Below are 127,428 nucleotides of genomic sequence, written 5' to 3'. Positions count from 1 at the left end.
GAATCAAAACAGTTGACACGAAAATAGAATGAAAACACGGTAGACACACACGAAAATAGAATGAAAACACGGTAGACACACACGAAAAGGGAATGAAAACACGGTAGACACACACGAAAAGGGAATGAAAACACGGTAGACACACACGAAAAGGGAATGAAAACACGGTAGACACACATGAAAATAGAATGAAAACACGGTAGACACACACGAAAATAGAATGAAAACACGGTAGACACACACGAAAAGGGAATGAAAACACGGTAGACACACACGAAAAGGGAATGAAAACACGGTAGACACACACGAAAATAGAATGAAAACACGGTAGACACACACGAAAAGGGAATGAAAACACGGTAGACACACACGAAAATAGAATGAAAACACGGTAGACACACACGAAAATAGAATGAAAACAGTGGACACATGAAATAGAATGAAAACATAGCCTATAAAGTCTACATTGATTCGCGAATGTTTCAGAAAAGTGTATGGGAGGCAGTGTATTCACACAATATATTAGCATCCGAATGCCAAACCACGTTTTATCAGTAAAATACATTTTTGACATTGTGGTATTGTACTGTAGTATTTTACTTGTAAACAGCCACAACAGAGTGATCAAAATGCCAATAATGATGCCTTTAATTGCCACTGTTGCTGTAGGAGATCTTTAATAAAAAGCTCTATGCCTGACCCAAAGGTTTTGAATACTGTTTCCACATTCAGCGTGTGGTGTTAGAATCCTTCATCAGCTGCTGTCGGGGCTACTTTTTCCGGGATCCCAAAAAAAACAAAAAAAACAAACACAACATAAATAACACACTCAGAGAACACATTGTATTGTACATTGGATATCTGGGTCCATATTCATAGTCTCAGGGTGCTTCCTCACGATCGTAACAGTGGTCCCTGGTGGCTCGTGTGGTGGAGCAGGACCCCTGGTGAAGCCACGAGTGTTGGTTCAATTCCCGCGGGTGGCCATTATAAAGAAAATGTATGCACTTGCTACTCTGGAAAAGAAGGTCAGAAAGATGACTCACGAAAATGTATTTTGGTTCACGTTAAGATCACAAGGGCAGGTGAGTCTTGATTCTGTGGTGGATCAACGTGGCTTCCTCTGTGTAAATGTGAGTCCTGAATAATGTCCAACATTTCCGTTTTCCATTTTAATGATTTAGCTTGGGTTTTTTTACCGGTAAATGGACTCAGGACATTCAAATGTGAGTTTTTAATGGAATTGGCAGTGAGGCACCGTTTACTTTCAAGACACACAGGATGTAACTTCAAGAGAATACAAAATGAAGGAAGAGTCTAACAAAGGCAAGTGAGCATGCCATATCTCTTAAATTGAGATAGTTTGCTAAACGTAATCTTGCAGCAACAGAGAATGTTAGATACAGATTTATGAGGAGTGTTATTAATATTGTTTTTTATAGTGTTGAATATGCATGTTGTTCATTAGAGAAAATCATGTCTGACATTTTAAAGTGCAAGACTTACAGACTTTATACTTTATAAGTTTACAACACGTTTGCTGTCCCTGCTCTTCAGGAATGTTCCTGCAAAACAAAATGATCAAGTGAAGGTGTGGCATTGTCCCTCTGAGGTCTTCTCATTAGATCACATGAACTGGAACTTGCTCAGTACCCCTTCTCCTATCCAAATACTACTGGTATCCCTGAATCTCTCTCAAATCATACAGGATACAAACCGTCGTCTATGAACAGGAGCCCTCTCGTTGGTGTTTTCCCGGCTAACATGCACATCACGTGCGGTTCTACAGTCCTTCAAATACCTTGGTGGTCATTGGATTGTTGCTTTAGTTTGCAGCAGCTCTCAGCCCCTCCACTCTTTATTGTGAGACGTTTGCTTAAACACTTCAAGGAACAGGCTTTCGTGCACGAACCTGGTCTCCGAGCACCTGCAGAGAATTGGCCATGCCCTCTCTGTTGAGGACGCCTGGTCCTGTTTTAAAAATACATTCCTCGCCGTTCTTAATTAACGTGCCCCACATACGAAAAAGTGATACAAAATATTGCAATGTCCCTTGGTTTAACACCAAACCAGCTGAGCCGATCCAGTGCTAACACTGGTTCTGACGTATAGGAACAGCCTCTTAAACCTGCTATGAGTGGAAACCTCTAAGGGAAATTAGGAACCACTGCGCGCTCTATCAATTAGTAAAGCAAAGGCAGTTCTTCAAAAACAAAAATCAGCAGCCTGTGGCTCTGACCCAAAAACATTCTTGGACTAAAATCAATGGAGAATAAACTGTGGCTCTAACCCAAAAACATTCTGGGACAGAAATCAATGGAGAATAAAAATAAAACCTCCTCTCAGCAGCCGACGATACTGAAAGTCCCAAACGTAGTTACTTGATAAACCCCGTTATGTCTGATCAAGCTTCAGGAAGTGCATCACTGTGCTCACCCCTGTGGCCAGCTCTGCTGCTGCTAGTCCATCCAGACCTGTGGCCAGCTCTGCTGCTGCTAGTCCATCCAGACCTGTGGCCAGCTCTGCTGCTGCTAGTCCATCCAGACCTGTGGCCAGCTCTGCTGCTGCTAGTCCATCCAGACCTGTGGCCAGCTGCTGCTAGTCCATCCAGACCTGTGGCCAGCTGCTGGTAGTCCATCCAGACCTGTGGCCAGCTGCTGCTAGTCCATCCAGACCTGTGGCCAGCTCTGCTGCTGCTAGTCCATCCAGACCTGTGGCCAGCTGTTGCTAGTCCATCCAGACCTGTGGCCAGCTCTGCTGTTGCTAGTCCATCCAGACCTGTGGCCAGCTGTTGCTAGTCCATCCAGACCTGTGGCCAGCTCTGCTGTTGCTAGTCCATCCAGACCTGTGGCCAGCTCTGCTGTTGCTAGTCCATCCAGACCGTTCCCTCAGCAACCCCTTCGCACCGCTTCTGCCTCCATCCAGTTCAGGTTAATGAGGTTCAGAAGGACAGCCAACATTTAGATGACCTGTACCCTTTGTTTTATATATATTCGCCTCTTTCACTGCTCACCCCGTCATCCGCCTCTTTCACTGCTCACCCCGTCATCCGCCTCTTTCACTGCTCACCCCGTCATCCGCCTCTTTCACTGCTCACCCCGTCATCCGCCTCTTTCACTGCTCACCCCGTCATCCGCCTCTTTCACTGCTCACCCCGTCATCCGCCTCTTTCACTGCTCACCCCGTCATCCGCCTATTCACTCTGTTCACTGAAGTTGTCTGTAATCCCTCCTACTTGTCAAACCACAGCAGTCATATCCGTCCATGGATGGTGTGGCAAGCCAGACACAAATTTATCTCCAGGCCTACCTATCCATAGTCTTTGAAATCTGTGTAAAATACACAGGTAAATAACCATTTTGAGTCCCAATCAACTCTCTCTGCAGTGCGGTCGGGCTTCGGAGCTGGCCATGGGTGTACGTCAGCCACGCCCAAGGTCCTAAACCACGTCGTATCTGCTGTGAGCAACAAGCAGTACGGCGCGGCTGCCAAAGCTTCGGTCTCTGTTGATCATCACATCCAATTTTGAACGAATCAATCGAGCCGGGGTCCTCGGAGGGCTCCTTAGCCGGTTCAAAAACAGTGTGGATGACTGGAAGACCTGCCGTCTAACCCTTTGGCTTCTTCAGTGGGTGTTGCTCAGGGTTGGGTTTGTGGACGAGCCCATTCTCTGCACACAGCCGTACCTCTCGCTCTCGATGCCTTCGACTCCCTTATCCACCTCCATGTTGACGACATCATCAAACCCCGCCCCTCTGTGACCTCTGTGCGGAACCCCGTCGAAACGAAATGCGCCAAGGGTCCCGCTTGGGAATGACCAGTTCCCACCCGCCCCCGCAAACATTCTCACCTGAGTTGGAGACGGACCTGAGTTGGGTAATGTTGATGCCTCCAGGCGTTTGGTTGGATCATTCAGTCTTCTTACCCATGTCAGCCACTCCAGTCTGAAATCAAATGCTTATTTTTGTTCTTATTATGCCCGAAGAGCATGTCTAGTGTACGAACAAGTCCCCCTCACACATGGCTGTCTGACACTCGTTGCAGGCCTGTTCGTAGCTCGGGTACATGCACATGGCCAGAAACCGTGGGCATCGGGCTTCAATCTGCCTATCAACAGATTCTTCGTTTCCATGTGTTTGTTCGTGCAGACTGCACTGAAGAAATGCATTCAAAAATAACATGATACAAAGGTGTGAGATTAAATAGGATTTGAGTCACTTCAATAAAAACAGATTACTTTTAAATAAAGATTAAAAAAACGACAACAGCTGAAATGAGGGGAGAAATACATCTACAGGTAAGATATAACTGGTTAAAATACCCAATACCAATTTCACTTAAGTCAAATATTCACTTAAGAGCAAAATCGAACCAATCACATTGACACTAAATGAAGATTAGACTTGAGGGGAAGTTGGTTTTCTCCCCTAAAAGAGAATGGATGAGAAAGGATTGGTCACACTGTGTTTGTGGCCTACTAAATAATCTGGATTTATTTCTCACAGATACAATAAGAATTTCTCATAGACTCTCTTCTGGCCTGTGTGTTACTAGAGGGACTTCTGCTCTGCTGAAAGTACCTGCTAACATAAAAACCATTCCACAGTGGATTAATGTATTATTCTTTGAGAACTCAGCTCTTAAATGTTAAGGGACTCAAAGAAAAAAGAGGGGTTTTAAAAAGTTTTGGATGATTTCAATATTCCAGTAGTGTTATTGCTTGGTTGTTTAATATTTGAATGTTTATATCTAATACATTGGTCTGGTGTTGATTTAGTTTGAATACTGCTGTATTGTTAGGCAACGCGTACACAGATGATTAGTAATAGTAGTAATATTAATAATAATTCTAGCATTTAATTTTTAAACCTCATTTCCTGTGCTGAGGGCACATGAAGCAGAAGAAGAAAATTTATTTAACTTCAAATACATCGATACGATTAGAGGAGCTCTTAATTTGACAGGTACAATGATGAATGATCAGCTATATGCATGCATGCACCATTTCAACTGACCTAAAATGTCTGTTCTGTGACCAGAATAATGAAGAGATGATACTTATCATAATGCTCGCTGTTTATTATAGAGACTTTAAACACAAATTGTACTAGACTATGTTATAAACACATCCATGCATAATGGAGGCATTTTAGATGCATTTGAGAGAGATTGAACACACATTATAGACACTTTGTGGATGCATTATAGATGCATTAAAGCATTTTAAATGCATTTTTCATTCAGTATAGAGACATTACATATGCATTGTTTGCACACTATACAAACATTAAAGACGCATTAAAAAATGCATTATTGAGGCTTTATACTTAAACAGCCTCCAGCTGCACAACATTGATTCTCTAACAGCCCTTCACACAGCCCTCACCCAGAACACTGCACACAGCCCTCACTAGTGATGGCCATACGAGGCTTCATTAGCGTTATTGTAGCAGCAGGATGTTATGCTCGTAACGCTAACTCAGGTTTTGTTTTCAGAGTAAAAACCTTCATTGAAATATATAGGCAATATAGTTTACAATCTAGTCTGTACATTTTATGTTAAATGTGCATTACAATATTGTTCTTGTCTTTTCATTTACAGACTCGATTGCTAACTATATGGCCTCATAAATTTCAATGATGGCTTTTATTGTGATAAAGAAAATCTGAGTGCTGCCAGCATAATATCCTGCTGCTACAATAACGCTAATGAAGCCTCAAATGGCCATCACTAGCCCTCACCCAGAACACTGCATGCAGCCCTCAACCAGAACACTGCACGCAGCCTTCACCCAGAACACTGCATGCAGCCCTCAACCAGAACACTGCACGCAGCCTTCACCCAGAACACTGCATGCAGCCCTCAACCAGAACACTGCATGCAGCCTTCACCCAGAACACTGCATGCAGCCTTCACCCAGAACACTGTACGCAGCCCTCACCCAGAACACTGCACGCAGCCCTCACCCAGAACACTGCACGCAGCCCTCACCCAGAACACTGCACCAGAAGAAGGAACTGCTTGTTTTTCAATTGAATTGTTCACGTTATAGGTCACATTCTGACATGATTTATCTTTGTCTCATTCTTTTACATCACAAGAACCTGGCATTTTAACATGGGTGTGTAGACTTTTTATATCCACTGTAGTTGTTTGTCAAAGGTGGGGGCGGGGGGGTCATTTTATCTAAACCATTGTGTTTTCCTTTACACTTTTCAGTTGTAAACCTGAAGCATATTTGTGCTTTCAAGGCATTCACATGCTGTGAAAACCCATTGACAAACAAAATAGTACACAGGGGGGGAGAGCATGAATCACTTCCTTTTGGGTGTATTGGGTGTTTTGTTGCGAAGTGTTGGCTGTTGGTATGGAGACATCCAGCACACGATTTCTAAGTGAATGTCCTCTATGATGATCACACCTAGTGCTGTTGGCTTGTGTTTGCTATAGACTTAGTCAACAGATGCATCTGCTAACAAATTACTTGTCAAATTGCCAGTGTTTCGGCAACCGTAAATCATCCATTACTCTGGAAGAGTGATGGACGCCATGTTTATAGATACATTCTTGTTTATGCATCTTAACTGATAAAGTGCAGCATAACTTATTGTGATGGGAGCATAGAAAAGGGAATAAAAAGAAAGAAAGAAACTAACAACATAATTTGTTTTATTTACCCCAGTCATCTAGTTTACTCCAGTCATTTAATATACCCCAGTCATTTTATATCTTAGTCATTTAATATACCCCAGTCACTTAATTTACCCCAGCCATTTAATATACCCCAGTCACTTAATTTACCCCAGCCATTTAATATACCCCAGTCACTTAATTTACCCCAGCCATTTAATATACCCCAGTCACTTAATTTACCCCAGCCATTTAATATACCCCAGTCACTTAATTTACCCCAGCCATTTAATATGGACTAGGCATTTAATTTACACCAGTCATTTAATTAACCACAGTCTTTTAATTTACACCAGTTATTTAATTTACCCCAGTCATTTAATTTCCCCAGTGAAATTATTTGCCCCAGTGATTTAAATTAACCCCACTGATTTAATAAACACCAGTCATTAAGTTACACCAATCATTTGATATATATTGGCAATTTAATATACCCCAGTAATTTAGTATACCACAATCTTTTAATATACCATGTTCATTGCAGCTACTGTAGATCCAGTTGTCCAGCTGATGTACTGCAGTGCAGAAGAACTTTCCCAACTGTTTACCTGAGAAGAAACTACCTGTACAGTAACAAACCTGCCAACGTTGCCACTTGAACACCTAAAACACTGTAAGAGCCCACTCAGTACGATATTCAGTTTGAAAGACAGAAGCTCTGATGGCTATCAGAAGCCAAAATAATCTTCAGTATGCAGAGACCCAATCTGTGTTCCCCAATGGCACCTAATTTCCATCCCTCTTGATTTTTTTTGACCAGGGACCATGGGAAATAGGGTATAATTTGGACCGTAAACATATCCAACAAGTCGTTTGGAACCGGGTTGGAAAATGTGCGTGGTAACTAGACGAAATAGCTGACTCCCTTTTAAATTTCTAATCCAAAATAAATCCCAGTGTTATGGTTTATCCACATCCTGCCACTCTTAATTCCCTAGACTGGTTCCAAAAAGATAGTGCTGCTGAAAATACACACAGGCTAAATATGTATTTCTGATCTCTCTTGTGTTGTGCCAAAACATAATACTTCAGGGTGGATTTAATATGCATTGAAATTGTATAAAGTCATCAGTAGAGACTCGGCAGAAAACTTCAGTGCTGTTGTGTGCTGATTAGTGATGATATCTATGACTGTGGTGTGGTAGGATGATTAGTGATGTTATCTATGACTGTGGTGTGGTAGGATGATTAGTGATGATATCTATGACTGTTTGGTAGGATGATTAGTGATGATATCTATGACTGTTTGGTAGGATGATTAGTGATGATATCTATGACTGTTTGGTAGGATGATTAGTGATGATATCTATGACTGTGGTGTGGTAGGATGATTAGTGATGTTATCTATGACTGTGGTGTGGTAGGATGATTAGTGATGATATCGAAGACAGTGGTGTGGTAGGATGATTAGTGATGATATCGAAGACAGTGGTGTGGTAGGATGATTAGTGATGATATCGAAGACAGTGGTGTGGTAGGATGATTAGTGATGATATCTATGACTGTGTGGTAAGATGATTAGTGATGATATCTATGACTGTGTGGTAGGATGATTAGTGATGATATCGAAGACAGTGGTGTGGTAGGATGATTAGTGATGATATCTATGACTGTGTGGTAGGATGATTAGTGATGATATCTATGACTGTGTGGTAGGATGATTATTGATGATATCTATGACTGTGTGGTAGGATGATTATTGATGATATCTATGACTGTGTGGTAGGATGATTAGTGATGATATCGAAGACAGTGGTGTGGTAGGATGATTAGTGATGATATCTATGACTGTGTGGTAGGATGATTAGTGATGATATCAAAGACAGTGGTGTGGTAGGATGATTAGTGATGATATCTATGACTGTGTGGTAGGATGATTAGTGATGATATCTATGACAGTGTTTAGTCATAGATAATAATCTTACTAGTCATAGATTAGTAAGATCATGACATCATAACACAACATCAGAATGTCATAATTGCCATCACAGAGGGGCAAACAGTTAATGTCCACTTGAGTCCTGTCTTGAAAAGTGGATGTTAGGTTTTTTGTGGAGTTTAGGTGAGCTCAACTTGTGTTGCACGCCATGTGGACCTTTCTGTTTGGTACAGAGGCTGTTCGGAACAGTGACAGAATCTGAAGTGACTAATGTTCTGTGTCTTCTCCCTAAACCCATCCTCCTAAAATGTTTTAAAACATTTAATTGTGTGTGTGTGTGTGTGTGTGTGTGTGTGTGTGTGTGTGTGTGTGTGTGTGTGTGTGTGTGTGTGTGTGTGTGTGTGTGTGGTGGTGGTGGGCGGGGTAAACACCACTTAAACACGAACAGGGACCACTACCAGAAAAGTTTGTAAACAATTTTCAAGTTGTATTTAGGGCAGAAAGTTGTATTTAGGGCAGAAATAGATCACTTCATTTTGAGCATTTATGTTATTTAACCAGATAAGTCACCAATTCTCATTGGTGACTTAAGGAACACCTGGCCAAAGGCATTCAAATGCAAGGCAAGAAAATGAAATACACAAAACAGCACAAATAATGTGTTTTTAAATTCCCAATTTCCATCTGTAGATGTTCTATAAATAGTAATACTATCAACAAACTTTCAACAAACTACAGTGGGGAGTATTTGGTACATTGCCGATTTTGCAGGTTTTCCTACTTACAAAGCATGTAGAGGTCTGTCATTTTTATCATAGGTACACTTCAACTGTGAGTGATGGAATCCAAAACAACAATCCAGAAAATCACATTGTATGATATTTAAGTAATTATTTTGCATTTTATTGCATGACATAAATATTTGATACATCAGAAAAGCAGAACTTAATATTTGGTACAGAAACCTTTGTTTGCAATTACAGAGATCATACATTTACTGTAGTTCTTAACCAGGTTTGCACACACTGCAGCAGGGATTTTGGCCCACTCCTCCATACAGACCTTCTCCAGGTCCTTCAGGTTTCGGGGCTGTCGCTGGGCAATACAGACTTTCAGGTCCCTCCAAAGATTTTCTATTGGGTTCAAGTCTGGAGACTGGCTAAGCCACTCCAGGACCTTGAGATGCTTCTTACGGAGCCACTCCTTAGTTGCCCTGCCTGTGTGTTTTGGGTCGTTGTCATGCTGGAAGACCCAGCCACGACCCATCTTCAATGCTCTTACTGAGGGAAGGAGGTTGTTGGCCAAGATCTCGCCATACATGGCCCCATCCATCCTCCCCTCAATACGGTGCAGTCGTCCTGTCCCCTTTGCAGAAAAGCATCCCCAAAGAATGATGTTTCCACCTCCATGCTTCACGGTTGGGATGGTGTTCTTGGGGTTGTACTCATCCTTCTTCTTCCTCCAAACACGGCGAGTGGAGTTTAGACCAAAAAGCTCTATTTTTGTCTCTTCAGATCACATGACCTTCTCCCATTCCTCCTCTGGATCATCCAGATGGTCATTCGCAAACTTCAGATGGGCCTGGACATGCGCTGGCTTGAGCAGGGGGACCTTGCATGCGCTGCAGGATTTTAATCCATGACGGCGTAGTGTGTTGCTAATGGTTTTCTTTGAGACTATGGTCCCAGCTCTCTTCAGGTCATTGACCAGGTCCTGCCGTGCAGTTCTGGGCTGATCTCTCACCTTCCTCATGATCATTGATGCCCCACGAGGTGAGATCTTGCATGGAGCCCCAGACCGAGGGAGAGTGACCTTCATCTGGTACTTCTTCCATTTTCTAATAATTGTGCCAACAGTTGTTGCCTACTCACCAAGCTGCTTGCCTATTGTACTGTAGCCCATCCCAGCCTTGTGCAGGTCTACAATTTTATCCCTGATATCCTTACACAGCTCTTGGGTCTTAGCCATTGTGGAGAAGTTGGAGTCTGTTTGATTAAGTGTGTGGACAGGTGTCTTTTATACAGGTAACGAGTTCAAACAGGTGCAGTTAGTACAGGTAATGAGTGGAGAACAGGAGGGCTTAAAGAAAACTAACAGTTCTGTTAGGGTGGGAATTCTTACTGGTTGGTAGGTGATCAAATACTTATGTCATACAATAAAATGCCAATTAATTATAAAAAAATCATACAATGTGATTTTCTGGATTTTTTTTTACTGTATGTGTTGATGAGAAAATGCTTGCTCAGTTTAAGGTTAGGTTTAGAAGATGGTTTAATGTAAGGGTTAAGGTTACAGTTAGGTTTAGAAGATGGTTTAATGTAAGGGTTAAGGTTACAGTTAGGTTTAGAAGATGGTTTAATGTAAGGGTTAAGGTTATGGTTAGGTTTAGAAGATGGTTTAATGTAAGGGTTAAGGTTACGGTTAGGTTTAGAAGATGGTTTAATGTAAGGGTTAAGGTTACGGTTAGGTTTAGAAGATGGTTTAATGTAAGGGTTAAGGTTACAGTTAGGTTTAGAAGATGGTTTAATGTAAGGGTTAAGGTTACGGTTAGGTTTAGAAGATGGTTTAATGTAAGGGTTAAGGTTACAGTTAGGTTTAGAAGATGGTTTAATGTAAGGGTTAAGGTTACGGTTAGGTTTAGAAGATGGTTTAATGTAAGGGTTAAGGTTAGGTTTAGAATATGGTTTAATGTAAGGGTTAAGGTTACAGTTAGGTTTAGAAGATGGTTTAATGTAAGGGTTAAGGTTACAGTTAGGTTTAGAAGATGGTTTAATGTAAGGGTTAAGGTTATGGTTAGGTTTAGAAGATGGTTTAATGTAAGGGTTAAGGTTACGGTTAGGTTTAGAAGATGGTTTAATGTAAGGGTTAAGGTTACGGTTAGGTTTAGAAGATGGTTTAATGTAAGGGTTAAGGTTACAGTTAGGTTTAGAAGATGGTTTAATGTAAGGGTTAAGGTTACGGTTAGGTTTAGAAGATGGTTTAATGTAAGGGTTAAGGTTACAGTTAGGTTTAGAAGATGGTTTAATGTAAGGGTTAAGGTTACGGTTAGGTTTAGAAGATGGTTTAATGTAAGGGTTAAGGTTAGGTTTAGAATATGGTTTAATGTAAGGGTTAAGGTTACAGTTAGGTTTAGAAGATGGTTTAATGTAAGGGTTAAGGTTACAGTTAGGTTTAGAAGATGGTTTAATGTAAGGGTTAAGGTTATGGTTAGGTTTAGAAGATGGTTTAATGTAAGGGTTAAGGTTACGGTTAGGTTTAGAAGATGGTTTAATGTAAGGGTTAAGGTTACGGTTAGGTTTAGAAGATGGTTTAATGTAAGGGTTAAGGTTACAGTTAGGTTTAGAAGATGGTTTAATGTAAGGGTTAAGGTTACGGTTAGGTTTAGAAGATGGTTTAATGTAAGGGTTAAGGTTAGGTTGAGGGTAAATTCTTATATTCAATAGATAATCGGTTGAGCATCCACAGAAACAATTTAGAGACTCAAAATTAATTGTTACCATAAGATAACTTTTTTTGTATATATGTATATATACAAATAAACAATCAAATTAAGTGTGGGACTCATATACAGATGTTTAAATGTCTAACATTGGTTTAATTATTAATAATAATTAGGTCAGTGTTGGCAGGTATTGTTTCAACAGTAATCTGGTGAAACAAACTTCTAAAGCTAACATGACAGGATGCTATTTATACTGTGCTAACATTATAGTTCAAGGTTTGTGTGTTGGTTTGGCCTGACACTTTTGATATCCATTCATCATGATCCATTATAGCTCATGGTACAACAAACCTCTATATTCTAATATATGACTTCTCTCTCTTCATACATGCATACAACATTACAAAAGCTTAAATTATTGGCCTTCAGTTTTTATCACTAAAAACTGTAATTTTAATTCACCTCCAAATATTTTTGTATATTCTCAATTAAGTTACAATTAAATCATCCATCAGTTTTAGACTATAAATACATTTGCCTTTAAAATTGTACAATGGACACTTTTGTTTTCATGCACTGAGACACAAAATATCTTAAACTATTTGAAAAGCCTGTACCAATTGTCTGATTTATTAACCCTTTTCTGTGTCTCAGCGTACCTCTGTTCTATTTCAAAAACATTTACTTCAGGGTTTAGATTTCAAACACTGTTCAAAAAGCAGATCTCAGGGTAGGGACACCGCTGTGACAGGTACTTTACACAGGCCTGGCCTTTGATTCTATTTTTACAATGCAACAGGTTTAAACAGACCAATTAAAACACTTAAAAGTGATGATAAAATGTGTGCAAAAAGGGATGGAATTACAGTTTAAATATGACATGTATAATGAAAGTACAATCTCTGCCAAAAAAGGCTGTATGCTTTTTCATTTGAAATGCTGTATGTATTTGAGCCAGATGTCCAATTAATATTTGGAGAAAAGAGCATAAGTTTGATTTCTCCCAAGTCCTCAAAACTCTGTATTCCGTTCCACAACCTATCGTTCTTTTGCAGGTTTCTCAAAATGTTCCACTTATGACACCCGTAAAAGTTTATTTTGTACTGGTTCCCAAATACCAGCATTTATATAATGATATGGACTGGGCCCAGAAAACATGATTCCTTAAGACAACATTGTCTCTGCAGGCTGATCCGTCTGTCCGGGTCTTAGGGTCAGGGTGAAAGCGGAGGGAGGTGTCACAGAGAATGACATCATGGTTACAGCGAGGGCCAAGTGGGAGACATGTGGAACTGAGGAACATGGAGACCAGACTGACAGCCAGTAAGAAACATGTGGAACTGAAGAACATGGAGACCAGACTGACAGCCAGTAAGAAACATGTGGAACTGAGGAACATGGAGACCAGACTGACAGCCAGTAAGAAACATGTGGAACTGAAGAACATGGAGACCAGACTGACAGCCAGTAAGAAACATGTGGAACTGAGGAACATGGAGACCAGACTGACAGCCAGTAAGAAACATGTGGAACTGAGGAACATGGAGACCAGACTGACAGCCAGTAAGAAACATGTGGAACTGAGGAACATGGAGACCAGACTGACAGCCAGTAAGAAACATGTGGAACTGAGGAACATGGAGACCAGACTGACAGCCAGTAAGAAACATGTGGAACTGAGGAACATGGAGACCAGACTGACAGCCAGTAAGAAACCTGTGGAACTGAGGAACATGGACCAGACTCACAATGAGGTGCTAGGTGTCACTAAGACTGAACTGCAGTTTTTCAAGAACAAATTGGTGTAACTGGAGAAAAAGATCACAGGACAACTAAGAAACTAAACATAAGACAATACAATTAATCATTACAAATTACAGATCAAGCAATAAGGCATGAAGGAGTGTAGTTTTCATACAGTTGTTCCATAGCAAAGCTAGGTTGCACCATAGCAGAAAATGAACGAAAACATAACATTCGCTTATGCAACAAGTGGGCTTTAAATATCATATTTTGATACAGTTTTAACCAATGACTACAAGTCATCCTCACACACTTTCACCCACTTCAGTGAAAGTATGTGAGGAGTCACCAGAGTGTTGAAACTCCACCCAATCAGGGCTTTTGATTGGTTTGACTAGCTGAGAGGCGTCAATGATTTACAAGAGGTTTCCACCTGTAAATGGCCATTGGACTTATGCAGGCTTTAGGTCATTGACAAGGCTAGCTTGCAGGTTAATAGTACCGATGGAATACTGCTTATATGGGCAATCCTCAACCACCCTGCAGTTGGTACATGCCAGTATTTAACAGTGATGTTTGTATTTGACCAAGGCCTGGCTTCAAAGGGAAAGTTTGGCAGAAATTAACATGGTGCCTTGAAAAGTGCCTTTGAGGTGCTGCTGCCTCATAGGGTTAGTTTTTACCGACTCCGCCCATTCTTCCCCATCAGCCAATCAAATGAAAATATCAAATATTAGTACCCTAAGCGAAGGTTCTTCACTGGTAAGTTATCTGGAGGCAGCAGGCAGACAGCAGTTAAAACTAAGCAGTTAGAACATCTTACTAGAAACCAAAAACCTGCTAGACAGACTCCTGAGCTGGAAATGCATTAAAGACGAATGCATTACAATAATTAACATGTAATTAACATAAACATTGGTCATATTACTGTAACTATAATTTCGTAAACCTATTTTCAACAACACAAAAAACAAGCCATGTCAACATTCAAAAACAAATGTCAGTATCAGTTTGCTTTTGTTTTGGAACTGTGTTGAAATGGAATCGTCTCAAACCTTGGATATAAATCTGTATTGCCATCTGCTGGTCTACTGTGGTATTACATTAATCTGGGAATTGGTCTGCCGAAGAGAAGTCACATTAGGCTGTTTTTACCTTGGCAGTGAAACTGACATTACTTAATAGGTTCATTTAAAAAAACAAAATATTTCCCAATAGTTGAATTATGACCTATGTAGGCAGCACAGTGTTATTTATTCAACCATCGGCTGGTTTTGTCAACACATCGAATTTTTAAAATTAATAATAAACAATTAAGGCCAAATATTGTGTAGGTTGCCCTTTTGATGCCGAAACAGCCCTGACCCGTCGAGGCATGGACTCCACTAGACCTCTGAAGATGTGCTGTGGTATCTGGCACCAAGATGTTAGCAGCAGATCCTTTAAGTCCTGTAAGTTGCGAGATGGGGCCTCCATGGATCGGACTTGTTTGTCCAGCACATCCCCCAGATGCTCGACTGGATAGAGATCTTGGGAATTTGGGGGACAAGTCAACACCTTGAACTTGTTGTTGTGTTCCTCAAACCATTCCTGGACCATTTTTGCTTTGTGGCAGGGTGCATTATTCTGCTGAAAGAGGCCAATGCCATCAGGTAATACTGTTGTTATGAAAGGATGCACATGATATGCAACAATGCTCAGGTAGGTGGTACGTGTCAAAGTTACATCCACATGAATGGCAGGACCCTTCCCATAGTGCATCCTGGTTCCATGTGTTGTCCAGGTAAGTGACACACACACACACCCGGCCATCCACGTGATGTCAAAGGAAACATGATTCATCAGACAAGGCCAGATTCTTCCATTGCTCCGTGGTCCAGTTCTGATGCTCACTTGCCCATTGTAGGGGCTTTCGGCAGTGGACAGGTGTCAGCATGGGCACCCTGACTGGTCTGTGGCTACGCAGCCCCATACACAACAAACTGTGATGCACTGTGTGTTCTGACACCTTTCTATTAGTACCAGCATTAACCTTTTCAGCAATCTGAGCTACAGTAGCTCGTCTGTTGGATTGGACCACACGGGCTCCCCACATGCATCAATGAGCCTTGGCCACCCATGACCCTGTCGCCGGTTCACCGCTTTTCCTTCCTTGGACCACTGCAGCCCGGGAACACCCCACAAGGGCTTCAGTTTGGGAGATGCTCTGACCCAGTTATCTAGCCATCACAATTCTAACATCATCTTTGAGGACAGAATGTAATGGCTGATGGTGTATCAGTGTTATTCACTTCACCGGTCAATGATCATAATGTTATGGCTGATGGGTGTATCAGTGTTATTCACTTCACCTGTCAGTGGTCATAATGTTATGGCTGATGGGTGTATCAGTGTTATTCACTTCACCTGTCAGTGGTCATAATGTTATGGCTGATGGGTGTATCAGTGTTATTCACTTCACCTGTCAGTGGTCATAATGTTATGGCTGATGGGTGTATCAGTGTTATTCACTTCACCTGTCAGTGGTCATAATGTTATGGCTGATGGGTGTATCAGTGTTATTCACTTCACCTGTCAGTGGTCATAATGTTATGGCTGATGGGTGTATCAGTGTTATTCACTTCACCGGTCAGTGGTCAAAAGTTATGGCTGATCGGTATATACATAACAGTAATCCAGTTTACCCAGTATTTGCATTGTGTAGTGAATGCATGGAATATTTCTTCCTTTTTTACATTTGTAAACAAAATGTAAACCTTGAAAGAAACATTCTGAACTTTTATCTAAGTGCTCCGATTTTACTATCCATTTTGGGCCAAGTCAGTAAAACTCAGCAATTCGCTCAACGCAACATTCCTTAAAGTCCAAACATTGGAAATGGCTATGTACAGCTATTTTAAGTTTAGGGTAAAACTTACAATTGGGTTTAGTTAACATTAGGGGTTAGAATTTCATATACAGGCTTAGGTTTATGGGATCATTTTCCTTGTCCCACAATGATAGAAAAACAAATGTATGCAGGTGTGTGTGTGTGTGTGTGTTTGTGCATTTTCCTGCATAACCAAGGAAACATTAATGTGAAATGTGTCAGAGGTGAAAAACAAATTCTAAAAAAACAACAAACATAGACATTTGAGTAATGTCTTTATTTCAATATTTTATTTCATAAGGAGATTTATTTTCATACGAAGTTATGTCTCATAACAAAATGTGTTTTTTAAAACAGGCGAGTCATTTTACAATGATCAAATACACCAGAATCATCTCCATGGTAACAATCACAACATATAAAAGTAGAGAGGGTCCCATCTGAAGTTTCCATTTCATAGCTAAATGGTGAAAAAGAATTCTGTGTATATACTCCTGAGATGCAAATAGAGGCCAAGAGAAGAGTCACTCGAGATGTTGCACCAGTTTGAGCTTTGAACTTTTCCCAGTGTTGAAAAGGGAAGAAAAGGAGTCCGAAATACATGCCAATATCTTTATTTATTTATGGGCGTTGTTCCACAAAGCTATTTATATATTTTACTGTCAATAATTACCAGTGGAAAAATAAATTAAAAAAAGCTTGCAAGCTTAAGTGGTGCAAGATCTAAAGTAATCCGACCCAGAACTGTAGGAGACATCAACGCTTAGCCATGACCGTGGAAGACAACTGCAAATGCCCCAAGGTCTGTAGAATTTAGTTATTGGGCATTTTCAAATGTCCGCTCTTTCAGCTTCCACCTTTCGTCCAAACATCCCCCACAGGTACGCGATACTCTGAACTGCGGTGGTGGAGGAATGGCTGATTAACGTTGATAGACAATAACTAAATGCATCAGGGAACAGGACAGTCAACAGTGTTTCTCTGGATTTATTCAGCGCACAACAGCGGACAGTTACAGGCAATAACACACTTGTTTAGCGAGTGAAAACTTTGGTGACGCATGAATACCTGAACACTTTGTATACATATATTGCTCTGAAATTAGCCTTAATGCTCTATTTTACAATATTGACCAGCGGCACAACCATTTTGACAAAAACATACAAACAACCCACTCTCAAATAGAGGAACCTGACAAATAATTTGTGCGAGCAAGATAATTAAGACTGCCATCAATGTACAAATCAACCGGACGTCTCTGCAGAACTGTTATCATCACAGCATTGCCAACACCCTCCCAGAACCTTGCTTTATGTACACCATAATAAACTAGGAAGTAAGCAGTGAGCACTTGAGGCCGTCACTGTTGCCCACGGAGAGAAAGGATCGTTCTGAATGTCAGATGGTCCCTTTGGCTTCTGCCCCCCCCCCACCCCCCCACCCCCACCAAGAAACATCAGGGTCTGTTGTCTCAGCTCGGCTCAGGGTGGAGATGCCGGATGAAGAGGAAGGAGCGTCCTTCTAGTTTCGGCCAGATTGTCCGTTTGTCCAACAGTTGGAGGAGGATTCTCAGAGTCCGTCTGTCTTCTATCTCACCGTGACCAAGCTAACCCCTCCTCCCTTTCACAGTTAAGTTCAGGATGTAACATGATTGGTTGACCTCCATCAATGACATCAACTTCCTCTGCTCACTCAATATCTGTGACATCACTTCCTTGGCTAAATTAGGCTTGCAGTCCAGTGTCATCGTATGTCCTCAAAGCGGTGTCCTCTCCTCTACACCGTGACCGCTGGCGTAAAGCTATGCGTGGGGTGAAAGCCGAACAATGTTAAAATGGAGATCTCACCAGTCAGCATTTTCAGAAAGGGAAGCTGAGAAAGGAAGCCATTCTGGGGACACACAGTAGTGTCCATTACAAGCAATGAGAGCCAGTGTCAATGCCACCGTCTGCGGTCATAGTTCCGGGTTCCGTCTGCGGTCATGGTCCCGGGTTCCGTCTGCGGTCATGGTCCCGGGTTCCGTCTGCGGTCATAGTTCCGGGTTCCGTCTGCGGTCATAGTTCCGGGTTCCGTCTGCGGTCATAGTTCCGGGTTCCGTCTGTGGTCATAGTTCCGGGTTCCGTCTGTGGTCATAGTTCCGGGTTCCGTCTGCGGTCATAGTTCCGGGTTCCGTCTGCGGTCATAGTTCCGGGTTCCGTCTGTGGTCATAGTTCCGGGTTCCGTCTGTGGTCATAGTTCCGGGTTCCGTCTGCGGTCATAGTTCTGGGTTTTAGTGCCCGTTGGTTTCTGGAATCGATGCAGGGGTGGATGGGGTAGAGGAACGGGAGGCGACTGTCCCCTTCTCCCCCCCAGGGCTGACGGCGGACGACGTGCTCTCCGGGGCCTTCGTGCCCGCGGCGGCGGCGGCGGCGGCGGCTTTGGCTGCGGTGACGGGCTTGGGCTGGGCCTGCAGGCCGGGGCTGCAGATGAGGTGGTGGCGCTCCCAGTCCTTGTGCTGGCAGAAGGAGCCGCAGTAACGGGCCGCGTTGCAGCCACTGCACGTCTCACTGGCCTTGCGCCCGCAGTTCCAACAGCACTGGAGAGGGGGACGGGGAGGGGTTAGCACAGACTGACACATTCCAACAGCACAGGGGGAGTGGGAGGGGTTAGCACAGACTGACACATTCCAACAGCACAGGGGGAGTGGGAGGGGTTAGCACAGACTGACACATTCCAACAGCACAGGGGGAGTGGGAGGGGTTAGCACAGACTGACACATTCCAACAGCACAGGGGGAGTGGGAGGGGTTAACACAGGCTGACACGTTCCAACAGCACAGGGGGAGTGGGAGGGGTTAACACAGGCTGACACGTTCCAACAGCACAGGGGGAGTGGGAGGGGTTAACACAGGCTGACACGTTCCAACAGCACAGGGGGAGTGGGAGGGGTTAACACAGGCTGACACGTTCCAACAGCACTGGGGGAGTGTGAGGGGAGGGGTTAACACAGGCTGACAACACGCCGGTCGCGGTCACTTCAAATGCAATGCTACAGCTGTGAACGTCTGGGAGACTACGAGCACGACAAGAGGTGTGTTTACTGACTAACTTTCCACGGTCACTAAGTAGCTAAATACCACAGATCATGCCCTGCTGCTTTTTAGTGTGTGTGCGTGTATAAGGCTCATGCAAGCCAGTTGTTGTATTATTATTCTTTTCCACTATATTCCAACATCCTATGGCAGCCATCTTAGCTCCAGACTAACCTTAACCAGGGAAAATATGAACGTAGCGACAACTAAAAGGTGCAGAATTTCGGTCCACGAATGCCTAACCCTCACCTCGCTGGAATCCTCCTGCTCGTTGATCACCTGGATGGCGTCCTCGGTGGCCTTCCTCTTGGCCTCAGCCAGAGTCTTCTCCATCTTGGCCCGCTCCGCCGCGATCATCTCAAAGGCCTTATGCTCCGCCTCGGCCACAGCCTTCTGTACCTCGTCCATCGCCTGCCGCTTCACCTCGTTCACCGCTTCCTCTGCGGAGTCGGGGGGGGGGGGGGGGGGGGGGGGGGGGGGGGGGGGGGTCAGAGTTTAGGTCGTGGGACGTCTCCGTGTGACACGTTCTTAGAGGACATGTTACGTTAGGTAAGGCCTTACCAGCTTTCCTCCAGATCTCATCCGGCACAAACCCCGAGCCTGGCCGCGGTGCAAAATCCCTCTGGGATTCTGTGGCAAGGAAAGACGAGGGAGAAACAGCGAGGGATAGAAATACAGTTAGCACCTGGCAGAAAACGGAACTGAATAACTGGGCCAACTTGGATGGTACATTGGCCGTGACAGAGGAGACGACAACCAAGCTGTGGCTAGATTCTGTTCCCTGTCCTCTCTTCATCCCTTTCTTTTCACTCTCTCTATCATCCCTCTGTCATCCCCGTCCACCCCCCCTCCCCTCTCTCGGTACAGCCCCTCTCCATCCAGATCGGCGGCCAAACGCCGCGGAGCTCTTGGGCTGTGTAGCCCGCGTCCAGGCCCTCTGTCGGGCGCACAGATGGCGCTCCGGCCGGGTGGCGGGCAGCCAGCGACGGGTCTTACGGAAAGGCAGGCTGGCGCTGCCAGGGCCTTCTGTGGCCGATCTGGATGGGGGCAGTGCCGGCACCTGTCTGGAGGCCACAGAGCGGCGTGGGCCCAGAAGAAACCAGCGGACCAGCACAGAGAGACTAACACTGCCAAGTGAGTATGTCTCCTTGTCTAAAATGACACCCTAAACCCTGCCTAGTGCACTAAGGCCAACCAGAGCGCAACGGCGCCGTGTTAAAAACGGTGCACTGTGAAAGTGCCCGGGTGTAGTTCCGCCAATGAACACCAGGGGGCAGCGGGTCCGTTTGGGGACAGCGCGGGAGCGGAGACGCTGGAGGCTGGTGGTTCAGCAGCTCGTCGTCAAAGACACGGCCAGTCTCATGTGACACGGTGTGCGTCTTAACTCATCCACGTCTAGTGTTCATCAGCCCCACGTCCCAACTGCACACAGTAACAGAACTGAACAAGGCATGGTGTGTAATAAGAGACAGGGGACCACGTACCACCAGCAGGTCCCTCGGCCGTGTGGGGGCTATGGGTCTTTGAGAAGGGTGCCGGCACGGTGGCAGTCCCTCCCTTGCGGGTGTCCTCCTGCTCGCTCGAGCGACGGCGCCAGTAGTTGAGCTCCTCGCGGTCCGACTCTTGACAGCGCCGCAGCACGGCCACAGAACGCCGCGTCTTCTCCACCATGTCCACGATGCAGTTCAACACCTGCCGGGAGGAGCGGGAGGGGGTTAGAGGGCTGGTACGCACAACGGCGATCGTCCCTACTTTACAGGTAAATGATGAATCACAACATCGAGGCCTGCCACTCAGAGACGTGTTGCGTGGGATGGCAGAAAACCTAGTGGTTAGAGCGTTGGTTGCTGGTTAGAATCCCTGCGACAGAAACCTGGTGTCTAACCCTTACTGCTCCTCTACGTTGCCCTGGTTAAGACGGCTAACTGCATTCATTTGTTCCGTATGGTCGAGGCGTCCCCTCATCGTGTAACTCTCCTGCTCTGTGCCGTCCATAACTACTGCAGCGCAGGGTCTGAAGCAGGCAGCAGATGGCTTTAACGCCACCGTACTGGACAGGACCCCCGACCTGACTGCCTGACGGCTCCGCCGGGCACTGGGAAGTGTTGTGGGACTGGCCGGCGGTGGCAGATGTACTTACGTGATCCAGATGTCTCCACTCGTCGGCCCACTCTCTGTCGGTTAGCCGGTGGTCCACTGGGTCCTCGCGGTAGCCCCCATTCGTGCCTGATTAAAAATGAGAGATGAATGAAATGTTAGAGAGGTGACAGAAAGAGGTGTCTGAAAACGTGTCCAATCATAACAGGCATTCCCCAGCGAAACAGCGGACACATTATTTCGTGATGAAAGCCGAGGGACAAGCGGCACGGTCTCGCTACCCCTTCTAACACACCAAAGAGTTGTCTCCTGAGAAGAGAGAAAATAAACAGACCGACGTGACGGAAAGAAAGAACAAGAGCTATATCCTCCTCAAGACTGGAGAAAAAATGGATAATGATTGATGTAAAAACAAGGGAAGTAGAAAAGAGAACGAGAAAGTAAAAGATAGGAAGAGAGGGGTGGGGTGGGGGTGGGGGGGGCTTTTGATGAAAGCCAGCGTCTGGGCCCCGCCATGGCATGCAGCAGCACTGGGACGCCCCACATCTGGAGGTCAGCTGTCAGCGTAAAACCACCAGCACCACCCCCCTCCTGAAACTGGGCTGGGTGACTGCTGGGGAGGAGTGGGCCTCCCTGCCCCTGGTTTGGAGCTAGCAGCATTCCAGCAGGGAGCCACTCAGACGGAGTGAAGTAGGCCCACTTCTAAACACTGCCATGCCCTGGCTAAATGGAGCTGACACCAGCACTGGTTATGGAGGAGCCGCAGGGTGGGGCTTTACTCACGTGCACGCACGCACGCACGCACACGCACTCAGGCACACATCATTACCTCAATAACCTAACCTTTATGCCTGTTGTCATCTAAACAAAACAGGCACACATTCATACAATTCTACATGCCTGACCCTTGGTGAGGACTGGCTCAATGTCCGGCTCAATGTCCTCTCTACACGTGATCGCCCATGTTTTAGTAACGTAGTGAGGACCAAAAACAGGACACACACACACACACAGAGACACAGACACACAGACACACACACACACACACACACACACACACACACAGACACAGACACAGACACAGACACAGACACAGACACAGACACAGACACAGACACATACACATACACATACACACACACACACACATACATAAACACTCACCCTCCTCTCCACCCCATTCCTCACTGCTGTTTCTCATCAGCGTTACCCAGTTCAAAGCTCTCTCTCTCTCAAACAACACATCTCCCCTGCTTTCAGAGAGTGTGTGTGTGTGTGTCTGTGTTTATATCTGTGTGTATGTGTTGGTGTCTACTTTGTTGTACTGTAGATCTGTGTCCCATCTGGCCGGTGACATTAAACAGGGACCAGATGGCAGGCAGATCTACAACAAACTAGATACAATACCGTCTCCTCTGAGACATAAAGGTACTCCACTTTCTGGTTAGTGGGACACATTGCCTAAGCATGTGGGGCCCGTGGATCTACACTGTTCTGAGAGCTGTCCATATCCCCACACACACACACACACACACCCACAGACCACCCATCAGTTGCTGCCCTTGTATAAATATGAGTAAAGGCTGTGCCTGTGTGTGAGTGGGAGTGCTGTTTAATAGGGGAGTGGCGCTGTTGAGGTCACTGGGTAATAAGCACTGTGGAAAACATCCCTGGGTTGACTCAGTGAATGTGCATACAGGTGGCTGGAGTTCAGATGGAACATCCGTCTTGGTCACATCCGTCTTGGTCACATCCGTCTTGGTCACATCCGTCTTGGTCACATCCGTCTTGGTCACATCCGTCTTGGTCACATCCGTCTTGGTCACATCCGTCTTGGTCACATCCGTCTTGGTCACATCCGTCTTGGTCACATCCGTCTTGGTCACATCCGTCTTGGTCACATCCACTGGGCTTTTGAACAGCGCCGAGTGACGTGGCTCAAGGTGCCAATGATTTCCCCCAAAAAACAATAACTCCACTTTTGACCCAAGTCACATGGTGCATTTAACGAGCACCTATACACTATGTATTTTTTTATATGAATGGGAAACAATGCTGAATATGACTTGCTACAGGAATCTGTGGTAAGTACACCATCTGGGCAGTGACATCTTAATGTGCCTGTTTTATGAAGGACACTTGCTACTGGTGATGAAAGAATAAACCCATAGGAGTTTGATTACGCATCTGTTAAACAAGTCTCTCTGCTTACGCTGGTGTGTGTGTGTGTGTGTGTGTGTGTGTGAGATTGTATGAGAATGTATAACCAGATAGCTAGCTCCAATATCCTGTGACTTTACTGTCTGCTCACTCATCATCCCCTGACGGCCCCCACTCCTTCTCTAACACCCCCCCCTCTCCATACATGTAATCTAACATATTATACTTTGTCTTTTGTTTTTACTTGCCAGTTACTATATCTATATATAGATATATACATATATATATGAATGGGTGTGACTGGTATTGTATGTATAGTATATAGAGTCGTTACCTGGTAACCGGGGCCTCTCCTTCAGCTCCCGGAGCTCCAGTATCCGGTGGCTGGTCTCCCGGTGGAGGAGGTGGGAGGAGCTGATGTCCTCCAGGGCGTAGTGCTGCAGTGGGGGCGGCGTGGGGTGGAGCTGGGAGCTGAGGGGCAGCGGGTGGGCGTGGGCCGGGCTGTGTCGGGGCGCCGGGCTGATGGTGCAGATACGCTTGGCCGGGGGCTCCAGGGGGGCGGGGGGGCGCTCCTGGAAGCCATTTTCTTTGCCCCTGTGGGAGAGGAGGGCCGAGAGGAGGAGAGGGTGAGGGCCCGAACATGCGATGTGATTATCTCCGTCCGTAGAGTGCCTCTGGGTTGTCTTGGTGACCGCCACCTTACCGGGCATCTTATCAAACCCACCTGTTGGGGCTGGGTCTCTTGACCGCCGCGTCCCTGTCTCTCTCCCCCGGCTCCATCAGCAGCTCAGAGGAGTCTGGCGGGGAGGCCAGCGTGGTGCTGAGGAGGAGGTGCTCGTGCTGCGACAGATACTGGGCGGGGGTCTGCTTGGCTGCCCGAGCACAGTGGAGCAGCTCCCTCTGTAACAGAGGCAGGTTGGCCTGGGAGGAAGAAGAGGAGGGTGTCATTTAAACAGTCTTCCATGTGCACACAGCTGAAAAACACTGACAGACAGAGGGGACAAAAAAACACAGAGTGAGATGGAGACAGAGAGAGATAGATAGACTGAGATAGATAGAGATAGATAGAGATAGAGATAGAGAGAGATAGACAGAGAGATAGATAGACAGACAGAGATAGACAGACAGACAGAGATAGACAGACAGACTGAGATAGACAGACTGAGAGAGATAGATAGACAGACTGAGAGAGATAGATAGACAGACAGAGAGATAGATAGACAGACAGAGAGATAGATAGACAGACAGAGAGATAGACAGAGATAGACAGACAGAGATAGATAGATAGACAGACAGAGAGATAGACAGAGATAGACAGAGATAGATAGACAGACAGAGAGAGATAGACAGAGAGACAGACAGAGATAGATAGACAGACAGAGAGAGATAGACAGAGATAGACAGACAGAGATAGACAGACAGAGATAGACAGACTGAGAGAGATAGACAGACTGAGAGAGATAGACAGACAGAGAGAGATAGACAGACAGAGAGAGATAGACAGACAGAGAGAGATAGACAGACAGAGATAGACAGACAGAGAGAGATAGACAGACAGAGAGAGATAGACAGACAGAGATAGACAGACAGAGAGAGATAGACAGAGATAGACAGACAGAGAGAGATAGACAGAGATAGATAGACAGACAGAGAGAGATAGACAGATATAGACAGACAGAGAGAGATAGACAGAGATAGACAGACAGAGAGAGATAGACAGAGATAGACAGACAGAGATAGATAGACAGAGAGAGGGAGATAGACAGAGATAGATAGACAGAGATAGACAGACTGAGAGAGATAGACAGACTGAGAGAGATAGACAGACTGAGAGAGATAGACAGAGATAGATAGACAGAGATAGATAGACAGAGATAGACTGAGAGAGATAGATAGACAGACTGAGATAGACAGACTGAGAGATAGACAGACTGAGAGATAGATAGACAGAGATAGATAGACAGAGATAGATAGACAGAGATAGACAGACTGAGAGATGGATAGACAGACTGAGAGAGAGATGGATAGACAGACTGAGAGAGAGATGGATAGACAGACAGACAGAGAGATGGATAGACAGACAGACAGAGAGATGGATAGACAGACAGACAGAGAGATGGATAGACAGACAGACAGAGAGATGGATAGACAGACAGACAGAGAGATGGATAGACAGACAGACAGAGAGATGGATAGACAGACAGACAGAGAGATGGATAGACAGACAGACAGAGAGATGGATAGACAGACAGACAGAGAGATGGATAGACAGACAGACAGAGAGATGGATAGACAGACAGACAGAGAGATGGATAGACAGAGAGAGATGGATAGACAGAGAGAGATGGATAGACAGAGAGAGATGGATAGACAGAGAGAGATGGATAGACAGAGAGAGATGGATAGACAGAGAGAGATGGATAGACAGAGAGAGATGGATAGACAGAGATAGATGGACTGAGAGATAGATGGACTGAGAGATAGATGGACTGAGAGATAGATATAGATAGTGAAACATAGGAACCGGAAAAGTCAGAGAGACACTATGTACAGTAGCAGGTTTTCTTGCAACATGGGTGTCATGGTAACGAAAACACGGGTGTCAAGGAAACGCCACAGAGACTCCACGGAGACAGCTGACAGAGGTTTAGACATTGTGGGGTGTGGGCTGAACTGGCCCCGGTTTGAGATCAACAACCAAGTAGGGAATATTTTCACCTTCCTTGCTGATCAAAAACAAGTTCCTATTAAATCTAATATCATAATGTCACTTTATTTTGAAACGGGAACCTTGAAATGCTGCACTGACTTATTTACAGGTCACGGAAACGTCATGGAGACTGAATGCAGACGTCACAGAAACGTCATGGAGACTGAATGCAGACGTCACGGAAACGTCATGGAGACTGAATGCAGACGTCACGGAAACGTCATGGAGACTGAATGCAGACGTCACGGAAACGTCATGGAGACTGAATGCAGACGTCACGGAAACGTCATGGAGACTGAATGCAGACGTCACGGAAACGTCATGGAGACTGAATGCAGACGTCACGGAAACGTCATGGAGACTGAATGCAGACGTCACGGAAACGTCATGGAGACTGAATGCAGACGTCACGGAAACGTCATGGAGACTGAATGCAGACGTCACGGAAACGTCATGGAGACTGAATGCAGACGTCACGGAAACGTCATGGAGACTGAATGCAGACGTCACGGAAACGTCATGGAGACTGAATGCAGACGTCACGGAAACGTCATGGAGACTGAATGCAGACGTCACGGAAACGTCATGGAGACTGAATGCAGACGTCACGGAAACGTCATGGAGACTGAATGCAGACGTCATGGAGACTGAATGCAGACGTCATGGAGACTGAATGCAGACGTCATGGAGACTGAATGCAGACGTCATGGAGACTGAATGCAGACTTCATGGAGACTGAATGCAGACGTCATGGAGACTGAATGCAGACGTCATGGAGACTGAATGCAGACGTCACGGAAACGTCATGCAGACGTCACGGAAACGTCATGGGGAGACAGTGTAGAAACTAGGCAGACCTGTTGCTGAGGAGGCTCAGAGGTAAACAGACAAACAGCAGATCTACTGGAGGACACACAAACACTGTTGAAAATGTCTGTAGCCTTGCCTGGCTGTTTAGACAGTCTCACATGTGTGTGTAGAGGGACAAACAACGCTCACCTTAGGGGACCCCAGCCAAGAGAAAAGAAGCAGAGAGAAGACTACAGCCATGTAGGGGACACAGACCGCCATGCTAGCATGTTAGCGTGTCTGTTGGCGTGTGGGAAACAGAGATGAGTCGAGACCGAATAGAATCTACGTCTGATGAGATGATGCAACCCCCTGCGTGTCTCCTCTCTACTGCTCTCCTCTATTGAAACATTTATATATTTATTTATTCACTCCCCTCCCTCTGGTCTCTTCATTTCCCTCCTCTCCATTTCTCATGTCTCTCATCTCTCTCTCTTCCCCTCCCTAATGAGCAACAGGCCAGAGTGTGTTTATAATTACACACACTTCCTTATTTCCCTTCTCCACTTAAGCCCCGAACCCCTCCCCTTCCCCTCTTCAACCCAGCTCCCCTTCACATCAGGCCACCACATATGCTGGCTGTCAGTTAAGCGGCAGGGTATTTTTTCTGCGGGCGGATGGGAGATTGGCGGCGCCGTTCGAGCCTGAGTGACGGCCTCTGTTAATGCAACGCAGAGACCATATGCTGCGCTGCTGAGCCCCGTAAAACCGGAGAGAGAGAATGGTTTATAGTCATGTTTCACACATCCCAGCACTCAATCTCTTCTTCTCCCCCAGCGCACCACTCCACCGCACCACTGCTGAGGGAGACGGAGAGGGGGAGGGAGGTAGAGAGGAGGGGGAGGGAGAAGGAGAAGACTGGGAGGGAGGAGGAGATGGATAAGTGGAGGGAGGAACAAGGAAAGAGGGAGCGGAAGCGCTTGAGGAGAAGTTGGGGAGCCTCGTAAATAACATTTTTAAAAAGTTGGGAAATCCAAGATGTTTTTCTTCTGTCTGTGTTCTGGGAGCGGCTGGGTCCGGAACGGTGTGGGTAAGGTAACACTGAACCATGCTGGGGGGGGGAAAGCGGATTCTCACCGTCTGAGAAATCCAGCAAAAACACTGACAACGGTTCACTGGTTGTAAGATTTATGTTCTGGTCTCATGAGGCTCCTGAAAAGTATATAATTTCATCCCCGAATGTTGCAAAGTTCCTCGCAGGCCCAAGCGAAATGTGCACAACGCCTCTCGCTCGTAAAGTCAACACATTCAGCTGTCCCGTTGCTGCAGGTCCACGGAAAGGCGAACGCATCACTGCGAAACCAATTCGATCAGAAATTCTGGAATTTTCCCGTAATGTTCTAACTCTAATAACTCTGCGGTCTACTAGCACGGTGCCATTGCCTGTTTGGAGGTCTGCGTTGTTTATAGTTCCCTGAAAACCAGACAGAGTGTGATCCTCCAGGAGCCGTCCCCAAGGTATGAAGGACGAAAGGCAGCCTCCCAAATGACTTCCATGTCACCCACATAGGCCACTACTCCCCCCAGGCCCCCCGGGATTCAGACCGAGTGAAGAAGAGAGAGAACGGGGAGCTACTTGGGAACCAACCCGTAACCTTCATGACATGTCCTGACTTCAACACTAGATAAAGACAGTTCTGGAGTCACCGTAGACCTCCTGAGAACATCAGAGAACCTTGTGATGAGCACAAAGAGCAAGACTGTCAGACACAACAGGCCTGGATTCAACATAGGAATACATCCAAAATACTGGGAGAAAACAAGAGATCGAAGGGGAGAGACGAGAGAGAGAGACGAGAGAGAGAGACGAGAGAGAGAGACGAGAGAGAGAGACGAGAGAGAGAGACGAGAGAGAGAGAGACAGAGAGAGAGAGAGAGAGAGAGAGAGAGAGAGAGAGAGAGAGAGAGAGAGAGAGAGAGAGAGAGAGAGAGAGAGGAGGTAGGTGTTACCTTGAGGAAGGGAATGACAAAAGGTCTCAGGGGAAAGTTGGTGGCCTCTTGAAGACGTGAGTGGAACTCCTCAATAGTCACCGTTGAATTCTGGGACACAGAGGACAAGTCAGCCAATCACAAAATAGCATAGATAATTTCCTCTGTTTCAAAACACTGAGTTTGACATTGTGCAAAGGCAGATTGATCCATCCAATCACTTGGCACAATTAATGGATTTATCCAATCTAGATCAGACATGCATCATGTATAGATCTGACTAGTCTAGATCAAACATACATCTTGAATAGACCTACAAACTAGGGGTGTCGCAATATACTGGTAATGACGATAACTGTGATATTAAAAAAAGGAATATTGATATCATATTAATAATACACATTTGATAATACCATATTGACTAGGCAAAGCTGAAGATCGTATTTTTCCAAAAACTCCTCTTGGTTTTTCATGTCAGCTATAGACAACCAATGCATGTGCTTAAACAAGGAGACTGGACCTTTGCACTGGTGTTAAACAAGGAGACTGGACCTATGTACTGGTGTTAAACAAGGAGACTGGACCTATGTACTGGTGTTAAACAAGGAGACTGGACCTATGCACTGGTGTTAAACAAGGAGACTGGACCTATGCACTGGTGTTAAACAAGGAGACTGGACCTATGCACTGGTGTTAAACAAGGAGACTGGACCTATGCACTGGTGTTAAACAAGGAGACTGGACCTATGCACTGGTGTTAAACAAGGAGACTGGACCTATGCACTGGTGTTAAACAAGGAGACTGGACCTATGTACTGGTGTTAAACAAGGAAACTGGGCCTATGCACTGGTGTTAAACAAGGAGACTGGACCTATGTACTGGTGTTAAACAAGGAGACTGGACCTATGTACTGGTGTTAAACAAGGAGACTGGGCCTATGTACTGGTGTTAAACAAGGAGACTGGACCTATGCACTGGTGTTAAACAAGGAGACTGGACCTATGTACTGGTGTTAAACAAGGAGACTGGACCTATGCACTGGTGTTAAACAAGGAGACTGGACCTATGCACTGGTGTTAAACAAGGAGACTGGACCTATGCACTGGTGTTAAACAAGGAGACTGGACCTATGTACTGGTGTTAAACAAGGAGACTGGACCTATGTACTGGTGTTAAACAAGGAGACTGGACCTATGTACTGGTGTTAAACAAGGAGACTGGGCCTATGTACTGGTGTTAAACAAGGAGACTGGACCTATGCACTGGTGTTAAACAAGGAGACTGGACCTATGCACTGGTGTTAAACAAGGAGACTGGACCTATGCACTGGTGTTAAACAAGGAGACTGGACCTATGTACTGGTGTTAAACAAGGAAACTGGGCCTATGCACTGGTGTTAAACAAGGAGACTGGACCTATGTACTGGTGTTAAACAAGGAGACTGGACCTATGTACTGGTGTTAAACAAGGAGACTGGGCCTATGTACTGGTGTTAAACAAGGAGACTGGACCTATGCACTGGTGTTAAACAAGGAGACTGGACCTATGTACTGGTGTTAAACAAGGAGACTGGACCTATGTACTGGTGTTAAACAAGGAGACTGGACCTATGTACTGGTGTTAAACAAGGAGACTGGACCTATGCACTGGTGTTAAACAAGGAGACTGGACCTATGCACTGGTGTTAAACAAGGAGACTGGACCTATGTACTGGTGTTAAACAAGGAGACTGGACCTATGTACTGGTGTTAAACAAGGAGACTGGACCTATGTACTGGTGTTAAACAAGGAGACTGGACCTATGCACTGGTGTTAAACAAGGAGACTGGGCCTTTGCACTGGTGTTGAACTGATCCGCAAAGACACGCCATTTTACTAGCCTATTCACATGGTTAAAAGGACGTTGTGTTTTCCCAAACACTCCTCTCGGTTCTTCCATAGCTTATTCATGGTCAAAGGATTGCATGTGCTTAAACTACGAGTCTGGAATATACACGGGACCTATACACTACTGTTTGAATTAATGCCTTTTTGTAGCCTATTCACTAGGTGAAAATGTTTTGTATTTTTCCAAACACTCCTCTCAGTGTTAGGCCTTGTGAATCTTTTGTTTTCAGGTTGCCTTTTCACTATCCATTAAGTGTAATTGTTCTTTTTTTACGCTTTTATTTTTGTATTGTACCATTAAGCTTACAGACTCTCTCCACCTCCATACACCCTTATTCGGAGTGTAATTCATTTGCCAAAAAAGAGAAAAAAACACATTGTAGGAAGATTAATTTTACAGCATTTATTTTTCTATAGATACCGCGATATTATCGTTACCGTAAATTATTTTGGCCATGATAATCGTGTAGTGAAAATCTGATATCGTTACAGCCCTTCAACAAACCAAAATCAGTCATAACAGACACACTCAAATTTGTTCAAACAGCAATAAAACTACCGAGCCCCAGGGATAGTTTCCCTTTCAGCGATCCATCACCCGGTTCATAGATAAAAGATGTGCAAAGATGGCAGACAGGTATTTTCAGAGTCACAAAAATAGCGCAATACGTTGCAGATGGGGCCTGTCAAAACTCAGAACCAATACTCCAGATCCACTCAGGCTTTTATACTTAAAATACAGGCACGTTCTGCTGAAATGAAACGTCTGCCAAAATGAAAGCCCAACAAAAATAATACTAAACATTATATACAAACATAACATTCTACATGAGTTAATTAAAACCTGAATTATTCAAATTCAGTTCAATTCATTAAGCTTCACCAAGTGTGGTGTCCGTAGGATGTTCGGCGGTTCTGCGGGCGTTCCCACCCATCGTTCCCAAAACGTTCCCACCCATCGTTCCCAAAACGTTCCTCAGACACTCACCACAAGGGCCAGGACCAGGTTGCGGACGCTCTCTCCGATCTCAGGCGAGATGTCGTTGCCGAACTGCTGCAGCGTCGTGAGGAAACGTTTCAGTTTACTGAGCTGGCGAGCGCCACAGGTGGCCGGCAGCTGCTGATTGGCCAACGAGGACGAAGAGGAGGAGCTAGGTCCATTGCTGTAGCGCTGGGGTGGTGAGGGCACAGCGTTCAACGTGGGTGGGGAGTGGTGGATTCCATTGGTCACTGGGCAGAGAAAAGGGGCGGGACACAGAAAGAAAGGAGCGAATGAGAGGTCGTCTAACTAGTTTATCAAATTAAGGGTGGGTGTTGGACTAGATGGTTGATACAAAGGTCGCCAAAGGTCAAAGCATATCAGATTACATATGACCACAGTACCACAGCACCAACAAAAGAAACCGTTCACACTGCCCTTATCAATGCACGGGTCAAGAGAATCAATGAGTGCAGAGCCAGGAGGCTCCTCCAGGGGGGGCTAGTGTTAGTATGGACCACACAAGCAACAACACCACTGAATCTCTTACTTCCTGGTCAATGGATACACTTGCTGCTCTTTAATCTGGGCGGGAGGGGGGGCTGTTCCGGTAATGTCCAGTGCGTTGTACTTACGAGTGGTGGAGGAGAAGGAGGCTGGACGGGGGCCACTGGAGTTGATGGAGGGCAGGGGGGGCATGATGGAGCTGCTGCCAGGGGGGGCTGGTCTGGAATGAGTCTTAACATTCACAGGAGAGCCGGGCATGGCAGGGGCCTTCTTCTCTCCACTGTCTGAGAAAGAGAGAGGGAGGACAGGGGAGGAGGTCAGTGGAAGCACGGCAGGGAGAAGTCCGGTTGCACGTTTTACACCCTGGTGGCACGATCACATCAACAACATGGGACCTGGGACACGCGCACGCACACACGCACGCACGCACGCACGCACACACGCACACACGGCAATGTGTTGAATCAGGTTTGCAGTGTGGTTTTGACCACCAACCACTCAAGTTAAAAACACACACACGCGTGCTGAAAAGCAACTCCACATTTCCAGACTCAATTCAACACTCTCGACGCAGATTCTTTAAAAGTCCTTGCCTTTGTCCCCCGCGACGCCCCTCACGGAATTAAAAACAACAACAGAACCCCAAACCAGAATGCCTGCCCGCCCCCCCCCCCCTGCCGGAGACACACCAGATGTCTCGGGGTCCACCCTGGCCTCGAAATCCTCCAGCCCTCCATTGAGCTCAATGGCAAAAGTGCTAATGAACAAAAACCATTGTGTCCGAGGAGAAGAATGGCCCTTGAAGGAGCTACCGGGGGCCAGGGCCAATGAGAGGGGGGCCGACAGAAGGGAGAGAGGCCGGGAGCTATTTCACGCTTTACTAACAAGATCGCAAAAGCTTTTGAATGTTAAACGCATACTTCTCAATATGCCACGGCCTATGAATGAAATGAATGGGACCACCAGATCAGTGGACAGGGTGGGGGCAGGAAGAGAGAGAGGGGGAGGGGAGGGGGGGGGGAGGGAGGGAGCGACAGAGGGAGTTGATAATAATCTTTAGATCAGACAGGGTCTTTGTTGGAACGGATCCCGCCAAGGCTTGGTCTCGTCTCCATTTGGAGTGGATCAGACAGATCATTAATAGACCAGCAAGGTTTAAAGGGTCAAAGGTGAGGGTGAGGGGGCCTCTTTTGAGCGCAGTGCCGTGGGTTTCAGGGCTCCCCTTTAGGGTGGCGACACAGTGCCTGTTTGCTGCCTCGGGCTGATTGTCTGCTCTATTACAAACCAAGCAAACTTCCAAATGCAACAGTCAGTCATTTGACAACATTTGTAAGCATGCTTGATTCTCAAATTCAGAGGTACGTGGCTTTAATTCTCAAGCAAGTGATGAGAAACAGGTAGGCTCAACAGCAGGGTGGAGCCAGGAGAAACAGGTAGGCTCAACAGCAGGGTGGAGCCAGGAGAAACAGGTAGGCTCAACAGCAGGGTGGAGCCAGGAGAAACAGGTAGGCTCAACAGCAGGGTGGAGCCAGGAGAAACAGGTAGGCACAACAGCAGGGTGGAGCCAGGAGAAACAGGTAGGCTCAACAGCAGGGTGGAGCCAGGAGAAACAGGTAGGCACAACAGCAGGGTGGAGCCAGGAGAAACAGGTAGGCTCAACAGCAGGGTGGAGCCAGGAGAAACAGGTAGGCTCAACAGCAGGGTGGAGCCAGGAGAAACAGGTAGGCTCAACAGCAGGCCCAGTATATGGGTGTTTCTTGGGAATTAGCGAAGGGTTGATGGTTGTCCAGAAAACCACTGCACCCCATGATTTGACAGCCCTCTCCTGCCCCCTTATCTGAGCCCCACTTTACACCATCCTCCCTCCATCCATTCAATTCTTCCCTCCGTCTCAGTCTCTCACCCTCTGCCTCCATCTAAAGACCCTCCTCCCGTGGCCAGCCTGCCATCTCTCCACCTGTTCATTAGAGCAGGGGACAGGAAGGAGGGCTATACAGCCATTTGGGCTTCTGACACACACACACACACACACACACACACACACACACACACACACATTGGCATAGAGTAGCTTGGAGCATACACGCTGGCTCCAAGGATTCGGTCCTTATGGTCAGGAAATTGGGATGACGTCTCAATAAGACACTCCATGGGGTGAAGACTTCAGAATAACAGCACCAGTTCCACATCAGGGTCCAAAGCTAACTTTCTTTCTCACCGGCCCAGTTGGTCTGAAATCTACTGGCACGGACTGTACTTTTACTGACCCGAACTGAATTAAAAAATATACATAATTGTATTTTACAGATAAATAGTAAATATCATCGGAATATTGATTTACACCAGAGATTTGCATGTGATATGGGACATGAGAGCTGATACAAGCAATTGCAGTTTCCATAAATATCATGCAACCCACACAAATATTAGCTACTACAAATATCATTGTCACCTTATCGTGAAGTGGCTTGCTTATTTGATGTGACATAAAAGCATGAAAATAAAATAATTCAGTTAATATATTTATGGTAACATAAATATGGCACTTGTAACTATTTGGTTGACGGGCTTCTTATGGGTCACTGCTAAGCAAGCGCTTAGGCAGGCGTAGTTAACATGATACGTACTGACACTTACAAGCCATGTCCGTATTCAACGGAGTACGTCATGGACGTAGTCCGTGAATGGTTTCTCCGCCTTCACAACGTGATAGGCGGTCGTAGTTAGTTTTTCCAATTTGGCTATGCGCTACCTCATTCATTCTGAGCAGGCAGACGTTCATTGGTGCAGCCGCGGGGTTGTCAACAGCCCGTTTGGTCGCAATACACGTGACATGCTCCAGGGACCTAAGAGCAGGTTTTCGGTAGTTGTTCGTTCCCTTAATGCAGAGGTGTCAAACCGGTTCCACGGAGGGCCGAGTGTCTGCAGGTTTTTGCTCTCTCCTTGTACTTGATTGGTTAATTAGGTCACTGATTGGTTAGTTTCTACCCTCACCTGGTTGTGTAGGTATGAACTAGGAACCAATTTATAGGAAAAACCAAAAACCTGCAGACACTCGGCCCTTTGTGGAACCGGTTCGACACCTGTGCCTTAATGCATTCGTTAGGAACACACAACATAAACGGCAGTACATGTGTCCTTTGCCATTGTCGTTTTCGACCCATGGAACCAGTTTTTCCAAAAAAACTAAGATGATCGCATTTTCTTTGCCTCGTACGATACCATATTTGGGTCCTGCTCTAGAATGCACTATGAAATATGATTGATCAAAACAGTCGAGACATCGAATATTATTGGTCAGAAAGACGAAACCGGTGCTGTACCACATGGAGGTGAGAGAAGCACCACAGACAAGAACAAGCGAAAATCGAAGCGGGAGAGTGACAAAGATGACAAGCAAACTTTTTAATAAAATACAATTAATTTAAATGGAGAAACTGAGGACCGGCAAAGGTGAGAGTAGCTGTATCACGTTCAGAAAGTGTCAATGATTTTATATCAGAAGGTAAAAAGGACAATGTGGATATTCCTCTAAAGCAGGGTTATTCAATTGTTACCCTAATGGTTCTGCTGGTTTTCTGTTGGACCTCATCATTAACTACACCCACATGTCCCTAGTCTAAACCATTCCCTGACTAGAGGGTTACAAGTAAAATACGTAGAGGAACTGGCTTTAAGTGGAACTGGCTTCGAGATCCAGCGCTGAGTTTCGGGGCTGAACAGAATCAAATGGGTTACATTTTATGACAAAACAAAACCATCCAAGTCAGCATCTGTTCTAAAGGAATACATCTAAAGTCTCTACAAGCTGCCAAATTCCCAGAATACCCTGTTTGGAAAATGTTCAAAATAATGATGGAATGAGCATGAAATCCACAGTCCTCCATTCAGGATTTTGAGAAAACCTGAATTATGGTCTGAGATAATAATCAAGTTTGCTAAATGACTGAAATGGAACTGTATGATATCAGGCAAGATCTGATTTTAGATCATTACTACTCTGAGAGACATTATGAATATGGGCCAATGTACCTACCAAAAGGCTTCTCAAAAAAAGAACAATAAAATAAACAATTCACAATGCTAATTTAGCCATTTAGTATCAAGTGCTAAAGTCAAATGAGATTGGAAGTCCTTGGCTGTGACAAAGGTAATTAAAAGTCATTTAAAGGTAATTTATCTAACACAAATAGAGAAGTCCTAATTCACTCGCTGTGTGAAAGGGTCAGCCACAGACAGATTACTTCTGCCAAGCACCCGAGCCCACTGCCACCATCCATGTGTCACATGATGGACGTGTCAGGCAGATGTCAGCAGCTGAATCAGCCCTCACACACACACACACACACACACACACACACACACACACACACACACACACACACACACACACACACACTCAGGGTGCAAAGAACACGGTCCACTGTCAGCCTGAGAATACATGAAGACTACGAGTCAGTATTATAATAAGTCTGAGTGTCTCCTGTCCACATATATCGGCCGATGGATTGACACACAGATCAACATGTTGTCATTTTTACTCAAAAGTTTCTTATTGTCCAGCCACTCGACCATAGGAGAACGATGGCCGGAGCACGGCAGAGATGCTTGCCCTTCAGAAACATTCTCCTATCCCTGAAGAGAACCTCTGAAGCTCTGTGGGCATTTGGGTTCTAGGTGGCCTTTGAGTTCTTGGTCTCCTACCTGACCAAGGCCTTTCTTGCCCGCTTACTTAGTTTGGCCAGACAGCCAGCTCTATGAGGAGTCTTGGTGGCTCCAGACTTCTTCCATTCTACTACAACGAAGCCCACTGTGCTCCTGGGATTGTTTAATGCTTTAGCCATTTCATTATTACCTTCTCCAGATGCCTCGGCACAGTTCAACCTCTGAGGTCTACAGAGTTCCTTGGACTTCATAGCTTGGTTTTTGCTGTGACATGCACTGTGAAATGAGGGACATGCACTGTGAAATGAGGGACATGCACTGTGAAATGAGGGACGTTCACTGTGAAATGAGGGACGTTCACTGTGAAATGAGGGACGTACACTGTGAAATGAGGGACGTACACTGTGAAATGAGGGACGTACACTGTGAAATGAGGGACGTACACTGTGAAATGAGGGACGTACACTGTGAAATGAGGGACGTACACTGTGAAATGAGGGACGTACACTGTGAAATGAGGGACGTACACTGTGAAATGAGGGACGTACACTGTGAAATGAGGGACGTACACTGTGAAATGAGGGACGTACACTGTGAAATGAGGGACGTACACTGTGAAATGAGGGACGTTCACTGTGAAATGAGGGACGTTCACTGTGAAATGAGGGACGTTCACTGTGAAATGAGGGACGTTCACTGTGAAATGAGGGACGTACACTGTGAAATGAGGGACGTACACTGTGAAATGAGGGACGTTCACTGTGAAATGAGGGACCTTATATAGACATTGGTTCGCCTTCGAAATAATGTCCAATGGGGTTTTGTACAGTGAAAAGTTTAGACACAAGTAAATGGGTAAGTGTGTCAAAACATTTACCTGGTACTGTATATAGAAGGATATAAATAGTTTAGATAGATATAGATTATGGATAGAGGAAAAAAAAATGTGTATACAGATAGATGTCTCTCATGCACCAGGTGTCTCCAATCTCCCACTCTAATAAGCCCGCAAACGAGCAGCTGTGGAGAAACAGCCAATCAGGTGCAGGGAGAAGCAAGGGAGGGAGAGAAAAGAGAACTGTTTTTGGCAAAAACAGATGAAGCAGTGAACTGGAATGACGGACACATCCTCCTTACTGCAGTTTATTCCCTCCTGGCTCAGGAAACACACACACTACGTTTAATAATTACATCAGATGTGTCTTGGGGATGATTCTGTTACATCTGAGTAGGTGATAAGGTGAAACATCTAAATGAGAGGTTGAGTTTGTGCGACAATAAGAGTGAGACATTTGACTTAGGACTGTCATACTGACATTCTGAACAGACTTTCAACCATAGAGGCTGTCAAATATCAGTGTTAATATTGACATGAAGCATATTTCCATATCAATCTACATTGATCTCCATTCAGAGAAGAACCACTGCTGTTGTGTGCCCCTGTACACACACACACACACACACACACACACACACACACACACACACACCCCCTGTTATGGAATAGAAACAAAGGAGAAGAAGCACAGGTGTTCACTACTATCAGTGTCTGAATGTTTCCTCTGAACACACGCACACACCTCAAGACAGTTAAGGGACAGGAGGCATTCTAACCCTCGGTACGGCCAATGGCTGTTGGACCTCGAGGTCACCTGACAATGTGACAGGACCGCTACAACAACTGCAGCGTCAACATCTGACAAAACAAATGGAGACCTTCTGCGATCTGCGAAGTCTAAATGGCTAGACATTTCAATCACGGGAGAGACGCGCAAGAGTAACACGAAAAGTCCTCAGAGGCTCTGAGCTCTGAATGCTGGGAAATCCATCGAAGAAATAAAATCATACCACAAAAAATAAAAGGAGCATTACACCCACCAGCCTCCCGCCCCCACTGTCAACACAACAAAACACTGGGGAGGGAGACCGGGAAAGAAAAGCGAGGGAGGGAAAGCGCCAGAGAAAAGGAGAAAAAACACGAAAGAGCAAGAGGACAAGAACAGAGAGAGAAGCCTGCCCACAAAGCCAAGGACACAAAGGGTTAAGCTATGCCCCCCCCCCCCCCCCGCCCCCCCTCCCCCACCCCCCTCCTCCTGCCATATGGATGTAATCGGGCAAGAGGCCGGCCAGCTGGGACCCCCCCCCACAGTCACCTGAGACAGAAAGAAGGGACAGAAGGCCCCCCTCCCACTCCCCCAGTTAAGATCCACCGCTAATGTGTTCCGGAGCGGAGCACAGCCGAGGACAGTGGAGAGGAGGAGAGAGGAGAGGTAAAAGTGAGTGTAGGAGAAGAGAGGAGAGACAGGAGGAGGGGAGAGGAGAGGTAAAAGAGAGTGTAGGAGAAGAGAGGAGAGACAGGAGGAGGGGTGAGGAGTGGGGGGAAAGGATGGGCTTTAAGACACGAGCCACTGAATGCAGTGGGGTGAGAGTGGACTTATGCCTGGAAACAAAGCCTGCACCTGGTCTCTGCCCGTCCACACACAGGAACAATACAGCTCACATCTGTTACCCACTCTGCCAATCTCTCACTGTGTCTGTCGCCCACACACACACACACACACACACACACACACTTGCTGTCAGGCAGAGCTATCTTGGTGTCCACCACAGCCAAGCAACAGGTCTGATCAACTCTCCATGACAACTGGGTAAATAACGGAGCTGCTGCTATCTGGCCTGTGTGTGTGAGTGCGTGTCTGTGTCGTGTTAGCTCTCCAATATGCAGGAGGCACACTCCACAATCTAAGCCCAATGGAAACCTAGACGGTTACTTGTCCAGCATCCAATTATTATCATTAATAGTCTGTGGAGCCAGTCGATGTCGAGATGTGTCCTCCAAAGCAACTCAGATGAATGACAGAGTGGTTCTGGTTCTTATTACGCTGCTCGCTCAACCCGGAATGTCTTGACCAGAATCATTATGCGACGGAAGGCACACACCACACGCCCTTCTACCTCACAGCTAACCAAGCCACCGCCAGGCGTAGCTAGCGCGCGGTGAGGTGACATTCACTTGCTCACCTCCCCACCAACAGTGTTGGCCAATGGCACCAACGCTCTGAGGGCCCCTGGGCTACATACATACTCCACATACATCAGACAGATCAATGAGTCTATGAACATTAAGTCCTGTCTAAAATATTTCAGAGAGACCAAGATTTTGGATGCACCAATATGAAAATAATTGTCCAACCCCGATTTGTTATTTCAGTATCCGTGACCTCCAAAAAATAATCATTTCAAATTCAGTCACACAAATCTTTCTATATACTCAGGTAAGTCGCCCCCAAAAAATTAAGTCTGATAATACAAATAAAATGTAGAAACTATATAATAATAAGTACATATTTTCTTTCGGTAATTACACAATACCTGGACATGAATGTAGCAAATTCGACATTAGGCTTCATCAACAGAACCACAGGCCAGTACATATGAAGGCATCCCTAACCAAGACATTAAAGTGGGCGTCCAAAATGACATCCTATTCACTGTTTACCACGGAAAGTCAGGCCTAGCCACGTCCAAAATGGCCCCCCAGAGACCCTGCTCAACAGTAGTGTGCTAGACATCGAGTAAAGGTTCATTAATATCGAACGGTGTTGCAGTAAATAGGGGCTAGTGCTCCGTTGAGGACCTAGCTTGGAACGGCCGAGCTGCTTGTTTGTCTTGGCTCTCCATACCTCGCCAGGCCACATAGCTGGCCTTCACCCAACAACAACAGGGTACCTTTGTGCAAGCGTGTGCGTGCGCGGTCGCAAGTGCGTGTGAGCAAGTAACAGATGTGCCGTCAACGCGGGCCCACCGCGTTTCCCAGAGAGGAGCACGAGGAGCAGAAGCCGTCCTCCAACGGGCCGGCCAAGACGCTCCCGTAAAAATCTCCAACAAAAACCGTGTCGGTCAGCTGTAATTACAAAAACACGAACGTCTGTCCTGGCTGGTGGTTGGACGAGAACAACAGATGGAATAGTACTTACTGGCACCGAATGACGACCCACAGACACACAAGAGAAAACAACTCGGAGAGCAGGTAAGGAAGTGGGGCTGGCTGGTAGGACCAGGGAGAACCTCCACCTGGCGATAGGAGGTCTTCCAAACAGAACCCCACACTCTCCATGTGGTTTGGTGTGGACCGAGGCCTGTAAACAAGTACACTATAAAAGGATACGGGGCCTGATACGGGACGAAGCCTCCGACACCGGTTCAGAGTCAGCCGGTGACGGCAACTGAGGTCAGGACTTCAACCGTCATAGTTGGGTGTCGTTTATTCCAAACAGTGCAAGTAGAAGCTAGATGTCGAAGGTATGAATCCAAATGATAACACTCTCATCATATTTACACATAATCTGCTTTACGGTCTTGTCTACGGTTCTCAAATTCCACCGAGTTCTATTTAAAGCCTCTACCCCTGAAAACCCGCAGTGTGGGTTTCACTGAGCGGTTTTGGAATGAACACAACCCAAATAAAGTATTTGGTTATCAGAAAGATCTTATTAACTATTATGTTTCCAACTTCCACACTCATACACTCCTCCCAAAACACTTATACACAACCACACAAATCCACACTTGCACCTTTGCAACAAATGGCCCCATTGTCACCTTGTTTACTGGGGTGTTATTCGTTCAAAACACACATCAGCATCACAGAGTGGTCAGATGTGTGTGTGTGTGTGGAGTGTATGCTGTCAAGTGTGTACAAACCGTGTTGAGTCGTGAATGAGAGGCGGTACCCGACTGGCCTGGCATCACCCAACGCTAGATTAAGGTAGATCAACAGTCAGGACGACTTCAGGCAGTATAATAAGAAGTGGCATACCTTGACTGGGCATTGCCAATATCAGAAAAGGCAAGTCACCCGTTTATTTAGTAGCTGCTATGAGAAGGTTGTATTGAAAAATGTGAAATTATAACAGTGAAAATAATAATATTCACAGACTGCTACGTCCACCTTTCGTTATTCTCTGTGAACCCCTTCACTCCCAGAGAAGTAGAACTTGTTCAGCCCAGCACATTATCTGCTTATAGGGTTACAGCCAGGTCACCTCTCCGTGCCTAATTGATTTGCATGCAATCAATCATCCGAGTCGTCACCACCATGACAACTCTTTCAACTCCCGCCGGCTCACAAGAAAAACGATCGCTGACAATTACATGACACGTTAAAAAACAGGGAAGCGGCGCAAGTTGCCCCCTTTGGATTTTACCTCAACTTTCCCGCCGACACTGTTGATTAACGGTCCGGCTCGTCAAAACACAGCAATAAAACTCCCTCGACACTCGACTGGGCAGTAAATCAAAGAGCACTGGGTGCTTCCGGGCTCCTCTGCCTGTCGAAGGGTCAGACAAACTGTCTCCTATTCGCCACAAACCACCTGACATTCCACTTAACCCCTCCCAGCCTGGGTGCCGCTGTCATCCACGTTGCTCTGGACGGCGTTTGAGAGGCGAGGGCCAAGCACAGCTCCATAAAACTGGATACAAGCCTCAGACATTAGGAACAGGAGAGCCTAGCGAGGCAAGCTCGTCTGAGACCAGGTGCGGGAACCCAGGCTTAATGTGAACAAGGCGTGGAGGTCACTCTGAGCCAGATGTTCAATACGCCACGGGCCATCTTTGACGCATCAGAAAGCATCGGTTCTCACGACGCCGATTACGACGGAGACAGAGGGAAAATGTCAAAAGACGAGCAATAAAAGACAAATACATCTGTGCACGGCCAGAGGTTTCACCCCCCCCCCACCCCCCCCACCCCGGAGACAATGCAACAATTTCAAAAGTCTAAAAGGTTTGGGAGCATGTCTAGAGAATGGACAGCCTGTGTCTGTATCGCCCTACGACCTACATGAGTCTGTTTCAACATATTCACATTAGTCTGCAACACACAGGCGGAGCCACAGCCAACCGAGCAGAGGATTCATTTGACTCTCACGTTATCTTTGAACAGTCCACTAAAAGGATCTCTGCAAACGTACTCGCTTTCGAAATTACACGTTCAAATGAAGGCTAAGGACAGTGAACTGAGGTTGGAAGAAACACACAGACACACACACACACACGCGCTCACCCGGTGGCCCGTTGGGCAACAACAAGCCGTACGTGCCTCAGGTGTTCACCAGAGAAGGTCCGCTTCCGCCCCCTGGACCGGGCCGGAGCAGTAGGTTAGACAGTCCTAACGCCCTGCGCTGCCTCTGGCAGGGACCGATAAGGACAACAAAGGGGCCAGCTGTGTTTAGAACAATGAAGAGAATGAGTGTGTGGGGTGTTCAGGGGAAGGGTGTGTGTGTGTGTGTGTGTGTGTGTGTGTGTCCTGGCGTGTCAGGGGTGAGTGACTGTTCCTCTAGGCTCTATGAACGTTGGGCCTCCCTCCCCAGCACAGTCCAGGGCAGGGTCACAACTCACCGGTCACAGAGAGTTGGCGTGCTCTTCATTATTAATGACAGACTTGGCCGACCGCCCCCATCTCTCTCACTCTCTCTGAGGAATGTGAAAAGCCTGGTAGGGAGGAGGGCACGTCCTGACCAGTGGGGGAGGGAAGGAGATAAAGACAGAGAAAGAGGTAAACAGAGAGAAGGAAAGTCAATGGGAAGGGGAAGAAACAAGGAAGGGGAAACCTTGAGGAATGATAGAGTATGACGAGAGGGGGCAGAGGGGGAGAGAGGGGGAGAGGGGGAGGTGAGGGAGAAAAGGAAAGGAGGAGAGACAGAGGAGGGGTGTTTGTGTTGGATGATGGCTGTCGTGGAGACGGAGGTGGGGCTGAGCTAACACCCTCTGCAGAGGTCACCCAGGATAGATAGATCACCTAAGAGACACGTGGAAGAGAGATACGTGGAAGAGAGATACGTGGAAGAGAGATACGTGGAAGAGAGATACGTGGAAGGACAATAGAGGGGTTGGGAAAGAGATAGAGAGGTTTGACAGAGATACGTGGAAGGACAATAGAGGGGTTGGGAAAGAAAGAGATAGAGGTTTGACAGAGATACGTGGAAGGTCTATAAATGGATTGGGAGAGATGTGACCCTCTAGCTCCCTGTGCATGGAAAGGGAAAGAGCAACACACCTACCTCCTTAAACACACCAAACTCCTTAAAACACCTCCTATATCAATAAACACACATCCCAACTCATTAAACACAACGCCTATCTGCTTAAACACACCTCCTAACCCCTTAAACACACCTCCAATCTCCCTAAACACACCTCCAATCTCCCTAAACACCCCTCCAATCTCCCTAAACACCCCTCCAATCTCCCTAAACACCCCTCCAATCTCCCTAAACACCCCTCCAATCTCCCTAAACACCCCTCCAATCTCCTTAAACACACCTCCAATCTCCCTAAACACACCTCCAATCTCCCTAAACACACCTCCAATCTCCCTAAACACACCTCCAATATCCCTAAACACACCTCCAATATCCCTAAACACACCACCAATTTCCTGAAAAACAGCTCTTTCAGCCCCTTGCTCGGAGAATAAAAATGGGGTTTTCCTGAAAAGCAGAACACTGTGTGCAAATCATAAGTGAGCGCACTATTTTCTCTTACAGATGGACACACCCAAATGCCCATACACATCCACACACACTGGCTTACTGACACTAAGGGACGTTTCTCAGGGGCCCAACGAGCCGTTTAGCGCCGTCATCCCGCCCCCGTCATCCAAGACAGGAGACACATCTCTTCAAACCAGTACACTGAACAAAGGCCTGTGGTTCTGGGTCACCGGGCCGGGCAGAAGGCATTACCCTGAGCAAAACCACCCGGGCCCTCCCCGCCAAAGCCAGACCTCTGACACTTCTCACAGGGAAGGGGCCCTCGCTGTGGAGCTGGTGGGGGGGTGACAAAGGAGGCATTCACTCACACACACTAGCAGTCATAATCACACACACACACACACACACCACACACACTGATAACACACACACACACACCACACACACTGATAACACACACACACAGTGACCATAGTGTTGAAAACAGGGGTTTAGAGAAGAAATCATGATTGGGAGATGACAGGTCATCATCTCCCCCCACCCCTCCACAGGCCTGATATCACAGCCCTAGTCGCTGGAACTAATCAAGAGCTTCCTGCTCTGCAACGTTTGAAGCAGCTGCTTCAGGACCTGTGTGTGTGTGTGTGTGTGTGTGTGTGTGTGTGTGTGGTGGGGGGAGGGGAGGGGGGAGGGCGAGAGAGAGGGGAACTCAGAGATAAAGGGAGCATTCTGAGCAGTGATTGTAAGGATTTGAGCTTAGTGGACAAAGGTTAATGGTGTCTATGACATCCCGGGAATTCATCACGACCAATTGGTATGAACTAGGTACTAATTGTGGGGACCGTTATGAGCCTGTATGTAGATGTATTGTAAGGATAGGCTAACATATTATTATTTCTGGGTCAGTCTCTCAACGATTCCACATTGAAACTGTTGAACATTCCCTGCTAGAGAGACTGCCTCCAGATGAAAACAATGAGCCGATATCTCACACGCAAACGTGCCCACAGCACACACAGGCGTGCGCACACACACAGAGCTTCTGCTGTCAGGAGTGTGACAATATCCAGCCGGCCCCCAGACGCAGGACTCACAGGTTTGAGTCTGCCCAGTCCAATCTCCCCACAGACACAAAGTCCTGCTTTACTGAGCTGAGACTAACCAGGTCCCCTCGATCTCTGTCTGTCCCTGGCTGTCTGACTGCCTGTCTGTCTGTCTGGCTGGCTGTCCATCCTCTCCTCTCAACCGCAGAAAACACGAGGACACAGAGACAGGTCGAAGCACACAAGGTCTTTGTGAAAACATTCATAGATTGCCTTGCGTTATAAGTTTACCGGGTTGTGTAGGCTTCCAGAGAGTTGCTAGAGAATTCCATTCATTATCGGTTGTCAGGCTCGCACATAGCATTTTAAATAACAGCATTATCTGGATTAACCCGTAGCAACACATAGCTAGGTGAACACACAGGCACCAGGAATACAGAAGACTGCGATAACCTTCACCCACTCTCTGCAGTCCCTTGAGTCTCACCTCAGCAGCAGCATCCATTTTGTTTACCTTGAAAGCTGTGCCACGTGGAACTGGGGAGTCAGCACAGGGAAACGGCAGAGGAACACGGCAGTGTCATTTACTGGGGGGGGGGGGGTGCCTAAACTAGGATCGACCGTCTCGGCTACAAAACAAGACTGTAATGTCTTCAGAGTAGCAGATAGTCCTCCGTCTACACTGTCGGATAGTCCTCCGTCTACACTGTCGGATAGTCCTCCGTCTACACTGTCGGATAGTCCTCCGTCTACACTGTCGGATAGTCCTCCGTCTACACTGTCGGATAGTCCTCCGTCTACACTGTCGGATAGTCCTCCGTCTACACTGTCGGATAGTCCTCCGTCTACACTGTCGGATAGTCCTCCGTCTACACTGTCGGGTAGTCCTCCGTCTACACTGTCGGATAGTCCTCCGTCTACACTGTCGGGTAGTCCTCCGTCTACACTGTCGGGTAGTCCTCCGTCTACACTGTCGGGTAGTCCTCCGTCTACACTGTCGGGTAGTCCTCCGTCTACACTGTCGGGTAGTCCTCCGTCTACACTGTCGGGTAGTCCTCCGTCTACACTGTCGGGTAGTCCTCCGTCTACACTGTCGGGTAGTCCTCCGTCTACACTGTCGGCTTGTGTTCCAATCCTATAACTAGAACCAGTTGCGTGACATGCAGGCGTTTTTATGACATAGCTGACAGAGTCCTCTGAACGCGGCAGTGTTCCCAGCGCCAAGCTAAATGTTGTTAGCCGTGTCCCATGTCATGAGGAGGGACATGAAGAGAAGACGGCTGGCAGTGCTCTGACTATATTACACAAAATTGAGTGAAGCTGGACCAAGCACTCACACACTCCTATCTCACTAAGTAACACACACACACACACACAATAACCTCAGCGCGCTACACAGAAAAGGTGAGACACAAAGTGGTTTTACCTCCACCCTACGAGTCGTCCGTTGTGTGTCCTGACCCAGCTGAGGTGCCTCTTTCTTATCCGTCTCTATTTTCTGGTTCTTTTCTCTCCGTCCGCACGCCTTCATATGTCAGACATGTGTTGGCGTTCCCACATATGTGAGTCCCAGTGTGGCGGAGTCTAGAGCCAAAGAAACACAGATGGCTCCCAGATGGAAGAGGATATCCAGGCAGTCCGGCACACTCTGCGCGCTCTCTCTCTCTCTCTCTCTCTCTCTCTCTCTCTCTCCCCCTCTCTGTTCGCTCTCCCGCTCTGTCTCCGTCACACACACACAGACACACACAAACTGTGTGAACCTCTTGCTCTCGCTCTCTCCCTCTCTATCTCTGACTCCTCCCCCCTTTTCCCACAGACCATCTCCTCTGTTTCCAGGGCCAGTCTGATGTCAGAGACAAGGCCACGCCCCCCCCCCTCGGTGGAGCTCTCGGCCAATGCAGAGCTAATCTATTTAATGTATTTACAGACGGGCCTCTTAATTAACATAACTAATTGTCCTGGCACCTACAGGCTAAACAGAAGCCGTGCCAAAAGAGGGGGGGGGGGGGGGGCTTTACTTTCCTCTTCACCCCCTTCCAGAGTGGGGCTCTCACAATGGTTTATTCCTTCTCGGTTGCCCTTTTCCATTCACTCCACTCTTTTTGTTTCCCCACCTTAATGCAGTCTGCTAGACCATTGAATCCAGTGTGGACACTTGAGGGCAGATGAATGCAACCTCTTGTTCTCAAGCTTCACTGAGTAAAACCTAAGCCACCGACTGATTCATCAGCAACACAAAAAAATAACAGACTCTGAAATGAGAAAGGCTGACCCACAACTGAGAACGTGGAGGACTGAACACTCCACCTAAAAATTGTAAATGTTCTGGGGCGCGGGACTGTGGATATCCTTCAAATTCTGAGGCTAATGGTTACTCACAGGCTCTATAATTGACCAATGGCAAACCACGGTGCCCATTAAAGGCCTTCCCAAGCTCCAGAAAGGAGTGCTCTAAACGGGACACACACATGCGCCAACAAAAAAACAAACAAACAAACAAACATCAGCCTAACATAAACAAAAGAAGCATATTAAGAGGTGACACAGCCCAGCCTTGCAGACACACACCGCCTAATAGCTTCATAAGGTTCAGCTAACCCCGCGGGGGTTGATGACGCACAGACGCACGCAGCACAGCTTTATCTGATCTCGTCGGACTGATACATTTAGAGGATGCATCTGGCCAAGGGAGAGAGGGCCAGGTGGCCACGGCCAAGGGAACAGGAGGCTGGCCGCTGACTGCTGGTGCTCTGCAGACGCCAGCCCAGACGCCCCGCAGGTGAACGTGTCCACGCTCGCCAGCTAACGGGAGACTCGTTACCACACGACGGCAACCGCCCTCTTACTCTGCCGCTGTCTTCTATCTGTCACGTGTAACGTCCGAATCGCCCCTGTACTAGGTAGTTAGTTACCTCATTCAGTTGACACACACCTAGCCAATTACTTTGGGCCATTCTTTAAGACCATAACAGAGGGAGAAGGAAGGGGGGGGTGGTATGGGGTACTGCTTAAGCTCCTTCTTAACGCAGTCTTCCACAGCTGTTAACCATTGTGCTGGGGTGTATGTCCCAAAATGAAAAAAAAAAATGAAAAGGGATCGTTGCTAGCTGCCTACAAAATGAGATATCCCAGTGAACCTCGAGCATCTGGTTCTGTTCACACGCTCGCTCTCTCTCTCTCTCTCTCCCCACGAACATCTACATTTAGAAAAATAAACAGAGCGCTTAAACGACGGCACCAGTGCTCCCCTCTGGTCCATAGCAGGGGAGTTTGGACGTCGGAGGGTCTGAAGGGGGTAAAGGGAGAATCAGTATAATTACCTCACTCACTTTGTCTTGTGCTGGGTGGTTTGTTGGGGCGAGCTAAGGGATGGGGTGACTGTGGTCTTAAGTCCACAATGAATTCAAATAAAATCATCAAGCTTCACAAAAAGTCTGGTCATACCTCGATGAGTGCTAATGTCTTTGCGGGTGAGCCACTCTAAGGCGCAATCAAAAGCCCATCTCCTGTAAACAGACAGATGTACGTACAACAAATCGTTCCCAAGGCGGCCAGGAACGGAACAGTCCTCCTGCCATAAAAGACAGGGACAACCCAGCCACCCTCCCCCACTAGGGCCAATTCAAAAAGCCTTTTACACACACTTTACACCGGCACCAGCTTCTGCAGGGAAAACCCAGGCGCCGGCAGTCAGCTGAGGTGACTACTGAAAGGTGTCATTATCATCACAAGCGGGAGGCACGCAGGCTCGCGGTGGCTGCTGATGGCAGGCTCCGTCTCAGAGTGGCGCGCTGGCGAATGTACCTCGCTTTTTAAATGGGCTATTATCTCCTGGGCTTTTTAACAAGCACCCGAGGGCAACAAAGCCGGGGCCAGCAGCCGGGCCGCACAGCGCCGGGGAACCCCCTCGTTTTCTGTAGAACGAAAGCCACCAGCCGACAACAGAGCGACAGGGGCCCCATTGTGCTACAGCGACGCGCGCATGATCTGAATGCAATCAACAGCTAATCTATTAGCATTAACGCTACATTTAGGTTTTACGTTGTTAAGTGTTGGGCTGCATTAGCATAAGAAGCCATTCAAGAAAGTCTTAGATAACAACTATTAAGTCACAAGGGGGGAGGTTGTTGCATCTTCCACCTCGTTGGTGAGAACTGCCAATTCTTAGCAAACAAGCTGCTGACAGAAAGAAAACAAAACAAAAACTGGGCTTCCTACGCTTCCCGTTAGCCACACATGAAAACATGAATCCATGCAATAATGACCGCTGATGTTTCGCAGGACATGCTAATGCTAATGGCAGCCCAATGAGCAGGAAATAAACCAAAACACTGAGATGCTGTTGAGTGTCTTTCTCCAGCTGTAAAATACCTATTTCCACCCACATTGTTCTAAGCAGACGCCTGTGAGTGTTTGTGTGTGTTTTTGTCTTTCAGAGGCCAGGCTTGTCTTTGGTTGTTCACAGGTTGGAGAGCCGGCCAAAACCACTCATCGACTGGCTTGTCTCCCAGTTCCCCCGACCCACCATATCTCAGCCCACAGGAGTTCCCTTGGAATCAATGAAAACCCAATGCACCTGAATATCTTACGTCTCTCTCGCTTTCTCTCAGTCCTTCTTCTGCTTTTCCTGACTCCTGCTATAAACAGTTGGAGAGAGGAAAGGGCAGGAGAACCGTCGGATGTTAAAACTGCCCACATTTTCCATTACATCCGCAGTGAGCACAGCCTCGTTTTCACCATGTCTGCTAGGGCCATTTATTGTGAAAATAAACGGGATGCTTGGCAGTGGTCTGGCCACACGTGCTGAAGCAAGGCACTGCTCCTATTTGCCTTGTCTTAATGCTCTGCACGGCAATGATGTCGGATGAGAACAGGCCACGTGGAGTGCTGCGGGGACAGTGCATAGAGTCCTCCGGTCGGCCTCCTCTCCCACCGATGGCGGCGACTAAAGTCAATCCTACCGATTCACGGACGGTCCTGCTCACAGATCATCCCAAAGACATTAAAAGCAAATGGCCACCCCCACCCCCACCCACCCCCCCGAAGCTATTGTACCTCCCTTCAAACACTCCTGTATCACCCATAACAAATGGGTCCCCTCTTTTTCTCTCTCTCTCTCACTCATTCCTACAGCCCCCCACCCCCCCCCCCTCCCTTGCTCTCGATGAAAGGCAGGCATTGAGTCGGCAGAGGCATTCCAAAACCTCAGCCCACGGCTCCAGTGTGTCTGGCTATTCAACACTGCTGGGAGCGATTAGTTTAAGTAAGGCCTGACCCGCCCACTCACCCATGGAAAACCGTCAGATCTCTTGTTACACTTTGGGTTTGAGGAGGGGACTGCACTTCGAGTGCCTGCGTGTGTGTGTGTGTGTGTGTGTGTGTGTGTGTGTGTGTATGTGTGCGTGTGCGTGCGTGTAGAATTTATGAGAGATGGGTCACACGCTCACTTGGCTTGAGTCTTCTCAAAGTTTCCACCGAGGAAGGCCAAGTGCACAGACAGACGCCAAACCTTTTTCCTCCAATAACGACGTTAAACGATATTCAATAACCACCTTCTCCCGCTTTCTGCCGGCAAACCGTGCACCAGATCAAGCGTATGGCAATCAGCGGCTGTCTCCGGACTCAGTTAACGCCTCACAGCGCCCGTTACAGCACCATACCGATCATGAATGTGCAACGGAGGCTTGCTTGAAGTTTCTGCCAGCCTCACCAAATTCACAAGAAATAAACCACAGGGGTCCTCGTAAACAACTAACTAAAGACGTGAACGAAAATGTCAGACCGACAGTTAGACTGCAATACATGCCTTCTATGGTCATACTGAACACAGCGAATTCAGGCCTGATTAAGACTAGGCTCATTCTATAGAACAAGAAACATACAGGCTACAGGACCACATCCCATTTGCATTACCCTCCTATGGCCGAAATGTTAATAATTCAAAATCCCTTTTTGACATAAAGCACAGCATTCATGTACTCCAACGACCACCTTGTAAAAACAAGCTGACTTTGTAACTGCTTTTCATCGGGAAGAGGCATTTCATTTGAGTCCATGTCTGGATTTACAGAGAGGGAGGTGGAGAGTAGGAAGGAAAAAAATAAAATCAATAATAATAAAATAAAAAAATCCTCTTCAAATTAATCAGACTGTTTAACCCGGGTTCACTCCAAGGTGGAGGTAAGTTGTGTCATCCATTGTGCTTACAGGAAGGACCTGACAATAGTGCCACTTCATGCCTCACAAAGAACATTATTGTTCCTGTTATGTCAGAGCCGCAACAATAGGAATGTACATCAACACAGGGGCCTGGGAAAGGGAAAGTCCTCGTCATTTCGACTCAAAGGCGCGCACAGACATCGGCAGCGAGGCCTCTCCTCTCATCAGGGCGTAGGGTTACGCTATGTGTGAGGGGGTGTGCGAGCACACATCTCTGTGTGTGTGTGCGTGTGTTATTGCAGTGTTCCTTCCTCCACCTGCAGTTGATCCCATAATAACCTTGTTATTATCCCCAGGGCTGAGGCAGCTGTGTTGTGCTCTTGCCTGGCCGCAGCCACACCTGTGTTTTGCAGGTGGCTCATCTGGAGAGCTGTGTGAGGAACACCTGGCCAGGTGGAGATAGAGCCTGGGGGTGGATTTTGTGAAGGGCTCAATTACAGCTGGGCTAGATAAGGACCGGGGAGGGGTTGGGGGGCTGGCTCACGGGCAGGAACCAAACGTACACACTAACAGGCAAAGTCTCTGCCTTAGTCAGGGTTCAGCTGGAGGGATGTTTAGACTTGTCGAAGTGCCCTCTCCCTTAAGGTCTCTGTGGGTTTGTGTGTGTGTGTGAAAGAGAGAGAAGGAGACTCTCTCGTCCGATGTATTTCCTACTATTCATCTCGCAATGTGTCCCCAGATAAATGGTACACCTGACAACAGAGACAAGTTATTTATCGAGATAAATCACCCCGCCCCAAAAATGTTTTACCCCGGTACCAGGGCTACATCGGTGATTTATGCTAACGTTGGCTCCGGACTTTCCTGTTTCACCTATACATTTGGTACCACGGTCTTAAAGAGGGGCTCAGGTGGGGAGGGAGGAGTAAACTATCAACGCGATTAGGTTTTCCGGTTACAAAAAATAAAAGGCGATATTTTTCTGGTAGTAAAATAAACAATAATGCCATGCTCAGTCTGTTTATAATAATAGGGCATTTTAACTTAAAAATAATTTCTTCCTCAAACTCCCACGACCGGCTCCTTCTCCACCTACACTCGTGACACTGCAACTGTAAGCCAGTGTATTCATTATTTAGTTTAAATAGTTTGCCAAAACGAACTACCGTTAATACCAGGATTTGGGAGAACTGAGGAAATTGGTGTTGTTGGCACCAGTGGAAATGAGGCGAAAGTGAACAATCTAAAGACATTACTATAGGGAAGACACAAAACATCATCAAACAAATCTGAAAGGACCAGATTCCAACACAAGAGAGCAACAGTATCGTTCAATGCTGTCTGGAAAATCAGAGACTGTAAATGACAGCAGGTATTCATTTCACAATGAAATCCCTCAGCATCAATCAGAATAATTGTGTTCAGATGAGGATGTAAAATGCTAAACTGATCGTAAATCAGCACTCCACTCTTAGAGTTCTACCTTGGAAGAGTTTCAGGCAGTCCATTTCAGGGAGAACCATGTAAAGAAACCCTTTGGTTCCCAGGTAGAACTGGAACCCTAAAGAGTGCATATTTTTAAGAAGCGTTTTGGAACTCTTTTTGTTTTTTTTAAATGCATGACTGCCCAGAGTCATCCCAGAGCGCCGCTGAAGCTGAGCAGGACAGGAACCAGAGCAGAGATGGATGAGGTGCAGTTTGATGAGCTAGCAAGGGAATAATAAAGCGCCAGTACAACAAACACATGAGAAGAGAGAGATCTGGGGAGGATTTCTCCGAAGCTTCCATCATCCACCGGCATGATTTAAGCCAGCTAAATCGGCTAGGGTGAACGCTAAAGCTTATAAGTTGGACAGTTTTACACATTCCTTGTCACGAGCTGATGTCTTTTTTTAAAGACAACGATGTGTTGTGTCACGGTTATGACAATGTAGAGACTATATTGCAAGAGGTAGGTTTGCGGCTATTTGTTGCAAACTTTTCAACTCACAGGAAGACGTCCTGACTCTTGGAAAAGTTTGATAAAAAGTCTGACAGGGGTATTTAAATGGAGGGGTGGGTGGTATCACAAAAGAACCGAGAGTCCCATTTGAAAACCAGTCCATATTGTGCTCTCTGTATTCAATGGGGGAGTCATACAGGCATGGATTTGAACTTTCCTCTGGGTGCTGACAATCCCCCTGCAGCTGGAGTGTCCCCCCCCAGCCACTGACCGAGAGAGAGTGGCGGAAAATAGCCCTGAGCCGTGGAGAACAGGGGTGACCAATCCAAACGGGGCTTTGTCTGGGCTCTAGGAGGTAAGGACGGGTATTAAAAAAGCATAATGTGTTGATACGTTTCTTTCAGTTCCTTTTTCCCCACTGTGACCGCTCTCATTTGCTACCGGGTGACTACTTTTGTTCTTGGTCAATGTCCTCCGCATAAAGCAGGAGATTTAATAGACGCCTGCAGACAATAAGGTTCCCAACATGTCCCAGCAGTAAAAACGCCTGAAAATACAGAAGGGAAGAAGAGATACATGCATTTTCAATGACAGTTTTGAAAGAAACACTTTTCCCAGCGGGACACAGTAGTTCTAATCCATATTGGGGGACATCCAAAAGGCCCCTCCGACATTCTAAAGACATCTCAAAACCCCAGATGGGGGTCCCAAAAGCTTGAACGTGACATATGATATCAGTGTGTTACGTGGCGACAATGACACAGTGCCTAGTTAGTAAAACTAAATGACAGTGCTAACAACCGTGCGAACTGAGCCCCGCGAACTGAGCCCCCCCCCCCCCCCCCCCCGAGAAGTGATTGTCTCAAGACCGTCCGCTGAAAAACAAAAACAAGGGTCTGACATGGAGAGGGGAACGAAGCGCGTCTCGGCACGGGTCCACTAATAGGTCTCGTCTCCTGTAGACTGGCATTCCAGAGGATTGTTATTGGCGGGCGCTCTGGAGAGCAGGGCCCACATCTGGATCCAATCCTTCCAACCGGGCCGTGCAGCGTGCAGCAACAAGAAACAGCTGTGCGAACCTGGCGCCAATTAGCCTCACATTCTCCTGACAGTTAATCCGTTCCTCTCCCTTTTTTTTTCTTCCTTTCTCTCTCTATAGCTTTCTGACTCTCTCTCTCTCTCTCTCTCTCTCTTTCTGTCTCCTTAGCTCCAGGCTGCCTCACAGGCTGAAATAATAGGAGTATGAAGTACAGAGCAGGCGACAGAATGGGGGGGGGGGGGGGGGGGGGAGGGCAACTGAAAAAAAACATGCGACATAACAGGGTCCGTCACGGAGGATTCATTAAGTCATTCACCTGAGATAAGCTTTGTGGGGAAGACTGGGAGGAGATGTTTCAGCTAACATCATCACTCACATCTAACTTCAAAATGGATTCAAGAAATGTATGTTTGAGATTTTCACTCACAAAAAGAAATAGAATGAATTTAATTATTAGGAAAGGGAAGATTTCTTTGTCTATTACAATAATGTCAAATTGATCAGAAATACAGTGTAGATGTTGTTATTGTTGTAAATGACTATTTTAGCTGGAAACGGCTGATTTTCAATGGAATATCTACATATGCGTACAGAGACCCATTATCAGCAACCATCACTCCTGTGTTCCAATGGCACTTTGTGTTTGCTAATCCAAGTTTTTCATTTTAGAAAGCTAGTTGATCATTAGAAAACCTTTTTGCGATGATGTTAAAACTGTTAAAGCAATAAAAGTGGACTTTTTTTTTGGCTAGTTCAGTATCTTCAGCATCTGTGTTTATGGGATGGATTATAGGCTCAAAATGGCCCAAAACAATTCCTTCTGAAAGTCGTCAATCTATTTTTCTCAGTAATTAAGGCTATTCCATGCAAGAAATTGCTAAGAACCTAAAGATCTCATACAACAATGTGTACCACACCCTACACAGAACAGCGGCAACTGGCTCAAACCAGAATAGAATGAGGAGTGGGAGGCCCTGGTGCACAACTTAGCAAGTGGACAAATACATTAGAGGGTCTAGTTGGAGAAACAGACGCCTCACAGGTCCTTAAATGGCAGCTTCATTAAATTAAAGTAAGCGCAAAAGACCAGCCTCAATGTCAACAATGAAGAGATGACTCCAGGATGCTGCAAAAAAAAATAAAGCCATATCTCAGACTGGCCAATAAAAAGAAAACATTAAGATAAGCAAAAGAACACAGACACTGGAGAGAGGAAGAACTCTAACCTAGAAGGCCAGCATCCCTGAATTGGTGTTTTGCAGGTACTATTTAATGAAGCTGCCAGCCTGTAACAGAACCCACAATCGCTGATGCTCCAGATACTGAACTAGTCTAAAGAAAGACTGTCTTATTGCTTCAACAGTTTTCACTTATGCTAACATAATCGCAAAAGGATTTTGTAATGATCAATTGATAAACTTGGATAAGCAAACACAACATGCCACAAGAACACAGGAGTGATGGCTGCTGATAATTGGCCTCTGTCTGTTTAGGTAGACTCTCCATTGAAAATCAGCTGGTTCCAGCTAACATGGACATTTACAACATTAACAATGTCTACACTGTATTTCTGATCAATTTGATGTTATTTTAAGGGACACTTTTTTTTTTAAATGTTCTTTCAAAAACAAAGAAATGTACAAGTGACCCCAAACCTTTTAACAGGAGTGCATATAGTAAATATTGTGTTTTTGTTGGGACCCTAATAGATGAGGTTATGGAAACAGGACACAGCACCCCCATTTGCCACAGCCACACATTACAAATGACAAACTAAGACTAAACCACCAGTGCACACACTAAATACACCGGACTCATCCTTGGAGAGTTAATAGGAGCCAGACCCCAAAGGGCTCGATGGCGGAGCTGGATGAGGCCCTGGCCAGAGCAGCACCGTGGGGCCCAGTAAAGCATTAACAGGTGTTAGTGGTGGAAAAGACCCACTCAGAGACCAGAGAGCAGCAGATGAGACATCATGACAGGAGTAGAGGATGGCTCTCCCTCCACAGTGCCAGGGAAATTCTCCCATACCACAACACATCACAGAGGGGCCTGATCTGGCAACTCGGAGGAGCTCCTCGAGCCAAAACCAATTAGGAACCTAATGCAAACCTGCAGGGCCCTTTTGTAATTTATTTCCTCTTTAAAAGTCAGGGGATTGGAATCTGACCCGCTCACACACAGAAAAACATTTGACGGGCGGGGGGGGTGGTGAAGGAAAAAGGAAAATTGTATGAGCGTCCAACTTGGCCACATGTTTTTGACTGGATTTAATTGAATCAAGACCCAAAACAGAAACAATCAAGGGGAGTAACTGGAAAAAAAACGTGTGACACAGTACTCTTTGACACTTCTGTCATGGTACACCATCTCCCAGAGAAGACAATATAGACGCCATCCCCTGCTCCATAATGTAAAATGAATGAAATCATTCCATCTGAGAGAGAAAAAAAATACGCCTTTCGTAAAAACTAAACCAGGGACAACAATCTGGACTAAAAACCAAGAACACTAAGGACCATTAAAAGGCAAATCAATCACGATTATACTTCCGACGTTGATGCCAAAGGAGCTTTGCTGCTCTCTGCTGGTTACAATATACAAAAAGTTACTGTCATTGTCCTCATCATTACTGTCTCATCTTTGTCCGGCTATCGTTTGTTATTTTCTGATGTTGGGGCAAAAGGGAGACGAATTGGTGGCCCCCAGGTCAAACAATGATACAGTTGTATCCCGAGGCTCTGGCAAGCAGTGGCGACCCTACTTGCGTTGCATGACTGCGCCTTTGTCCCGCACAAGCTAAGTAGACAAGTGGGAGTTCTCCATTGGCAGTCTTTCGACCGCCTGGTGTTATTGTCTTGAAGATCTGTAAACTCCAGATGGTGCAAACTTTGCCTGGTGGATTAATTCCAAATCCTCCACTGAAAAGGCACATTTAGTGTGGACGCCTTGCTATTGGATCTAGCCGGAGCATAACAGCAGAACAGTATGAGCAAATGAGGGCAAAGCTCACAACAAAATGATATGCGTGTTATTATAGTCTAGATCTACTAATTTAATCGCCTAACAACCACGATAACAAAGGGAATTTAATTGTATTGATATATAATGAGACATTTTAATTGACACCCATTTTAATTGACTGTCAACATAGGCTACCGTAATAGTATTTGTTTCTATGTACGCTACTTAGGCTATGTAAGGACGTCTGAGTGAAAATAAATCTGAGTGTAAGGTTTCACTTTGTCTAATAATTGAGGTACACATTTTAACGTTGGCCTATTGAACACCATGACTACAAAAGACAACAACGTACGCACTGTGGAAAAATATATATAACATACAATGAGAACACTTCCCGCATACTTGCCTAATTTCCTCAGCACGCGCGACCTGTTGTAGGTGACGTTGTTCCTTTATTTTAGCGCATGATACTGACTCAAATAGTCACAGGATAGTGGGCTAATGTCGAGCCAAAGCCCCAAAGATCGCGCAAATGGTTTACGTCCATTTTACTGTGCTAAAACATAGACAATTACCCTCCCGCATAACACGCATAGGTCAGTTAGGTGACTTACATTGAAAAGCGCCCGGGATCCCGACCATCGTCTTCGCACTTTGAATGGCAATGTGCACGCTTCCAGATAGAGCCAACTGTAAAAACAAATAATATGCCTATCGAGTCAACTGACTTGTATTTCTACCTAGATAACAAACCGCAGTGATTCGTACAATTCAGCATGAGGTATCATGCGGTTCATGCTGTTGCCACAGAGGTTGCTACCGTAACGACATTGCACTGAATATTTGAGTGGGCGGGACACATTTTCGTAATCCTTCCTACAAAAAGCCAATAGCCTACACCGCTGCGTAATTACGCTGTCGTAACAGCAGGAAGTAGGAACACCAGTGTTTTGGAAATGATCAACGCTAAGCATGACAATAGACAACCATTTGCTCGCATGTCAACCGTGTAGACAAACCGGTGTATATTGTTGTTGTTGCCCAGAGCCATATCTTTTAAATCAAGATAAAGATTATACTATTTGCATCTAGTTTGCCATGCATAGGCCATAGAGTACTACGGTAATCTGTAGTCATAACAGGCGCAGAGAACGATTACATTTCGAAAAATGTATCCACCGATTATTTTATTTTGTCTTAATATCACTTAATAGGCCAATGTATGCTTGACGAGAGAGAGAAAGGGCTAAATCAGACACGTTTTTACTAGAGGCCTATTTGTCCCACCTCGAGTGTTGTTTCCTTCCCTATCTTCAACACGAGCAACTGTTAAAGACGAAGAAACTACGCTAGATGTGTTGTTCCTCTTGCAACCAGGAAGGTTAATATTGGTCGCTGAGAAGCTAGCCCTCCAACCATCCCCCAACAACCCCCCCACCCCACCTCCCTACAGGCCAACCACAAACACATGCCACATGCTCCTGCCCCCCCCCCACCCCTGCTAGGCTGCCACCTGCTCAAGGGAGCATGCCGCACAGCTGCTGAGTTACAATAACAAATTAACGCCCACCGTGGCATGGACTATTACCTACTGTTTGGGGTCCCCACCAGGGACCTATACTCCAGGCTGCAACCATCAACCCCCGCCGGGTCCTTCACCTATCGGAGTGTGGCTTGGAGCAGACGGAGAGAGAGGTTGTCCCTCTTTCAGTCTGCTGTTCTCTGCTGTGTCCGGGGGTGGGGGTGGCGTGTCAACAAAGTGATAGTGGGGAGAGGCTTAAATGGATGCACGTCCTATTAAACTGTAAAAATGTGCACATGTAACTTACTATGAATTAACGTATTGGATTTACCCCCCAACACTATTCTACATTAATCTGATGCGCTAATGTCTTTCTGCAAAGTATACAAATGTGCGTTTGACTTCAAGTTGATTTTGTGTATTTTATCTCTGTTGTCTACCACTAGCAGAGTCATTACACCAAGTAACATTTTGGATGTGTGTAAATGTACTTACTGATAAGGGCCGATTCTGGCTGCGGGGTTGTCACAGTTCTGCAGCTGAGGTCCTCTCATTGACCCTTTCAGGAGGGAACAGGTGTTTCGCCCCTAAATCTCCACATCCATCTTCATCGTCTCATTCATGTGGTCTACAGGGAACAGATAAACAGATGAATACTGAGTAGATGAAGAAATATGATGATGGACGAAGCTCACAGTCCAGTTAGGTAGTAAAAACATTCGTACACCATTTCTGACCTACATGTGCCTTCCCAGGTTGAAGGATTTATAGTAAGTATTATTGTTCCAATTTGCTCTGGATAAGCTTGTATGCTAAAGGACAAAAAAATGTATGTGAGTCACCATATGAAGGAGAGTAACCTAATGCCAAAATATTAATTGATGAATGGGTTGTATATTGTTCAATTGATCAACTTCTGAGCACAATAATCAATCAGTAATTCATTTAGCTGAAGCTGTTTACTGTAGTCACGGTTTGGCTTCTCTGAACATAGAAAGAAAATATTTAAAGGCTTTCAAAAAAATAATTAATCTGAAATAATACAAATATATACAAGTGATGCCTAATGTCCCAGTTGGTATGGAGGGAAATAAAGGACATCTTAAGCAAGTACTGTACTAGACATATTACATAATTATACCTCAGAATTCCCCTTCAATAAGCTTAAACAGACAAATACTAAGTCCTACTCAGTCTACTACTTAACGATGTGCCCAATGAATAAACCCAATCATCTGTCAACAAGCAATGAGCTTTCAATCAAGCAACTAGACATACCCAGAAGCCCAACAAAAACACTCTGGTGACACATCAACAAAGGATGACACAAGTCATAGTGGAGCAAAGAGAACAGAGAATCAGATGGACAGGATTTGCCCCTGCCATTATTTCCCTGTTTGTGACAGCTGGCCTCTGTGTCTTTGTCAGCGCTCCTTTAATCACACACCATCAGGTCCTCTACAGCCAACCACCCTGCCCAGGGTGACCTGGCAAACCGCGCGCCCTGACAAAAGAACCGCTCGCCCTGCCACACTTTCTACCGACAGCTGACGGGCAGGGTCGGACTTGGCCTGCCAACTCCTAAAACCTGCTGCCGACCTGGGGCCGAATCCGGGCCGTGCAGTGTTAGGGCCGAGGCCGTGTTTTGGGGAGGGGGGGGGTGGCTGGCGGTGGCTGTAGTCGTTGCGGTCGTCACTCGGCGACCCTGCGCCTGCTGTCCGCTCGTCATCGCTCTCTCTTCCTCCCCAGCGTGTCGGGGGACCACACGGCGGCGAGTGTATCCGCTCAGCTCCGGCAACCGTCGGGGTCACAGAGGTCAGGTGGCAGACGCCGTGTCTAATTCTCTAGAGTGCAGCCCTCCACAACCATCACCACGCGCACACACACACACACACACAGCCACCACAGAGGAAATGATAACAACACACACTTACAAATCCCGCAAATAGCCCATCAGTCATATGTGAGGAAGTGCAGAGGGCATCCATATCATTAGCGGGGTTAAGCGTGGGGGGGGGGGGGGGGGCAGAGCGCTGGGCGACACCAGACAGCAGGGCTTACAACCTCCCCGGGCCAGATGGAGAGGGAGAGATAGCCCATTATGTAGATCCTCCCTCTGTCCTCATGCATATATACCTTCACTTTATTCCTGGAACACAAGGGGCCGAGGAAATAATGAGCCTGAACGCCAAGGAGACAATGACGGACAGGCCCGGAGCTGCGCGAAAGGAGGTGCCACGGCTCAGGTCTCAGGTGCGTCTCAGCCCTGACCTTGCGCGCTCACTTGACCCCCGTCAAGGCCGTCCTGAACGGCGCCGTAACTCCTTTCAGTCGTCCCACACTGGCACGGCATCACCGGGGGGCTGGACTGAGGCAACCCCAGCAATCACCTGACGTCACCACGGCTCGCGGCTGGGCAAAGCAACTGGCGCGCGACTGTTTAAGGACCCGAATTTGAATGCGAAACCGGCGGTCACCAACTAACTAGGCGGTTGGAGAATGATTGGGTGCTCCTTCGTTCTCTCTCTTTCTTCTTCACACGCACACGCACACACACACACACACACACACTCCTGGTTTGACAGTGGAACAGGTGGGCCGGTCTAAGAGCCAGGGTCCTGGACCGAGGCCCATCTGAACGAGGCAGGCGGGGGCCCCCCCCCCCGTCCGTCCTCCGCCCCCTCTGACAGGTTGCCGGGGCTGTGGGGGGGGGGGGGGGGGGGTCGGGCTGCCAGACAGACACTCTGGTCCATATGGCGACAGCTCTGCAGATTTGGGAGGGGGGGGGGGGGGCGGAAGGAGGGAAGGGGGGTTGAAATTAATCAGCAGACCGACCCAACTGTCCTCCACTCCACCCCCGCTTCAGCGAGTTGGTATGGGGGGGGGGGGGGGTCAGAGATGATTGTTGTGTTTGTGTGTATTTGTGGGGGCGCATTCTGAATGTACACATTCATATGTGAGAAAATACAGGTTTTCTTATTGATTTGGCGTCGACAAAAACATGTAACGCCTGTGACCCTTCCAAACGCTGGACCAAAGCGTGCCTGCACTCGCCCTAGGGTGCTCCACGGCCGGTCAACGAACGCACAAGCGTCTTAGCGCCGTCGTGTCGGTACAAGGCTGTCATTTTGTGTTCGTCTGGGTCTCTGCAGTTAACCGTCAAGTGTGCGCTTGTGTCTTCCCTGAATGCGTGACTGCGAGACAGCCTGGTGAACCCTGGTGTTCCATTCATCTTCATCCTTTAGGAACATTAGATGGAACCCTTTAGAACGGCTTGGGGTGGCCACCTGCCACGATGATGACAAAGACAGGCAGATTGACGGACGTACGAAGAGCCGGTCATATGGTCAGAGCGGATCATAACTGTGCCCATTGTTGTATATGTGCCACTCAAATCAGCCAGCTTTGTCCATTTCTCAGATAATCTGATTGCAGGAGACTTAATGAACAAAGACGTATTACTAGAGCCTTAAAACGGGAATAAAGAAACAATTTAGAAACAAAGTCATTGGTGATGTGGTGACTTGTAGAAACTCTTTACATTCAAAAACGTTATTTGTGTGTTCAACTATAATATCAGCCAATCTATTTTCACCTTTCACAAAAAATACAGAATAGGGTTTTGACAGCTTGCCTAGGAACTGGTCCCCTCACGTACAATAGATTTTGCATTACATTAGATGTTATGTAATTGCTTAGGATCTAAAATCCCAAACTGATCCTTGGTCAGTACTTCTGTTCTGAGGTGCTTAATGAGTAATGTGTCCAGGTTCTGTGGAAGCTCTGCTGACTCCAGACCCAGTGTGACTCCAGACCCAGTGTGACTCCAGACCCAGTGTGACTCCAGAACCTGCAAAGTGTTCTCGCCATTTCAGTTTTGCATAGAAAAACATCAAGATCCATTATTAAAGTAGTGTTAGGTTAAGGTGGTATCCTATGAGTTATCCTATGAGGCAGTATTATAATGATAATGCTAAAACCCATGTAATCCGCATGGCTAAATTATCTCAATTCTGCAAACATATTTTTTGCGGGGTTGGTAAAAAAGCCCTCACCTTAACCACTAGTTGGGAAACTTCACCCCACAGAGCCCGAATTTAACCATTTCTAGATATGTATTTCATTTTTACATTTGACTAATTTAGCAGATGTTTTTTTTATCCGCAGCAACTTGAACGTGTCGGTAAGGCTAATCTGTCCTAGCACGGACATCGCCATTGGAGGCAGTTTAATGTAGTCAAGTGGGTGGGACTTCCAAATGACTCAAAATACAACTGATTGTACAAGCCGCTGAAAGGGCCCATCAACTGCTGCCTGTGCAGACAATGTCCTCACTGACCACACCCACCCCAGTCACCCACGGATATTAATATATTCCCGTAGGCAGAGGACAGGTGGGCAGTCCAGGTCCACCATGACCAACGTTTCTTTGCCCGTGCCGTGGCCCTCAGTCCTCAGCCTCCTGTCCCATAGAGACTAACAGAACTGTTCATCACATCAAGGCACCTCTTAACTGTTAACTAGGCAGCTGCACAGCACCCAAGACTCTAGTCACCTCCCTTCAGCCAGACAGATGCATATGTTGGAAATGAGAGATCTTTAGAAATGTCCGTGAACTGTAAATTAAGGTATAACGCATTCATACCTTACCTCACCATCTCCCAGTGCATCCTTGCTATAAAACTTGGCTCATCTGTAAAAGAGACCGTGCCCCGTCTCGGCTTGAAATCCCTGTGTAAATAAAGGTTGAATTAATACATTAAAAATATAATTCAGTTATATTTTAACTTTTAAATGTGATTATCAAAGAAAGGTGATTATAATTAATTGGCTGACCATGATGACCTGGTTAGTGACACTATCATCGCTCCAACCAGGTAACCACAGCTCTAACCGGGTAATCACAGCAATAAAGGGTAATCACAGCCCTAACCGGGTATCACAGCACTAACCGGGCATCACAGCACTAACCGGGCATCACAGCACTAACCGGGTAATCACAGCACTAACCGGGTAACCACAGCAATAAAAGGGTAATCACAGCACTAACCGGGTAACCACAGCTCTAACCGGGTAACCACAGCAATAAAAGGGTAATCACAGGTCTAACTGGTTATTCACAGCTCTAACCAGGTAATCAGGCAACTCTGAAAGGGTCATCAGGCAACTTCAAAAGGGGATCAGCCAAAGAATGGCACCAGTTCTAACCACTTCAAAATGACAAGGGCCTCAGTGGAACTGTCTGTGCTGGAACAGACACTATGCTGCTGTAGATACACATATGAGAAACGTACAAGTCAGTCATTTAGCAGTCTTACTTAGAGCAACCACAGGTTGACTGTCTTGCTGAAGGACAGACCATTATTCTCCATGTACAGCTCTGGGATTCGATTGGCAAACCCTTTGGTTACTAGTCAGATGCTCCATTACCCAGTCTAACCCCTAGGTTGTCTCTCCCAAACTCTCCCCTTTCTATCGCAACACCATAAACACACGGAGACACGTGTGATAGACAGGTCCAAGCACCAGAGGGAGACAAAGTTTTTAAAACCGAAAACCGGATGTAAAGAACATTATTCACAACTTTTCACCAAAATCTTAATAGACCTTTTCATTTTCTGCTTGAAACATAACATGACCCCTCACAACAGGTAGGTCCTACTGAACCTCCAGAGACTACAGGAAGTATTAGCTCTTCCGAAAAGAACATTTCTGAAAATGTACTCCTCACTATTTGCACAGTTCACGCCCTGACAGTCAAGTTAATCTTCTAATATTACACATATTGAACATGGTTTTGGTGATGGCTGTAGCATTTACTCTGAGAGTACAACGGTTCCTTCCTATTTCCATCTTTATAACAAGTGTAGGCCGACTTAGACATGAGTTCCAGGACTCGTTCTTTTTTCTGGATGATTCGAAAAGATCCGGATCAGTAAAGTGAGTCGACCTTCCCATCATTAGACATCAACACTTAAGCGCATTATCATGTGTCCGTGGTGGATTAGACTTTGTGCAGACTCACTCAGTGTTGTGTCCTCCTCTATCCTTTTCAGGAAGTGTTGCAGTGCTAAACAAAACTACACTGATTGGACCAATCACCAGTGAGAGGTGTCCTAAAGTTGTGCTAATTTGGGTTTACAAGTAACAGCCGCGTCGATTCACCTGCTGCCCATTGCGGCAGATGCAGCGGAGCAGTGTAAATACGGCTCGACAAAATCCTTTCTTGCAACTGTCTGTTGGCGTTCCAAATGGCACTCTATTTTTCATGTGGGGCACTGCTTTTGACCAGGGCGCTCAGAGACCTACACTCTATAGGGAATGGGGTGCCGTTTGTGACAGCGGATTTCCTGTCTGTCTGAACTACTTACAGAGACCACTCTCCTCACCACTAAGGAATTTATAATTCGTCCGTGTCAGGCTCTTTGGAGTTGCTGGCAGATAGTGTTGGTATTGATTTAGTTTCGAAGCCCGCACTAACTTCTTATTTACAGCATGGTGTTAACTTGTCTTGGGAAAAGGGCAGTCCGCTAAGAGCTCATGAACAGGGGCTTTTAAGTGTGTTCTAAATGTCAGTCTGTTCCCTACATGGTTCCCTAGCCTACTTTTGACCAAGACCCAAGGGGAGACAATAGTGAACACGTTTCTGTTGGTTTCTCCCTTTTCATGGTCTGTGTGTAGGCCGAGTTTATTGACTATGCCATTACACAGGCAATTTTAATTTAGAAGTCGACCGAGTTGCTATGTCTCAGCTTTTTTATGAAGTAGGCCGATGTTTTACTTTATTGATTGACTGACTTGTCAAATACTAAAATTAAATGGATACACTTCATGTTTACTCTTTAACTCTTTCGTAGAATATTTAATCAATGAGGCATAATCGGTTGTGGTAGGCTATATGTCGAAGGTACATTGGACATACCAGTAAAACATGTCAGGGGATTTGTGGTGTATTACAAACCCGTTACCAACGCAATTAGAAAAGTAAAAACTCATGTTTGGTCATTCCCATGGTATGGTAAGGTTTTCCGCCAATCAGCATTCAGGGTTAGAACAACCTTGATTATAATATAAGATTGAACGTTATAATAGTCTTCCTATGAATTAAGATCCAGCACAAAAAACTCCGCGGTATTAAGCAATATATGCCCCTTTCTCAATTGTATTTTGTCAATAAACCTCAAAGCCTGAGAAAAAGTAGCATGCTATAGTTAAACATCTTCGAACAGGAGGGAGAAAGAGAGAAAGGGAGAGAGGAAAAAAGTGAGAGAGAGGAGGGGGCTGCCTCTCTTGGCATCTCCCCAACCCCTATCTCTTTTCACGACTGCCAACCCGTCTATAGTTATTCCAGGAATGTGTTGAACATGGCTGCCGCTATGAAGGCTCAGAAAACGGGACTGTTGGAACTTCGAGTTACGGTGGACCGTTGGATCCGAGTGTTAGCCACACTTACCGAGGAGACTTTAACCGTGAGCCCCGGAGAGGTTACCGAAGAACTAGTGAAATCCAACTCAACTCCCGCAGGTTCCATTAACGGAGACCCAGCCAACCTTAGCTCCTCTTCTGTCCCAGAAACGATCACCAACGTTAAACGCACCGTGCGAGTTACCAAGCAAGATGTGGGAGGACTTGGAATTAGTATTAAAGGTACGTTCAGTATAGTGCGCTATCAAACAACACTGTGTAACATGTTTGTTCAGTTTCCAAACTGTAATTAAGTAGGCTCCCTGCCATTTAGGGATGATCAAACTACAAGTAAATGCGTAAAGTACCAAAAACTTTCACTTTTTGAATGTCAGTAATTACGTTAAAGGTTTGATACCTTAGTGAACCAGTGCACATTTTTTCAATAGGCCTAGTACAAAGTTATCCAGTAGAGTAACCTGCCGTGGTAAAGTTAGCTTGATGTTCGATATTTGACACATATTCAGACATTCAAAGCTCATTTATTCGTAAACAACCTAAGCTATTGAGTCGAGGAAAATGTCTTTATGAAAGAAAAAAAATGTACAACAGTGTACACGTCTTGTTTTCTTGATTACGACCCGAGTTTTAAAATGGCAGAAGACATTTATGTTGACACTGTAGGGGAACTGCACATAACCAATGCAAGTCGTAAGGAACCGTCAACAAAGTGCATCATCGCCATTAAAAAATCTCAGCAACTCTGAGTATATCAGCTAAAAACATCATTAGGGACACATGCTGCTAATTATAGTGTCCTTGACATTTATGTTAATGTAGATTTTTTAATAAACATTTATATAAAATATAATGCAATAGCTCCTTTGTCACATGACCTAGATGCTTCAAATCAATGTATTCTTCAGATGAAAGGGCATGGCATTGCACAGCTGATGATAAATAGATTCTTTATATTTTCAATAGCTTTTTCACCATGTGACTAAGACATGATTTTAATAGCAGTTTATTCCCATAGGGTGGATTGTTGCACAGCCTTTGATTTTCCCAAATATCATAAAAAAGCTTTATAAAAATTCATATATATTACAAACTCGCTTGGAAATTCAATAGCTCGCTGATCACATGACCTAGATGCTTAAAGTTGTTTTTCTGCTTCAGGCCACACATTGCACAGCCTTTGGTTTTCCTGTTAAGCGCTCACACTATTTTATATAGAGTATCTCACAAAAGTGAGCACAGCCCTCACGTTTCTGTAAATATTTGATTATATCTTTTCATGTGACAACATTGAAGAAATGACACTTTGCTACAATGTAAAGTAGTGAGTGTACAGCTTGTCTAACAGTGTAAATATGCTGTCCCCTCAAAATAACTCAACACATAGCTATTAATGTCTGAAACTTTGGCAACAAAGTGAGTACAACCCTAAGTGAAAATGTCCAAATTGGGCCCAAAGTGTGAATATTTTGTGTGGTCGCCATTATTTTCCAGCACACCCTTAACCCTCTTGGGCATGAGTTCACCAGAGCTTCACAGGTTGCCACTGGAGTCCTCTTCCAGTCTCCGAAGGGGGGGGGGGTCATGCTCTGCCTCAGTATGTCACAATACATGTTGGCATTCATGGTTCCCTCAATGAACTGTAGCTCCCCAGGCCATGACACTCCCACCACCATGCTTGACTGTAGGCAAGACACACTTGTCTTTGTACTCCTCACCTGGTTCCCGCCACACTCGCTTGACACCATCTGAACCAAATAAGTTTATCTTGGTCTCATCAGACCACAGGACATGGTTCTAGTAATCCATGTGCTTAGTCTGTTTGTCTTCAGCAAACTGTCTGCAGGCTTTCTTGTGCATCATCTTTAGAAGAGGCTTCCTTCTGGGACGATGGCCATGCAGACCAATTTGATGCATTGTGCGGCATATGGTCTGAGCACTGACAGGCTGACCCCCCACCCCTTCAACCTCTGCCGCAATGCTGGCAGCACTCATACGTCTATTTACCAAAGACAACCTCTGGATATGATGCTGAGCACGTGCACTCAACTTCTTAGGTCGACCATGGCGAGGACTGTTCTGAGAGGAACCTGTGCTGCAGCTCAGTTTCAGGGTCTTGGCAATGTAGAGCCAAGAGTGTTCCTCAGAGTGTTCTTTGCCATGAGGTGCCATGTTGAACTTCCAGTTACCAGTATGAGGGAGTGTGAGAGTGATAATACTAAATGTAACACACCTGCTCCCCATTCACACCTTGTGACCTTGTAACACTAACGAGTCACATGACACCGGGGAGGGAAAATGGCTTATTGGGCCCAATTTGGACATTTTCAATTAGGGGTGTACTCACTTTTTTTGCCAACTGTTTAGACATTAATGGCTGTGTGTTGTGTTATTTTGAGGGGACAGCAAATGTACACTGTTAGACAAGCTGCACACTCACTACTTTAAATTGTAGCAAAGTGTCATTTCTTCAGTGCTGTCACATGAAAAGATGCAATCAAATATTTGCAAAAATGTGAGGGGTGTACTCACTTTTGTGAGATACTGTAAATATTTGAATCTTTCGATTTTCAATTGCCCTTTGACCCTTTGGAAACCTGATGTCAAACGTGTATTAAACGTTACATAGTCGGTCATGTTGCGTCCTTTTTTTTTCCCTAAATGGATTCACATTGACAAAATGATCTATTTTAAAAACAATCACATTCCAAATTAATTGGTGCTTTGTCACATGACCCAGAGGAGGGCACATGCACCCCTGGAGGTGGCTCCTGACTTAAGCTATCCTAAGCCATAGAAATACAAACCCAGAGGGAGAAATAACGCAAGGAAAGAGGCAAAGTGTGATTGGACCGGAGACCCCAGGTCTGCTCCAGACAACTCAGAGGCCAACTGTGAGTGGGTCTAAGGGGAGGGGGGGAGGGAAAGGGGGAGACTGGTTTCATGCCTACAGAGGGACCGCATAGACTGAGACCCTGTGGCTGAGACACTTCGGTCTCACTCTCTGAAACGAGTCAGCCATCGGGAGTGCAAACGGGACTGGCATCACTTATAAATTATGGCCCCACACATGCCAGATTCCCAGGCCCGGAGATGCCGAAAAGGAGAGTTGGACTGGCACCTGGGCCTTACTCAATAGATGGAAGTGAACGTCGTCGCCACACCCAAAATCCAGCTCTCAGGGGCTTGGATGCGTAATTTGAGCGTCCCACATGTTTTATGCCTCTCCGGCTTGGAGAGGTGATTTCCGCTTGTGCAGCATCAAAATGGCTGACCGAAAGAGAAACTAACAGTCACATGTAGAAAAATGCTATAGAAAATATGAAGTTACAAATATTGATCAAAAACTGTGTAAGTGCTGCTGTTTGAACTGCTGTTCTATTTGTGGCCCTTCCCTCTGAAGATGACAACATTGAGTTGAAGCATCTGTTATGTGATCGTGGAGGTACTGAATTTCAAAGTAAGTTAGTCAAATATTTATATGTTTAAACTGAATGACTTTTTGTGAAAAACTAAACGCTATGCCACATGCCATGCTATGTAGGGAATAATCTACCATTAAAATGATGTGACTCAGTCATATGGGGAAAAACCTATTAAAAATGTGAAATATTTATATAAAATTTATGAAAAATGGCTGCAATGTATAACCGTTCTTTCTGAAGAATATAGCATTGATTTGACCCATCTAGGCCATGGGATCAAACAGCTATTGAAACTCTAACCTGTGCATTATATTTGAAGATAAGTGCATAGAAAATATATGAGAATTGATATTAACAACTAAGTCAAGCAAACTGTAGTGAGCAGCATATTTCCCTTTCTTTCTGAACTGTTTTGAAGTTTGCAGGTGATGTATTCAAAGAGTTTTTTTAGATGAAATGTTTTTGATGAATCACTTTGTTGACGGTCCCTTGCGACTCCCATTGAATCTGCTCAGGCTGCCTACATTTCTGCCAACAATGTCTTGTGCCATCTTAAAACTTGTCCCGAAATAGGGAAAACAAGACCTGTGCAGTGTTATACACACTCTTTCTATCATAAAAAAGATTAACCCTGTGGTCTGTAGCTTAAGCCGCTTGTGGCCTATTGAGCTTGGAATGTCTTGAATGGATGGTCAAACATTGAGCGTCCATCTAACTTTACCACAGTGGGTAACCGAATGACACAACATATCGCGAACTGAGCTGGCCAATTGGTTATTTTGGAAGCTATCCCACTGTACAAAGAACGGTAGTTCTCTAGAAAAGTGGTGTTGAACAAACTATATGAACATGTGTTACTGCGTGGTAGGTTGGTTGGTTAGTTCGTCTGGATGCATGGGCATGAAATGTAGTTTCCATGAGGATGTGCAAATTGGCGTATTTTAAAGTGTTTATGAATACAATACAGTAGTAATATGAGCATCAGTGTGAAATCAGTACAACGCCAAGAGAGCTAAATGCTTTCTAATGTCACCCCATGGGAATAAGGAGTTTAAGCTGCCATTTAAGATGATGACGGCAGTATGCATCGAACTAGTACATATCAAAGGTCCATATGGTTTATTGAATCAGGACATCTGTTAATCAAATGGGTTTGTTTCACGTATTGTTTACCTTAAGTTATTACCAAGCTATTGAGTAATTACCATGCATACAAAAAATGTCATTTAAAATCCTTTTCTGGATTATTTCCTCATATAAAGTTATGGCTCAAATGAGTGATTTGAAACCATTATCTCCCTGCTTACTGCCTGATCACTAAGCAACATAAGAAAAGAATCTAAAAACCTTGAAGTTTAGGGTATCATCTGTGGCTTCCTGCAGAATGCACTAACTAAATGGATAAGCAACTGCCAAATCTGATGTCGTGTATTTTTTTTCCTGTCAGGATAGATAAGAATATCAGTCAGGACAGATAAGAATTTCTCCTCTTTAAAGAACAGTGGACACACTTCACATTCCTTACTCATTTGTATACATATTTGCAAAGCTTTTATTGACAGTAGAAATCAGATGGAGCTAGCTGAAGTAAACCCTGGTCTACGTTAGGGAAACCCGTATGTGAATGGAGCAACTACTTTTGAAGTCTCTAGTAGTTAATCTGGCAGGAAGGTCATCATGTGCAGGGCTTCAAGAAGGTTAGTCATTTCCAAATGAAACCACATTCATAATTATTTTCAGGCTTTATTGGGAAGAAAAACAAAGAAAACAAACAAAAAAGTATCAGAAAGAATGTCAGTGAAGCAATATAGACCAAACTGAATTGTCTTCAGTTTGTTTGCATACACTCTAATATTTTAAAGGTAATTGAGACAGGTAATATAACTTCCATCATCTTTTTTTGTGTATATATATCTTTTTGTAATAGTTTTTGTAAAATATGCACATTTCTAGTCTAATGAATTGGTTTCTGTATTTTATACAGGATTATATTAGCCATAACTTCCAGATATGGTCGTTTCATTACCTTCAGAAGCTTGTGCCTTTTCTGAAATGTGCTTGTACCAAAGTAGCAGATAATTATTTGTTTATATCTTTGAAGTTGTGCTTTTTAGCTAGAATTCTCTTCACAATTATGTTCTGAAATGTCTTTCTGAGACATGGTAGTACTGTTTATGCTCTGGTAATAGTCCTGGATTGTCTTTTTAAAATGAATGTCCCAGTGGCCAAGTGAATTGGCAGGCTAGACATTTGCTTTTGCAGATAGGTCATTTTCACATAACTGATGTGTTTCCATTGTTTCCCAACTGTTGCTTTATAAACAAAAAGTAATTAAAATATTTTAAAGAAAATTCTACATATCAGTTATGATAAAGCCAAATGATGTAAAGAGGGTGTTTTTGGAATTCCGGAGGCATATACAGTGACTTCAAAAAGTATTCAAACCCTTTGTCTATATGTGGTTGTGTTATAAACTTTATTTATAATTGACAAAATATTGTGTTTTTGCCATCAATCTACACTCATCATTCTGGAGACATCTCTGGAACTTGATTGGAGTCCACCTCTGGCATATTCAATTGATTGGACATGATTTTAAAAGGCACACACCTGTGTATATATGGTCTCACACGTTACAATTTGTATCAGAGCAAAAAGCAAGCCATGATGTCCAAGGAACTCTATGTAGACCTCCTGCTAATACCATCCCTACCGTGATGCATGGTGGTGGCAGCATCATGCAATGGGGATTCTTCTCAACTGCAAGGACTGGGAGGATGGTCATGACTGAGGGAAGGATTAATGGAGCTAAATTCAGAGGACCTACAAGAACCTTATCCCAAGGGCACAGGACCTCAGATTGGGCAAAAGTGATTTTTCCAGGACTACAATGACCCAAAGCACACATCCAAGATAATGCTGGAGTGGCTTTGAGACAAGTCTGTCCATGTCATTGATTGGCACAGCCGAATACCCCAGACTTGAGCCGATTTAACATCTGTGAACTGCAATCTTCAGGTTTCCCTACAGATGATCCCAATCGATGGTGTGCAAATTCCCAAAAAGGCCCGAATGCTGTTATCGCTGCCAAAGGTGCTTACAAATTACTGGATAACTGTCTGAATCCTTATGTACATGAGGTATTGATTTCCAATAAATTGGCACAAATTGTGTGTTTTCGTTTTGCCATTATGGGGTATTTTGTGTAGATTTATGGCAAAATTGTTTTAATCAATTGTAAATTAGGTATATAACAGAACAAAAGGTGGTGAAAGTGGAGGAGTTTGACTAATCGCCTTTAAGTAACATCAAATCAAATATGCAGTCAAGCATGGCTACTTCTATTGATTTTCAACTAGCAGTGGACACACTTTGCTGAAGTTTTTAATGGCTGTTTAAAGAAAACTGAACAACGTTGGAGATTCTCTTGACCTAAATACTTATTTCAGGGTGAAGAAACCTCTTACATCAAGTTATAATAAAGAAGTACACTACTTTTCTGTCTTTTGTAACCATAACAAACCGTGTACTATGTTACAGCTGGTTTTTGGGACTTGGTGTGGCACGGTTCGGCGAGGCGGTGCACCGTCACAATCTTTCCATCTAGACATAACTGTGCTCCGTTAAAGTTTTGGAGCACCCAATGTTTTTCGTGCACCACCTCGTAAGAACGAGCAGGTAGCACTCATATCTCCCAGGTACAGCCTGGTGGACTTTAGCCTCGCATTCTTTTGGATCTTTAAAGTCGGGATGCAACCCCTTTTAGTAGAATTTTTTGAATAATTGCCTAATGTGTTTTTTTTTTTTTTTAAACACCAACTGCCAATTTATCATCAGAACACAAACTTTTAAAATCAACTCCTTGTGACATTGAGCACAACAGTACCATCCTACAGACCCCCCCCCCCCCCCGTTCCCAAACAGCTCTTACACCAAAAGGGTAACATCATCATTTTAAATGCTTCAGAATGTGATTTTGACCTCCTGCTGTGGGCTGCATTAGGCCATTTGGAAAAATCTCTCCCAAATAGCCAATGACAATATAGATTTCCACGATGCAAAAACGTCCATGCAAAAAAAACTCAATGTCTGTGTTAATGACAATATAGATTTCCGCGATGCAAAAACGTCCATCCAAAAAAACCTCAATGTCTGTGTTAATGGTGGCTGTTGTGAATAATGCAATATCATGAAGAGACTAAAGTGCTATGGTGTTGGGGGAGGGGTGGGTAAATTGGCTTCCTGGAGGCATAGACAGACTGTCTCTCTCGCCCTAGCAACCCACTTGGGAGGTTGGTCTCGCCCTAGCAACCCACTCGGGCGGTTGGTCTCGCCCCCTAGCAACCCACTCGGGAGGTTGGTACATTTTGATGGATGGCCCAGGCCTGCTACAACGCTGCACTGGGAAAACGCTCTGCTGTTTTGGCAGGCCACAGTGGTGGGTCACGTCCAGCCTCCTAAGAAATGACACAAACACAGTGTCCACCCGCATCGGTTTGCTGTGGCTTTGAAATCCAACAGAAAGGCCATTTAACCGGGTCAAACCGACCAGCACTCGGTGACTGGTGCTGCGTGGCACTGCCGCGTCAAGCCGAGACAGAGTGAGGCGGGAGACGGCCGGCTCACACCACGATTCAAACAGCTGACTAGAAGCTCCCAGAATGCAGTTGTCATTGGCCTGAGATGAAAGCTATTTAATAGGAGTGGAGCAGTCTGTCTGTCGGTGTTTATTTTCGGGAACCCACACTGGCTTGGTGGAGGGAGGCATTGAGTCGACCTTGCGTCTGGTCAGATGTGCGGCTCTGTGTGGCTCTAAATTTAAGGCCAGACAGACTGGAGGCTTCCGACACCATATACTGTGTTCAGAAGTAGATCCGTGTTCAGAAACCCAAACCCCACATTTTATGTGAAATTAATGGCCCAGTGTTTCCAGATTTCTATGAAATATATAGTTATATACAGTGAAATAGCTTTCTTTTAAATGAATGGTGTAGTCGTGTCCTAAAAACAGAAATCAGCTTTTCTTTTAAATGAATAGTGTAGGCGTGTCCTAAAAACAGAAATCAGCTTTTTCTTTTAAATGAATGGTGTAGGTGTGTACTAAAAACAGAAATCAGCTTTTCTTTTAAATGAATGGTGTAGGCGTGTCTTAAAAACAGAAATCAGCTTTTTCTTTTAAATGAATGGTGTAGGTGTGTACTAAAAACAAAAATCTGCTTTTCTTTTATATGAATGGTGTAGGCGTGTCTTAAAAACAGAAATCAGCTTTTCTTTTAAATGAATGGTGTAGGCGTGTCCTAACAATAGAATGGTGTGAGTGCATATACCGGTCATAAAAAATATTATGTATTTGTGTAGACGGTTGATTGGTCAGCTCATCTATCTCTACACTGCTGATTGGCCAGATGTCATCCTCCTGTGTATTTTTTGCCGGACCGCGAAAGCGGAGCCGGCTTAGAAGAGCGAATGGCTGGCTGGCTGGCTGGCTGACTGACTGACTGACTCTTGTTAAATAGCGTAGTGGTTAGAGAAGTGGACTTGTGAACTATAGGTCCCGAGTTCGTATTTCTTCGCAGGCAAAGCGATGTACACATTACAAATTATTCCATATAGACAAAAACTTTGTTGACTAAAACAGTTAATATCTACATTATAGTAAGCCTTAATTGAAACTGTATACGGTTATATTGCGACTGTTTCTGGCATGGAATTGTTAATCTTCAGTCCCGCTAGCAAGTGCTCAATTCTTATGATTATTCCTAGGAAGTTAGTAGATACTAATGAGCCTATTACTGGCTAATAAGTTGTTAAAATGGCCAGTGGCAAAAGCAATACAGTTCATAGATGCTATGGTGGAGGTGAAAATAATAAGAAACGTCAGTTTAACACAATCCTCAATGGAGTCTAATGACTGCTGAAATGTGTAATGCCGTGGCATAGTGGTTAAAGACCATGCCTCTCATGTGGAAGCAATTGCTCAATTCCTATGACTGTTCCAGTAAGTTAGCAGATACCGGTAAAGCCTATTACTGGCTAATACAGTGTTAAAACCTCCAGTGGCAAACGTTAGTAAGAAACGTTAGTCAGTTTAACTGTATCAATGTCATTCACGAATGGCCAATTAACTATTAAAACGGCCAGTGGCAAAAGAGGATTTGCTCTGGATATACAGATGCCGGGTGTCAGTATAGACAAGAGCAGCCCCGTGTGTTGAGTGGTTAGCCTTTCACGTGGGCGACCCGGGTTCAAATCTCTAGAGGGCAACTCTTTCTATTGCGGGCCGGCTGAACTAGGCTTGCCTGGTTTCTTGTCAAATGGTCTTTTAAATATAGAAGTTTGATTTTGTTGATTTAAAAAACAGAATTACAAGTGTATGTTTTCTCTAGGAGTCGACAACATTATCAGGGTATGAGTTAAATGAAAATATACATTTCTGTGAGATTTTCACTGGTCAGTTACTTTTAATTATCAGTCTGCACAAACAATACATTTGACTAATTTTTGTAGAACTTATTACAGAAATAAGTAAATTCTTGGTTCCATGTTTCGTGTGCTAAAATAAAAGATTTCAGAAGTTTTCAATTGGTACAAAAAGCTTATTTTCCTGATTTAAACAGATTACACAGCATGGTCATTACACAGATGATCCAATAAAGGCCACTCTAAAATGTGCAGCTTTGTCCCACAAGAAAATACCAGATACCTGTGAAGTTTTGAGGGATTGTGCAGTTGTCAATCTGTCTGCAGAAATGTCCACCTCAGCTTTTGGCAGAGGAAAGAATGTTAATTTCTCTTTCGTTTAGAGAATTTGGCAGTACATCCAACACACCTAAAAACTGCTGTCTAGGTGTAAACTCACCAGAAAAGGACCTTTACATGTGGCTTGTTCCACCGCTGTCAACTCATGTTTCAACATGATAATGCACAATGTCGAAAGGATCTGTACATAATTCCTGGAAGCTGAAAATGTCCCAGTTTTTCTATGGCCTGCATAATGCATACTGTACTCATCAGATCAATCATTCAGCATGTTTGGAATGCTCTGGATCCCACTTTTTCTTTTTAATACGGTAGCGTTTCAGAAGTTTGGGCAAGGTTGGCAGGGGCTGTGCTCTCATAACGTCAAAGGGCACTTGGTTCAACTATTAAGGCGCCAAGACAGAGAAGCTAAGCGGGAGCTGTTCTTTCTTAGTGGTGGAACAGCCAAGAGACCCGAGGTTGCAGAACAACGACTTTAGGTTGTGATGTAGGGCTTGACCATTGCCTAAAGGTAGGGACGTAGGGATAAACCATTGTATACAGTAAATAATTACGGTAATATAGCAATATTACCGTATTTGGAGCATTTTACACTGCTTTTTTAATATCAGCTATATGCAGCACTGGATGCATTGGGTCTGTTTTTTTAAATCTCCATGAGGTTCTAGTCAGAATCTATAAGGCATGTGGCGCTCCTTCTGGACTTCCAGTCTGAACCCTCGTGTGATCAATCAGAACATACCCAGTTTCTATTTTATTTTTAACAATGCACACCCCTTACCCTATACTGAGAGAAAATGTGGATCTGTATGTCATATCTGGCAACACGAGGAGGCCTTGAACGAAGGCTGAGCATTGTTTGTTTGGCGTTTGTGGGAAACAAAGCCCCGGGAGGATGTGTGAGCAGGTTCCTATCCCTCCACATGTATGTTTTGCGAGGCTCCGTTGTTTTGGAACAGGCGTGGATGTATTCCCCGGTGTCCGTTCAGTTTCCCCGCCACTCTCCGCGGCGGTGGTCATGTTTCCATCAAGGTTCAGAGTTCGCCCAGATACAGGGAGAAGATGTGCACCTGATTGGCCAGTCTTAAATGCTGAGGAGCACTTGTTTACACTGTACTGTTAAGATGATGCAATAAGTTAACGTGCCATCCCAGGGGTTTTGGCTGACGTCCTGGACTGTCATTATATATGGGTGAAAGCCTGTTGACCAGGTCTTGGTGGGATTACTTACACCCAATGGCTTGGGTTTGTATTGTCCTGGGGGGGGGGGCAAGAGGTCGGGACTGTTTAGTATAATGCTGTGAAATAAGCACATGTGATAATTGACCGTCTACTTTCTCCGAGGGACAAATGTTGAATGGTTGACCAAAAAAGCTCCAAATTCTATTTTAAGATTCACAGCATGGCCACTTGGACCTTTGAGCCCTGCGTACGGTTTAAGAGGTGGCTCAAGTCTGGGCATTAAAAATTCAGAGGCACAGACTGTCCTCTTGACTATAACACATAAGCATTTAGAAAGGTCTGAGTTTATGTAGGCCTCTGGAACTAAATTACAAATCAAGTCTAACTTGCAAAGCAATATTTCACAACATTAAACAACATGTCCTTCCCCAGTTGTTAGAGGCAAGAGTTAGTGCTATGAATGCATAATTTTTTTTACCGTACCGTGATTTTTTTGTCTTTGCATGAGTCAAATGTGCATAATCAAGTAGTGTGTGAAAGTGATATTTGAGGGAGTGTTGAAATCACAGAAATTGAATCTGATTAGGCCTATATTGCTTCAGTTAAGCTCATATTCATGATCATTTCTGGGGTATGAATGCGTACAATTTTTAGAACGTTCATAAGGAATTTCACATATTCAGCTGACTGCCATCAATTTGAATCAATGAAATTTTACTCTTAACACAATGCCTAGGATTTGTTCCTGATCTAATCAAAAGATCTATTCAGAGTTTGTTCCATGGTGATTTACCGCCTGGTGATATTACATTCTGGTATTTTATTTTTACTTCCAGTGTTGAGTCACTGAGGATATTTATAAATTCCTCCCACACTATTAATCCGGGGTCAGAATCTCAACTTGGTAGGCATAATTTCTCCATCTCAATCACTAAACAGACAGCCATCAAATGTCACCCCAGTGTGCAGTGTGAGCCCCCTTCATGAGAGGTCTGGATCATGTTGACAGGGGACCGATTCACCGCCGCTGCCGCCCGGATCAAGACATAGGCCAGTGTGTCACACCCAGCCGTTCTTCCTGAGAGTGCCTTGGCCCTAGTCTTTGAAGACGATGCACAAATTAGAACTGCGGAACTGCCCAGTGGAAATCCATTTTCGGGACATTTCTTGGACGCCCCAAGGCCGAGGACCAACTGGTACTTGACATTATTGACAATATTTCCCGCTAAGGGCCCCGTGGAACTGGCCTTCATAATCCCACTGATGAAAAGAGGCCGGGTGTCCTCGTCTGCTCCACAGCTGCAGAGCGAAACGTTGAGCCCTGCTCTGCTTCACGCCTGTTACCTCTTCACACAGAGGAAATGAATTGTCCTTTACCTGTGGTGAACTTGGCTCCTTGTCTTAATCTAATCACTCAGAAACGTTTTTTATGTCTCTTATCCAGAGCAAATTATAGGAGCGGCCGAGGCTTACATACATCTTGCTCACTGTCTTGTTTTGGCGGTTCAGGGACTCAATCTAGCGACCTTTCAGTTACTGGTCAGGTTTTGGGGGTTTCAGGGTGGATTAGTGGTTTGAACATCTGATTAGTAACTGACAAGATGCTTGATCAAATTTCAGAGCAGGCAAGAAGAAAAATTCTGTCAGCCACATTTAATATTCACATCCAATCCCATTTTAACACTGTAGCCATCTGTTTTCTTTATGTGAAGCGTACTGTGTTTTATTGAGACTAACTGAACCGATGCCATGTGCTCTGCTTTGCAGGTGGGAAGGAGAATAAAATGCCCATTCTCATCTCAAAGATCTTTAAAGGGCTGGCAGCTGACCAAACGGAGGCGCTGTATGTGGGGGACGCCATCCTGTCGGTCAACGGCTCAGATCTGCGGGAGGCCACTCATGACGAGGCCGTGCAGGCACTGAAAAAGACTGGCAAGGAGGTCATCCTAGAAGGTGAGAGACGCCAAAACATTTGGGCTGATTTTCAATAGAAAGGGCACTGGTTTAGGTTTTGAAACCCTGGATTGCACGACTGGTACGGCTTTGATTCTCTTTGTAGCAAAGCCACGAGGGAGAATTTTTCTCCTGGGGAAAAAGAAGCATGATGAACCGTTCCTTCGGATAGAAGTGTGAACAACTGCCAAGGAATAGAAAAAGTCTAATCTTGAGGAAAAGCCTCTTAGCACACCAAGGTTGAGCGCTCTGCAGTTTAATTTAGGGGTGGTGTAGGTGGGTTATCAGAGTCAATCTTATTGAACCAAAAATAATAGCTGCCTCAAATCCCATCAGAAATCCCACCCAGCAAACGTCCTGAAGAACAGACAGTGCACTCGATCACTGAAACGTGCTTTTATCCCATTGAAACGACCTAAAAGGAGAGCCGGTCATAAATCTGCAAAAACCTATTGAGAACCTCTGGACTGTCAGTCCACACCGTTGGTGAGAGATGTGAGGAAGTTCCTGGAGGAGGATCCTGTGGGCTCGATGCAGTCTGCATATTAGCCTGGCTAGGCAGACTCGGCGGCGGGTAGGGGGAAACCAATGAATGGGAGATGAGTCTTTAGCTGCAGGGAACAAGATTAAAGGAAGGCTTTCATGTTGTCCATTGATTGCAGTGCAGGTATTCAAGGACTCCCAATCATTTATGTCCACACTCCATAATGACTGTGCACCTTATTGGACATTATTGTCTTTCTATACTCTATAAAAATAACGTAGATTATGTTGATAGACTGGAAGGGGAGAAAAATGCACAGTAATTCATTTGAGGGAATTAATTGAATGTTATTGATTCATTCTGGGATCTAAAGGACACCAAATTTGTATGATATGTTGTGAATTGGACTCTTAAAGGGTTAACGTAGAATGTTTGCATTCTAATGTCAGAAAATGTACAAAATATTTCAGCAATAGTGAGGAGATTTTGTTTCACTACATTCATTCAACAGAAATTATACTGGGGTGCATACAAAAGCACATGGTGAAATGCAGTTTACATTGGTTAGCTCCACCTCTGTGGTCCCCCATTGGTGTCACTGACAGACATAATCATCTCCTCAAGCCACACCCAAAAATGGCAGACGGGGTGCGAGTACAAGTACGTTTTATAAATGACATTTGGGGTCAATTTCCATATACAGAGAAAGTATGTTTCCGCTGAATGTCCATAATAAAATCTATTTTACCATGCCGGATAGTGGAGAGTTGATTTGATTGAGAAATGTAGAATACATTCTTCATACGGACCATTTCACATATATCAATTGACGTAAATATGCTCTATATCATTAAAAAATGCATGTTATAAAATATCCCACAAAATTAAAAAAACATGGTACAAAATTGGAAAGCGGGGACCCGTTTGGACCTGTCAGGACCTCTTTCACAGCTACAGGCTGAAGCTACACAGGACCTACGCAGTGCATCTTTGAGCTGGGCCGTTGATGCTCCCCAGTGCTGTCCAGACCACATACTGAGACATAATGAAATTTGGTCGATGCACCAGTTTGTTGACGTTGAAGCGGAAAAAGAAGGACAGAGAAAATGTCTGCTGGAGCGTACCGGTAAAGCCTGCTGACACAGAGCGCTACAGAGCTAGCCAGGCAGGGGAAATCACTGTAAATCCCTCTGCCCTGTCGACGGCAGCAGAGCAGGAGCGCGCTGATATCGGGGAGCTCATCCACCAGCCCTGTGATCTGTAATGTCAGGAATCATTTCACGGGTTACTCACCCCGAGGAGTTGCGGTGGCATCTGTGACTTTGCTGAGGCAGAGGTTATTGAGAGACTTCCGCCCCGCGTGGGAATTTACGTGCATTGTTCGAAATGTTCCTAAACACCAGCATCGAGCCTGAGGTAGTTTGATCCAGGCGTCTACAACTGAGACGCTGTTTTGATCTCATATTGTGGCCTCATATTGGCAACTTTTTCCACTATAGCAACAGCGACTTTCATTAACTTAGTTTATAGATGTACCCAGACACTAACTCTGTGTTTCATCTTAGTTAAACAGTTCAACTTAGTTGAACACATGTTCAAGTACAAGTACTTTTCTGTGTTTTCTAGGAAACTGATTGCACTGTGGATCTGTACTTACTGGGTACATGTATGGGTTTTCTTCCACAGCTTTCCATACAATTGATTCAGTTTAGTTTTCACTCCTATGAGCACTTTACTGATAGCTAGCTACTTCATCCAATACAAAGTATAGTGCCTATAGGAAATATACATGACCTTGAACTTTCTTTACATTTTGTTTTGTCAATGCACAAAATGTGTCACAGACTCAACAAAATTGCCATATTTTACCATTCTACTTTACAAACTATTCAATCCCTGTCAAATTGGGATGTGTTGGTATACAGCAGTCATGCCCTTAGTTGTAGTTCGTAAGTCATGCCATAAGTTCTGCTTAGGATGTGGCTCAGACTATGTTTTTCTTTTTATTCCTGAGTCTCTTCACTGTCACTTCGGCAGTGTGATTTAGGTTGTTGTCACTTTCAACATTCTTGGAGAGGTAGCATGTTTTTCTCAAAGGCTTTTCTGTACATTGCTCTACCTTTCCTTCTTTTCCTTCTGTACATTGCTGTACATTTCCTTCTTGCCATGTGAAGCATCCCCAGAACATGATGCTCCCACCACCATGGTTCCCAGTTGGGATGATGTTCTTTGGGTGGTAGGCAGAGATGGGTTTGCATCAAATGTAGCATATTTCATTCATGTCAAAAAGTTCCACTTGAGTTTCATATATTTTGTTTACATCAAAAACTATTTTTGCCTCTTGTTTTTTTTTTGGCGCACTACTCTTTGGCGTTTTAGTCTGGGTATCTGTGTTAGCGCTTTGTGATTGCTGATGTAAAAAGGGTTTTATGAGATACATATGAATGATATTACTAATTAAAATTCACAATGAATTCTCCTTAAAAGTGTGGCGTTCAGATTATTGACCGAATATGAAAATGCAAGTATTTGAAACTCTGAGGCAGTAACACGACCCAAAATAAATTCCCAAGGCAGCAGACATTCTATAGGCACTGTACTTACTGGGTTGGCTGGTGGACCATAGATCTGGATAAGAGCGTCTGCTAAATTACAAAATATTTAAAAAATATGTAGGTGTGCTGAGGGAAATAGTGAAAAGGAGTATTTCTGCCATTATAATGACATTATAATCACAATAAGAGTGGAATGGAATAATCCATCCCATTGGATGAAAAAAATAAACCAAGATGGTCTGATAAAAATACCGGCAAACGCCACTGATTAAATCATGAGGTCCCAAGTGCGAATGTGTGTTTCTGCAAAAGTGTGTGTATGTGTGTTTGCGTGAGAGAGAGAGGCCTGGTACTTTACATTCTGTTTCTGTCCGCACCTTATTATCACTGGGCTATAGGTTTCCACTGTAACAGAGTTTAAGTCTTACAGTGATGAACACACATGCAATATAACACAGAATAATCTACCGTACATAATTCCTACTCACGTATAAGCTTTGCTTTAATACTGTAGAAAATATATTTCTTCTCCTGCTCTTTTACCTTATTCCCGGTCGAGAGGAGATGTGCTCTAACAAACTCCCCTTGGACAAGGCACGGCTGCCACTAGCACACACACACAGATTTGATCCTGGGCTTAATTTGGATTCCGCCCTGAGAGTGCATTCATCACTGCCACAGGCCGGCCTTTTCCACCCAGCGAGAGGGACCCGGAGTGGGAGTGGGGGAGGACGGCTGATCAATCCCCAGGGCAACTGGCCCGACTGGGTGTCGCAGAGGGTGGCTCGCCGGCGCGGAGGCATCATTACCACCGGTGTCATCGGTGACTGCTTTCAGGTCCCGGTATTAATTTGGGACTACTAATGACATATTCTACTGTGTAAGAATCTCGCCTGCCTTATTTTCCTTACAGTTCAGTCAGGTGTGCAACAGGCATGTCAGGTGCAGGTCTCAGGATATTTCTGTGTCTCTATCCCTGAGTGGAAAAGTGACCTTTTTTGAACTGCGCTCCACAAAATCATTACCCCATTCAAAGCAGATAGACGGATTCAGGAGAGGCTCTGTCCCTTTTAGTCGGTTTTTAATTCCCACTCTGGTTCTAGCAATTCATTGTTTTAATGAATCAATAAACGCATAATCAGTTTTTACGACAGGTGCGTTAGTAATCTGGGCACGGCATCCCCACTCTCATTCATATGCTTGGGCCTCTGCAATGGCCATCACTTGCGTGTGATGACAGGGTGTAGTTTTGTGTGTTTTGGGGGAATTTATTTTGTGTGTGTGTGCGCAAGCAGCTTAAAGTGAACATACAGCTTAAAGTGAACATGTGTGTGCCGTGCTGAGTGTTTCTTAGTGGGAGGTTGGGTGGGGCATAGTACCGGCGTTTCGTCCTGCGCTGTGGTGCCACGTGTTTAAACATGAGCCACCTGGTGCAAAGTGATGGCCCAGGAAGGGCTTTCCCAGAACCCATCAGACCAGAGAGCTTCAGATCCACGTATTATGGTGCCAAGCCTACCGCAAAGGCTACTCTACTCCCTCTGCTAACAAGAGAATTGGGCCCTAATTGCATCCTACTGCCTAGGGAGGCCACTGTGTTTGGCCAGATCCCATGGCACTCTCATTACAAGGAGTGCATTTTGCAGGTGTAACCCATGTTAAAATATGACATAAGTATGAGTAAATAGTTTAAAAGCATAAATAGGTTGGAAGGTAAAAGTGATTCATTTAATGTACGTTAATTCATCAGAGTTAAATTAAAAAAATTACAACAAAAATGATATGTTTAAGATTCAAATAAAATTAATGTCGCTGCCCCTTTAAGGGACTAGTGACGCTAGACGCAGCACCTGAGTGACGCTGCAGTAGAGACCTGAGAGAGAGCGGGAGGAAAATCGGAGGGAACGAGTGGTGGCTAATAAGCGGGGATAAGAGTAGAAAAGTTGATTTTGCAGTTGAAAAACATAACTTACCTGGTCGGGAACTGACAGGGATTTTATGAGAACTAAGCCACACCGGTTTTAGTCAGTTTTTTTGGTGTTGAAGCTCGGTCTGAGGAAGGATTGGTCTGCAGCGTGCAGGCCTGCACGTGCATAGACGGGATTCAAGATGGCGTGTCAGGCCCAGACCTTCAATTCATCTTCTCCATCGCACCAGTGAGGAAATCTCCTGCGTATGGTGACTCGCTGCCAGAGTGGTAGGAGTGTCAGGAATTGTTTGTGAACTGAACTGGGAACTGATCGAATTATTATTTTTGGACTGAAGAGAACTGAAACTTTTAATTGAACTGAATAATTGAACTCACATTTGGATTTGAACTTGAATTTAAGGTGTTATACTTTTATTTTCATATTGAGTTCATATTTTTGAATGTGATCCGAAATGATTGTTGTCCACTTTGATTTGATTGTGTAATTGAAGGTATTCTTTAACCCTTAAAAGAAAGGGATAAAGGACTTAACTCAGGAAGAAAAATAGGAATTCTAAATAAGGTGCAACCTAGGACAAAGAGACTGGTCTAACTTAGATTAGTTCGACTAAAATAACTTTGAACAAAAAGAGAGTGAAATACCTTTTCATTTATTATACTTACCTCAGTATTAAGAACCTGCAGGGTATTTCTGTTTTGTGTACTGTATTTTATAAGTGTGTTTTGTGTTCGGTAGATTGCCGGCCTTTTAAATTTAAAGTAACAGTCTCTGGTGTAATAATTTTCTGCTCCCCACTCCTTAGAACCTAGAACTGGTCCAGTGGCACAGTAAGTGTTGCGGTGCCGGTGCTACACAGGGCGTAGTGTGCCAAGTGGGACTAAATGTCTGCCGTGGTGGCCAATAAGACCAGTAGATTGGTAAATGTCTGTATGCCCCGTGCCTGCTCTATAAGGGAATAACACGCTCACCGTCGGTCCTACTTTGGCTTGCGTTCTCCTGGATGGGCCTCTGGCCTACGGCAGTAAGTCCCTGGGGACGAGTCCCTGGGGATGTCCGTGTGCTGCTGCACTGAGGCAATTTGGTCAGTCATGCTCCCCAAAATCCTGCCAACGTGAGCAGTTTCTTTCCCCCGTGCCGCGGCCCTTAGAAACCAACCGTCGGTCGCGTGGAGACGAATGAGACTTTGCTCACCGCGTCAAGCCACCAACGAAAACGTGTAACCGAGTAGCTGCGGTGTACTGCGATCAAAACCCGGCTCATCTTCCTGCACCTCTGCGACACTGAAACCGATGTGCGTCCCGTCATCTCGTACGCTCCCAGGTTGTGAGTCGTAGCCCATTGTGTTTTGCTGTAGGTCAAGTCGATGTACTTAAGACTACATCGAGATTGTGTGGACTTTGTGTGTTCTGTCCCTGTGTGTGTGCGTGCGTGTGTGTGTACTTGTACTTAGCGATTAAAGGTGCCTGTGATCTTGCAGCACTGTCTAAAGGGGTAATGTTGTTTGCTATTCTGACCAACTGGCCGTGGTCGAGGTTTAGGCAGCACTGTGACGGGACTCTGTAGACTGCAGTGGCATTAAGGATCATGTTCAGGAAGCAACATGGAAGAAATTGTTTCCGAAACGTAAGGACAAAATTCACTTGGTTTATTTATTTTGACAGGGAGTGAGTGCTGAGACCGAGGGTGAACCTTGTATAGCGCGACAATGCGCATTAAAATCCCCTCCAACTACACGTTTATAGTCAAATTCATACACTGAGCACACATTTTAGATGCCATCAGCTTATGAGTATAGAACCAAAACTTTGCGTTTGCTTTCAATGGAAAGTTTTCCTTGTGCGTTTGGGGACATTGCACATAAAATGCAGTTCAGTGGACTGTGTTCCCTCAAATTTGTGAGCTTGGCAATATGTTTACGGATAGCGTTACCTACAGGCATTTTGTTCCTGACTAAAACCATTGTTGAAACAGGACCAAGCCTAAAGATCCTGGATGAACCGAGTCGACGCCACAGAACGTCTATTCAGTATAACATATACAGTGCCAACACAAAGACGTGTCAGTGTTCAGGGCTGCATGATCCGGTGCTGAATATCCGAGGCATTTATTTCTGCCTTTGGTATGGATTGGCTCCAGAGGGGCCTTGTCAGCACTTCCTCCTCCCACTCCGCCCCTTCAGCTGACGGGACTCTGAAGCGAGTGTAGTCCTGGCAATGAAATGTCAACCATTAAAGCATTACACTGACAAGGCAATGCCAAATTGCTCCGGAGCTATGAGAACCGCAAGTCTGTGCAAATCAAAGTGATCGGGGTACTTGAAAAGCCCCTCTGTGTGTTTGTGCGCGTGTGTGTGTGTGTGTGTGTGTGTGTGCGCGTGTGATTATGTTTGTGTCTGTGGGTGCGGGTGCGTGTGCGTGTTTGTTTCTCAGTCCCGATGACAATGATGCTGATGTGGTGAAGTGGAGTATGTTTGTTCCAGGAGAATAACTTTGGTGCCAATGGTAATTCCTCCCGTCTTAGCATTCCTCTTTCCCATGGCCAAACTAAGACAATCCAGGGGCCTCCTTGGTTTAACACAGACGGATTGAGCTGCAAGCCTTTACAGTTGTCCTGTGTGTGTGTGTGTGTGTGTGTGTGTGTGTGTGTGTGTGTGTGTGTGTGTGTGTGTGTGTGTGTGTGTGTGTGTGTGTGTGTGTGTGTGTGTGTGTGTGTGTGTGTGTGTGTGTGTGTGTGTGTGTGTGTGTGTGTGTGTGTGTGTGTGTGTGTGTGTGTGTGTGTGTGTGTGTTTATACAACTTGATATAAGGTGACTTTGGTGTTATGTAAGAAAATATTTGTGAGAAAAATTTTATGTTTTTTTTTTTATGGGCTGGAAGTTTTGTAATGACACACCAGTTAACCAGATAAAACTGGCTTGTATGTGTCCAGAAAGAAGTTGTTACTCTAAAACGACCATCTCTAAGCATGACTGAGATCCAGCTACAACGTGGGAAAAGGTCCTTGGTCTGACCACAATCAAAGCACTGTGGGTGATCCCAACACTTATTTTGTTTATTCATATGTAAACTGTTTGACAAATTTTTTTTTCCCTTTAGGATACTTTGATAGTTTCACTAACTGTCAAATAAGGCCTTGCCCTAAATCATAAGCGAGAGAGAAAAAGCTCTTTTAAACCCTTTACCAACACAATTAGCACAGTAAAATTAATGTGATGGCATACCCATGGTATGAATCCTGAACTTTTAACATGGTTAAAAGTTGCCATGATATCACAACATACATAACCTTAAAAGTTGATAAAACCCTCTCTAAGATGGTTTCTAAAGTGTAAAAAAAAAAAAAATATATATATATATATATATATATATATATAGTTATCCAAGGATTTGTCGAGTTCCCTGGTAAGCACTTATCACTACAGGCCAACAAACTGAGGAGGTCTCGTCAGAGGTTTTCTGGTTAATTAGCTTGTCAATCAAAATAAATTGGCTGGTGAAACTCTGTGGCTCAGTGGTCCACATCAAAGCACCCATGCATGGTGACAATAAAATGGCTGATGAGGCAGTTACAGTACCCCCCCCCCCCCCAACCCACAAATTAATTGGAGTTAACCTTTGAGGGACCACCCTGCTCTGTTCCCAGGAACACTGATAGTACTCAGGAGATCCAAAAGGCCAAACCATCTATGAAATTGTCATGAAAAGGTCCGGAAATAGTCCTGAAATAGTCCTGAAATATCCGGAGGTCCTTTACTTAGTACATGGGGCCTAATTACCTTGCAGATGCCCTTTAATGTTTGAAATCAACTTTTGGTGAACATTTACTGAACCTAAAACTGTCTATATAAATGCCAGCCTATTTGTTAAAGCTTGTGACATTTATCTGTACACTGACGACGGCAATATTTGCACTGACTTAGCTATACTCCACTGAAAATGAAAAGGGCTTTTGTTGTTGCATCAACCTTTACCCCCGCCACAGGCTATCAAACACAACACGTTGAAGCCTGGCACAGAGACATTGAAAGTGGGCCATGAAAATGCATGTCCAAACAACACAATTCCCCAACAAAAAATATATTGCCTTTCACTGGAAACTTGCAGAAGGTTGCGGGAATGTCCGCCAACATAGAGCACACTCACACAGAGCCTTCGCAAACAAGCCACTGTAACTATGAATATGCTCATAACTTCCTCTAGCGCAGTGGTTCTCAACCAGGGGTACTAGGACCCCTGGGGGTACTTGAAAACACTCATGACACCAAAGACTTACTAGTGAAATTAACATGAGGAGGTACTGAAAGCAGTGCAAAAACATTTTGGGGGTACAGTAACTGAAAAGGGTTGGGAGACACTGCCCTAGCGGACGGTTTCTGATGGTAAGTAAACAGCACTTCTCATATGTTGACACTAAATGTAGTAACTAAGGATGAATAGTAATGGGATCTGCTGATATTGCATGTAATAACACTGCTGATATATTCATACTGAATGTAATAGCGTTTTCCAGAATAAATACATACTCACCTAACTCTTGCGATGATGCATTTGGAACAAGATGACAGTGCCCCCAACGATTTCAGTTAAAATGTAATATCTTCAGTATTAATGTAAAATTTGGGTAATAAGTTTAAGTGAGTAAAAAACGATCAAGTGTGACTAAATAACCTTAGAGAATAATAAAAAGGAGCTTTTGTTGGTGGGGTAATGTTGCAGAGTCATGTGTGTGTTTGAGAATTAATTTGTTTGCTACAGAATTTTCATAATAACAGCCCAGCGTTTTGCTCTGTATAATGTTTGTATCACTGCAGAAAGGACCCTAGTTATACAGTACATACTCGTTTTGAAGTAGCCACAATATTCTCTCACATGCTTACCTTTCATTTGAAATAGGAAATCCTGAGTAGACATTCAGTATTTCAGACCAATAATACCCTTCTCAAGAACAATGCTACTTCTATATATTTCTTTCGCCCACGGTATTTCCAAAGAATATTAAGTTACTCAACAGCTCAGCAGAGAAACATGTCAAGGCTACAAAAAATAAGTTGTGCCAATGGGCATGTTCGCTTTAATTTATCCCTTCTTGACAATATAATGATCACTTTCAAAATAAACCTCTTCCTAATTACCCAGGCTCCATACCTCAGTACCTTCAAAGTTTTTATTAGCAGGTATTTTGTCTCTTATTAATATCTTTGGCCCTTATGACCTTGCCGTGAGATGATGAAGACTTATTTATTTATTTTAACCATCATTTGGCTGCTCACTTGCTTTGTGAGGGTGAGGTGAATTCCATGAATGTAGATGGTTCTGTGAGGCTGTTGTAAAGAATTATGGGCTTTTCTTGGAGTCTGTTTCTGCTTTAGTCACACTTTTATTGTGGCATGTCAACAACAGTGCCACAATTTGGCTAGATTGTAAATATATGTATTAGATACACACAGTGACAAATTTTTCATAAAACACAAGCCAAATCATAAAACAGATTTATTTTTCTTAACCTTAATGTAGATTTTTTTATCTGGTCTTCAATGAATGATGAACTCCAGGATCCTAAGCACCACGAATGTCTAACATATTGCACAAATGTAAATATTGCTTTAGTGCAAAGTGAAATTACATGGCACATAATGTATGTTATTGCTTATTGCTATGTGTTTTGATATCATGGAGCTGAAAAAAGGCATTGAAAAATTCACAGTCCAAGGCAGCTCATGGTTCTGAATAGAAAATATCTAAATCAAACTTTGCCAGGAATTCCTTTGCTATGGCAACATCTCTGGAAAAAAATAACTGTCTAATGGTTAAGTGGCGTGCTGACAGAATAGCCAGATGCTTATTGAAAGGTGAGAAATTGAGTGGAACCGGTCCAGAACATAATTCTTTCCTTCCCTGAATTCAGTTAACTTTTCCTACTTTTGGAGAAAATTAATATAATTAACCTAAGTCTCTTGACATTCTTTGCGAAGCTGTGGCATTTTGTAAGTCATGTTGTGTATCTGAATTTGTTAGGAAGTATGACTCACTCCCTGGATGTGTCTCAAATCCCCCCTATTCTTTATTCCCTACTTCCTAGGGCCCAGGTCAAAAGCAGTTCACTATATAGGGAATAGTATGCCATTTGCAACAGACTCGGTGAGCCTAATATCACCATGGCTGTTGTCCATAGCGGTAATGAGATGGACTGGATGCTTGATTAGCCTGTCCCTCTCGGATCTAAATCATTCCCGGCCAAGGAAAATCCAAACTTTATCAGCCCGTCTAGCCAAGTGAGTCAGACTTCGTGCCATTAATATAATCGTCACAATCAAATCTGTAATATTCTTAATAAGGAGCATTTACAAAGTCGCAAACAAGTATCTGCGATGTAATAAACAGGGTGGTCGGACCCCTGAATGCTGATTGGCTGAGAGTGGTTCAACCGTCTCACCGAGTGTGTACGGCTGTGTTGGTCACCCCTGACAACGGCCCTTACAGCCCCTCATTGCTAAGACACCTTAACGCTGTTGCCCCTACGACCTCCTGGAAACCCGAAGGACAGTGTGTGGTGTAGAGATTTGTGTGTTGTTTTCTGACAGGGACATTTTGCGTGGGGGGGGGGGTAAAGGGACATTCCAGTAACGGGCGTGACTTACGGGGGGGCGAGCAGCAGGCTCCAAAAGTCAAAAGGGGGGGGGGGGGGGGGTCAGAGACATTCCAGACGCTCCCACGGAAACTGGAAAGAAGGGCTCAGCCAGAGGACATTTTTTTTCCTTGGGTGCTGAGGAGTTTTGTTTGCCAAGTCAGGCTGTGAGAATAATGACTGCTGCCGCCACCACCACAACCGCCGCCGCCACCACAACAACCGCCACAATCGCCCACCACCGCCACAATCGCCCACCACCACTACAATCGCCAACCACCACTACAACCACCACAATCGCCGCCACCACTACAACCACCACTACAACCACCACCACTACAACCGCCGCCGCCACCACCACTACAACCGCCGCCGCCACCACCACTACAACCGCCGCCGCCACCACCACTACAACCGCCGCCGCCGCCACCACCACTACAACCACCACCACAACGGCCACCACAACCGCTGCCGCCACCACCACAAACGCCACCGCCACGTTGACCCTGTACGTTGGCCACCGCTGGACACGCACAAAGAAGTGCCCGTGGTGTCGTCTATGGTCGTACCGTCTCCCCCGATAATAGCGACATGGGGGTGGTGCGTTAACTAGGGTTCTGTTTTTTTGTGTGACATTTTTAGTGGCCACTGCTGGGATGTTTTTTCGGGCAGGGGCGGGGGGGCTTTAGAAAAATGCCCAAAGTTAAGTGAATAGTGTCGAACAGAATTGTGATGGAAATGTATAGAAAAGCTTAGCCGGGGATAATGCCACTGAAGCAAATAATCTTCACACTCACACATATAAAACTACTTCCCCTGCCTGACAGATAAGCTAAAGTAACAACGGTTACGTTTCAGCTAATTTTAGCCCCACATTGACTGTGCCCCCGACACTGCTATGTCAAACACCATCATTTGGATTCTATTAAATGTAATTTGCCTGTGGTTGAATGGTGCTTAGTCGTATTTTCCAACCACGGGCCAAGCTATTTAGCGGTGGCCTGAACCCTTTCCCTCCCATTGCTATTTCCTGTTGGGTTTAAATTCTATCTTTCCGATTAGTGATCTAGGGAAATCGAAAAAATACCCCATATTAATAATTTGGAAAGTAGCAATGAGTCATGTCCGCTTCACATTTTTGAATAATGAGAGAGCTGCATCCAAACATAGAATAAGTTGGCCTATGTACCTACATGCTGTACCAAGCTGATTCGCCCAGCACCCACAATGCAACATCTGCGGACACAAGTGTTATACTATTTAAGCTACCTGAAGGCAACTCCTGGAAATAAAATCGCTCTCTGTGTCATGTTGGGAACCAAATCAGACTGTTTCTAACAGCACAGGCCAGTTTTCTAGTTTTCAAAGCTTACATACTTATACGGTAATAAGGCTGACCATGAGGAAATTGAATGGAGTGTGCCTATAGCTAAGCCCCTAAGCATGACGTTAGCTTCCCCACTGTGCACACAGGTACACACACACACATAAAATGGGTTGGCACACAAACCAATGCACAGCAGCTCATTGCCATGCAACATTACGGCAGCAACTTCAAAGCTGATGGTGCCTGGTTCTGTGGGTTTGCAGGCAGACTGTAGGGAATGTAGCTACCCTCTTCGAGGCCACATCAGAACCTACTGTGACTTGATGCTTTACAGTGAACCTTACATACTGTACTCCCAACATTACAATGATTTACAATTAGACTAACCCTACATACTGTACTCTAACACTACGATATGTCACAGGTAGACTAACCCTACATACTGTACTCTTAACACGATGATATGTCACAGGTAGACTAACCCTGCATACTGTACTCTAACACTACGATATGTCACAGGTAGACTAACCCTACATACTGTACTCTAACACTACGATATGTCACAGGTAGACTAACCCTACATACTGTACTCTAACACGACGATATGTCACAGGTAGACTAACCCTACATACTGTACTCTAACACTACGATACTTCCAGGGCTCGCAACTAATTTTTTCCTCCCTGTCCCAGCACTGTCACAAAGTGCAATTTCAGCCGTCTCAAACTGAACTTGACCCGTCCCAAAATTAGAATACTTTTTTTTACATTTTTAAATACAGTACAAACATTGGTTTAGGTCAGTGGTTCCCAACTACGGTCCTCAAGTACCCCCAACAGTACACATTTTCATTGTAGCCCCAGCCAAGCACAGCTGATTCAACTTGTTAACTAATTATCAGGCTCTCATTGAGTTGAATTGGGTGTGCTTGACCAGGGCTACAATAGAAATGTGTACTGTTGGGAGTACCGGAGTTGGGAACCACTGGTTTAGGTCATTTGCAACACTTTTTGAGTCATTTGTTTATTCCTGACGCAGACCGTTGACATTACATAAACCAAATGCGTTTAGTTATTTTTAAATTTATTAACTGAACTCTTTAACTTTAACGACATAGCATTCCATGGAGATGCTGTTGAGATATTCTATTCCACCATTAGCTGCCTGGTTAAATGACAACACCACAATATAACCTACTAAAAAGCACGTGTTCCTCACACTTCCCCAGACATTTTCTCTGCTTCAACCATGTATTCATCCTATAGTAACTAACAATAACGTCAACCAGCAAAGAATGTACTTACCTGATCATAGCTCTAACGTGGCTACCATACACTTGGGTGGCTAGTAAACAGATTTGTGTAGCTAACAAGCGAAGTTTGTCCACGTTTTTGCGAGCTATGCTCAGTCTAAGGCTGGTCATTTTAGATCAGGATAATTTGTCGTATGCCATTTTAAAAACAACAATGTTGCATACTTGTATTACAGTGTGCATTCGTTTCAGGCCAGGTACATCATACAACCATGTTCTCTTAACAATTCAAATGCCACAGCAATTCCCGGAACACGCAACCTCAGTCTGCAGACAAAATTTGCATTCTAATATGCCTATATGCCCAACATTATAATGAGTTTCTTTTTTATAATGACTCTGCATTTACATAACCTAAATAATTTCAGAACGATGCCTAGTCAGGCATCTTTGTTTGAAACCTGGACATTTTACACAGCCTATCTTAGCTTGCTTTTAATAACCCGTAGTCAAAATCAGACCACAAGACTTGGCTTCATGAGTTACCATTCAAACTTGCATTTCTTTCCTATTTGGTTTACAAAACATGTAATGGACTGTCCAAAGGCAGTAAGGCACAATACTATAGTTGCATTTTCCCTCTTTAAATGTGTGTTCTCCTTTAGCTTGTCTATACATCTGCCATGTTACCAACACCGCTGGCATCAAGAGCACATCGTGGAATGGGATTCTCCCGACATCAACCATTGAACACATCGCAGCGCTTGTAATGGGATTTAGTTATTCATAGTTGATGAACCTTTAATCTAAATATGAGGATTTAATCGGCCTTGTGTTTAAATATGTTAGTATGAAACCACTGGTGAAGGCATTTGGTTTTTTTCTGGCCTATCGTCCTGCAATCGTCCCAAAATCTGTGTTGAACCATCAAAACATATTTTCATCATCCCTGGGACGATGGCGTTAATTCTGAGCCCTGGATACTTCACAGGTAGACTAACCCTGCATACTGTACTATAACACTGCGATACTTAACAGGTGGACTAACCCTACATACTGTACTATAACACTGCGATACTTAACAGGTGGACTAACCCTACATACTGTACTCTACACTATGATAATTCACAGGTAGACTAACCCTACATACTGTACTATAGCACTACGATATGTCACAGGTAGACTAACCCTGCATACTGTACTATAACACTGCGATACTTCACAGGTAGACTAACCCTGCATACTGTACTATAACACTGCGATACTTAACAGGTGGACTAACCCTACATACTGTACTCTACACTATGATAATTCACAGGTAGACTAACGCTACATACTGTACTATAGCACTACGATATGTCACAGGTAGACTAACCCTGCATACTGTACTATAACACTGCGATACTTCACAGGTAGACTAACCCTGCATACTGTACTATAACACTGCGATACTTAACAGGTGGACTAACCCTACATACTGTACTCTACACTATGATAATTCACAGGTAGACTAACGCTACATACTGTACTATAACACTACGATACTTCACAGGTAGACCCTACATACTGTACTATAACACTGCGATACTTCACAGGTAGACCCTACATACTGTACTATAACACTGCGATACTTCACAGGTAGACCCTACATACTGTACTATAACACTGCGATACTTCACAGGTAGACTAAGCCATAGGCAGTCAGTTTGATGCACGGTAGAAGTGTTCAAGGGTCATTGAGGCGTGAAGTGTCCCGGGCTCTCCGGCGTTTGAATGCATATGTACATCTGCATATGTGTGGGTCAGAGTCTGGTCTGCAATAGCATGCTCCAGGCAACCATGTTGGTGGACTGCTGGAAGTGTGATTTTTTTTTTGTTGTTGTTGCCAATAGCATGTGTGAGACAAGGGGGGAAGGAGGCGTGAGCAGGAGCGTGAGAGAGGGAGAGGAGAGAGGGAGAGTGGGGTGGTGAGGAGGAGGAGACAGGGAACAGGAATGAGTGAAAGTGGTTTTGGGGGAAAACTAAAATGAATGTTCCAGCGGCTTCAGCCACTCCCACTTCCACGTTCAAATCAATAAATGTAGCCTGGCTATCAGACACTTCATAACCTCCTGCTTAAGGAGGTGTGACCACATTAGAGACGCATTTCCCACAGATCACAAAAGAACGCAAATACTTTTCAAATATCAAACGTAATAGTCATAGTGAAAACTGTATGGAAATGTACTAAAGACAGAATTTTGCAGAAGTATTTGACTTTTCACTGTTATTCATATCCAGTTTTTTTTCACTTGCTTTGGCAATGTACACAAACGTTTCCCGGGCCAATAAAGCCATTGAACTGAAACTGACAGAGAGAGAGATGAAGATGCTGTACAGACAGTGTACAGCTGATGGGCTTGGAGAGCGTCTGACTGACTAGGGCATCTATATTGGTGGCAGAGGAAGCCCCAGTTTTCCCCTGAGAGGACCACTTCACACCTCCCCAGTGAAACCTGAGTGGTCCGTCCTCCACTCTATATATAGATGAGATTCAACTGGCTCCTCGTACTCCAGCCTAGTGGCCGACAGATTCACCAGCCATCTGGATTACAATGTTGTGTGTGTCTGTGTGTCTGTGTGTCTGTGTGTCTGTGTGTCTGTGTGTCTGTGTGTCTGTGTGTCTGTGTGTGTGTGTCTGTGTGTCTGTGTGTCTGTGTGTCTGTGTGTGTGTGTCTGTGTGTGTGTGTGTGTCTGTGTCTGTGTGTCTGTGTGTGTGTGTCTGTGTGTGTGTGTGTGTGTGTGTCTGTGTGTGTGTGTCTGTGTCTGTGTGTGTGTGTGTGTGTGTGTGTGTGTGTGTCTGTTGAGTGATGTGCTAGCTGGGTGTGGGGGGAGGCTGTGAGTGACGTGAAAAGAGGCGTGTACAGCCACAGCCAATCGGTTTGTTAGGCGAATTCGGTAGGTGGGATTCAGTCAAACCCACCATACACCAGAATGTTGACCTGTGTGGTTCAGTTGGCAGGGCAGGGTTTCACTTGGCAAGCTGACGGTTTGATTCTTCGTTCAGGGGTTAAGGAGTGTCTTCGTTAACAATAATCCTTCCCTTTGCCGCACTTTCTAAATCGGAAAAGGGAAAACGTGCTTTATAAGTGGCTCACTCTGGTTGTATGTTAACATTTAAAAAAAGATATAGACTACGCTATCGTTCCAAGGCTTGGGGGTCGCTTAATTGTTTTTGAAAGAAAAGCTAGTTTTTAAAATAACATTGAATTGATCAGAAATACAGTGTAGACATTGTTAATGTTGTAAATGGCTATGATGTCTGGAATAGGCTGATTTTCGATGGAAGCTTCATTAAACAGTACCTGCAAATTACCAGTCAGGAAGTCAACAGTGAAGAGGCGATCCTGAGATGCCTTCTAGGCAGAGTAGCAAAGAAAAAGCCATATCTCAGACTGGCCAATAAAAAGAACAAACTAAGATGGGCAAAGAACACAGACACTGGACAGAGGAACACAGACACCGGACAGAGGAACACAGACACCGGACAGAGGAACACAGACACCGGACAGAGGAACACAGACACCGGACAGAGGAACACAGACACCGGACAGAGGAACACAGACACCGGACAGAGGAACACAGACACCGGACAGAGGAACACAGACACCGGACAGAGGAACACAGACACCGGACAGAGGAACACAGACACCGGACAGAGGAACACAGACACCGGACAGAGGAACACAGACACCGGACAGAGGAACACAGACACCGGACAGAGGAACACAGACACCGGACAGAGGAACACAGACACCGGACAGAGGAACACAGACACCGGACAGAGGAACACAGACACCGGACAGAGGAACACAGACACCGGACAGAGGAACACAGACACCGGATAGAGGAAGAACTCTGCCTGGAAGGCATCATCCCGGAGTCGCCACTTCACTGTTGATGTTGAGACTGGTGTTTTGTGGGTACTATTTAATGAAGCTGCCAGTTGAGGACCTGTGAGGCATTTGTTTCTCAAACTGGACACTAATGTATTTGTCCTCTTACTCAGTTGTGCACCGGGGCCTCCCACTCCTCTTTCTATTCTGGTTAGAGACAGTTTGCGCTGTTCTGTACAGGGAGTAGTACACGTTGTACAGGTTCTTCAGGTTCTTTGGCAATTTCTCGCATGGTTTAGCCTTCATTTCTCAGAACAAGATTAGACTGATGAGTTTCAGAAGAAAGTTATTTGTTTCTGTCCATGTCGAGCCTGTAATCGAAACCCACAAACACTGATGCTAAAGATACTGAACTTGTCTAAAGGTCAGCTTTATTGTTTCTTTAATCAGTACAAAAATTTTTAGCAGCGCTAACGTAATCGCAAAAGGATTTTCTAATGATCAATTAGCCTTTTAATATGATGCTTGGATTAACAACCTCAACGTGCCATTGGAACACAGGACTGACGGTTGCTGATAAAGGGCCTCTGTAGACTCCACTGAATATGTGCTGTTTCCAGCTACAATAATCATTTACAGCATAAACAATGTCTGCACAGTATTTCTGATCAATTCGATGGTATTTTAATGGACAAAAAAAACAGCTTTCTTTTCAAAAACAAGGACACTTCAAAGTGACTCCAAAGGTAATGTATATAAGCAGAGAATGAACAACCCTTTCAGTAAAAGAAAAATCCTCCACTGATTTTAGTCCAGGACTGTGCTTCCTTAAATCTGGATCTGGGAGACCCAGTACTTAGTACAAAAATGTGTACCGGTAGTATAAAACGTCCATAATGTTGCTCTTACATGCCTTGAAATTCACCAGGTCTGATTTAATATTTACCAGTGTGTGTATATAGACATCTTCCTTCTCCCTGTCAACACACACCCCTTCCTCTCTTTGTCCTCCTAGTGAAATACATCAAGGAGATGTCAGCCTTTTTTAAGAACACCTCCCCTGGTGCGCCCCTCCCCTGGGACTCCCCCCCTGCAACGCCACAGAAGGCCACAGACACGCCCTTGAAGGAGGCCAGGACCGTCCCTCTGAAAATGTGCCAGGTGACCAGGAAACAGTGCCCCCCAGACACTGAAAACAGGTACTGCAGGTGGAACCGAGGCGAATGAGCAGCTGAGTTTCTTGATCAGGGAAACAAAGATAAACCCGTATACTAGCTTTTATTCTGAAGTCCAAAGAGGCACTAGGTGTTCCTAGGGTTCTTCACCCCTTTCGAGCTTACACACCTGGGTAAAACTACAATAATTTCCACTTTATAAACCGCGACTTATACACAGATTTTGAACATTTGAACTATTCCGACCACAGTGGTTATTACGTGGGTGTGGCTTATACAGTTGTGCTCAAATGTTTCCATACACTTGCAGAGTTGGTAATATATGTACCGTTTCTAAAGAAAACTTGTTTTGCCTGCTCACTCAAGTTTTCTTATTTCTTATGGGATTCACATAAAACTGTAGGTCATAACAGAATGGCACAATCATTAAACTAAACATGGCAATAAAGAAAGAAATGAACTGACCCTTCTTCAAAAGTCTGCATACCCTTAGTTCTTAATACTGTGTATTGCCCCCTTTAGCATCAATGACAGTGTGCAGTCTTTTGTAGTAGTTGTCTATGAGGCCCAGAATTTTTGCAGGTGGTATAGCTACCCATTTTACTTGGCAAAATGCCTCCAGGTCATGCAAAGTCTTTGGTCGTCTTGCATGAACTCCACATTTGAGATATCCCCAGAGTGGCTCGATGATATTAAGGTCAGGAGACTGTGATGGCCACTCCAGAACCTTCACCTTTTTCTGCTGTAACTATTGTAGGGTCAACTTGGCTTTGTGCTTAGGGTCATTGTCCCTGCTCACTCATGTTTTCTTTACAAACAGCACATACAGCTCCAAAAGAAATGAAGAGACCACTGCACCTTTTTCTTTCCTTTCCAAAAAAAGTTGAAAAGGAAAGTTTTGAGTGAGGAACAGAAGCGTTCAATTTGCAGTGGTCTCTTAATTTTAACCCTTCTGTTAAAACTCTAGGCATAGTAAGTGGACAAGTATTGCCTTGGTCAGGGATGTGACTAAAAACCGTTGTTGCTTGGTCTTTAGGGTTTCAGGCCAGGTATCTGTAAAAGCGCTTTGTGACAACTGCTAATGTAAAAAGGGCATTCTAAAATAAATCTGACTGATTGGTTGCTAGCTGTGAATAAGAGCTTCTGGTAAAATTACGGAGTTCTTATCTTGCTCCTCCCCATAAATACCTCCTTCTGTCTCTGCCTACCTGTTCCTCCCTTCACTCTACACAGGTACTTTGAGGTGATCTCGTCCAGCAGGAAGAGCTCCGTGTTCCTGAGGGCCAAGGACCCAGCCATGGCCCAGTCCTGGTACAACGCCATCCAGGCCGGGGCGGCTGCCCTGGGGCCTCGCGTCAGGGAGGAGCTGAGGGCCATGCAGGCGGGCCTGGAGGTCAAACACATGGGGTGGATCACTGAACAGGTACAAAGAGTCAAAGGTCACATTTTTGTTTGCTATTTGGTATCAAGCATTAAGCAATTTCCGATTCCATTAGCAATCATTGAAATTGTTGCATGCTGCATGTGTGTATTTGTGCAGTGTACTTGAAGTACTTTAGCCTGCCTGGAGTGATAAAATGGCCAGTCTTGGCACTGTTGACACTTCTCTGTGTATATTGCAGCTCAATCAAGCAAGTCTTCGTGTGTGTGTGTCTCCTTCTCTTCCCGAAGGCAGCTCGTGGTCCGGAGAGACCGGTTCTGGCCATGTTGACTGAGAGAGACCTGTTCTTGTACGCTTCTCTGCCGGAGAGTAAAGACAGCCTCAACAGCCCAGCCAAGAGCTACCCACTCATCACAACCAGGTACACACACCTGTATGGACCTGACCCATGCCAGTCAAATAGCCAAGTCACCTGGTGATCACAATCAGGTCAGATTGACCCTAACACTTACTAATGGTGACGCTGAAATGTATCAGACTTAATGTGATCATGAAGTCAAAGAGTCGTTGTTTGTGTCATAACTGCTAGGACTGATCCAGTCAAGTATTTTGATTGTCTGCATTGTATTCAACGTCAAGCCACGCTTGCCAAGCAATAAGTCATAGTTCAGCACAGAACTAAGCACAGAATTAGGTAATACATGTGGAATTATAGTCGTGGCGTCCTAGATTGTCTTCCGTAAATGGTCAGTTGAAAATGTTCTGGCATGATCACCGATTCATGTGGAAATGATGACGATAATGATGGAAAACGGTGAGGAAAACCAGAAGGTTATGAGTCATTGTTCCTCCACCCTCAAGTTTTTCCCTCCTCTCTCTTTAACTCTTCTTTTTCTTGATTCTCTCTATTCATCCTCCCTGCCTCACTCTCCGCCTCTCACTCCTCTCTCACTCCCTCACTCTCCCCTTCTCTCTCTTTCCCGTCTCACCCCCCCCCACCCCCCGCGTCTCCTGTTCCCACCCCCCCGTCATTCCTTGACACTCTCCCCTTCTCTCACATCCGTCCATCCCTCTCCCCTGTTTCTCTCCCTCCCATCTCAATCGTGCCCGTGTTCCCCCCTCTCCACTCCCCCTTTTCCTCCACCTTCCTCTCTCTTTGTCCTTCACCTCCTTCCCCCCACCTCCCATCACGACCCTCCTCCAGACTGGTGCACTCTGGGCCGGGGAAGAGCTCTCCACTGCTGGACTCTGAGCTGTCCTTCGGGCTGCGCACGGGTTCCAAACTGGGCGTGGAAACCCATGTGTTCCGGGTGGACTCGGCCAAGGAGCTTTCAGCCTGGACCCACATGCTTGTGGATGGCTGTCACAACGCCGCCGAGCTCATCCAGGAGGTCACCACGGGTATGGATGAGGGACGGATGATGGGGGAGTTAACACTTTGGGGCGGGGGCTGGACAGGGTTTGAATCCTAACCATGGCGCGTGGGGATACGGGGTCCAAAAGGGTCAATGGGCCAGCACAGTCATGTGATGACCTGGAGATCCGGAAAGTCATCATAGTAGCACGCTAAACATGCGTCACGGTTTAGGTTATTCATATGCCTCCGTCTGCACTCTGTAGTTTGTTATTGTTGTTTGGTGTATCTCATTGAACACTGCAACACTGAACACATCATGCTTTGCTGCCAGACTTTTACAGTCACTTTTACAGTCACTTTGTGAAATCCACGTTTGGGCCATTTATTTATATGTATTCAGCATGGGTTGAATTTCAGGATATTCAAGGTTTTAATTCAATTCAACACAAATGACAAATATCTTATTAATATGTGTGTGGACTTGATTCATTCATAGTATCTACATTTTCTTACGGAAATGAAATCCTCTCTGATGCAAAGTTATAAACCAGGTAACAATTAATTAAATCAACCAACAAGTTACACCGAACTGGCAAAACATTTGGGATGTTACTGCGTAATCAGGGTCATATTTCAGATAAGTATTTTATGATGTGTTATTTCTAAATCTGTGCTAAGTGTTTGCCTCCCAAAGACCCTCCATGTGGCTGTCTCTGTTTTAAGTACGGTTCTAGTGCCCTCTGCTGGTGCGGTGAAGTAACACATTGACACGCTAAAAAGCCACTCATTTCGTTACAGTCACATCGAAGCGGTACTTCCAAAATAAAGGGCAACTGTCTGCGTTTCACGTTGGCTGTATGATTAATGTCTGTACGTCTCATAAGATTGTTTTTCCTTTTGTCCTGGGATGAGACCGATCCGTCAGTCAAACATTTTGTGAGGCCAGTGCTGCAGAAGCTGGAAAAACTCAAGGTGGTTTTCTGGACACAGATTAAGACCTCGCGGAATTACACAAAAGCGGGATTGACGTGGTGGGCTGGTGATGCTTGTGGTGTGAAGCACATAGGGGCCGAGGAGTCATGCTCTCGCCTTTCCTGCTCTTTCCCCCGTTCGTGTCTGGCAGCATGTAGCTGGAACGGGAAGGAGTGCAACCTGGGAGTTCACATCGACGAGGGCTTCAGCCTGTTCACAGAGGAGCCGGGCATACGGAAGACGGTGCTCCTCCAGCAGCCGTTTGAGCGCCTGCGCATGTCCTCCGACGATGGCGTGCGCATGATCTTCTTGGACTTTGGCGGGCCTGAGGCAGAGATTGTGAGTCGGAGTGTTTTGTTTGGTTTTGCTTATGAGATTTTTTCTCTCTCTGTTTTTCTAATTTGTTTGCGCACTCTCTCTCACTCTGTTTCACTCTCCTACCTCCGGTACTGTTGGTTTTCGTTTCATTTGTTTGCGCTCTCTCTCACTCTGTTTCACTCTCCCAACTGCAGTGCTGTTGGTTTCCGTTTCTTTTCATCATGATCAGCCCTCCCAACCAGTTTCAAAACACAGTAGTACACAGAGTCTAGATTTGCCGTTCTAACAACTGAACGACATTACAGTGAACAGTGATAATGACCTTTGCTCAATTCTCTTCTATCTCACCCCCCCCACCCCCCCGCCCCTCACTTCCTCTCGCTCCCTTCTCCCCTCTCATTGTGCCCCGCCCCCATCCTTCTGTCGCCCCCTCCTGTCTCCTACAGCAGTTGGACCTCCACTCCTGCCCTAAGACCATGGTGTTCATAATCCACTCCTTCCTGTCCGCTAAAGTGAAGCGGCTAGGTCTGTTAGCATGATTACAACTGGACCTGCAGCCCCTCCGCCCACCCTGAGGAAACACCAAACCGCCCAGGCGGATCTACACAGCCGTGACTCGTCACATTAAGAAGGCGGGAAGTCACTGTGGAGGATATGAAGTTATGTCTATGTTTTTATCCGACACCAAACTCCCAAACACTGGTCAAAATCCAAATGGAAAGCTAGAGGATTGATGATATACTGTACCTGCAATAATGATATTCTCAAAGGTCATAGGGTATTCCCACACGTCGCAATGAGGCCGTGGTTCAGAGGTCATAAGGGTGAATTATCAGTTGTAAAGGTGAACAACAGACATGTCAACTAACAGCCTAACATATACCTTTGCCAGCAAACACTGTTGCCAGGTCTGTGTTTGATTGTGTCTTGGGTCATAGCAAGGTAATGTCAGTTGTCATAAGTGATTTGTTATATCCTATTAAGAAAGGTTGTAACAGGCGCCGTTGATTTTTAAATTTTCATGAGAAATGTGCTACACGATTTTCAGCTGTTACCTGTGTTGTTCAGTGATTGAACTATTCAGAAACAGACCAGTTTTTATTGACAATACTTTCTGTCTGCCATAAGAGCTGTTTTCCAAGCGCTGATTCAGAGACATTTTTAGTGCAGCAAAGAGCCTTTTGGCCTTCCCTGTGTTTCTTTAGTCCATAAATCTTTCCAATAGCGTATATCGACATGATCATATCAACAACATCTCATAATGCCCAAGTTAATTTAACACGTAAACCCAGAGATGTAGCTATAAACCACAAACTGATTATTGCTACTATTCAGTGGTAATTTCACTTAACAATTCCCCCGCCCTCCAGCTAACTTCAGTTAATATTACTATGCATTTTTGTTTTTTATGTATTCATTACAAAGTTGCATGCTGTATCATTTCTATCAATGGAGTGCAAATCAAGACCCTTTTTGATTTTGGAAGTTGATTCTAGGTAGTTGTTTGAAGAACGATTGATGAAATGGTTTCTACAGCGGTGTAGCTAGCCTTCTAAATAACTAGGTGTACGTAAATATATACATATATGTACAGTATATATTTTGCTCTGGGCATAACATTATTTAATACATTGACAGTGTTACACATGGAAAGAGCAATAGGTTATAATAGTAGTGTGTCCTACTGGTGCTGAGTTAAGTCCTTAAAGCTTGTTGAATTCACGTAATTTTCTTGACGACTAAAGCCAAAATCACTGATGCATTTGAAAGACATAAGCTTGTTTGGGATTAATGAATCTTGATGATTTAAAACAGTAGTAGTACTTTTGTTAAGTGTGTGTATTTTGATGAATCATCGTGAACCAACTGAAAATTAACAAAAAATGTAGTCTATAGTTTACATGACAGTGTGTTAAATTGACCCATTTCTTTTGTGACAATGGAATATCCACTACTCGAGGCCTTCTCTCTACAACGCTAAACAAACTTATATTAATATATATTTAAAAACAATCTTGTTTGCTTTCCAGAAAAACAAAATGTATTGTATATTCTTATTTAAACAAAAGGTGTGCCTTGCAGGGTTGTTTGTATATAAAAGTGTAATAAACTTCGATTGTTAACTTTTACTGTGCCGGTTGTTGGGTTTCACCACTTCCACTGAGAAGCTGCGTCATCCCAACTGTAAGGGTGGTAACTGCAGGTACTGTTATTTTGTGTAGCCAACCAAACCCACGGAAACATAAAACATTTTGAATTTAAAACATCAAAACCAAGAGGCATTTTTGCTGTGTGGGATAATCCCTAAAAATAACTCGCGAAACTTTGACGTGGCATCAAACAAAGTAACTCTGAACTCAGTCCTCAGTGGATGGCCACGGCTTCTTTCTTTCCTCACCAGTAATTCAGTCTTCTTCCAGACCAATACTGAGCTTCACGGTCAAAGACATTTACAAAATCCCTCTGCTATAGCAGATGTGTGAAGTCTCAGAAGCAGTGGGTAGTTTGACACTTTATTAACTCATACCAAATTGGCCTCAGTCGCTACAGTTAAAGTGACAGGCGTCCCATATCGCGCCCTAGTCCCTACTCTGCTTATAAGTACATCACTATACAGAGAAAAGGATTCCATTTGGGACCGTGGTTTTCCCCATCTACTGCTGAAGGAACAGTAGGATGTCCATGAAGTGTAATAACCCTTGCTTTTGTATATATCAGTGTTGCAAAAAAAAAAACACAGCCAGTTAGATTTCTTTCAGTAATGGCACAAAATCAGAAAAATTGCCTACAAGGTATTCCGGTAAATCTAGTTTCGGTGGTTAGACCACACAACAAAGACAGCGAATAATAACGGTGTGTATCAGACTTTCCAATCAGGACGGAGATTCCATACAAGCCCCCCCCCCGTTGCTAGCTGTGGTTGAGGGGTTGCCATGGCAACTGGTCGTCTAGGAGATTGGCAGCGGCCTCGGTGTTCTATCGGTTAGCTGGAAAAATTGCCAATCAGCCGGTTAGATCCACTATGCGGAAGGGAGGCCGCGGAAGATTGTGTAAATATATTTTGATTAAAAAATGGGAGGCCACTTACTAGAGGGAGAGAGAAAAGAGAGTATTGGCGGCTGGATCCACATCAGTATTCAGCAAAGGTTGCATCAGGCTTTTTACAATTACAGCTAGCCATTGTCTGGAGAGTGAGAAGAAAAAAATACATTCACATGTAGGATAAGGATATTGATATATTGATATGAATCCAGTTTCATGTCTGTATAGTTTCTCTTAACGTATTTTCAGATATTATTAACTGTCGAATATGAATATTTTTCATGAATACCTTTAGTATTTTTTATCTATCGCCTGTGCAGGCAGCTGGCGAAACACCTCAGAGTAACCATGTCGCCCCAAACCCAGCCAAACACTTCCTGGTTCCACGGGCTGTACAGCAGGCTCTACTGACCTCTCCTCATGCCTGTTCTCTAGGGGGAACACCGGACAGTGATTCTACAGGCTCTACTGACCTCTCTTCCTGCCTGTTCTCTAGGGGGAACACCGGACAGTGATTCTACAGGCTCTACTTGACCTCTCCTCCTGCCTGTTCTCTAGGGGGAACACCGGACAGTGATTCTACAGGCTCTACTAAATTCTCTTCCAGTTCGTTCGCACCTTCGTCTGCTCATGTCAACCAGTCTCCAGGGGAACACTGCGCAGTGATTCTACAGTTAACCTGACACTGCCCCTCCTTTCTCCCTGTCCTCTTCCTTTCCATCCCTCCCCTTTGCTTTCAGGTCGCCTCATCAGTCAATTTCACCACCCAGTGAGCCATGCAGCACATTGAGGGGATGACCAACGGCCGTCATTGCAAGAGCCTATGACGAAGTCATGAATGAAAAGTATGTCCCCTCTATCACAGGGCATCAATGGCACCTCTTCCCTCATGTACAGTTCAGTATAATGCACTGCTTTGAAGTCGTTCAGCCAATAGGCAGCCAGGACGCCGTTGGTCTGGGCTACTGGCGCAAGCTTTAAGGACATCGTTACTAGAAAGCTAGTTCTCTATTTACTTTCAACGACTTCCTGGAGACGGGAAGGATTCAGCCTTTCGGGAATGTGTAGGGAGTGATTAAAATCCCAAAGGTATACTCTCTTTTAGAGTGTTTACAGTCATAGTCCCGGTGACAGCTCTGCTCTGCTGCATAATGAACGTTAGCCGAGCAGCGCGCTCATCAAAGGACCAATTACGGCGTAGCCTTGATCCCCAACACAACCCTATGTCAAGTAATGAAGACTCAATGCTATTGACCCCTACCCTCCTCGCCTCGCTGTAGTTTATTAAAACGACATGCTTGGTTAACGGCAACCACCGATGCAGAAATATAACAGCGATTTTAAAAAGATCCTATTACTTAGCCACTATGCTGCAGTGCCAGTTGCCAAAGACAGATGGCGCGAAAGCACAGGGAGCCCAGAAGTGTGGTCTTTTTCAGGCCCGCTAGGTGTCTCTGGCTCTCTATACATGTTGCTTCACAAAGGGTATTAGTGTTTGATGAGAAAGAGGTGGACAGACAAGGGAGAGAGAGAGAGACAGAGCGAATGAGAGAATTGGAGCTCTGATTGGAGATGACCTAATTCAGTATAGGATGTCCCACAATGTACTCTCTCACACACACACAAGTACACACACACATACACATACATACAGAGAGATCTAGTAGATAGAGAGAAGAACTAACAATACAACAGGAGGAGAGAGAAGAGAAAGAGGGTGTCAGATTAATACTAGCAGTGCAATTCCTTTTGGGAAAGCATGTTATCTTTTCCCCCTCACACACCTCCACTGTGCCACCATAACTCTGAGGTATTGTCAAATGAAAACAGGACTTCTGAGAACCAAATAAGATACTACAGTCCTGTAGATATTCACAAACAGGAATGCTGTGTCATACCGGCGATACAATGTCCCGACATAAAGGGACTGTCACACCGTTTTCAGATCAACACCACTTTCAGTAACAACATTGAATATTTAGGGAGTGACGAGCTCATGCTAAAACAGGCCACCCTTGTCAGCGCAGCACAAGTCAGCCGAGCTTAATCAATCATGTTTGTTTGATCTCATTCAAACTGGCTCCCGGACAAATGAAAAAAGAGGACAGAGCGAATCACAGAGAGCGAGCTGACTCGGCCAACTTTAACAAGGCTTTCACTCACCCCCCTTTTCCCAGAGGCAGGAATTATGGGTAGTCATTTCATGTTAAGGCATGGCTGGGAGACCCCCTCCCCTTTTTTCCCCCCTCAATTTTATTATTGTTATCATTACAGTGTGTACTAAAGAACCAGGTAAGGGTTATTAAATATGCCAGAGCGAATTGTATTTTTGCTCAAGTAAGCTTCTTGGAAATATTCCATCAGAGCCCTTTTATTCTTCTGAATGTAGTTATGAATTTTAAAGCAGACTTGTATTACTGGAGGAGAGGGCGTTGTGATCGGAATTCTGAGTAATGCAGAGATTGGAAATTCTTGTTCCACCGACACAAGAAAAAAGGAGTATATGACTGTGAACCATACAATGTAAAAAGGAGGTGAATGGGAAAAGGTGTGAGGGTCTCAAACCAGGGGTGTTTGATAACACCAACATAAGATAGACATTCAGGGGGATTGTTTTGTTTTCTGTTGCTGGTATTCATGAGCATATGTTCATGTGTAAAGTCCTTCGTCAATAAATATGCACAGTCCTTAATGTTTCTGTCATAATTACTCGAGTTATTTTTTTATTTTTTTGGCTCAGGTCTACCAGTGAACGCTCATCCTTTTGTTTCTTGTTTGGCGCTTCAAATGATTTCCATCACAATTGATGAAATAGAGAGAGAAAAGGTGAAAAAGGCTGGTGGAGGAGAAAAACTGGAAGAATATGTGAAAAAAGAAGGCCCAATTAGAATCTAAATGGCATATCATTAGAGTCCCAGCTAACTGCCAAATACAAGCACAGAAATAACTAAAACAAAAAAGACAAAAACTAAAACATAATTTAATTAGTAGGATTCCTAGATTGAGCGCAGCGTTCACGTTGTTTTTTGAGCCGATTCAATTAATTTGATAATCCAATAAAAAATGTTTCCAGTGCATTCTGGTTTTCTATTATGTGACGTTCACTAGAGGCGAATGGAGAAGGTTGTGTAGGAGTTGAACAACAAGAAGATTAAGTCATTAGAGGATCATGTTTTAAAGATGCCATTATAACGTGATTTGGTAACTTATTTAGAAAAATCTAGCCAACTATGACTGAGATCTTGTTCAGGGAAAATCTCCCTCTTAAAAGTGAATATTTAGTTAACACTTAATGCCTATATTGTTGCATCATTCTCCACTTGTATTTTTGGCCAAAGCATGTATAGAAAAAAAGCACTTCAAAAACCCGAAATCCCCCCCAAAAAAAGATTAAAAGATGCATTGTATTTGCGTACTTAAGAATAACACCTGGCCAACTATTTTGTTGTTGCCACATTGACTGAAAAGCAGTTGGAATTTTTATTTTTTTAAAGTTTATATTGGATCAAGAAGGTTGTCTAGGCAATTTAGTGTGGTAGACAATTATTTGGTAAACTGTTATTTTGTATTATAAAGTGTCATGCTAAGGACTGGATTAATTTTAACATACAGTTCCGGAAAGAATTAAGAGACCACTGTACCTTTTTCTTTGCTTTCCAAAAAAGATTAAATGGAAAGTTTTCAGTGAAAAACAGAAGCGTTCAATCTGCAGTGGTCTCTTCATTTTAACCCTTCTGTTCCTCACTCAAAACCTTCCTTTTCTCCTTTTTTGAAAGGAAAGAAAAGGGTACAGTGGTCACTTAATTTTTTTCCGGAGCTGTATATGATAGAAATACCGCTTCATTTGGGCCACTACACAAAATATTTCAATTTGCTTAAGTCTAAAGATTACAATTATTACTCAGTAGAATAATACAGTCACACCAGTTGGGTTGTCTATTAACCTTAGCCAGTACTACCTATACATCTATGGAAGGCTTGTGAGTGTGATTTGATTAACAGTGATCTGGATAACAATTGTATTATATGCTCACATGGACTGTTGACTTCCATAGATTGTTTTAACTAGCTGTGGTTTATGTTAGCTGAAATTTGTTATGGCTGTTGAAGTGAAACTAAACCATGGATTACAGTTTCTCTTGGCCCATAAACTACTTTCATGGTGAGGAACCATCTCACCTCTAGTTGATAAAGTGAAATTCTCCTTTAAACAAAAACATTGGGAAGGAAAAGTATTTTACTAATATTGGAGGTAATGGCCCTTGCTCCTATTTCATAGAAACCTGAAAACACGGGAAAGTTACTTTCATATTAACGCTCTGGATAGGTCTACTAAATGACAAAAATGTAAATGTATGTGAAAACCCAGATGGTTCCATGGGTTGGATTTCAGCTCACTCAACACTGAAAGAACATTTGACTTTTAATAGCCAACCGAGTGGTTAAGGTTTTAAAGTCATTACTGGTGCGAGGTTTGGTTTGGCTCCAGGAGCCAATTGAACTGCAAATCCAAAGGTATGCATGAGCCAGGCCGTGCCACTAAAACACATTGAAGTCTCTCTATGTTATCACGGGCTGAGGAGAACTTCAATAGTGGGCGCCACAACGTTATGACAACTTCTTCTCTCACTTGCATGAATGTGTTTCATCAACATCTAGGCCTGCAGTCAAGCAGGCCTCATCCCCCCAGCAATATTTAGCTGATTAAGCTATATTAACCCCCATTCCCTTCACCCTGTGTTGGCATTCCCATTCAGGAACAAGATCCTCGAACAATATGGGGGATTTAAAACTCTCAAATGGCAGGGAGGGGCGGGATTATTGGATCCTGTCAATCACTGAGTCCCGTTACACCAATGAGCTCTCCGTTCAGATGCTTCAGCCTGGATATGATTGGATACACGACATAGCATTCAGAAATATGATTCTTGCCTGTGAATAACGACCGTTTTTGCTTCCCTTAAAACTGTGAATTGACGTCAAGGAAAACCTTTTTCCGCTGGCATGGTGGAAGTACAAGGCTCGAGCAGAGATGGTTCTTGTGGATAATGCTGTCTTAGTCCCATTGACTAGGAGGTCCTCCTGTTTGCTTCTCCGTGAACTGAGCATTGTCTGCTCACCATAAAGGACCGAGCACCAGACTAGGCACGAGAGCCTGGCACCAGTACCTCACCATGACTTCAAACCCTTTGCAGTCTCTGTATTTAGGGTTCCTCCTCACTGTCAACAATTGATTTTGGTATTCTAGGCTGCTGCTCTACAAGTCTGGGTGACTTTAGGCCATTGGCAATGGTGGACGTGCCACTTCGAAATTCTAGCAGATATTTTTATTTCGATGTGTATGGGATTTTATTTTTGGTATGCTTGACAGACATGGGCGAGAGAAAGACAAAGAGGTGAGCCTTGGCAGAAAGTGCAGTAGGCCATGCTGTAGCAGTAGATGTCAGGCATGTGATGTTTCTACTCAGTTTGTTTATGGTAGGGTATCCAGATTAATTTAATTTTTGCCAAATATCTTGTAAAGGATTTGAATAGATTAACCTGCACGAATTCAAGATCAAGATTATTTGATTGATAGTGACTGTCACCAGGCAGCGGAAGTTAGTCCGGCTTCAGGCGTAGGGCTTCTTTACAGAGCACAGACTATGGAAATGTCTGTACAGCGGCAGTTTGAAACCATCTTTCAAGGCGGCATTTGAAAAAGCAGTAATTTGTCCTTGCAGATATACGCAGCCGTGTCTTAAACAAAGGGCTTCCAAGGAGCCACAGTCCATGAGTCTGAAAAGGTTATCACACTGCTGGGCCACCCCAGCCTGCTAGATTTTAGCCAACTGTAAGATTACGGGTGGATGGGATAATACATCTAAAACAGCAAACAAACCTGCCCGCTTAAACATGTTGAACCTAACAACACATTTGCGTTTGACACTAGCTCTGCCCTAACACCTACCAAAAATAGAGACCCTGATGTGTGTGGGATGTTTGAATGCGAAGACAGTATGCGTCCTGATACACATAAAAGAACTCTGAAACAACCGAATCTGTGGTACCATCGTGAAACGGATGTCTACGGACGAAGCAAGGACGTAGCGTCCATAACTGGTCAGCACAAAGGTTCACTCGCAGAAATGAGAAATCCTGCTTTCAAAGTCCACAATGTGATGAGAACAGCTATGCCCGCGGTTTAGCTGATTGACTGACTATTGATACACTTTCCATAGTAAGTTGAGATCTCAAGTGAGTTGCTTTAATAATTTTTATTTTAAAAAGTTATTATAACAATAATACAATAGGTTTTTGTTAGGTGCTTCCCTTACAGCTGCAGAGTGTTGAACAGTCTCTCATGCCTAGGACATTTGTAAACGTGGTATTACCTCTGATTTACTTTGATTGGCAGTAATGACATTTGCTTCCTTTCTTGTGCTGATTCTCAATCTCACCTTCTTTAACCTCATTGCGTTTTAAGTCCAAACACACAACCTCTGGCTTTCTTTGACATATGTGACAGTGAATGAAGGTACATTAAAGCAGAAGCACTGTCACTTAAAGAGAAGGAAAGAGGGAGAGGGGGAGAAATGGGGGGTCTGTAGATGAAAGAGAGAATGTCCGTGAAGTTTATTATGTTCATTGCAATGAATTTTGGCCCTTTCTTCGAAAAATATCTCCAGGTAAAGTTGTAAAATAATGGAAAGATGGCAGAGTTAATTAAGTCCCTCTGCCACTAGACTCTAACGGAGTCAAAGACAACAGGCCTAACATTAATATCTATTTCGTCCTCGCTATAACTGTCCTTGAGTTAATGTTGAAACCAGTGAAACGTTACAAAGCTCACCTCTGCTTTACGTTTAGCAACTCTCGAAGGCAGTGTGTCGCACTGGTTGCGTTCTGAAGGAAGCCTGTGGGAGAACACGTAGTTGGTAAGCAGTCAGCATCGTTGTATCGAAAAAGATGCAACCCTAAGAAATACAGCAGTTCAAATACATTCATTTAGCAAAATTAGAAGTAGATGCCTGTTTCAGTGGCTATAAGCGATTTTGAGGGCTTAAGCTGAATACCTCATCTAGATACATTCATAAACATGTGATGGATATTTTAGTCAATGAGTGCAGTGATTGGATTATTTGAGTGAGTTTATAACCATGTACATTGTACTAGGTAATATATTTTCTCAGACTTTTTATAGTGTTTTCATGATTAGGGTTGGCATTGGAGTCATCTAGTCAGAATGTGTTTCACCTGAGTGGTCACCTTCCATGTCTTTCACCTGAATTGGGACAGCTATAGCTGCTGGAATTAGACATTCTGAGAGCGAAAGCCTTTCATCGAAAGGTTGATAGATTGAGTCAAAGAAAGGTGAAGAATCACTCGTTCAGTCCCAGAGAAACGCAGTTTAACCTATTTGCTTCCAGGTTGTTGCTGAAAATCAAAATGTAAGCTTTACTTAACCTGGTTAAATAAGGGATTCTTTTTTAATTTTAATGTCTCAACATAACCAATGTCACTATACAATGATAGATTTTCAGTGTTTTCAAATAAAGATTTGGTAAAATTAGAGTATTGGTGTGAGAGCGCGTATTAATTCTGTCGTATTGTAGTCGGTAGGTCAAAGGGCCCTGCTACATGACGCTGGTGTCAGGTGTTGTCGACAGCCATGTGCCAGCCAGTGAGAGGAATACTTTGAAATCAGTGAAAGCGTCAACACAGCCAGTTTGAAGTTTTAATTCTTGATGATCAACACTCATTTTTATTCTAGCTTTTGAATGAAAATCGTTGGTTTCTGGTGGGAAGCTAGAATGTCGTATCAAAATCAAATCATGACTCTTGTCAGTAAAAGGAATATGAGTACCTCAAAAGGACTTCATATTTACAACCACATACCACTACATCAAGTACAATTTAACAGTTCAGTGACTGACCAACATTTAAACACAGACTTCCAAGTCTGTTAAATAGAAAATAACCTGTATACCATGCAGCTCTTCAAGAACATGGTGCATTCATGGTGAGTATCTTTTAGGGCACTATTTGCAGGCCAACTTATAGTGGAAATGCCTGTTGATGCCTTTTGAAGCCCTTTTTGCAATTCCATCCCTCCTGTAATGGTTGTCAGTGACTTCTTTGTGTGAGCAATGGTTTGGGTTGGTGATCGTGAATTTTGCTTTCCATGGGTATGATAGTATATTACTGTCACTGAGTAAGTATCTTTACTACTAGTTCTTTTAGTTTTAAGTATCTTTTAAAGTCAGTGTTTGAATGAAGAATTGTACTTCACAAAATTATTACACCTTTCTGTTACGGATTTTCTTCCACATTAGACATGGCGACACAGAAAGTTTGTGCCATCCATCAAAGGAAAAACAATGCATCATTGTTGTTTAGTCACATCAGATTTCTCGCGTCACACCCTAACAGGCCTAGGAAATGAAGCTGTGCACACAAACTGAACAATGAACTGTTGGAATATCAAACAAAAAAAAAAAGATATGTGACCGCAATTTACATCAAGCAGAGCAACACATCTCTCTCACACAGCGTTGATCAGTGTTGATTGTGGGCTGTGGAGTGGAACATTTTTCACAACTAAAAAAGACGTGCGTTGGGGTAAAAAGGCAGGGTTTTGCTAAATTAAGAGGTTGTTGTGATACTTGAGGCTTGACCTCTCAGTGGCCATTCAGAACACGATACATGGGTGGACAATCTGGCTGCATCATTTTGTGTATTTATTGTCTTTAACACTTGACATTAATACCACTCATTGTTAGTCCATCCTAGTTTGTTAAACAGCCTACTGAAAAAAGTAACAATGTAGAACTGACCTGTCGTTGCATTATTATTTGAAAATATACTATATAAATATTATTCCCACTGACTGGCATGGCTGAGCATTGGAATGCTGAATGTTGTCAGTTAACAAGATTAAATTCATTATTGATATTAAGTCCTTAAAACCAAATGAATAATTGAAATCCAATTGTAAACAAAACAACGGGTTTGAAGTAGGCAAGGAACCATTTACAGACATTATAAACCCCATGGGCCATGTGGTACCTCTAACAGGGTGGAGGGTTTTACACACAAAGAGGGTGAGCGTCCACTCATCATACTACTCGCAGATATATCCCAATGCATGATAAACATTTAGTGACAATACTGATGGCTTTCAAACTGAAGAGGTTTCACTGGGCCACAGATGTTATCATCATGAAACCAGAAGAGTGAATAATAATGTTTGGATTTAATCATATGCAGAGGAAAACAAACTGTAGCAATTGTTGCTGGAAAATACATTCTGAATATGAGAATCACTGTATGACGTCATCTCTCATTTCAAGATGGACATATAGTGTGGACATCCCACAGATGGGATTTCATGCGTGTCTGATACTGGACTTGGCTTGTATTATGTACACTGATAAAAGTCTGTATAAAAATGGCGATATCCTGACCAAGCAAAGAGTGTCATGAGTCAAAGTCGTTATTGACTGTCCCACACTATACCTTGCGCTTAGACAAAAACAAGGCCTCATAAAGAGGCCTATGCTTGATGTTTCGAAACATTCAGAAGCGTCTCCACTGAAACCAGCTTTTGGCTGGTCTTAAATCCGATATCTCTATAAGCATTCTATGAAATAAGTACTTTGGACAACGTTTTAAGTAACGCCCTGGAATAAATCCATCCTTTCCATCTGATCTCATACGCGTTGACATAAGACAGGTTCAATTACCGATCCATGAGCAATTGTTTGAAAACAGCAAACAGCCCCCTTAAACAGGTTAAGAAAACACATTTGCATTTGACATCAGCGACGCCTTAACACGTACCGCAAATAGAGCCCTTACAGTGTGTAGGATGTTTGAATGCTAACACAATATAAACCCTGATACACATACAAGTGCTTTGAAACCGAAATCAAGAAATAACTAAATTAATTGTTCAATCAGAGATTTGATGTTTACAGACGAAGTTACGATGTAACGGCCATAACTGTGGTCAACATAAAAGTTCCCTCACAGAAATAGCAAATCCTGCTTTCAAAGTACACAATGTGATGAGAAAAGTTATGGCTGCGGTTTTCCATTTGAGTAATCCTCAAGGGGAGAGCTAGAAACAGTGAAACAGAAAGAACAGAGATGTTATTTTTTGTCTGCTCAGTGTAAGTGAGCGGGGTGGTTTCTCGACTTGGATGTGGGCTTGTGCAACCCGCAGTTAAATGAAACAGAGTTTATAAACGAGACAGGACTTCTTGTCAGTCAAGTGTTTTCTGGCCACCAATTGTTCAATGCTCTCCACCACCACCACCACCCGTTTCCATATATGAAGGTGCAAATTCAGCTTTTAGCTTCATTTCTGTGCCGACCGGAAATTCTCCAATAGACATCTGTCACTTTTCATGACAGATCTTCTTCGGAAAGTATTAAGACTCCATCACTTTCTCTACATTTTGTTTTGTTATTGACTGAATTTATAATATACATTTTATCCACCAGTCTACACACAATACACCATAATGACAAACCGAGCTTTTGGAAATGTTATGAAAATAAAATCCTGAAATATCGCAGTAGTATTCAGACTCTTTGCCATGACACTCCAAAATGAGCTCAGATCTCTCCTTTTATGATCCTTGTGATGTCTCTAGAATTTGTTTGGAGTCCACCTGTGGCAAAGTCAATTGATTGAACATAATTTAGAAAAGCACACGTGTCTATATACACTGTCTTCAGAAGTTATTCAAATTATTTCACTTCCTCTGTATTTTGTTGTTACAGACTTAATGTTGTATCTATACAAAAAATACATATATTTTGCCATCAACCACACACAATCCAAACACAATCCACACACAATCCCCCAAAATGTGTGCCAAATTAATTTAAAATAAAAGAACAGACAGTGTTCAGACCCTTCACTCAATACTTTTGGCCAGTACTTTTGGTTATGCCTCTGTCAGCACACATGGATCTCTGCAGTTTCTCCCAATCTTCCTAACAGATCCCCTCAAACTGTCCGATTGAATGGTGGTGAACCTCACAATGGCGATATTCAGGTCTTCCCCTTCAGGTCTTTGAACACGGTTCAAATCTGGGCTTTGGCTGGGCCGCTCAAGGACATTCACAGTCAACTGTGTGCTTCACGTTGTGTTACCCATTGAATATGTTCTATACATCAAGACCAGTTATGTATTTTATGAATGAAGAATTGCTAATCCCATGGACAGAGTCTATTCATTTCAGGTTCACGATGTCTACTGCACTACCTCACACCAAGGATGTAAAATACCGCAACACTGTATTCTCTGGTCACAGCTCACAGCCACTCACTGTCTTGAGATTGGGACTTGTGTTGAATGAAGACTGCATAGACACTTGGGCCAGATGTATGCTCTTGTGAATACCACAAATGTTGAAGCGTTGCACTTTCACAAAATGGCCACCCAAACCACTGCTGGAGAAGCTACCCATTCTGTTGTATCTTTGCTTGCTTGCTTTGGATCATTGTAATGTGGCAAGATCCATTTTTGGTTCTGTTTCAGCTTTTTGACAGATGGCCCCATTATATCCTAAAGAATTCTCTGGTGCACAATGGATGGTTGATGCTATGATGACAAGTTAGCTAGGACCTGAGACAGCATAGCAGTCCGAAACCAAAATGCCACGCCATTCTTTACAGTTAGTATGAGGTTCTTTTGTTCAAAGACATTGTTTCATTTTCACCAAACATGGTGTCTGGCATTGTGGTCAAACGACTTACAACTTAGACTAATCTGTCCAGAGCACACTGCTCGAGTAGACTTGGTCTTTACCCAGGTGTTGTCTGGTAAATGCCAGTCCTCTCTTACATATTTGTTTTTGAGAGCAGAGGCTTCTTCCTTCCTGACCTCCCATGTAGGCCACATGTGTACAGTTTCTTTCAGACAGATGACTCATGCACTTTGAAATTGATTGTGGCAAGACATGCCTGCAAACATGCCCTTGATGTTACTCTGGGGTTCTTAGAGACTTCAGTGAGAATTTCTTTTGGTCAGCTCCTGTGCTGAATAAGCTGGGACAACATGTCCTGTGCCGAATAAGCTGGGACAACATGTCCTGTGGATTTCCAGTGGCCGGGACATTTATCCATTTTGTGGATGATCTGTCTGACAGTGGAATGATGTATTTTGAATTGCTTGGACGTGGCTTTGTAAACCCTCCCAGACTCATGGGCATCAGTAATCTTTATTTTGAAGGCCTCTTTTTGATCATGGTACCACACATCCTCATGGTTAAGACCAAACCAGACCAAGTTTGTAATCATTAAGTAAGTTACTCTCTGATGATCTTCTAATTATTTGTACCTGTTTTGGAACATCACATTGGCATTTTTATGTTATGGGACGGTTGCAGTGTACAATCTTTGTTCCCCATAAGGACATTTCTCTTTACTTTAATTGCATAGATGTTTTCAAACTGTAATTTGTTTAATTGGGTTATCTTTATCAATGAGTGTGGTTGGAATTTAGCTGTTTACACATTTTCCAGGGGTTATTTTGTCTTTTGATCTGATTTTAAATTAAATATATTTGTAAGCTGATGACATTTTATTGTTCCCTATGGAACTAATCCTCAGTTTATCTGAAGAGTCAACTAATGCCTGTATGAATACAGAAGCCCTTTTGGTCAGAACATCACCTTTTTATTTAAGATTTCCTAAGACAAAATCACTGTCTTGGGGATTGAATTTACAAAGCTATAATTCTCACAATTTTTGGGTAATATTCTCCCACTTATGGACAAACTTAACCTCTCCTTTCTGAAAGGTCTACCTCTGTTATTGAAGCCCTTATTGCTCATCTGTTTAACCTCTCACTACAAATTTATGAAGATATGGACAACATGCAGTACTGTTTGGCTGTTTTAATTATGTTCAAGGATTATTACTTTAAAAATATATTAATGTTTCATTGTCTTTCTTCCCAATACATCAGCTTTTCTCAGTCAGTGATTACTAATCTTTTAAATGAACGTTTAACTACTGATATAAAAATTATAATTTTCAATCAGCCAGGTAGTGACTTTGTCAGGTAATTTATCAGCATGAAATGTTGGAAACTTGGCTATTGATGAAGAAAGCTGTTTACTTTTCAAATGTTGTAAAATCAAACAGCTGGTGAAATGGTGGGTGTTTTATGTTACATATGCATTACCAAATGGCTTTATGGTGTCCCCTCTCAACTGGATCAGTGTCAAGCTCTTAGAGACCCTGAGATGAAAGCAACTCTAATATGCAGCATGCTGAACTAAATCAATGTTTGTGTATTCATTTGTTATAGTGGGAAGAACAAGTATTTGATACACTGCCGATTTTGCAGGTTTTCCCACTTACAAAGCATATAGAAGTCTGTAATTTTTATCATAGGTACTCTTCAGCTGTGAGTGATGGAATCTAAAACAAAAATCCAGAAAATCACATTGTAAGATTTGTAAGTAATTAATTAGTATTTTATTGCATGACATACAGTACATATTTGATACATCAGAAAAGCAGAACATTTGGTACAGAAACTTTTGTTTGCAATTACAGAGATCATACATTTCCTGTAGTTCTTGACCAGGTTTTGCACACACTGCAGCAGGGATTTTGGCCCACTCCTCCATACAGACCTTCTCCAGATCCTTCAGGTTTCGGGGCTGTCGCTGGGCAATACAGACTTTCAGGTCCCTCCAAAGATTTTCTATTGGGTTCAGGTCTGGAGACTGGCTAGGCCACTCCAGGACCTTGAGATGCTTCTTACGGAGACACTCCTTAGTTGCCCTGCCTGTTTGTTTCGGGTCATTGTCATGCTGGAAGACCCAGCCACGACCCATCTTCAATGCTCTTACTGAGGGAAGGAGGTTGTTGGCCAAGATCTCGCGATACATGGCCCCATCCATCCTCCCCTCAATACGGTGCAGTCATCCTGTCCCCTTTGCAGAAAAGCATCCCCAAAGAATGATGTTTCCACCTCCATGCTTCACGGTTGGGATGGTGTTCTTGGGGTTGTACTCATCCTTCTTCTTCCTCCAAACACGGTGAGTGGAGTTTAGACCAAAAAGCTCTATTTTTGTCTCTTCAGATCACATGACCTTCTCCCATTCTCTGGATCATGCAGATGGTCATTGGCAAACTTCAGACGGGCCTGGACATGCGCTGGCTTGAGCAGGGGGAACTTGCGTGCACTGCAGGATTTTAATCCATGACGGCGTAGTGTGTTACTAATGGTTTTCTTTGAGACTGTGGTCCCAGCTCCATTCAGTATATTGACCAGGTCCTGCCGTGTAGTTCTGGGCTGAAACCACTCACCTTCCTCATGATCATTGATGCCCCATGAGGTGAGTTCTTGCATGGAGCCCCAGACCGAGGGAGTTTGACCGTCATCTTGAACTTCTTCCATTTTCGAATAATTGCGCCAACAGTTGTTGCCTTCTCACCAAGCTGCTTGCCTATTGTCCTGTAGCCCATCCTAGCCTTGTGCAGGTCTACAATTTTATCCCTGATGTCCTTACACAGCTCTCTGGTCTTGGCCATTGTGGAGAGGTTGGAGTCTGTTTGATTGAGTGTGTGGACAGGTGTCTTTTATACAGGTAACGAGTTCAAACAGGTGCAGTTAATACAGGTAATGAGTGGAGAACAGGAGGGCTTAAAGAAAAACGAACAGGTCTGTGAGAGCCTGAATTCTTACTGGTGATCAAATACTTATGTCATGCAATAAAATGCAAATTAATTATTGTGATTTTCTGGATTTTTGTTTTAGATCCTGTCTCTCACAGATGAAGTGTACCTATGATAAAAGTGACAGACCTCTACATGCTTTGTAAGTAGGAAAACCTGCAAAATCGGCAGTGTATCAAATACTTGTTCTCCCCACTGTATGTCCCTAGCCACTGTACATTTTCCAAGCTGAGAAAGGTTTTGAGCTGTTAGAAAAAAAAGAAAAGAGTGAGTAAAAGCAACAAATCCAACACCAGTCTAAATGAGACCTAATAAAGGGGCTAAAAATGACTTTGAACGTACACTGTAAAGCTATGGACTGGTAATATGGTGATTTGAAAGCAAATGTAATATTCAGCACACGAGTCATAAAGAGAAGTTCACTCTCACCTGAGTTTTCAGAATGTCTCTTAGGGGATTTCACATTTTAGGCACGGAACTCCTGCCATGTTAGAACACCTTCACCACAATGTAAGTGTCCTTTCATTTACAGTGGACTTGACAAGGTTTGTAAACACTGATTAGATGCAGATTAGATATTTACCATTATTGTTACTGTATCATTTAATAAAAGAAAAACAATGTTTGACGTTTTATAGGCTGTGCGTGTTACTGTGAATAACTGCTAATGTATGTGTGCTTAACTCTCTTGAGAGATTTGACGGAAAGAGAAAAGGGCCAGAATTTGTCAAGCCCCATGCAGAATTATGTGATTACAGGCAATAATAATTCCTGGTCTGGGGTTTTTCTTATTATTTGGAGGTTGAATGAATCATGATTGGGCCATGGTGGTGCTTGAACTTTTTCACAAGGTTAGAATTGCCCATACATTTTGTTTGTAAGGGAGAACACTAGTTCACTTTTGCCACACAGTATTCACAACTTTATTGGAATTACCCCCAGAAGTAAAGCAAATTACCAACTTGTTTATACAGGGAATTTTTACTTCAGTGTAACCGAGATTAACTACACTATATGATAATCAAACCCATTTTACTGTCACAACTGTGATAACTGGAACAGTTGTAACTACAATATTAACTAATAACAATAATAATAACAGTAATAACTGGAATGCATTTGAACTTTAAAACCTGCAACAGCTTTACAGCTTTGTAATAACTGCAATGGTGACATCTGTAATAACCGCAATAGCTGTAACACCGGTAAATACTAAGAACTGCAACAGCAACAACTGTGATAACTATAATAACTGTAATAACTGTGATAAATATAACACAGTGAAAACGGTATCAGCTGAGACAACCGTATGTGATAACAATGTTTGAATTATACATTTTTGAAAGATCACTCTGCAGGATTGCAAGTAGAACAGCACATCTTCTGGAATAATTTTATACAGGTGAATCGCCAAACCCCAAACGGATTAAACAATACAAAGTGAAACCCTGTTCTTGTCAAAACCGCCTACATTTCCTGTTCTTCCTCTGCCACGGAGACAGAGTTGCAACTGACAAGCTTTGTAGTCAGATGGCCGTGTGATTCTGAGGGACACGCCTAACACAGGACTTCTACTGTCTGTTCTCTCAGAGCTCGGACCCAGCATGGACCTTCTACTCTCTGTTCTCTCAGGGCTCGGACCCAGCATGAACCTTCTACTCTGTTCTCTGCATTGGCTGACAGAAACATTCTGATGTGGTCAGGTGAGCTAAAAATGTTGACTTGGGAACCGGTGTCAGTACAAAGTTACAGAACCACAATAAAGGTAAAAAAACAAAAAACAGAAAGGCATTTGAGCAGAAACAAAACGGGTTCGGCTTGTACACGTTGCACCACAACGCCGCGACATGAAAAGGTTTCCGTTCCGATCTGACAGATAGTCTCCGTGTTGACAGCTCAAAACCCCGACCAGAAAGGTCACTGTGTCCATTTCCAGTGTCACACCCCAGAATCTTCCTGACAACTCGTGTGTTAATGTGGACATGGTGGTTCTCAACACCACCCGTCTCCACAGACACAAACAAACTGAGAGACTGTGTGTGTGTGCATGTATGTGTGTGCGTGTGTGTGTGTGTGTGCGTGTATGTGTGTGCGTGTGCGTGTGCGCATTCAGCATTTATGAAGCATGAAAATGGTCCCTCGATCACCAGTCACACTGAGACTCTTTGGGATGTTTTTTTGTCCGACACAGGCTAAGCTTGATCCTCAATAGACAACACTTCTCAGTGGAGGATCTCCTGTGTCCGGGGAACCGGGCTCAGGTCCAGGATGGCCTCAGGTCCAGGTTGGCCTCAGGTCCAGGATGGCCTCAGGTCCAGGATGGCCTCAGGTCCAGGATGGCCTCAGGTCCAGGATGGCCTCAGGTCCAGGATGGCCCATTGTCTGTCGTTACAGTGAAGCAGGGATTTTATTTGATTGCATGGATGTACAAGTGTTTGGACTCTTTCAATGACTTCTGTTGTTGTTTGCTACTTTTCCCCTTTCCCTCATGCGTTTGACTTTGTGAAGGAGAACAGGATTAAGGGACCTGACAGAATTGTCAGATTGAGTCTGTCGGCTCAGTATTTACAGTTTGGTTTACTACAGAGAATGTCTGTCAGAATGACCATGGAGGGTAGCGAGCATCAAGGTTGAAAAACTGTCAAATAAAGGACGAACATTGTAACTGCAAAGAAAGGGAGAATAATGTCAATTTCAACACTGCATAGAGCAGCCATCACACCAGCCCTACCAGACATTCACACACATATTTCCACACACACACATGCACACATTTTCTCTTACACACACACATTTCCACACACACACACAAGCATACATATCCAGCCACACGCACACAAAGAAAGCGTACCCCAGCCTCTCTGTGCATGCACCTTAAAAAAAAATCATTATAGGGCATTTCATTAAGAATGTATGACTGTGATTTTCATGTAATGTGTGTCATATCACGAAGTGGCAGTTCACGTTTTCCAATTGTTCAATAACGATCTATTTGCCAATTCAACACAGAGAGAAAGGGAGAGCCAGAGAGAGAGAGGGAGAACCAGAGAGAGAGAGGGAGAGGGAGAGGGGAAGAGATGTCAGCCGCAAATGAATAAAACATAAAATGGAGCGGTCGTGACAGTTCCCTTGAACAGCCACCTCTCCCCTCTATTTGGAAGACTTGTGTGCAATTGGGGTGAAATCAGTATTTTGGATGGATGCCCGAGTTTGTATACCATAAACCATACATATATCTGTCCTCTTTACCCCCCCCCCCCTTTACCCCTCCTGCACCACTTTCCTATGGCACCAAAGCAAATTCACTCATCTGTTAATGGTAGCGGAGATAGTTATAGGACAACATTCAGATTGGGATGGTATTAGCGTTAGCAACAACAGATCCTTAATATAGCCATGGGCTGGGCCTTAGGTTTGGCCCAGTATTCATCCAATCAGCTATCTTATTCTTAACATTCTTGTGAGTACATAAAAAAACCCAGGACAACAGCCATAATGTAGCTGGATAATGCCTTTTGATTCTGTGCCTGACGGGGCGTAAGAGGTATCTTAAATACGCATAATTTTATAGAAATAAAAATGAAACGAGTAAAATGTGTGTGTCTTTGTCCATTATATGCATAATCAGTCTTGTCCAACTACAGTTGACCTGTTGTCCAGAGTTACAGCAGATTGATAACAACTAAAACAACTAAAAAGCTGCTAAAATCAACACTAGACTAGCCATACATTTACAAATAGGAAATATTTGGACTGTTCTAGAGTCGAATCGAATGGCAGTGTCAATTAATTGTTTTAAGTGTATGGCACATTATACTGAATACTTGACTAAAAGGGAAGAAAATAGAATGTCCTCGGCAACAACAACAAAATGCATCTTAAGAGCCTGTTTCAATTTTAATGTTTTTTTTTATTACGGAGATTTGAAATAAAAGAAGCATTGTGACACAAAATGATGTTGCTGGCAATAAAAGAAAGAACCAGCATCAAAAATGTAAAAAAAAAAAAAATCATTATCATCATCATCAAACCCAAAATGAAAACAATAAAATTTGAATAGAACTGCACCTCCATTGTAAGAAGCAAAAATGATCTAATGTTCTTTCATAAATAGGAAACCTGTCAAATAGCTGATGGGCAACTTGCAAAAAATATAAGTTAATAACAACTTTAAAATAATTAGCATTACTGGCTTTACAAATAAAACTACAATTGGCAGGTTTATACACAACTTAAATGTTATTATATTTCATTACAACAAAAAAAAAAGAAGAAATTATGCTACAGTGAAAATAAAAACATGTCTCGTCATCAAATGCATTAATATTTATCACAAAACTTAAAAGATGAGATAAACACAATTGAACACCTAAGAAGCTACAAGAAACCTAGAAACCCACCTGCTATGTTTCTTTTGAAGTATTAATTCACATTTTTAGTCCACCTCTATGTTGAGTGGGTGAAAATTTACAATTAACATTATCGGGTGAATTAAAAAATAAAAATCAACAACGACAGTTGCCATGGATGTTTGAGGCAACACTTTATTCACCTGTGAGTGTGCGTGTCCATCTCTCTTTTTTTCTCATTCCATTTCTTTCTCTCTCTGTCTTTTTTCTCGCTCCCTCTCGCTTTTCCCATTTAATGATCTGCAGGACACATATTCTGTATTCGGTTTTAGATTGAACTTTATTGGAAAAATCACACCAGTGAGCACAGATTTAATGCAAGATCGAGTGTGTGAAATACACCTGCACAGGCTGTTAAAATTCACAAAATACACACAAACGCAGACACACCCAGGCACGCGCATACACAAACACACACACACACACAGTCGAACACGCATACACACCCACACATAGGCCCACAATCGTACACACAAGATATACTTTCAAATACAAACCAATGACTTACAGGTATTATTGAAGAAGAAGAAAAAGCTATCCGGACTTCGAATTCCCAATTTGATCCCATAAAAGTGATATTTACAATCACACTGTGACAGTTTGCTAGACCACTGCAGGTCTTTCATATTAGAAAAAAAGGTAACATTTTTGTAATGATCCTTTCCCATACTGTCACTTTTGTATTACTATAAGTCTCAGACCCTAAAGCAAAGCCACGGTATCAACAAGGTCTGTGTGCTGAAACCTACCAGAAGAGTATTTTCCTTACAGTACAGGAACTGTTATTGGCAAAAGCAAATGAAGCAAGCGAGAAATAAATAAAATAACAACAAGGAAAAAAATATTAAAAGAGACGAAGAAGAAGAAGAAGAAGGAGAAGAAAAAGGAGATGAAGGCTTTTTTCTCTTCTTATTCGAATTAAAGCTCAGTTTTGACCCTGAGGGGGACATTTTAATGGTAGTTCACTTTTTTTAGTTTTTTTTTTTACTCTGAGACAAGAGAGTGCTCTAGAATCAGGCGTGCAAAGAAAGACGCCCGGACATTTGTAAGTGCTTGGCGAAAGAGAACAAAATAAAAGCGGGAAGAGGGGTTGCTAGTAGTCGTCAGAACTTTGCACAAATCCTTCTAAAAAAAACCAAAACATTACACTGAGAAAAAAGGGTGATGGTTGTTGGTGGAGGAGGAGGGATGCTTGGGTGTTTTGGTGGGGGGGGGTGGAGAGGTGGTGTATTTGGGGTGAGGTGGGGCGGTTGAGGGCTGACTCCCTGGTGTCTTTTCTTGTTGATGGCGGCCTACAGCTTCAAGTGAGGTAGAGTGGCTTGTCCCTGGCTATCATGCTGCCACTGAAAACAAGAGGAGAGGGAGACAGTGAGAAGAGGAGGAGGAACATTTGAAAGGAGACAAGGAGGTGATACCACTCATTCCCCCCTAAAAAGCATGTAGATATAGGTCCCTCTTCAAAGAGCATCATTAACGTTTGTATTACAGCCCCGGAATGCTTTCCCCTTCCCAAAGTACAGCTGGAACAGTTGTAAAACGAGTTGCCCATTTAAGGAAAAAAGCTTGTCATTCATTTGTCAGAGTACACTCCGACCCTAAATTCCTAACGGACATTCTGGTAATTATTGGCTTATAAGTACCAAATAGCGGGATCAGA

At 44.3% G+C, this 127,428-nt stretch overlaps 3 protein-coding genes across 22 annotated transcripts in view; 1 reads left to right on the top strand and 2 right to left on the bottom strand.

Moving 5' to 3' along the window:
* Window positions 1-17,596: 17,596 nt before the first annotated feature.
* Window positions 17,597-67,182, bottom strand: cbfa2t2 (CBFA2/RUNX1 partner transcriptional co-repressor 2). 13 transcript variants are annotated; one of them, XM_020055600.3, is made up of 15 exons: window positions 67,097-67,182; window positions 64,294-64,374; window positions 60,139-60,271; window positions 59,714-59,846; window positions 58,736-58,811; window positions 32,942-33,097; window positions 32,316-32,557; window positions 29,461-29,550; window positions 24,676-24,872; window positions 24,286-24,545; window positions 21,835-21,920; window positions 21,179-21,386; window positions 20,256-20,324; window positions 19,944-20,134; window positions 17,597-19,199 (listed from the first exon to the last, which is right to left on the bottom strand). In XM_020055600.3, the coding sequence occupies exons 4-15, from the start codon at window positions 59,756-59,758 to the stop codon at window positions 18,894-18,896; spliced, it is 1,926 nt and encodes a 641-aa protein (XP_019911159.2). In that variant the 5' UTR covers window positions 59,759-59,846; window positions 60,139-60,271; window positions 64,294-64,374; window positions 67,097-67,182; the 3' UTR covers window positions 17,597-18,893. The 13 variants fall into 13 exon arrangements, with proteins under 13 accessions (XP_019911159.2, XP_012993535.2, XP_012993538.2 ...); XM_013138081.4 differs by lacking the exon at window positions 67,097-67,182 and adding an exon at window positions 65,669-65,751 and having other exon boundaries at window positions 64,289-64,374; XM_013138084.4 differs by lacking the exon at window positions 67,097-67,182 and adding an exon at window positions 65,669-65,751 and having other exon boundaries at window positions 59,710-59,846.
* On the top strand, window positions 66,915-105,726 carry snta1 (syntrophin, alpha 1). 2 transcript variants are annotated; one of them, XM_010902633.3, is made up of 8 exons: window positions 66,915-67,290; window positions 80,199-80,384; window positions 99,444-99,627; window positions 100,837-101,026; window positions 101,275-101,405; window positions 102,189-102,385; window positions 103,465-103,652; window positions 104,081-105,726. In XM_010902633.3, the coding sequence occupies exons 1-8, from the start codon at window positions 67,008-67,010 to the stop codon at window positions 104,168-104,170; spliced, it is 1,449 nt and encodes a 482-aa protein (XP_010900935.2). In that variant the 5' UTR covers window positions 66,915-67,007; the 3' UTR covers window positions 104,171-105,726. The 2 variants fall into 2 exon arrangements, with proteins under 2 accessions (XP_010900935.2, XP_010900934.2); XM_010902632.3 differs by having other exon boundaries at window positions 104,078-105,726.
* A 21,011-nt stretch (window positions 105,727-126,737) lies between these two features.
* Window positions 126,738-127,428, bottom strand: part of tox2 (TOX high mobility group box family member 2) — a 104,522-nt gene continuing 103,831 nt past the window's right edge. For all 7 annotated transcript variants that reach the window (XM_029114128.2, XM_029114130.2, XM_034287316.1 and 4 more), the window contains one exon: window positions 126,738-127,114. In XM_029114128.2, coding sequence (XP_028969961.1) covers window positions 127,072-127,114 — 43 coding nt within the window. In that variant the 3' untranslated portion in view covers window positions 126,738-127,071. The remainder of the gene's footprint in view (window positions 127,115-127,428) is intronic.

The sequence above is a fragment of the Esox lucius genome, chromosome 17 (assembly GCF_011004845.1).
Source record: "Esox lucius isolate fEsoLuc1 chromosome 17, fEsoLuc1.pri, whole genome shotgun sequence".
Taxonomy (NCBI): domain Eukaryota; kingdom Metazoa; phylum Chordata; class Actinopteri; order Esociformes; family Esocidae; genus Esox; species Esox lucius.
The sequence above is the reverse complement of the archived record's forward strand: the minus strand, read 5'-3'. Positions and strand labels throughout refer to the sequence as shown.

What these genes read in the sequence shown, in the direction of transcription:
- cbfa2t2 (XM_020055600.3), bottom strand. Translation starts at nt 59,758, where the DNA reads ATGGTTGCAGCCTGGAGTATAGGTCCCTGGTGGGGACCCCAAACA. An exon ending in TGAGATCTGGAGGAAAGCTG is followed by an intron (nt 20,135 to 20,255) that starts GTAAGGCCTTAC and finishes CCGACTCCGCAG; the next exon opens with AGGAAGCGGTGAACGAGGTG. An exon ending in AGCAGGAGGATTCCAGCGAG is followed by an intron (nt 19,200 to 19,943) that starts GTGAGGGTTAGG and finishes CCCCCTCTCCAG; the next exon opens with TGCTGTTGGAACTGCGGGCG.
- snta1 (XM_010902632.3), top strand. Translation starts at nt 67,008, where the DNA reads ATGGCTGCCGCTATGAAGGCTCAGAAAACGGGACTGTTGGAACTTCGA. An exon ending in TGGGGTGGATCACTGAACAG is followed by an intron (nt 101,027 to 101,274) that starts GTACAAAGAGTC and finishes CTCTTCCCGAAG; the next exon opens with GCAGCTCGTGGTCCGGAGAG. An exon ending in CATCCAGGAGGTCACCACGG is followed by an intron (nt 102,386 to 103,464) that starts GTATGGATGAGG and finishes CGTGTCTGGCAG; the next exon opens with CATGTAGCTGGAACGGGAAG.